We start from the raw sequence: 144,179 nt of genomic DNA, 5'->3' as shown, positions 1-144,179 counted from the left end.
CACTCTGCATGACAGGACTTATCATCCCCAATTTAAAAATGAGTTCTCTGAGGCTCAGAGAGGGTAAGTCATTTACCCAAAGTCACACAGCAAGGGAGTGACAGAGCCAGGATTAGAACTTTGCCCTCTCTGACTGCAAAACTCTGTTCACTAAACTATAGTGCTTTCAGACTTCTTGAGTAAGTTGCTCATATTAAATGAGTTGTTCCAACTGAATTAGAAATAAAGTCAAGACTGGAAACTATAAGTGTGCTGTGAATAACTGGATAAAATACATGCAAAAATCACTCAATTTCCTAAAGTTGTTGGGGACAAGCTTTTACATAACCTGGACCTTGGCTGAACAATCAGCCGCATGCTGCTGAAGAGGCTTCATTGCCATTTCCAAAGGAATATTCAGTTCTCAATAATTAGAACTCTCTTTTCTAGGACTCCAGATCCCATAAAACCTGAAATCGTTTTGATGCATTGAGTTTCTGAGCAAACAACAAACAAAACAAAACTAGTAAAAGAAAACTGTGAGATTGTAATGTCCACTACAACTTTCTTAGGCAACCACACCAGGTACCGCTGATAACCACCCACTCAATTTTAGGTACAACCTGTAATGCACGTGTTCAAAATATAAAATGAGGGCTTCCATGTTTCCTGTGGCTACTCAGTCTCCGGCACAGTATTTGTTTTCCCCAAAAGGCAAACACTGCTGAGACCACCCCACTGCCTGACAAGAAAAGAATGCCTGCATGGTACTAGATGTACCTGCGTGAAACTCTTATCCCAAATACAGGGCAGTCATTGACTTCTCGGACATGCTTACATCCTGAGATGAACTTCCATTGCTCAGGTTTCCCTGACTGCTCGGCTGCCAAGTGCAAAGTGGCCTAGGAGTGCCAGCTGCTTACTGCTCAGTACCCAGCACCACCTTTAATTAGGGAAAACTGGAATTATATACAATAGTAAGTAAACATTTCTATGCGTGATTCAACCAGACGGTAAGCATAGAGTGTACAAGTCTGTGACTAAGACAGTGAGTCAGGCCACAAAGCTAGGTTCATACATCTGTTCTGGCATGTTATGGGATGGACTGCTATACAATATATCTTGACACGAATAAAAAGGACTTTTTCTTTTTAACATCTTTATTGGAGTACATTGTTGTGTTAGTTTCTGCTGTATAACAAAGTGAATAAGTTATATTATACATATATCCCCATATCCCCTCCCTCCCACCCTCCCTATCCCACCCCTCTAGGTGGTCACAAAGTACTGAGCTGATCTCCGTGTGCTATGTGGCTGCTTCCCACTAGCTATCTATTTTACATTTGGTAGTATATATAAGTCCATGCCACTCTCTCACTTCGTCCCAGTTTACCCTTCCCCCTCCCCGTGTCCTCAAGTCCATTCTCTACGTCTGCATCTTTATTCCTGTCCTGCCCCTAGGTTCTTCAGAACGTTTTTTTTTTTTAGATTCCATATATATGTGTTAGTATATGGTATTTATTTCTCTCTTTCTGACTTACTTCACTCTGTATGACAGACTCTAGGTCCATCCACCTCACTACAAATAACTCAATTTCGTGTATGTACCACATCTTCTTTATCCATTCATCTGTCAGTGGACACTTAGGTTGCCTCCATGTCCTGGCTATTGTAAATAGAACTGCAATGAACATTGTGGTACATGACTCTTTTTGAATTATGGTTTTCTCAGGGTATATGCCCAGTAGTGGGATTGCTGGGGCATATGGTAGTTCTATTTTTAGCTTTTAAAGGAAACTCCATACTGTTCTCCATAGTGGCTGCATCAATTTACATTCCCACCAACCGTGCAAGAGGGTTCCCTTTTCTCCACACCCTCTCCAGCATGTATTGTTTGTAGATTTTTTGATGATGGCCATTCTGAACTGTGTGAGGTGATACCTCATTGTAGTTTTGTTTTGCATTTCTCTAATGATTAGTGATACTGAGCAGCTTTTCATGTGTTTGTTGGCCATCTGTATGTCTTCTTTGGAGAAATGTCTATTTAGGTCTTCTGCCCATTTTTGGATTGGGTTGTTTGTTTTCTTGATATTGAGCTGTATGAGCTGCTTGTATAGTTTGGAGATTAATCCTTCGTCAGTTGCTTCGTTTGCAAAAATCTTCTCCCATTCTGAGGGTTGTCTTTTCGTCTTGTTTACGGTTTCCTTTGCTGAGCAAAAGCTTTTAAGTTTCATTAGGTCCCATTTGTTTTTGTTGTTATTTCCATTTCTCTAGGAAGTGAGTCAAAAAGGATCTTGCTGTGATTTATGTCAAAGAGTGTTCTGCCTATGTTTTCCTCTAAGAGTTTTTATAGTATCTGGCCTTATATTTACGTCTTTAATCCATTTTGAGCTTATTTTTGTGTATGGTGTTAGGGAGTGATCTAATCTCATACTTTTACATGTAGCTGTCCAGTTTCCCCAGCACCACTTATTGAAGAGGCTGTCTTTTCTCCATTGCATACTCTTGCCTCCTTTATCAAAGATAAGGTGACCATATGTGCATGGGTTTATCCCTGGGCTTTCCTGTCCCATTGATCTATATTTCTGTAAAAGGCCTTTTTAATTATCCGGGAAATCAGGAAGTTTCACAACTATCTCTCCAAGCTTGCCAGGGCAATCTTTTGGAACTTTATGGGAGACCTATATCTTTCACTGCTTCACTCCCTAGAAATAACTCAATGGACAAACTACAGGGGTTAGGAGCAGAGTTTTAGAGTCAGGGACTCTGAGTGTGAGGCTAATAAGTCCAACAGCTTATTAGTCTTGGACCCTGGAACAACTTTTAAAAGATCTTTTAGCTTTTTTCCTTAATCTATGAAAGAGAATAAGAATAACAGCTAATAGGGCTTCCCTGGTGGCACAGTGGTTGAGAGTCCGCCTGCCGATGCAGGGGACACGGGTTTGTGCCCCGGCCCGGGAAGATCCCACATACCACGGAGCGGCTAGGCCCGTGAGCCACGGCCGCTGAGCCTGCACATCCGGAGCCTGTGCTCCGCAACGGGAGAGGCCACATCAGTGAGAGGCCCGCAAACCACAAAAAAAAAAAAAAAAGAAAAAAGAAAAGAATAAAAGCTAATAGAGTTATGAGACTTAAATGAATTAAATATTACTGCAAGTAATATACTTATCACAAATCCAATTTTTTAAAAAGGTGTCCAGTAAATGGTAGTGTTTGATACTGTGAGTTACAGCTGTGTCAGTTCCTCTGCTCCTCTCCTACTTGGGCTTGGCTCTATCAATGGCCTCTTCTTGGCAGCTGGCTCTCTGGGGTCCCACAGAGCCTCAAGGCCATAGCCAACTCACTTACATTTCCTGCTCTAATATTCTAAGAGTCCATGGATGGCCAAGTGAGTTGCATAATCAAAGCAGCTCTAAAGTCAGAGGATGGTGAAATCACTCCAGCCTAAAGAGGCATGTGAAGGCTTGGTGCTGGAAATGGGACTTTTAAGTTAATTACTTTTTTAAAAGATTTATTATTTATTTATTTTTGGCTGTGTCGGGTCTTAGTTGCGGCACACTGGATCTTCGTTGAGGCATGCGGGATCTTTTGTCGTGGCACGCAGACTTCTCTCTAGTTGTGGTGTGCGGATTTTCTCTCTCTAGTTGTGGCGCGCAGGCTCCAGGGCACACAGGCTCTGTAGTTTGAGACATGTGGGATCTCTAGTTGAGGCGCACAAGCTCAGTAGTTGTGGCGCACGCAGGCTTAGTTGCCCCGCGGCATGTGGGATCTTAGTTCCCTGACCAGGGATGGAACCCGTGTCCCCTGCATTGCAAGGCAGATTCTTTACCACTGGACCACCAGGAAAGTCCCTTAAGTTAATTATTTAATGTATTTATATCTTACCCCAATCCCAATATTGGTGGGGTGTTTTTAAAATGTACATAATCAATGGTGGAAATAAACAGTTGAGGGAATCAGAGGGTGGAAAGAATACAGCTAGGAAAAAACCAAGGCCAGCCATATGATTTCACTTGATCGTGTCCCAGACAATCTTGGGCTAAAGAGGGACAAGTCTGGCTATAAATGTTCTGTTACCAAAACAAAGCAGGAAAATACAATCAGTTGCAAAATTCATATATGTTAATATATGCCAGCCACTATTCTAAACATTTTACATGTATTAACTCACTCAGTGGTCACAACCCTCTATGAATTAGCAGTCTGTTGTCACTGTTTACACAGATGAGAACCTGAGGCTCTGAAAGATTAAATAAGTGGCCCAGTGCTCACAAAGGCAGCACTGAAATTGGAACCATAATTGCCTGGGCTCGCAGCCCAGGCTCTTCAAGACGAAGTAATGCTGTTTTGATAGATAACATAAAACTAGTAATCGCAAACCAGCAGTTTAGAGGATGCATTTCCCAACACTGAGCTCTGAGCCCTCATAAAGACAAAACAGTTTAACAAAGTACACTAGCATCCAGATTTGGGGATTTCCCAGTTCAGTTCATTTTTTTTTTTTTTTTTTTAATTTGGGCAGTGGAAGAAGACGATGTGCAGCTGGCAGCCTCTGTTTTGCTTGTGTGTGTCAAGTAAGAACATTAAAACAACAGCTACCAAGGACTGTCAACATTATTTCATGAAATAAATGATACTTAAGCACGAAAGAGAGAAAAAGGAAAGAAAGAAAGAAAGAAAGAAAGAAAGAAAGAAAGAAAGAAAGAAAGAAAGAAAGAAAGGAAGGAAGGAAGGAAGGAAGGAAGAGAAAGAAAGAAAAAGAAAGAAGGAAAGAAAGAAAGAACATCTAAAACAGGACCTTGTTTTTAAATTTTGAATAAATTCAGCTTTCTGAAAAGCATACCTTGTCCATATCTTTCTCATTTGCTCTCTGGCAGGTGAAGAAATATCAGAGAATATCAATGATGCATGAACTAGCATTTAAGAACCACTGACAGCCTCCCCTGGGCATCTCTCTGTGACCCCAGAACACCAAGGACCCAAAAGCAGAACTGAGACTCCATCCTTCTCCTGGCTGGATTCCAGGAAGTTCTCAAAATTAAGTGTCTTAAGATTCAGAAGATGTGATCAGATCAAAAAATACAGAAAGTCTGTGAGGAGTGGTCAGAATAGGAGCCCTAAATTTGTGGTTTTCACACAAGATGTGCATAGCACTCCCAAATAAGAGCACCATGACTGCAATCTTTGAGATACGCCACAGTGACATTGAAGGCTGTAATTTCAGTCTTGAATGAAACTGATGACCATTACTTTAAAGAGAACATAATACACTTAAATAAAATATAAGATTAACTCCAGGAACATTATTAGATTTTCCTGATGCTAACACATTGACATCATTTTTCTATTTTGTGTAGTAAAGAATTTGAGTTGCTTATAAATTTATGTTGAAACCCACTGGATGCTTTCAGAGGCTAAAGTGAGCAGCCCCACTTGTACAGGGAGTTGTATTTACAATACCTACTGTTCCTATATTTCCATTATAATGCAATTATCCTGTATGGGAATAAATAAAGGTCACTGGGTTAATGGAGCTCACCTTCCTTTTTTAGTCCATAAATAATAAATCAAATATAATATTTAAAAAGAAAACCATATCCTGCACATCATTGTATTTCTGATGCTTTTTTTCATAGGACATTTGAGTACCAGCACTTACTATGGCCATAATTGTTACAGTCCATCAAGTTCCCACAGCACGGGTTCAGTAAAGAAGTACACAGCATGTGTCTACTAAATTTATATTTATCAATAGTAAAATGTTCACGAAATTTCCTATGACATTTTCAAATCAGATGATAGTACATTCCACTCTGAGTTCGAGGAGTGTATCACAGAATGATTTATCCTAGCAAATATACAGAAAATCTCATGAGCTTTATCTGCTAAGTATTGACAAAGATCTCCATTTAAAACATTCTAAACAAACACAGATTCAAGAGCATTCCTTTGCTTCCAGATGGCTTACCAACAGAACTTGTGAGTAGATAGTAGCCAGTGCTTGTGACCATGCTAAAAGTAATAAATGGCTCTAGGCAAGATTCTCCTGCCACTAGCTTCTCTAATGAAGAAATGAAGACTTTCCCGCCAGCTAAAGAGCTGAAAAGGGCTCTCAGCCCAAAAAAGCCTAATCAATGCTTTCACTTCAGGCTTCCCAAGGGATCAACTAAGCAATCGCTCCAGTAGCTGGCACATCAAGATTTATAGGCAGATTAGGAACACATGGCCTAAATAGTTTCGGAAAGCCATTTGTCTTGAGTAATGAATAATAAAAAAAAAAAACACACAACTTACAGCAGCTGCTGTTGGATTACCAACACCCTGAAACTAATGCAATGTCTCATGAAATTTATCTTAGAAATATTTTTTAAATAATACGGAAATGATAGTACACCCCTGAGTCTGCTCTAAGAACTGTTAAACACTTGTAAATCACTTTCCAAAAATAATGAAAATGAAAAACTCTGCTTTGCGCTTGACACAGGCTTGTATAACAAAATGCACTTCAACTGCCAACCAAGAGAATCACACACAACTCCTGCCTCAGCAAGAATTTCAGCAGCATCACAGCACATCCCTGTGAATAAGCACTTTAAGTTCAAATTATAAACCTAGCAATGAACCAGCCAACCATCTTCATTAACAATGCAGCAGTTATAAGCACACTGTTTTAAAGTTAATTTGAAGGGCATGTATCTATCAATAGCACATGATTGTTGTTATAATTAGTAACAACAAAAGTAACAACTACCACTTACTGAGTGTTGTTCTGCCAGGCACCGATCTATTATTTTATGTGCATTATCTATTTTAATCCCTGAAAAACCTTTATGGTCTGTGATAGGTGACAGAATATACCATCCCAAAATACACCAGTTTGGCATAAGAATTATTTAGAGCTAAAGACACTTAAAAAACAACATGTTAAGAAGGGCATTCTAATCTCCCTTTTCTTCCTGAAAATAGAATATTAAAAGTTCCCATGTGAAAGATGCCCTCCTTGTACCAAGAGAAAAGAAACATTCTTCCATGGGCAGTCAAAGCCAAGAGAATTCTTCACAAACAGAACTTGTTAAAATAATTCTTATCTTCCTTCAGCCTCCCCATGTATTTTAGTTACTTTCCCACAATTGCCTCTCTTTGTTCAGCCTGGTATAAAGTATTTAGATTTTGTCACTTCTTTGGGTTTTCATGTCATTATGAGGGCTCCTGTGTCATGTAAACCTTATGGAAATTTGTATGCTTTTCCGTTAATCTGTTTTATGTTAGTTTGATTTTCAGGCCTAGTTGAAAAACCCTAAGAGGATAGAGAGAAAATTTTGCCTCCCCTACATCTGTGATGGTTTGTTATCTAATTAAATCCACTGACCCATCAGCACAAAGCATTAAGATCTAACATTTTTAAAAAATATAGACACTTAATTTGCCTTAGTATTCATTCTCAATGTAAATATTTTTGGCTTTGAAATTTATCTAGGCTTCCCAAGAAAGTTTCCTTAAAATATTAATCATTTTGCCATCATCAAAATATCTACAAACAGTAAATGCTGGAGAGGGTGTGGAGAAAAGGGAACCCTCTTGCACTGTTGGTGGGAATGTAGATTGATACAGCCACTATGGAGAACAGTATGGGGCTTCCTTAAAAAACTACAAATAGAGCTACCATACGACCCAGCAATCCCACTACTGGGCATATACCCTGAGAAAACCATAATTCAAAAAGAGCCATGTACCACAATGTTCATTGCAGCTCTATTTACAATAGCCAGGACATGGAAGCAACCTAAGTGTCCACTGACAGATGAATGGATAAAGAAGATGTGGCACATATATACAATGGAATATTACTCCACCATAAAAAGAAACGAAATTCAGTTATTTGTAGTGAGGTAGTGAGGTGGATGGACCTAGAGTCTGTCATACAGAGTGAAGTAAGTCAGAAAGAGAAAAATACCGTATGCTAACACACATATATGGAACCAAAAAAAAAAAAAAAGGTTATGAAGAACCTAGGGGCAGGAGAGGAATAAAGATGCAGACGTAGAGAATGGACTTGAGGACGCGGGGAGGGGGAAGGGTAAACTGGGACGAAGTGAGAGAGTGGCATGGACTTATATATACTACCAAACGTAAGGTAGATAGCTAGTGGGAAGCAGCCACATAGCACAAGGAGATCAGCTCAGTGCTCTGTGAACACCTAGAGGGGTGGGCTAGGGAGGGTGGGAGGGAGACGCAAGAGGGAGGGGATATAGGGATATATGTATATGTATAGCTGATTCGCTTTGTTATAAAGCAGAAACTAACACACATTGTAAAGCAATTATACTCCAATAAAGATGTTAAACAAAAAACAAAAAAAAATTAATCATTTTTATGAATATAATCAAATACTTTACTTATTACTAGAAGTTTTACACCTGTTCTACATAAAATTGAAGTAGGTCAATTTGCATTCGTTAACAGGCAAATTTCCTGAAAAATAAAAACAAATGCATATCTTGTAGAATAATTTCTGACATTCTTACAATGAAACTCTGGGAACGTGTGAAATTATAAGTATGCATCATTGTAAACAAATGATTTTTTAAATAAAACTTGAGCTTATAGGATTAATAAATAACGACTGGCCTGGACTTTCACATGGTCTATCAGCCCCAGCAGGATTATTTTGTAGCCCCCAAACTACATTATAAAAACAGAAGCCCGGCTGAATGAGTTCTTAGTTTGGAATATTTATGTGCTAAAACAGCAGCATGATCTACAAACATGCACAAGGCTATATCCTAGCTCCACTCAACACTTTATTACTAAGAAAAGAGGGTGCTTTGTTCTGAAGACAGCAAACTTGGGGTGGAGACGCTGACCTGCATCCATGATGCTCAGTTAGGGGGGATGATGTTAGTGTAACTGTATACAAAAACTGTAACACTTTAATGATTATAATATTGAAAAGATTTAGCAGTAAAGAATCAAGGTGAGATTATCCTAGAGAAAGGAGAGTGGCAAGAATTTTAAATCTCTTTGCTTGAGCTGGAATATCCATCTTCTCCTGCCTTGGACATTGGCATTCCTAGTTCCCAGGCCTTCAGACTTGGACTGGGCCTCATACCACTGGCCCTTTGATTCTCAGGCCTTTGGAATCCAGCTGGGACTTACACCATTGGTCCCCCTGGTTCTCAGGCCTCTGGACTCGGACCATATTCCACCACTGGCTTTCCTAGTCCTCCAGTTTGCGGACGGCAGATTATAGGACTTCTCGGCCTCCATGAAAGTATAAGCCAATTCCTATAATAAATCTCCTCTTATACATATCTATATAATATATCCTATTGGTTCTGTTTCTCTGGAAAACGCTGACTAGTACAGATTTTGGCTGAGAAACACCAGTACAGATGATCTCCAGGTTTCCTCTCTTCAGTTGAAAAACCAATGGCTCTATTTAATCTGCACACAGTTGGGGCAGCACGGCAGAGTGAACAGAGCACTGAATTCAGGGTTCTGCTCCCATTTCTGCCACTACCTGTGTCAACGTGAGCAATTCAGTGAACCACCCTGGTTCTCCATTCGCTAAGGTGTAAAGTGAAAGGCTCTGTGTGGCTGACTTGTGAGGCTCCATCTAACACTACCAGTCGCTGATCCTGGGGAAGATCTTGGAGTCCACGGAGGATCATCAGGTTCTAAGAGTGCCTCCAAAGAGCCTCCAGCACTAGAAGGTCCATTCAGGCCCAGGCTGGCCAACCCTTAACCACTGCTCAACCTATCAAGAAATTTTTTACTCACCGATGACGATTCATAATTAATTTAACAGTAGGAATGCCATGGAAAAATCAGGTTTGATTTATTTCTTCTCTGCCCTTCTCATTGAATTTGTTACCAATAAAATATCTTGAATTCATCTCCTAATTAGTATTCCCACGATCAGTGCCCTGGTCCAGGGTCTGCTCACTGATCTCCCAACTGTTCTCCAATTCCATGCTGTTCCTTCTCTGATAATACAGCCCCACATCATCTCACCAGTCATCTATCTAAATGTTAATGTGATCCATCTCCCTCCCTAATTAAAAACCCTCAGTGAGCTCCACTGCCTGTAGAATTAAGTCCAGACTCTTTAGCATTGTTTCCAATGTGGTATCTGACCTCAATTCCAGCAACAGCTCTCACCTCCCAAGATCTCTACACTTAGAGACTTTTGGATTCAAGGATCTCTAAATCCAATCTGCCTTTGACCAAATATAGAAATGAAGCAAGTTTTACCATTACATACAAGCGTCTTTTCTTAGCCTAAATCTTATCCCTTTTGCATAAAATCTTTTGGAAGCATAAATTTCTTTAAAGAATCAAAAAGAGCTCCTTGAATCAATAAATGTTTTGGTATAATTTCTCTATTTTTTAATACCACCCTGCCTCCCAAGCTACATGGTTTGTAACTCATTCATTTAACTTGTCAGTCATTCATATAGCAATCATTCGTGAATCTTCCTGTGTGTCCTGTACGTTGATAAACTATATAACAGGCTATATATTGGCTCTACAATGTTAAAGAAACATGTTTTTTCTAAGCACTTCAATTACTGAAATAATTTAATACTCAAGGACAATACTATAGCATACTATGTTAATTATTTTAATGCAATGACACATAATTATTTTACATTGTAATCTAAAAAATGATGATGAGAGACTGAGAAATTAAGATAGTAGTTACCCCTATGAAGTAACCTTCTTCAAACTCACTTAAAATTTCAGAGTTGGTATTTTTGTTTGTGCTTGTATTACTTGACATGACCTTTAAATGTCCAGCAAGAACCAAGTAGTGTTCTAAGGGTATGTGTCCTTGTCTTAGAATCATACTTTCAGCTTCAAATCTGAGTAGAAAGAATATTAAAAACATCTCTCCTGTAAAATTGTAAGTCTGAAGTCATTACTGGCTAACAAAATCCTGTCAACTTCATCTGTAAAGAATTTTACTTTTTATTAAGAAGCAATTTTCATCCTCTTCTGGTAAAGACCTTGAAGCAGGGACCCTAGCCAACTTGTCCACAGCTATAGCATCAGAGCCTAGAATGGTGCTTGGCTCAGAACGTAGACACTCAATGAATACATACTGAGTAGATTTATGAATAGGCAAAATAGGGGTGTCACACAACCACAGAACAGAAGGTCTCCCTACAAATTAATTCATTAGATGAGCCCTGCTACTTCACAAAATATAGGTATTTTTTAAAACTACTACTGCTGAATTCATGACGTAAGGCCAGATTTTTCACTTTCTGGGAGACATAAATTTGGTGTTGATTGGCGTTCCTTTTATCAAGACTTTTTTTAAGTACTATATTCAAGATCAGTTTTGCAAATCTGCTATTTCCCCTATTCATAGGTCTTTAGCCAGAAATAGCAGTTTGTCCACCCTTAATTTCTAGAAACAACCTACCTCTAGTAATAATACATGGTAAACTTTAATAGACATAAAAACATGGAATATATAGCAATGATTTTAATTATTCAAAAGGAAGATATTTTATAAAGTATTGGGATTTTTTGCCCTACTTCAATAAGTTTGATGTTGTGAAGGAGAGTTAGAAGCAGGAAAACTCCCAACAAAACAACCATACAAGCTGATAAGTAAGCCTGTCACAGTTTCATAGATGCTGACAGAAGGCATGGGGCTCTTGAGTCAGAGACAAAGGACTTTACTAGTTGCAGCAAAAGGAGTAACAAGAGTATCAGTATTGTTGCACCAGTCCCCAAATCCCTCAAGGCAATGTGGGGGGCCCAGTGGAGCCCGCATATGCAGTGGGGTGAATCACAGGGGAGGATCCTGTGCATAGGGTATCTGCTGCTTTTATAACAGGCAGTAAGCAAGCTGGTTTGTCTGGAAGGCAACCAGGTGCCACGAAGAACAGCAATGCATTACTTTTCTCAGGACTGCCAGCTGCATAAACAATCCGAGAAATGGCCCAGGTAAAAGAACAGTCAAAGCCTTGGGATTTTAGCACATTCAGTAAGAAGTTTAGGCACACAAGAAGCTCCAAGCAGACTGTATCTCAACATACAGGGCATAATAATACAAATGAATGGAATTTTAGAATAAAGCTAGACGGTTACCTAAAGAATTATGATTCTAGTTCCAAAAGGAAAAAAATACAAGGAGAAGTTTTACAATGCTATTTTCACTGCCTTTGAGAAAAGGATTCACGAGATTACAATGGGAAGACTCCTGACTTTCGATTATGTTAATAGCAATTTTTAAAAACCACTACTCAAACTTTGTAGACTTGAACAAAATATCAAAAATTCCTGAAGTAACTGCCACATCCCAGAAATATCCTCAAGATAATGATTAGTTTCTATGAACCAAGAATAGGAGAACAGTCAATAGGAGCACCGAGGAATCATGAGAATGAGGCCAGTAATAAGTATGTGATGGAAAAGGAAGGAGAGGTGTGGGGAATTGAAAACTAATAAATTTAGGACAAGCACTTTAATGAATAAAGTCTGGAATTCAACACGCAATTGGATTTAAAGCATCACAGAAAGAGCAGGAGGATTCCACATTCTGTTTTCTCTCTGTTATACTGTGCAAGTGCAGATGAGAGCCAGTCATTCCCAGCCAGGTTTTGAAGTGCATCATTTGGCTGCCAGATGCCCATTATACTAATTGGATCACTAGTTTCCTCTATATCTCATTGACACAAGGATTCCAGGGCTACCCATTTCTCCTGCAGCATTAAAATTTAAGAACGCCACACATACAGTAAACCATAAAATATTCACATGGGCCTGTACTCTACTTTTGTATTATATTGTAACTCTGGAATGATTCTTCAATAGCCTACATGAGTGATGTGAAGGAATGACAATACTAAATAGGTTTCTCATGTTTAACATTTAATTTTATACTTCCGGAGCATTTGACACACTTGTGAATATTTACAATTTGATTCGAATCATCATCTTCCTCAAGCATTGTTTTCTTGTTTAGTATATAGCTACAACTGTTCCAACCTGACAAATATAGAAATCAGAGTACTTCTGTTAGGAACAGAAAAAGGAAGACTTAATACCCTCACAATCAAAAACTAAAATGTCCTCATTAATATACATATGGCTATACATGTATATTGTATATTGAACTCTAAGAAAAACCTATGAATATTATTATTGATAGATACACTGATTCATTTTGGTTTTATTCTCCATTTAAAAGGGTAAATTTGAATAAATATTAATATCACTCTTCACTGAATGACCTGGTGCTTAATAAAAGTAACTCCCCATTAAAATTTCTAGATATCCATGATTTTAAAAATGAGACTTCATGTTAATACTACATTATTTAACTTTTTCCAAGAAAGACTCACATACACAATGGATCTTGTATTAAGCAGGGTTCTGGGTTCCAGACAAAAGAATCCACTCTGATCGGTTTAAAGAAAGAAAGGATTTACTACAGGTACTAGATAGCTTATAGAATCTTTGGAAAGGTTAGTGAAATAGTTTCTAAGCCAAACTTACAGGAATAACTTTGATGAAAATGCTGGGCAGATCCCAGAACCACTTTGTCTCCACCACAGTCAGGAAACTGGAGCTACCACACCTAAACAAGGAATCCTGTGGGTTTTGCCAGTTCCTGCACCAGCAAAACAGATGTCCCATGTCCTACCCTTCCCCGCCCCATATATTAATTGCAAACCAAATGTCATGAAGATACATCTGTCAGAATCTAAACCTTGTACTGATACACTAAAAGAAAGTGAGGAGGGGCTGGAAAAGGCAGATTTTTGTTTTGTTTTGGTTAATATTCTATACTGAGATGGCAGGGTTTACATTATGGGGAAATATAAAAATGTAGCACTTTTTCAAAAGATTTTGGGTAACCCCAGATTGCAAATGTCAACTTCAACTTTATCATAAAATTCAGGGTACCTTATCTAATATATTTGGCATGTTTTTCCTCTTTCTAGACAAATAAGTAGACTGTTATAGTAGTCCAGTCATGTTTTTATTGTTTTGGAATTTTGCTTATAAGTTTTGATCTTCATCCTATTTTCAATTCTAGGTTGGTTGGAAAATTCATCATTACATTACAGAGTTCAAAGCACAAACCCCAAATTATTACACATTTCTTTTGATCAACATTCAATTTGTAACATGTCTTTTGTCTTCAAAGTTTTGTTAAACTCTATTCACCATCTGCCACTGCTTATCTTAGGGGATTGCCAAGACCCAAATGGAATATTTTCGTGTCACTTACTCTTGATAGATTGTGGTCTGGCAAAGTTGAAGCTGTACTTCATTTGGCAAACTGTGTAATGACCTATTCTTCTTTAGACATAGTTGAAGCTTTTACAAAAAGAAGAAAGAAAATAAATAAATAATAGCGTAGAAAAGAGCTAAAGGAAAAAGATTATGATGCTCTGCAATTAGCTCAGATCCCTTCAACGTTTCTGATAACCAAAACAAGAGTAGATTTTATGTGTTTCCCAAGGTCCAGCCATTTTTTATGTGATAGACATTGGTAATTAAAATCTTCCATATCTGGATTCATGAGAATTTGGTATGATCCTAACAGAGCAAAACTTTTCCTATGGAAAGGAAGGAGACATTGAGACACTGAGGAGATGGTCTTCCCCAGTACTCACGAAGTTCCATGGTGTTAGGCCCTCAACCTCTGTGAAGAAGTTCGTAAGGAATCCTTCAGAACCTAGATTGCCCAGCAAAACAGTTAGGACAAACCAAGGACCAGAAAAGTAAAATCTGATGGTGTCCAGGAATCCTTTACTGGAAGACTTTGAGGTAAAAAGTTCAAGCATGCCTTTTTTTCCTTTTCCAAAGTATTAGGTTTTAATACGCATTAATATTGCATCTGCCTGCTATCACTGAGAAAGAACTGTGAGGTGGCTACTAAATCTTTAAAATGTTTGCATTTCTAAAAGGTCTGAAAACAAAGATATGTTCATAACCCCTACCTCACACCATATATAAAGATTAACTCAAAAAGTGGATCAGTGATGTAAATATAAGATCCAAAAATATTAAACTGGAAAATATAGGGGTATAGCAGCAATAGAAAAAATAAACTGGACTTTATCCAAACTTAAAACTTTTTGCATCAAAGGACATTATCAAAGACAATGAAAAGAAAACTAACCTATAGAATGGGAGAAAATATTTGCAAGTCACATATTTGACAAGGGTTTAATACCCAGAATATATAAAGAACTCCCAACTCGGTAACTAAAAGACAAACAGGCCAATTTTAAAATGGGCAGTGGACTTGAATAGGTGTTTCTCCAAAGAAGATATACAAATGGCCATGAAATGGTACATGAAAAGATGCTTAACCACCTTAGTCACTTGGGAAATGCAAATCAAACACAGAATGAGATACCACTTCACACCTACTAGCACAGCAGTAATAATAATAGTAGTAGTAATAGTAGAAAATAACAAGTATTGATGAGGATGTGAAGAAATTGGAACCCTTGGGCATTGTTGGTGGGAATGCAATTGTTGCAGCTACTGTGGAAAACAGTATGGCAATTACTCAAAAAGCTACAGAATTATCATACGACCCAGCAATTCCACTCTTAGGTAACCCCTTCCTTGACACCTAATTCCTGGCAACCACTAATTGTTTTCTCTCCCTACAGTTTTACCATCCACAGCATCATATAAATAGAATCATACAATGCATTACTTTTTGTGTCTGGCTTAGCAAAATGCATTTAAGATCATCCGCGTCTTGTATGAATCAACAGTTTGTTCCTTTTTATTGTTCAGTTGTATTTCATTGTATGGCTATATCAGTTTGTTTATCCATTCACCTGTTGAAGGATATTTATAAGGATGATCCTTAAATTTCCCTTTTCATTACTAATTAAAATTCCATTTAATTCCTAAATGAGTATAGTTTTGTGTTAATATTTTATTTTAATTTTTTGAAATTTGGTGTTTATGATGTACAGACTTAATTTACTATTTATAAAAACACTTGACTAACTAAAAGACCTCATTTTCTGACCTGCTAGGTAAGTTTTCTGCAAAGCAATTTGATTAAAAATTTTGAAATTTTAGGGTGCTTAAAACCTTAAGTATCAACTTCTACATGTTATGACTATATCTTTAAAATTTTTAATGACATTTTAACCATTTTTAAGTGTGCATTTCAATGGCATTAATTACATTCACGCTGTTGTGCAACCATCACCACTGTTTCCAAATCTTTTCCATCACCCCATAGAGAAACTCTGTAACTATTAAGTAATGACTCTCCATAACCCCTCACCCCAGCCCCTGGCAAGCACTGTTGTACTCTCTGCTTCTGAGTTTGACTACTCTAGATACCTCATGTCAGTGGAATCATGTAGTATTTGTCATTCTGTGACTGGCTTATTTCACTTAACATAATGTCTTCAAGGTCATCCATACGATTATGTGTATCAGAACTGTCATTCCTTTTGAAGGCTAAATAACTTTCCACTAGACAGATATACTACAACTTATTTATCCACTCATTTGTCAATGGACATTTAGATTATTTCCACATCTTGGCTATTGTAAATAATGCTGCAATGAACCCAGGAGTGTTGATATCTCTTCGAGGTCTTGATTTTAATTCTTTTGGAAAAATATCAGAAGTGAGACTGTTTGATCATAGAGTAGTTCTATTTTTAATTTTTTGAGGAACCTCCATACTGTTTTCTACAGTGGTTGCACCATTTTACATTCCCACCAACAGTATACAAGGTTTCTAATTTTTCCACATCCTTGCCAACACTTGTCTTTTGAATTTTTGATAATAGCCATCCTAACAGCTGTGAGGTGATATCTTATTGTGGTTTAATTTGCATTTTCCTGACCTTAAGCATCTTTTCATTTGCCTGTTGGTTTTTTGTATGTCTTCTTTGGAGAAATGTCTATTTAGTTCCTTTGCCCATTTTTTAATCTGGTTATTTGTTTTTTTGCTATTGTGCTGTTGCAGTTTCTTACATATTTTGGATATTAAGCCCTTATCAGATAAATGGTTTGCAAATATTATCTCTCATTCCATTGGTTGCCTTTTTATTTTGTTGATTATTTCCTTTGATGTGCAGAAGCCTTTTAGTTTGATGTAGTCCCACTTGTCTATGGTTTTTTTTTTTTTTTTTGGCCACACTGCACCACATGTGGCTCTTAGTTCCCCAATCAGGGATAACCCATGCCCCCTGCAATGGAAGCGCGGAGTCCTAACCACTGGGCTGCCAGGGAAGTTCCAAGTCCCACTCGTCTATTTTTGCTTTTGTTGCCTGAGCTTCTGTCATATCAATGAAATAATTGCTAAGATCACTGCCACAATGGATGTCCCCTTCACAATAGCATCAAAAAGAAAATATTTAGGAATAAAGTTAACTAGGGAGGTAAAAGATCTGTACACTAAAAACTATAAAACATTAATGAAAGGAATTAAAGAAGATACAAAAAATGGAAAGACATCTAATGTTTATGGATTGGAAGACTTAATATTGTTTAAATGTCCATACTACACAATCTACAGATTCAATCAATCCCTATCAACTTCCAACAGCTTTTCTTTCAGAAATAGAAAAAACATTCTAAAATTCATATGGAACCACAAAAGACAGTGAATTGCCAAAACGATCTTGAGAAAGAAGAACAAAGCTGGAAATATCACACTACTTGATTTCAAAATATATTACAAAGTTACAGTAATTAAAACAGTATGGTACTGGCATAAAGACAGATATAGATCAATTGAACAAAATAGAGAGCCCAGAAATGAATCCATACATGTATGGTCAACTGATCTTCAACAAGGGTGCCAAGAATGCACAATGGGGAGAGGACAGTCTCTCCAACAAATGGTACTATACAACAGATAATGACAGTAGGTCTGTATCTGTAGGAGAAGGACGTTTCAAACAAGCAAAGGAGGAATGCTAGAATAAATCCGATGGTAACAGGCTGAAGTTGGAGACATCCATTTGAACTAATGTTTATTTTAATATATATACAGGTGGATATATACAGAAATGAATATAGATAAATGGGTTAATATACTACAAACACTTGCCAGCTCTATGCACTGAGAGGGCCTAGAAGTAATGACTCTCCAGTTGCAACAAGAACACCTAGTGGACAGGTTTTGGTTTCTAAATACCATTCTCCAATAAAAGGAGCTATACTTCTTAAAGAATGGCTGGTTCTTGGGCCAGGGCATAGAAAATACAAGATAAGCCTGGAGAATCTTACAGTGCCAGAAAGTAAGTTGGTGATAATAATTATTATTATAAATGAAATAAAAATAAAATAAATAAAAGACATGGGTCTGTCAAATGGACACATGAGCCACCCTTAAGAGGTCCTGATACCCAGAGCTAGAATAATTTAAGCCATATAATAAACAATGATAATAAAGAATTATAACCCAAAGAATAAAATAAATATCCATATGGCGATAAATATCTATGAGACCATCTGATATAAATATACAAGCAAATGAATGAATGAATAAATGAAAAGAGGCAATTCTTCCTTTCAGAAGAATTATAAATGCAAAAAGAACGAGGAAAACCGAGCATCACCACTAGAGTGCCAAAGTAATTATTGCTGCAGGGAAGATCCACTGATGAATGCTAAAATTAGTGAGAGAAACAGGGTATCCACATTGCCTCCAAGTATCTCCCATAAAATATTTATTAATAACTGTGGAGGTTTAACATCTGCCTACAATTTCTTAAATATTCCTCCCTCCAGAAGATGGACCTTAATTCCCCTGGACTGGGCTGGACTTAGTAACTCACTTCCAAAGGACAGAATATGGGAAGGGGAAATGGTAACTTTCCATGGAGAATCCTGGCAGATACTACCTTAGCCAACTGATCAAGGATAACATCGCCAGTAACAAGACATTAATGTCATGCACCCAAAATCTATAACTTCAGTCTGATCATGAGAAAAAAAAGTAAACCCAAACCGAAGGACATTCTACAAAACATCTAACCAGTACACCTCAAAACTGTCAATGTAATGAAAGACAAGGAAAAAAAAATGAGGAACTGTCACAGATTGAAGGAGAGTAAGGAGACATGAAAACTAAAAGCACTGTGGTCTCCTGACTTGAATCCTGGAACAGAAAAAAAGACAGTGGAAGCACTGGGGAAATCTAAATAGTCTGTAGTTTAATTTACAGTATTTGTTGAACCAATCTTAATTTCTTAGTTTTGGTCATTGTTCCATGGCTACATGAGATGTTAACATCTGGGGAGACTGGGTAGAGAGTATACCAGAATTATCTGTACTATCTCTGCAATTCTTCTGTAAGCCTAAAATTATCAACATAAAAAGTTTAAAAATTTTTTAGCTTCAGCTAAACACAGTAATTTGAAATAAATGGGTCTCAATCCCACATAACTGAAGCCCAAAATAAAAGCAAATCAGCTGTATCCAGTTATTACTATTCACCCATGCAATCTGAATGTCCAAGTTTTCCAAACTAAAATCTCTCATAGTACGTCTATGATTCATAAAGAGTAAATATCTATTTTTACACCTCAGGAACACAATTCTATATTTAAATTAGATTCTATAAGAAAGATAAATTGAACTTAAATCATGTTTGTTTATACTCCTTTTTCCAAATTGTAAATTCACTGCTAAGTCGAGGACTGTGTGTAACCAGACAAGAATTTCAGCTCGTTATTACAAGAACTTACATGGCTATGATACCAGTGTTGGAATCTCCTGGACTAAAATGGTATAGGTGGATTCAAGACAATGTCATAAGCACAGAAAACAGTGACTTTTAGAAACGTCTGATGCCAAAGATGATGAATACTTGTAATATAGCACTTTATTGTTTAGGATACTCTGAAATGCTTTATACCTTAAAATGTTTAAAATCAATATCTCTTTTTACTTTAGAGCTGGTTTACAAAACATCCTTTAGAGGCTAAAAAACAACAAATGTAAATCCAATTTACCTAAGTATATTAAAAATTTTAATAGAAGTAGAGAAGGTCCACCTAATATCTTAGGAACAGAAATTCATAGCTACATAATGGATTGCTTTGAAGTTTGTTCAAAGATTAGTAAATTAAAATTACAGAAAACATTTTAATAGGCTTAAATAAATTTATTTATATTCAAAATCAATGATTTATCTTAAACATATACCTCAAACATAACACACAGTAGGAACTCAATGATCAGTATTTCTTTAATTCATATATGAAATAAATGAAACATTGCTTCACTAGACCAAAATAAAATATAAATATTACAACCATCTTTATTTAATCCCATTTTGTTTTCTAAAACCATAAAATTGGGCTTCCCTGGTGGCGCAGTGGTTAAGAATCTGCCTGCTAATGCAGGGGACACGGGTTTGAGCCCTGGTCTGGGAGGATCCCACATGCCACGGAGCAACTAGGCCCGTGAGCCACAACTACCGAGCCTGTGCGTCTGGAGCCTGTGCTCCGCAACAAGACAGGCCGCGATAGTGAGAGGCCCGCGCACCGCGATGAAGAGTGGCCCCCGCTTGCCACAACTAGAGAAAGCCCTCACACAGAAATGAAGATCCAACACAGCAAAAATAAATAAATAAATTAATAAACTCCTACCCCTAACATCTTCTTTAAAAAAAATAAAACCATAAAATTAAGGCAAAGATTAGGAGAGTAGAAGTATAAGAAAAATAATTTGGCATGATGTTTTCATAGTGTTAACCTGTATCGCTTAAAATTATAGAAGAAAAGCACTATTAATAACATTGGAATAACCATTATCAGAAAAAAACTTTTTAAATTTCTTTACCTCTCTGAGATTTTCTTGGCTTCTTTGCTTAGGCTGAATGAACAACAATGTTTTCAGCTTTCCAAATTCTTTGCTCTGTAAAACAAAGTGTATTTACATTGAATGCATCCCACTTGTCCCCAAGGATACAACTTCTTCTAAAAATTTGGAAAGCATTTATAGCCTGGGTAACATAGAGTGTTATATTTATGTAATAGTGACTTCTAACTTTGCACGTAAACTTTGTTGAAATAACTTTAAGAAACATATTTACTTAAAACAACTAAAGCACCAAGCATGGAATTCACTGTCATGTTATAGACAGACAAGTTTGATTCTAACAAACAGGACCATTATAGCAAGTTGAGAGTTGTTTGCTTGTTACAAGTCACCCCATGAATGTAACCTACTCTCATGTCAGCTCAGTTGAATAGAGATCACATTCACCAGAGTCCATGAACCTACACAAAAGTATCAAGAGTAACTGTTTCCTTTTTATCTAGGGAATTCAGTTTCAAAACAGTGTTACTGACTGAGGGCTACACTCTAAGGTGAAATACAACTCAGTTTAGTTAAGTTTATTTATCCCAATACAGCGTCTTTCCTTAACTTTTTATTCCAGGTCTTAGGCATCAACATGAAAAAGCATGACCTCCAGCCAAATCTTGATATCAATTTACTCTTCATATCCCATAGGCAATGATGAGAAACTGAATATAGATCTAAGATACTCCTAGACATATTCTGATAGTTTGTTTGTTCTTATTAATAGTAATAATAACAATTTATTGAGCATTTATTATGTACCAGGCACTGCTTCAAGTACTTTACCTCCATTAACTCATAAAAGCAGTTTATATTTTTTGACTTCCTATGTAAGGAATAAACTCTCTGGCTGTTTAACATGCCTGTCAATGACACAGGGAATATGCTGACTTAATTCTTCTGGTTTGTAGTAGCTATTTTTAAAATGGAATGAATGACAACACTACCACAGTCTACCCAAGCAATATAGCAGAGATGATGCAACACATAATCCTTAAATCAAGGAACTGTGCTTCACTACATCTCCTGCCTACGCTGGAAACTACACTGCACAGTGTGACGCACTCCCATCTTGGCCGGCACTGTTCTAACGGGATCTAGTAATATTATTCATCTGTGCTCATGAAAAGTGAATTTTTACCCATAATGTACTCATACAAATGCCAGCAACAAGAAGAAATTACTGATAGGATTAACATATAACAAGTTAATTGTGCCAAATTAAAAAAAGAAAACAGAGGCAAGTGAGTTGTTTCATTTGATGTCAATATATTCCCCAAATATATATAAGAATTTAACTCTATTAAGCATAATAAACTGTAATTTGGGGAATTAACTTTTACTCTCTGATAGATAGAATACATATAACTTCAAATTACTTTTAATACTGAATATATTAAAATTTAAAACTGGCCTACAAAACACATATCATTATGAAAAGAGCTAATACATTCACATGCATATAAAGAATGGAGGGAAATACACCAGAATGTCATAATTGATGATCTGTCTCCCTGGGTATAGAATTTTTAGTCATTTTTATTTTCTTCTTCATCTTTTTAAAACCCAAATTTCCTACACTTAACCTGTATTACCTTACTTTTATTTCAAATTTTAAAAAATAGCTCAATTTTTTTCTGATTATGAAAATAATATATTTACATTTAAAACTGAAAATCTATTGAAATCCTACCAACCATAGTTATATTTTGATGCATTCTAGAGCTCTGTGTCTCTGTTTCTGTGTGTGTATATGAATATATATTCACATATATACATATCTGTACACTAAAGAAACATACATAATTTTATAAAAATAAAATTATACTATTCTATTTTTTGGCTTGATTTTTTTTTCTTCAGTGACATACTATTTACTTCTTTCCACATGTACACAGTTACTTTTAATAGCTGCATTGTACTCCATTATATAATTTATCAATTACCCCTCAGAACCCAGTTTAGACATCACTTAAGAAGCAAAGCGAGAGAGAGGCATGAACATGTATACACTACCAAACATAAGGTAGATAGCTAGTGGGAAGCAGCTGCATAGCACAGGGAGATCAGCTTGGTGCTTTGTGACCACCTGGAGGGGTGGGATAGGGAGGGTGAGAGGGAGGGAGACGCAAGAGGGAAGAGATATGGGAACATATGTATATGTATAACTGATTCACTTTGTTATAAAGCAGAAACCAACACACCATTGTAAAGCAATTATACCCCAATAAAGATGTTAAAAATAATAATAAATTATAAGGTGCTTCCAAAAAAAAATTAGTAGGAATGACAAAATTAACGTTAGTTGGTCAAAACTATAAACTGGTAAAGTCTTTCCAGAAAACAAGCATAAGAGGGCTTCCCTGGTGGCGCGGTGGTTAAGAATCCGCATGCCAATGCAGGGGACATGGGTTTGATCCCTGGTCTGGGAAGATCCCACATGCCGTGGAGCAGCTAAGCCTGAGTGCCACAACTACTGAGCCTGTGCTCTAGAGCCCACGAGCCACAACTGCTGAGCCCACACGCCGCAACTACTGAAGCCCATGTGCCTAGAGCCCATGCTCCGCAACAAGAGAAGCCACTGCAATGAGAAGCCTGCTCACCGCAATGAAGAATAGCTCCTGCTTGCTGCAACTAGAGAAAGCCCACACGCAGCAACGAAGATAAAAATAAAACACAGCCAAAATACAGCCAAAAATAAAAATAAATAAAATAAATAAATTTTTTTAAAAAAGAAGCTTTCACTTCCTCCCAAGTCTGGGTTCAGCTCCCCTCAGATGCATTTCAACCACAATCTATCTGTCAACACTGCACTCAATGAATGTCTAGCTGACTGTCTTCTTTCCTAAACCATAAGGGACCGTCTATGTCTGATTAAATGTTGTAGCCCCATACCTACTATAGTGCCCAATAAATAGCTGTTGAAATATAAGTTGTTTCCTTTTTTTAAATAAAAATACAATAATAGAATCAACATTCCTGCACACACAAATTTGTGCACTAATCCAATTATTCCCATGGTATAAATTTCTAAAACTGGAGTTGCAGAGACAGAGGTATGCACATTTTGAATTATAATAAATATTGCCAAATTGCCCTCCAAAATCCTTGTAGAAATTTACATTCCCACCATCAATGGATAAAAGTGTCCATTTCTTTGTATCTTTTAAATACTGAGTATTGTCACCCTTTTTTAAAACTTCAGAGTGATATCATTATCATTCGTCGCTTTTACAATTAGAAAAAAAATTAAGACATTACAGGTTTTGCTATTCTTAAAACTAGATAGCTATTAATTAGGATGCAGTTAAAAAATACTAACCAAGCTATATTTAGGATAATTGCTCATGCTGAATAAAAGTTCATTAGCTGAATGGTTCTTTATGTTCAAGTAAAACAGTGCCCATCCTTTTGCTCAACTCTTTTCAAGGTACCTGAAGGAGAGATGATATAAATATACAGAAAATGTATATGATAAGTACTTACTTGATAGAGAAAACGTACAGGAAAACCAGCTAATGTGGAGATGAACTGACTGGAGTAGAACATACATAGAACATCCTTAATGTGCAAGTTAGGAGGCGGGGAAAAACTCTAAGGTATGGATTCAAAAAACAAGATGAAATTGGGAACTTACTGTGGAGGTGTATTAGCTGCTCTGACAAATGAAGCTGAAAGATGCTGTCTTGCTGTTCTAGAATTGCATTCCCAAAAGCTTATTGTCACTGTCCACAAGAATGCTTACCAGTACCCCAAACTCAGTGTGTCCAAAAGAAAACTCATATTCTTCCTCTCTTCCCCACAGAACACTTAGTTAATTTTGGATCCAGGCCATGATGTTATATCTAGACTTGTAATGTGCAATACGTAAATATGGCTCATACAAACAGAGATGAGCTGTAAGCATTCACTGGACTTCATAGACTTAGTATAAAACAGGATGTAAAATATCTCATTATAATTTTTATATAGATTACTTGTTGAAATGATCGTATTTTGGAAATACTGAGTTGAAAATATATTATTAAAAAATAATTTCACCTGTTTTTCCCCTCCCCTTTTTTTAAAAATGTGGCCACTGGAAATTTAAAGTTACATGTGTGGCTCACATTATTATATTTCTATTGGACAGCAATGACCTACACCATTGAGATCTAGACCACTGAAATCAAGGGCTAGATTATGAAGCTAACCATCCGTTGTTGTGCTCTAAGAACTCCAGAAAGGAGCAAAGAAGTGAGAGGAGGAAGGAGCTAGCTGTGAACTGGGTTTGGCTGGAATTTTGTGGAGTCAAGGAAGGGGATTTCCAGGCATGGGAGCAAGGACCATAAAGCAAAGATGAGAAAACTAGGTTCTAAATGCCAGATTTTCTAGAACTATGGCTCTCACTGTGTTATCTCTCTGCTGCTTCTGCCAGAGCCTTCAGTAGTACCTCAGAACACTAATCATGTCTGAGCTGGACTACGAGGTAGCAAGCTTGAGCCCAAGGGTTAAAATGGGAAAGTATGTCTCCTGTATCCAGGAACTGCCAATAAGAGAACCAAGAGGACAATGAACTGGAAGGGCAGAAATCAGCTGGCCAACTCCCCCCGCCTCCCCTGCCCCACCACCCAGGAGATTCTTTTTCCAGTGTCAGCCTGGGAGTTCTGAGTCTGGGTGGAGAGTTTTGTTTGTATGTTTTTATTTTGGTTGTGCATTTCAAAGATGGCATCACTCCCTCACAGAGCCTCCTTTAACCTATAACAAAACCCCAGGCTGTCCCAATCCCAAAGTTTGCCTGAACCTCATAAGAATTTGCCACATGCTACGGAATCTGTGCCTTGGATGCCAAAGTTGTCATCAGCGTCCAGCTTTGTATCCATCTCCTTTCCAATAAGCAGAAGGCAGCCTGGCCCCAGTTAATTCAACTTCACTCATGTTCTTACCCCATGGAAATCCCTGCATGCCTTGCACTCAGGCATGCCCAACTACTGAACACCTGAAGCTCAGGACCTTTTTCAACCTTATGTTACTAAAACAAAAAGCAGCGGTTGCCTGGAGCCAGAAAGGGGCTGAAGAAACTTTGGGGAGTGATGCATATTTTCACTATTTTGATTGTGATGATAGTTTATCGGTATACACATATATTATCAAAATATGCACCTTCATTATATCAATTATACCTCCATAAAGCTGTTAAAAACAGTATTAACATGTTTCCTTCTCATAATCAGTTTCACCAATCAAGAAATTAATGAATAAATACTTATCTATCACCTACTCTGGCTATCTCCATCCCTGGTAGAAATAATGTTTTCTTGGCCAAACGGCATCTAATAGAAGCCATTCTAGTATTTCCTTTACTCAAATAAAGTAGTATTTTAGCAGCATAGCTTCCTTAATGTATTTCATTGTATTAACCAGAGGAAAAACTCATCTGAAATATGTTCGAAACTAGTGGGTTGTCTTTCCACAGAATTATCTCTAGGGAATTAAAAATAAAACTCTGAAAACTTCACAATCCAGTACAGGCATACCTCATTTTATTGTGCATCGCAGACACTGCATTTTTTTTTTGCTTTTATAAATTGAAGGCTTGTGGCAACCCTGCACTGAGCAAGTCTATCAGCAAAAAGATCACGACTTACTGAAGGCTCAGATGATGGTTAGCATTTTTTAGCAATAAAGCACTTTTAAATTAAGGTATGTACATTTTTAGATATAATGTTATTGCACACTTAATAGACAACAGTATAGTGTAAACATAATTCTTACATGCACTGGGAAACAAAAAAAAAATTCATGTGAATCACTTCATTGTGACATTCGATTTATTGCGGTGGTCTGGAACCGAACCTGAGGTATGCATGTGGAGCACAGTAGCTGTCTTAGGTTGGGTTTCACAGAAGCCTGAGATGGGGATTCTTGTGCTAGTGATCTGAGGCTCTCAGGTGAAAACTATAAGGAAATGGGGAGTGCAAAACAAGGAAAGGGAAGAAGCAAAGCAAAGATGTGGGTGCCGCTGCAGTCCACCCCAGCCTGATCCCACAAGCAACTGTGGAGCAGGAATGACACTGCCAACCTGTTCCCCCTGGAGCAGGAAGGAGCCCTCCTAGCAATCATCCTTTAGCTACAGACCACACCTGAAAGCCTTGGGGTGTAACCACCTGGGCATGTCCTGGAAAGGCAGCTTCCATCAGCGAGGGCAGTTCTTGAGAGAAGGTACAACTGTGAGCTGTTGGCAGCCTATACTCATAGCAGCTGGAGAATGAGGGCACCTACCCACCTGAAAAACCCAGTGTTTCCGTTTCCTTGTCTGTAAAATGGGACTAACGACATCAGCTACTTCATACGCTTAGAATCACACATAGCACATGCTCAATAAATGTTATTGCTGCTGTTGTGTCTTCAGAGATGTCCACACTGGGCGTCTCACTGCCCAAGTGTAATCCAAACGCCCTACACAGCTGCACACCCGGCAGAGATTTTTGCCCCAACATTACTTAATTAAGGGCAATCTAAAGATTTCACATTTAGGTGACTCCCTAGATAAACATATCCATTTTATCTGACATTTTCCCCAAGTTCAGAATCAAGCAAGGATAACCTTTTCTGTTTCTCTTTAAAGAGTGGGAATGGTGGTATCTCAATATCAGCTGCTTTTTTAAAAAAAATAATTTATGTCTATATTCATTTATTTTTGGCTGCATTTGGGTCTTCATTGCTGGGCGCATGCGGGCTTTCTCTAGTTGTGGCGAGCGGGGGCTACTCTTCGTTGCGGTGCGCAGTTTTCTCATTGCAGTGGCTTCTCTTGTTGCGGAGCACGGGCTCTAGGCACATGGGCTTCAGTAGTTGTGGCACATGGGCTCAGTAGTTGTGGCTCGCGGTCTCTAGAGAGCAGGCTCAGTAGTTGTGGTGCACGGGCTTGGTTCCTCCGCGGCACATGGGATCTTCCCAGACCTGGGCTCCAACCTGTGTCCCCTGCATTGGCAGGCGGATTCTTAACCACTGTGCCACCAGGGAAGCCCCACATCAGCTGCTTTTTACTTCTGTGGGAGATCCTCATTAAATGGTCTTCATTTAGAGTGTAATAGGAAAAACAAAACCCCTCTCTCACCTATGCTGCGTGACCCCAATCATGAAACCAGTCTTCCTCAAGCAACAGAGTTCCCACAGGTACACCCCATACTTAGAGCAACACTTAAAGTCCCAGGGGCTAATTCTCTGGTTCTTGCATTCTCCAGAAGCAAATACACATAAAATTTAGACTCTTCCTCTGGTTCTCTCTCCTAGTTTTGGAAACCAAATTGACATCTCTTACAGCTGACTAAAGAAAGTGGGATGGGTCAGTGGCGACTAGACTCGCTTCCCAGGAGAGGGAAGGAATGCCAGCGAATTCGAGGAGGCGGGTCTCGCTGAGGTGGCTGGCTCGCCTCAGCTCGGCGGCTTTTGGGAATAAGCACACCAAGGGAAGCCCTCGCGGCAGAGGCGGACCTGGCCGCTGCGGGAAGGCCCCTGGGCGGCTGTTACCTTTTCTTGCACTGGGTCAATCCGCAGACGTGCGCCAGGATCCGGGCCGGCCGCAGGAGCCTTCCCCTAGCCCCCGCCGGCCGCGGTCGGGAGGAGTCGGCGGGGCTCGGAAGCCCGGCCACGGCCACGGGAAAGCCTTCAGCCTCCCCTTCCCCGGAACGCCGTGGGCTCCGCTCCCTACAGGGAGGCGGTGAGGGGCGAGGGGCGGGGTCCGGGGAGGACACGCAAACCTTCCGCTGCGGCAGGAACGGAAATGGGTGCGTGGAGGTGGAGAAAAGTGAACTTTTATTTTTATACTGAAACTAATGAGGCTAAGCTGTGGAAGTAAGTGTAACATATGCATGCGTTCTTAGAATAATACATGACTTTAAAATAAATTCAGCGAAGGGGAGGGAGACCCTCGGGGTAGCGATCTGCAGGGAGGCGCCCTCGAGGGCAAGGTTGAGAAATGCTGTCACCTACCCGGATACTTCTTTCTGCAAACGAGTTCTTGCCTCTCGTTGCACGCCCTGAGCCCGGATCCAGGAGACGCCCTGTCCCGCGCTGGGCGTGGAGCTTCCCCGCGGCGAGCTCCTCTGCGAAGTGGACCTCAAATCCACCTCCTGATCCTGCGGTCAAACTCGTTTACTGAAACATCGTGAGACCTGCTGCATCTGGGCCTTCTTGGCAAAAACTGTAAGGACGGGCTTTAAACAACCACAAGCAGAACTTGAGGGAACTTGGGCAGTGAAAGCCAAGAGACTGGCTGTAGTGTAGATGACGGCTGAAAGGGCCCTAGGAGGTCTTTTACTAGGCCGATTTATGTGATTGCCCGTTTGGGTGGGGCAACTTAACAGCAGAATAGCCCCGTTTGCTTTAAGTTTCCTGGGAAACGAAGTTAGATACACTTTGGTTGTTTTCAAGTACTTAGAATTTCGTCAAACACCTACAATTTCGTCAGACACCTGCCACGTAACAGGTTCCTTCCATTACAAAGGCCTCAAAATGGAATTATGCCAGTAATATATGGAATCTCTCTACAGCAATGTTCAGTTGGGAGAAAATACAAATGAAGAAGATTGCCTTTTTATGTTTTCTTGGAGAGAAAAAATAACAAGTTTACATTGTCTTTTCAGAGACCTTCAAGAGTGGAGGGTCCTAGGAGAGAAACAGTGCATTGGAATTAACCTACAGTTCTCCTGCTATGTCTTTCTTCTGTGTTTCTCCTTTGCTACTCACACAAAACACTTCACCTCTGGACACCAAGTATATGGAGGTTTTTCCCACATCAAGCAATTCCCTACCTCACCAGCTGAGTACCCTACAATTTAACTCAAATCTAACACTATCTACCTGGAGACAATGTCAGATCCCAGAGGTTAAGGGCTCAGTCCTACAAGACTGCTCCCACCCTACTTCAGATACCAATCCCAAGTAGCAGGTCCCCAGGTTACCCACAACTTCGGTCTGATTTCCCACCACCACTTCCCCTTTGATTCGATTATTTGCTAGAATAGCTTACAGAACTCAGGGAAAAACTTACTGATGTTTACCAGTTTGTTAAAGGATAAGTAAGGGATACAGATGAACAGCCAGATGAAAACATACATAGTCTGAGAGGGTGCCGCCGCAGAAACCCCCATCCCCGTGGAGCTGGGGTACATCACCCCTCCAAAGGTGAATGTATTCATTGGGCTGGAAGCTCTCCAAAGAGTACCACTGGGATTATGGACGCTTCCTCACGTAGGCACGATCAATCATTAACTCCATGTCCATCCCCTCTGCCCTCTCTGGAGAAATGGGGAGCAGGCCTGAAAATTTCAAGCTTCTAAGTATGGCGTGGTCTTTCTGGTGACCAGCCCCCATCTAGGAGCCCACTCAGAGTCGATGCAATAGAAAAAAAGATGCTTCTAGTGCCCTTGCCACTTGAGAATTTACAAAGGTTTGGGGAGCACTGTGTCAGGAACCAGGGACATAGACCAATATATATATTTTCTATTATCTCACACACAGACTCTAGACTGTATCATATTTGATGCATCTGATACACTAAATATTACATTGCATTTACTGAAGAATTTCTACTATGCTTTATCATTTCCAATAGTGAAGAATTAAATATTTAATTTGTAGTTTTATGTTGCCTCAGATCAGTTGCTGAACATGTTAGAAAATGTTTTATCTGTCAGAAGTCTATTTAAATAAACTTTTTCACCTACTTCATTTTGTCCCTGATAGAAGTATAATTTTTTATTCTCTTTTGCCGTAACAGTAGTATGAACTGTTTAGAATGTACGATGTTAAGTGTACATGAAATACATAGCTCTTAAAAGTGCTTTATGTTTTTATTAACTTTCAAGAAGAGATTTCATTGTTACAACGTGGGGGTTGACGGTCTGTAGAGAGCTTCCGGGAAGATGGCGGAAGGGAAGACGCGGAGATCATCTTCCTCCCCACAGATACACCAGAAATACATCTACACGTGGAACAACTACAGAACACCTACTGAACGCTGGCAGAAGACCTCAGACCTCCCAAAAGGCAAGAAACTCCCCACGTACCTTGGTAAGGCAAAAGTAAAAAGAGTAAACAGAGACGAAAGTATAGGGACGGGACCTGCACCAGTGGGAGGGAGCCGTTTCCACACACTAGGAAGCCCCTTCGCGCGTGGAGACTGCGGGTGGCGGAGGGGGAAAGCTTCGGAACCGCGGAGGAGAGCGCAGCAACAGGGGTGCGGAGGAAAAAGCGGGGAGATTCCCACACAGAGGATCAGGGCCGACCAGCACTCACCAGTCCGAGAGGCCTGTCTGCTCACCCGCCAGGGCGGGCGGGGATGCGAGCTGAGGCTCGGGCTTCGGTCGGAGCGCCGGGAGAGGACTGGGGTTGGCGGCGTGAACACAGCCTGAAGGGGGCTAGTGCGCCACAGCTGGCCGGGAGGGAGTCCGGGAAAAGGTCTGGAGCTGCCGAAGAGGCAAGAGACTTTTTCTTCCCTCTTTGTTTCCTGATGCGCGAGGAGAGGGGATTAAGAGCGCCGCTTAAAGCGAGCCGCGGCTAAAAGTGCAGACCCCAGAGACCGACATGAGACGCTAAGGCTGCTGCTGCTGCCACCAAGAAGCCTGTGTGCGAGCACAGGTCACTATCCACACCCCCCTTCCGGGGAGCCTGTGCAGCCCGCCACTGCCAGGGTCCCGGGATCCAGTGACAACTCCCCCAGGGGAACGCACGGCGCGCCTCAGGCTGGGGCAACGTCACGCCGGCCTCTGCCGCCGCAGGCCCGCCCCGCACTCCGTGCCCCTCCCTCCACCCCCCCACCCCACCCCCCACCCCCGCCCCCCGCCTGAGTGAGCCAGAGCCCACGAGTCAGGGGCTCCTTTAACCCCTTCCTGTCTGAGCGAAGAACAGACGCCCTCCGGAGACCTACACACAGAGGTGGGGCCAAATCCAAAGCTGAGCCCCTGGGAGCTGTGAGAACAAAGAAGAGAAAGGGAAATCTCTCCCAGCAGCCTCAGAAGCAGCAGATTAAAGCTCCACAATCAACTTGATGTACCCTGCATCTGTGGAATACATGAATAGACAACGAATCATCCCAAATTAAGGAGGTGGACTTTGAGAGCAAGATTTATGATTTTTTCCCCTTTTCCTCTTTTTGTGAGTGTGTATGTGTATGCTTCTGTGTGAGATTTTGTCTGTATAGCTTTGCTTCCACCATTTGTCCTAGGGTTCTATCCGTCCGTTGTTGTTTTTTTTAATTTTTTTTTATTTTCCTCTCAATAATTATTTTTTTATTTTAATAACTTTATTATATTTTATCTTATTTTATTTTACTTTATCTTCTTTCTTCCTTTTTTCCTTCCTTCCCTCCTTCCTCCCTCCCTCCCTCCCTCCTTTCTTTCTTTCTACTTCTACTAATTCTTTCTTTCTACTTTTTCTCCCTTTTATTCTGAGCCATGTGGATGCAAGGCTCTTGGTGCTGCAGCCAGGAGTCAGTGCTGTGCCTCTGAGGTGGGAGAGCCAACTTCAGGACACTGGTCCACAAGAGACCTCCCAGCTCCACATAATATCAAATGGCGAAAATCTCCCAGCAATCTCCATCTCAACACCAGCACCCAGCTTCACTCAACGACCAGCAAGCTACAGTGCTGGACATCCTATGTCAAACAACTAGCAAGACAGGAACACAAGCACACCCATTAGCAGAGAGGCTGCCTAAAATCATAATAAGTCCACACACACCCCAAAACACACCACCACATGTGGACCTTCCCACCAGAAAGACAAGATCCAGCCTCATCCAGCAGAACACAGGCACTAGTCCCCTCCACCAGGAAGCCTACACAACCCACTGAACCAACCTTAGCCACTGGGGACAGACACCAAAAACAACAGGAATTACGAACCTGCAGCCTGTAAAAAGGAGACCCCAAACAGTAACATAAGCAAAATGAGAAGACAGAAAAACACACAGCAGATGAAGGAGCAAGATAAAAACCCACCAGACCTAACAAATGAAGAGGAAATAGGCAGTCTACCTGAAAAAGAATTCAGAATAATGAAAGTAAAGATGATCCAAAATCTTAGAAATAGAATAGACAAAATGCAAGAAACATTTAACAAGGACCTAGAAGAACTAAAGATGAAACAAGCAACGACGAACAACACAATAAATGAAATTAAAAATACCCTAGATGGGATCAATAGCAGAATAACTGAGGCAGAAGAACGGATAAGTGACCTGGAAGATAAAATAGCGGAAATAACTACTGCAGAGCAGAATAAAGAAAAAAGAATGAAAAGAACTGAGGACAGTCTCAGAGATTTCTGGGACAACATTAAACGCACCAACATTCGAATTATAGGGGTTCCAGAAGAAGAAGAGAAAAAGAAAGGGACTGAGAAAATATTTGAAGAGATTATAGTTGAAAACTTCCCTAATATGGGAAAGGAAATAGTTAATCAAGTCCAGGAAGCACAGAGAGTGCAATACAGGATAAATCCAAGGAGAAATACGCCAAGACGCATATTAATCAAACTGTCAAAAATTAAATACAAAGAAAACATATTAAAAGCAGCAAGGGAAAAACAACAAATAACACACAACAGAATCCCCATAAGGTTAACTGCTGATATTTCAGCAGAAACTCTGCAAGCCAGAAGGGACTGGCAGGACATATTGAAAGTGATGAAGGAGAAAAACCTGCAACCAAGATTACTCTACCCAGCAAAGATCTCATTCAGATTTGATGGAGAAATTAAAACCTTTACAGACAAGCAAAAGCTGAGAGAGTTCAGCACCACCAAACCAGCTTTACAACAACTGCTAAAGGAACTTCTCTAGGCAGGAAACACAAGAGAAGGAAAAGACCTACAATAACAAACCCAAAACAATTAAGAAAATGGGAATAGGAACATACATATTGATAATTACCTTAAATGTAAATGGACTAAATGCTCCCACCAAAAGACACAGATTGGCTGAATGGATACAAAAACAAGACCCATATATTTGCTGTCTACAAGAGACCCATTTCAGACCTAGAGACACATACAGACTAAAAGTAAGGGGATGGAAAAAGATATTTCATGCAAATGGAAACCAAAAGAAAGCTGGAGTAGCAATTCTCATATCAGACAAAACAGACTTTAAAATAAAGACTATTAGAAGAGACAAAGAAGGACACTACATGATGGATCAAGGGATCAATCCAAGAAGAAGATATAACAATTGTAAATATTTATGCACCCAACATAGGAGCACCTCAATACATAAGGCAAATACTAACAGCCATAAAAGGGGAAATTGACAGTAACACATTCATAGCAGGGGACTTTAACACCCCACTTTCACCAATGGACCGATCATCCAACAAGAAAATAAATAAGGAAACACAAGCTTTAAGTGATACATTAAATAAGATGGACTTAATTTATATTTATAGGACATTCCATCCAAAAACAACAAAATACACATCTTTCTCAAGTGCTCATGGAACATTCTCCAGGATAGATCATATCTTGGGTCACAAATCAAGCCTTGGTAAATTTAAGAAAATTGAAATTTTATCAAGTATCTTTTCCGACCACAATGCTATGAGACTAGATATCAATTACAGGAAATGATCTGTAAAAACTACAAACACATGGAGGCTAAACAATACACTACTTAATAACGAAGTGATCACTGAAGAAATCAAAGAGGTAATAAAAAAATACCTAGAAACAAATGACATTGGAGACACAACGACCCAGAATCTATGGGATGCAGCAAAAGCAGTTCTAAGAGGGAAGTTTATAGCAATACAATCCTACCTTAAGAAACAGGAAACATCTCAAATAAACAACCTAACCTTGCACATAAAGCAATTAGAGAAAGAAGAACAAAAAAACCCCAAAGAAAGCAGAAGGAAAGAAATCATAAAAATCAGATCAGAAATAAATGAAAAAGAAATGAAGGAAATGATAGCAAAGATCAATAAAACTAAAAGCTGGTTCTTTTAGAAGATAAACAAAATTGATAAACCATTAGCCAGACTCATCAAGAACAAAAGGGAGAAGACTCAAATCAATCGAATTAGAAATGAAAAAGGAGAAGTAACAACTGACACTGCAGAAATACAAAAGATCATGAGAGATTACTACAAGCAACTCTATGCCAATAAAATGGACAACCTGGAAGAAATGGACAAATTCTTAGATATGCACAACCTTCTGAGACTGAACCAGGGAGAAATAGAATATGAACACACAAATCACAAGCACTGAAATTGAAACTGTGATTAAAACTCTTCCAACAAACAAAAGCCCAGGACCAGATGGCTTCACAGGCGAATTCTATCAAACATTTAGAGAAGAGCTAACACCTATCCTTCTCAAACTCTTCCAAAATATAGCAGAGGGAGGAACACTTCCAAACTCATTCTATGAGGCCACCATCACCCTGATACCAAAACCAGACACGGATGTCACAAAGAAAGAAAACTACAGGCCAATATCACTGATGAACATAGATGCAAAAATCCTCAACAAAATACTAGCAAACAGAATCCAACAGCACATTAAACGGATCATACACCATGATCAAGTGGGGTTTATTCCAGGAATGCAAGGATTCTTCAATATACACAAATCAATCAACGTGATACACCACATTAACAAATTGAAGGAGAAAAACCATATGATCATCTCAATAGATGCAGAGAAAGCTTTTGACAAAATTCAACACCAACTTATGATAAAAACTCTGCAGAAAGTAGGCATAAAGGGAACTTTCCTCAACATAATAAAGGCCATATATGACAAACCCACAGCCAGCATCATCCTCAATGGTGAAAAACTGAAAGCATTTCCACTAAGATCAGGAACAAGACAAGGTTGCCCACTCTCACCACTCTTATTCAACATAGTTTTGGAAGTTTTAGCCACAGCAATCAGAGAAGAAAAGGAAATAAAAGGAATACAAATCGGAAAAGAAGAAGTTAAGCTGTCACTGTTTGCACATGACATGATACTATACATAGAGAATCCTAAAGATGCTACCAGAAAACTACTAGAGCTAATCAATGAATTTGGTAAAGTAGCAGGATACAAAATTAATGCATAGAAATCTCTTGCATTCCTATACACTAAGGATGAAAAATCTGAAAGTGAAATCAAGAAAACACTCTCATTTACCACTGCAACAAAAAGAATATAATACCTAGGAGTAAACCTACCCAAAGAGACAAAAGACCTGTGTGCAGAAAAATATAAGACACTGATGAAAGAAATTAAAGATGATACAAATAGATGGAGAGATATACCATGTTCTTGGATTGGAATAATCAACATTGTGAAAATGACTCTACTACCCAAAGCAATCTAGGGATTGAATGCAATCCCTATCAAACTACCACTGGCATTTTTCACAGAACTAGAACAAAAAATTTCATAATTTGTATGGAAACACAAAAGACCCCGAATAGGCAAAGCAATCTTGAGAAAGAAAAATGGAGCTGGAAGAATCAGGCTCCCTGACTTCAGACTATACTACAAAGCTACAGTAATCAAGACAGTATGGTATTGGCACAAAAACAGAAATATAGATCAATGGAACAGGATAGAAAGCCCAGAGGTAAACCCACACACATATGGTTACCTTATCTATGATAAAGGAGGCAAGAATATACAGTGGAGAAGACAGTCTCTTCAGTAAATGGTGCTGGGAAAACTGGACAGCTGCATGTAAAAAATGAAATTAGAACACTCCCTAACACCATACACAAAAATAAACTCAAAATGGATTAAAGACCTAAATGTAAGGCCAGACACTGTCAAACTCTTAGAGGAAAACATAGGCAGAATACTCTATGACATAAATCACAGCAAGATCCTTTTTGATCCACCTCCTAGAGAAATGGAAATAAAACAAAAATAAATGGGACCTAATGAAACTGAAAAGCTTTTGCTCAACAGAGGAAACCTTAAACAAGACAAAAAGACAACCCTCAGAATGGGAGAAAATATTTGCAAATGAATCAACTGACATAGGATTAATCTGCAAAATTTACAAGCAGCTCATGCAGCTCAATATCAAAAAAACAAACAACCCAATCCAAAAATGGGCAGAAGACCTAAATAGACATTTCTCCAGAGAAGATATACAGATAGCCAACAAACACATGAAAGAATGCTCAACATCATTAATCATTAGAGAAATGCAAATCAAAACTACAATGAGATATCATCTCACACCAGTCAGAATGGCCATCATCAAAAAAATCTACAAACAATACATGCTGGAGAGAGTGTGGAGAAAAGAGAACCCTCTTGCACTGTTGGTGGGAATGTAAATTGATACAGCCACTATGGAGAACAGTATGGAGGTTCCTTAAAAAACTAAAAAGAGAACTACCATACAACCCAGCAATCCCACTACTGGGCATATACCCTGAGAAAACCATAATTCAAAAAGAATCATGTACCACAATGTCCATTGCAGCTCTATTTACAATAGCCAGGACATGGAAGCAACCTAAGTGTCCATTGACCGATGAATGGATAAAGAAGATGTGGCATATATATACAGTGGAATATTACTCAGCCGTAAAAAGAAACAAAATTGAGTTATTTGTAGTGAGGTGGATAGACCCTGTCATACCGAGTGAAGTAAGTCAGAAAGAGAAAAATACTGTATGCTAACACATATATATGGAAACTAAAAAAAAGAGAAAAAATTGGTCATGAAGAACCTAGGGGCAAGACGGGAATAAAGATGCAGACCTACTAGCGAGTGGACTTGAGGACACGGGGAGGGGGAAGGGTAAGCTGGGACGAAGTGAGAGAGTGGCATGGACTTAGATATACTACCAAATGTAAAATAGCTAGTGGGAAGCAGCCGCATAGCACAGGGAGATCAGCTAGGTGCTCTGTGACCACCTAGAGGGTTGGGGTAGGGAGGGTGGGAGGGAGGCTCAAGAGGGAGGAGGTATGGGGATATATGTATGTGTATAGCTGATTCACTTTGTTATAAAGCAGAAACTAACACACCATTGTAAAGCGATTACACTCCAGTAGAGATATTTTAAAAAATGGGTTTCTGTCTTGTGATGCTCTTGATTATAATTCCTCATTTTCTTATAATGAAATTTGAAAAGACTGTACATGTAGATTACTCCTGTAAAATTGTTTCTCTGAAACATGTATCTTAGAACAGAAAAACGTCAGCTTTGATTCTCTTTCATTTCTTAAATAAGGCAGCAGAGGCTCAGAGAGAAGAAACTAATTTAAGATCCTGCCACAGCTAAGGGAAGACAGGGAACTGGGACGAGGTCTCCTGCCCTCCTGAGGCAGGGCTTCCCCACCCCCACACACGCGCTGGTTCCATGCGTTGATAGAGACCTCTGGTTCCGATGTTCTGTAAACGCATAGTCCAGACATATCATTCTGGGACTTTTCATCTCTCCAATTAATTTCATTTGTATTTACAGATATTTCCAACCTCTGATTTATTCCTTACCCATTACTATCTATATCAGATGCAATTTATGTGCATCCTCACATGGGCTCTTTGCCACTTGCAACTTGAGAGCTCTGCCTACTGCCACCATTGCCGCTCCACCGAACACTGCTGAAGTCTCCTTCTTCTACGGGGGGAAGACTGGAGGCTGGCATGGCCCACCGTAGCAGAAGCCATGGCAGCTCTTACAGACCCACAGGGGCTCTGGGCTGCGAAGCCTGGGATATGAATTTCCCATCAGATGTCCAAAGGGGTCAAGTAACACAACAAAAATGGGGCAAATTTTGACTGATGAGAGTCATAAGGAGGGAACCAACAGGTAAATTCATTTCGTTTCTTTCCCGCAATGAACTGCTTCAACATGCAGTGGTTCCATATGGCCTATCTGGAGACATCGTGTGTGAACAAATGTCCAGCTGTGTTTTCTTTTGAAGCTGTGGCCAGTGCAGGAGTGGTCCACCCTTCTCTGCCTCACACTCCCTTTTTCCTCACTCTTGCTGTCCTGGGATTGCACCCCCCAATAAAACATTCACATGAAGGCTTTGTCTTGGGCTCTGTTTTTCAGTCAACTCAAACCATAAAAGTTTCCATTTTGGAGAAATAAAATTCTTACAGATTAAAAATATCCTTTCACAAACTCAGCTGGCAATTATCTTAGAAAAAAATTTTTTTTTCCCCTGAAATCTCCTGAGTCCTGATAATAGGGAGATGGGACATACAGGAGGAAGCACAGAAGAGATAGAAGGTAACATAATGTTCATCACAGGCCCCCACTTTTGTCTCCAGTTTAAAAAGCAGTTTAACATCACTGCTCTCTGCAGATATTTGATGTTTAGTAATGAACATAGAATCTAAAAGAGAAAGTCTTCAAGTAAGGTGAGGAGATGGGTGTGTTTATTCTTCTAGGATATCTAGAATACTTAGGTAGTCACTTCTAGTATAGACTCTTTGAATTGCCATTAAGTTCAATGATTAGGGCAGAAACTCTCTTCCCGTTGAAAGGTATATGCTAGCTACCCTCTCGGATCCTGAAGGAGGGAGGAGGTTTAATTTATGGGAAGAGAAGCCTAGGAAAGCAGGTGGCAGCCCTCGGAACTTAGAAACACCAGCCCAGCTCTATTAATCATGGTTTTTGTTTTCTATATTTTATGATACTTTGACATTGTGGGGGCCGTGCAGACCCTGGAGGGCTGCCCCTCCCAGGATTGGCTAGTTTCTAGAGATGGAAACAACTTGTCATGAGCATGCCTTTATATGCAAATCAACCAATCCAGAGCCCATACTCCAACCACCTCTTTTATCAAACTCTCACACACCAAGCCAATATTCCCCCTGCCCTAAATCACTCCAGAGCCAGGTACTAGATAGCTAGGAACCACTACTATAGCCCAAAACCTGAAGAAATTATTCAAACTACCCAATCCTAAACTGTTTAACGTGCCCTGCTTTGCCTTTCCTGAAGAGATCACGGTAAAGCTTGTGCCCATGCTTTCTCCGCTTCCTTCTGCCTCCTGACCCACCCTGGTGCTTCCCTATGCAGCCCTGGGTGGAATGTTGTACCTCCTGTTTCCAGACATCTATGAGTATAAATTTCCTCCTGCATGAAAACCATTTCTGTCTGCATGTCTTACCACACCTAATTTTTTTTATATAAATTTATTTATTTATTTTTGGCTGTGTTGGGTCTTCGTTGCTGCGCACGGGTTTTCTCTAGTTGCGGTGAGCAGGGGCTACCCTTCATTGCGGTGCGCAGGCTTCTCATTGTGGTGGCTTCTCTTGTTGCAGAGCATGGGCTGTAGGTGCACGGGCTCAGTAGTTGTGGGTCATGGGCTCTAGAGCACAGGCTCAGTAGTTGCGGCACATGGGCTTAGTTGTTCTGTGGCATGTGGGATCTTCCTGGACCAGGGCTTGAACCCATGTCCCCTGCATTGGCAGGCGGATTCTTAACCACTGTGCCACGAGGGAAGCCCTCCATACCTGATTAAAAACAATCCCAAGTACATTTCTCAACACACCAGCCTAACAGCACCCCTCCTCAGAGACCTGACTTTCAGCTCCAGGAGGCTTCTCCTCTTAGTTTCTAAGTCTTAATAATTTCAACTTCTTTCCTTTGTTTCCCTAGTCCTAAGGTGGTGGTAGCTTCCTGCTACCTCCATGACACTGAGTGCTTCTTTTACCTTTTCAATAAAGACTCTTTATATTGTCTTCATATTAATTTTTCTCTGTCAAAATAACCATTGTGTTTTCTGCCTCTTGACTAGACCCTGATGAATACACAATTTTATGGTTAATGCTGGCACTTGGGTTTGCATCAGAGCTTAATAATTTATCAATAGCTCATGAGATATTGCCAAGGTAGAAGGGGTGGTGTGTGGAATACACTCAGCCAGTAAAAATTCTGGGAAATCAAAGAGATTCAGATCAATTTACAATGTGTCATTCTCGAGAAAATAATGCTAAATTCCTCATACCTGCCAATTCCTCATCTTATGCAGAAATGCTATTTTACATCTTCACATTTTATTAGATCAATACTGGAGACATATCCAAGTATTTGTTGTCAATAAAGGTCATGATACATTTCTAATCTTATGAAAATCAAGCAGATTTCAAAAACTTATGTCATTGTCAATTTGGGCCATTATAACAAAGTACCATAAGCTGGATGGCTTATCAACAAACATTTATCTCTCATAGTTCTGTAGGCTGGGAGTCTGAGATCAGTGCCAGCATGGTCGGATTCTGGTGAGAACCCTCTTCTGGGTTGCAGACAGCTGGTTTCTCCTTGTATCCTCATATGAAGGAAAGAGAGTAAACTAGCTGTTAGCCTCTTCTTATAATCCCATTATGAGGGCTCTACCCTCCTGACCTAATTACTTCTCAAAGGCCCCACCTGGTAATACCATCACATTGGGAGTTAGGATTTAACATACGAATTTTGGGGAGACATAAACATTCAGTCCACAACAACATATATAATAGAGAACAAGATCTTGCCCTGTGAGAGGACATCCTTATCTTCTAGTATGCAAGAATGACTCAGGTATGCCAGCTATTACTGTGATGGTGGGTAGTGAGAAGTACTCTGGTAGATGGCAAAGTACCTGGGTTCTAATCCAGCTATACTACTTCATACTAACTTGGTGACCTTGGGAAAAGCATTAACTTCTCTGAGCCTCAGTTTCCTTATCTGTCAAATGAGATTATTAATACTACTTATTCCATGTACCTTACAGGCTTACTCAATTCACTAAGTGTTTATAGATCATCTATAGGTAGGTATTCCAAGATATACAAAGAGAAGTAAAACATGGTCCCTGACTTCAAGGAATTTATACTCCAGTATTTTTCTACGCATTCAACAGTAATGGAGCACCTCCTTCCAGGCACTGTGCCAGGAGTTAAGAATACAGAGATGTCTAAAAATATGGCTCTCTCATTCAAGGGGCTCACAATCTGATAGAGTTAAAACAAGGCCACAGATAACTAGAACAAGTGGTAGAATGTGCAATTAAATTTGAAAGAAATCAGCGTGGCAGTTAATGAAACACAAGGCATACACGTAGTTGAGAGAGTCAGAAGAGGCTTTGTGGGTCTAGTGCTATTTGAACTGACAGTGAACAGGTGAAAGAGGGAAAGATGCAGGGAATGACCAGAAGAGCGAGCCTACTTAGCTGCCAATAAGAGCCTGGAGTGTAGTGGAATCAGTAGAAATCAGACAGAAGAAATGAGTATAAGTGATACAAGATGAACAACGCTTGGAAATTCAGTGGTGATAATTATAATAGTAACTGAGTTACTGGTAAGGATACAACGGTGAACAGGTGGGCACGGCCTCTGTTTTCAATGAGCTTTAGATTAGTTGGGAGTAGGAAAAAATTTTTAAATTTCCCTAATATGGTCTCTGTTTTTAAATATAGTATAGAAATAGGATATTGGAGGTTCAATAAGATCAAAAGTTCAGGAGACAATTGTCACTGAAGAGATGGTTTGTTAAATTCACAGATCCCAAGAGGAGGGGGCATGCCATGCCACACCACAGGGGACCACAAGGGGAGCACCGGGGTCTGTCAGGAGGCAGAGGGGGAGGGAGAAATCATGGGCAAATGTCTTTATTGTGGTTTCCACCAGAAGGAAAGGGAAGGAAAAAGCAAGGTAGGGTAAGCAGGCTTAGGATTGGCTAGCTTGATTAAGTTCAGCAGGCTCTGGGGCTAGGGGCTGTCCCTGTATGTCTGCTACATGGCTCTGCGGTGATTATGACAAGTGGCCCAGAGTATGAGAACCTGATAAAGAAGGTGATGTGGGTGTGACCCTTCCAGGGTCAGCAAGCCCGCAGATGTTAAACCAACAGAGTACAGAAAATAAAACACACGGTTAATATTGATACAATCTCCTTAAAAGTATGGGAGGGAGTTTATTTAGTTTTGTGTCCCTGACACCCACCACGATCCTTTGTACATAATATTGGAGAGACTCAGTAAAGGTATGTTGAGTGACAGGTTAATACATCCTCTCTTTGACTCTTAAACTTTGCTGGAGTTGGACAACTCTCATATACGATTGTGTGTCATATCAGTGGTGGTCACTCTCTCAGGGAGGCCCTCAGACTAAGGTAGGCATCCCTGAGGTGGACACTGCAACACATGGCCCCAATCCCCCTTCAGTGAAGGAGGGCTGACAGCAGACAGCCTTCTGAGTCTGCCTTTGGGAGATTGTGAACAAAAATTAGATAAGTGATTCTTTTAAAAATTAAAGATACTATTAAAACAAAAAATGAAAAATGAATAAGACTGGTTACTTCTTTTATGGCAAAACTACTTTGTATCATAATTAGTGTTCTTTCAATTTCAAGAGACAGAAATCTAACTCAAACTTGCTTAAGAAAAAAAATGGAGGGGGAAAGGCGAGGAGAGGGATAATTGGGAGATTGGGATTGACATATACACACTAGTATATATAAAATAGATAATTAATAAGGACCTACTGTATAGCACAGGGAACTCTATTCAATACTCTGTAACGACCTATATGGAAAAAAGATCTAAAAAAGAGCGGATATATGTATATGTATAACTGATTCACTTTGCTGTACAGCAGAAACTAACACAACATTGTAAATCAACTATACTCCAATAAAATGGTTTTTTAAATAGAATTTAAAAAAAAATTTACAGGCATGGCTGGGTATAAGAGGTCAAATGATGTCATCAGAATTCTCTCCATCTTCATTTGTCTCTCACATCTATTTATCTCTATTCATGACCTCATCTTTTTTTTTTTTTTTAAACTCCAAATAGCTTCTCTGTGTTTGGGGACAATGGCCTCAAGCAGCTCCAGCTTACTTTATACTTACAGCTCTCGATTCTGTAAGGAGAGAAGCCATCTCTTTTCCCCCAGATTCCCTAAAATTTCAGAGAGGAAACTGATGGACGTTTACATCAGTCAGTATCCAGTCTGGAGATAAAAACCACATTGGATATTGGATCAGGGAACAGATACAAAACAGCAGTTATTTACTTTAGATTAAGGATGACTGAACAATAAAAGACTAAGGACCAAAGGAGACCCCTCTCCACCCAGGATGAGATTCAGGCCTCTTTGAAGAGGGCAGAACTAACACAAGGGCCAGAAGCTTGCTGCTGGCCAAGAAACTTGCCACAGGGCACCAGCCAGGGCCAAGCTATAGAAGCAGCTTGCCCTTGAGAGAGGGTGTGGACAGGCTGCAGCTGATCCGTACAAGAGTCAACTGTTGCCAGAGGGGATAGGTGGCTGCTGTTGATAAGAGCATGGCCTGAGGGCACAGCTAGAATTCTCCTGTGCACTTGCTAGGCTCCCATCCTAAATAGTAGTGATGATGGAGGACCAGAAGCAGGAAGGGAAGTATCTTCCTCCTGCTATTGCCATGCAGGGTCATTCTATTGTCTTCTATTGATGAAGTTTAGTATTCCATTAGCAGGTAAAGGGCCCAGCTTTAAGATCAAAAAGCAAGGCAAAGAAGGGTGGATTTGGAGAGACAATAGGTTAGGCACCATCCTACTTGGATCACCACACAGTCCTGAACCAACCAGGTTCAGGTCATAGATTCCCCTGTGACCAGCAGGCCAGGGTCATGTGCTCATACCTGTGCTGTGACCAACCAAGTGGTAGGAGGAGCAGCCCCACCACTATGCATGGAGTGGCTTCTCCATAGAACAGATGGATTCTTCAACCAGAAGAAAGGAGAGTGCTAGGCAAATAAAAACAATAGCTGTCCTTTGTATGTTGTATATTGACCTTAAAACATCTGGTTTTATTTGGATTTGTTCATATAGGAACGGAAAACTTAAAGCCTTTCTTTAAGAATGATAACTGCATTTTAATTCATTCAAGAGATGTTTATTAAGCACCTACTATAAGAGGAGCTCATCCTCACTAGTCCTGGACCGCTGATATCTTTGTGGACACAGGCTGAATTAAAAGGTCTAAAAATGAAAAGGCAGTTGGAAAAAAGGCTAAGACAAGAAAATGGTACCTTTATTTACAGATTAAATGTCCTAAGAGATGTATCTACACCTTTGTAGCAAAGTTTTAAAATACTACTCATGGTCAAATGAGAACAAGGCAGGAAGACCGCATGGTTGAGAGCACAGATTGTAGAGCAGGATGCAGGAACTCAAATCCAGTCTCACTACAATGTGACATGGGGCAGGGAAGTGGTAACTTTTATGAAAGTTTTCTCACATACAAAATTTGAATAACAATAATACCTACCTCCTAGGATTGGTGGGAAAATTAAAAAGCTAACATCTGTAAAGCTCTTAGAATAGCTCTTGTCACATAGTAAGTAAGTACTATATGACCATTAGCACTTATTATGAATTTGCCATTATTAGCTGGATATCAAGTAATGCGACTTTCTCTCCATTAACTAATTTGAAATGCTTTTATCTTCAAAATAAGAAATTTTTTTTTTGTTTAGAAGTATCTAACTGCTATGTATATTTTAGCACCCACAAAAGAGGCCATTCTTTTTTTTTTTTTTTTTTTGTGGTACGCGGGCTTCTCACTGCTGTGTCCTCTCCTGTTGCGGAGCACAGGCTCTGGATGCGCAGGCTCAGCGGCCATGGCTCACGGGCCCAGCCGCTCCGCGGCATGTGGGATCTTCCCGGACCGGGGCACAAACCCACGTCCCCTGCATCGGCAGGCGGACTCTCAACCACTGCACCACCAGGGAAGCCCCAAAAGAGGCCATTCTATAAAAATAATTTTATTCTTTTCACTACTTTCTGTCTCTTTATGAACTTAAATCATGTATCCCATGGAACCAAGTAAAAGCAAACAAAAACTGGTTCTTCGTGTTATTCTACAGCATATGGAAGAAAATACAAACCTTTCTTTTATCGTCTCTCTTTAAATGTTTATAAAATTGTATGAAAAGAAAAACTCTTCCCTGAAAATGGATTTGTGTATATATCTTGTCAAAAGAACATTTTTTCACAGAGTACTTTTAGAACTTCTTTTTTTGTTTTTAAAAGGAAACTGCCTCTGAGTATTCCGAGCGAGAAATGTACTCCTTCTCTGGCTGAGTCAGAGAAACCCTTTCCTAATGAGGACTCTGGCACTGACTGTGAACCACTGAAGCCTTCCAACAGTGACACATTCTGCAACATTAGTGATAAGCTGAAGTCTCAGATACTGAGTCTCTCAGCAAGGCCTCGTCGGTGAATGTTAAGATGTCGGGGAAGAATGGGCATGAAAAGAAGGAACTGCATTTCTTCTCCTCTCAGGGATAGGGCTGTGCTCTCTAATAACTCTTACAACAGTCAGAGTTATGGGACTATATGGAGTATCCATACCTGGAAGAAAACAAATAGAAACAAGAGAAAACACCTTACAAAGTACATCTATTTGGAATCTATCCTAAATCATCAAAGTGTGTACACACACAGACACACAGACACACACACACACACACACACACACTCATGCTTAGTCTGTTCGGGCGGCCGTAACAATACTATAGACTGAGTGGCTTAAACAACAGAATTTATTTCTCATTGTTCTGGAGGCTGGGAAGTTTAAGTTCAAGGTGCCAACAGATTCAGTTTCCGGTGAGGGCCTGCTTTCTGCTTCTTTTCCCTGTGTCCTCCTCACGGAAGGGGCAAGGGAGCTCTCTGGGGTCTCTTTTATAAGGACACTAATCCCATTCATGAGGGCTCCACTCTCATGACCTAATCACCTCCCAAAGGCCTCACCTCCTAATACCATCACACTAGGGGTTAGGGTTTCAACATATGAATTTGAGGGGGCATAAATATTCAGCCCATTGCACACACTCACATACACACACACACACACACACACACACACACATACACACAATGTCCCTAAACTAGAATTACCAAGGAATACCTTGATTAAAGAACAAATATTTGCTTGATTAAGTAAAATATGATATGGTACAGTAATAGAATTTTTTGTGTATAAAGAAGGTTAAATGTTTTGATACCAACACGATCCTGATTCCTGCAATAAAAGTTTAACAAATACAACATAGAACTGGCGTTTTTCAATCTGGTATAGAATCACACATAAAAAGGTATCAAGTTCACGATCTATGAATGAAGATTTACAAAACATTTTACTACTGAAGATATTCTTACCAAAGGTAGAAGCTATAAATGTGGGACACAGGTGCATCATCTTCCTCGTCAAGCTTTGAGGAGGGCTACCACGTTTCCACAGCATACTCTATTTCCTAAGAGGAAAAATGGGGACAATCATATCTATCTCTTAGCTTTGTTGGAAGATTAAACAACATGTATTGCAAAGGCCAACACACAGAGTCTGGCAATGATTCCTGCTGACAAATAGTATTTTCCCTCCTCTCCTGGAGGCCACTCTAAGACTTACTCACATGAGGGTGGACACAACCAAAGCATTTTGCTGAAGCAAAAGGGATGTGGGATGTGAGTCTGAAAGAAGACAAAGAGTTGGGGACCAGCCTGTATTTATAGTGTTTACCACTACTTCCTCAGGCACACTGAGAAGAACAGAACTTTGGTCAACATACTCCCAATTAGTCCAAATGTGTAATTCCTGAAGACCAATGAGCTGCCTTAGCCTTGAGCTCTGTGGAGACCTACCCTCCTTTAATTTGTGAATGTGCAAAAGGGAGAATCATATTACCATTTGAACACTGTGATCCTGTTACTTATGGACAGGTAGGACACTTGCTCCCCAATTTCTTCAGCAAATAAATCATTCTGTGGTTGCAAGAGAATTAAAAATTTTTAAAGACTGTGTTGGAAAGTGATTAAAGCAAGATTCCAGAACTGAAAATTAAAAGAAAAAGAGTTCCTTGGTCTCTGAAAAAGAATAGTAAGAGTTTATAGACTTAGAAATTATAGTCCACTCTTGTAGTTGTGGGTCTTTTAGAATCCAGGCTTCCGTTCCTCAATTAACACAACAGTTCATTAATCTATGAGTCTTATATGCAAGGAAATTCTTCTGAGTAATTGGCCTCCCTGTACACCAGCTGGGCTATATCTACATACACATGAGCTTCATTACTTTACCCAGGATTGTGGACTATCAGGGCCTCATTAGTGAATCAATGGATTTTTAAAAATTCTTTCCCGGTTGGAAATATATTTAGGGAATGTTGGAGTTTTAAAAATAAGTGTTTCCAGAAATATGCCATTTTGTTATGGTTTTCCCCTCATCTCATTGACAATTCTATAGCATTTCAGAAAATAAATTTAGAGACTAGAATAATCTTTGGCTATGAGAAAAGAACGTTTTAACATCTCTATTAAGTATCTTAATGAACACTTTTGGGAGGGTCTATTTGTTTTTTTTTCTATTATCTCTTCTGTTGATGTTTCCAAAGGGTTAGTACTGTACTCCTCTTAAATGACAAAGAAATTAGGGTCTCTAAAGATCTTCCTTATTTCCACTTTTAATGAATTGTTATTTGCATTTCTTTTAAGGTTGACTCTTTTGATTCTTTATAATGTAGATAATGCTTTGATAGATCGTTCTTATAGAATTATTTAAAACCTTAAAAAAGACATTTATTATCATTTTAACACGATTTTCCCCTGTCAACCAAATTGATACTTTAAGAATATTCAAACCAGCTGGCGAATCATTTCCAAACACACTTAGTTGATAGCAAACATTTCATTTTGGAACTGAAAGCTCACTATGTCGGTTCCTGAGCCTCTAATTTCAATGTTACTTGAGACCACACTGGAATACACAGCCACTCTCTTTTTATTTTTTATTAGTTATCTATTTTATACATATTAGTGTATATATGTCAATCCCAATCTCCCAATTCATCACACCACCACCACCCACCCTGCTTTCCCTGCTTGGCGTCCATGTTTGTTCTCTAGATCTGTGTCTCTATTTCTGCCTTGCAAACCGGTTCATCTGTACCATTTTTCTAGATTCCATATATATACATTAATATACGATATTTGTTTTTCTCTTTCTGACTTACTTCACTCTGTATGACAGTCTCTATGTCCATCCACGTCTCTACAAATGACCCATTTTCGTTCCTTTCTATGGCTAATATCCCACTGTATATATGTACCACATCTTCTTTATCCATTCGTCTGTCGATGGGCATTTAGGTTGCTTCCATGACCTGACTATTGTAAATAGTGCTGCAATGAACATTGGGGTGCACATGTGTTTTTGAATTATGGTTTTCTCTGAGTATATGCCCAGGAGTGGGATTGCTGGGTTATATGATAATTCTATTTTTAGTTTTTTAAGGAACCTCCATACTGTTCTCCAAACTGGCTGTATCAATTTACATTCTCACCAGCAGTGCAAGAGGGTTCCCTTTTCTCCACACTCTCTCCAGCATTTGTTGTTTATAGATTTTCTGATGAAGCCCATTCTGACCGGTGTGAGGTGATACCTCATTGTAGTTTTGATTTGCATTTCTCTAATAATTAGTGATCTTGAGCAGCTTTTCATGTGCTTCTTGGCAATCTGTATGTCTTCTTTGGAAAAACGTCTATTTAGGTCTTCTGCCCATTTTTGGATTGGGTTGTTTGTTTTTTTAATATTGAGCTGCATGAGCTGTTTATATATTTTGGAGATTAATCCTTTGTCTGTTGATTCATTTGCAAATATTTTCTCCCATTCTGAGGGTTGTCTTTTCGTCTTGTGTGTAGTTTCCTTTGCTGTGCAAAAGCTTTGAAGTTTCATTAGGTCCCATTTGTTTAATTTTGTTTTTATTTCCATTACCTTAGGAGGTGGGTCAAAAAAGATCTTGCTGTGATTTATGTCAAAGAGTGTTCTTCCTATGTTTCCTCTAAGAGTTTTGTAGTGTCCGGTCTTACGTTTAGGTCTTTAATCCATTTTGAGTTTATTTTTCTGTATGGTGTTAGGGAGTGTTCTAATTTCATTCTTTTATATGTAGCTGTCCCGTTTTCTCAGCACCACTTATTGAAGAGACTGTCTTTTCTCCATTGTATATCCTTGCCTCCTTTGTCATAGATTAGTTGACCATAGGTGCATCGGTTTATCTCGGCACAGCCACTCTTTTCTTAAGAACGTCCAGAGAAAGTTTTAGCATTTATTTCCTTCAGAAGTGTATTTGAGTCTCACAGCTAAAGTCCATGTGTTCATGGCAACAGGAGCAAATGCATATTCATACAGGATAAGTGATTGGTAACACTAATGTTGGAGGCCAAGACAGGCTGCCCCAAAATGTGCCTCAATGACATATTGATTATTTTGAATTAAAGTTACTTGAGAAACAGCCAGTGGAAAAAAATGATGTTAAAAAACCAACTCTGGGGCTTCCCTGGTGGCGCAGTGGTTGGGAGTCCGCCTGCCGATGTAGGGGACGCGGGTTCGTGCCCCGGTCCGGGAAGATCCCACATGCCGCAGAGCGGCTGGGCCCGTGAGCCATGGCCGCTGAGCCTCCGCGTCCGGAGCCTGTGCTCTGCAACAGGAGAGGCCCGCATACCGCAAAAAAAAAAAAAAAAAAAAAAAAACAACTCTGACCCCTTTCTTTCCCGCTGAAAGCAGGAAATAAATTTCCCATGTGAAGTTATTTTCGCTATACCAGGAGGATAGAAAGCATCCTTATCACTGTTAGGGAATTCAAGGTTAAGAAAGCTGTATAGAAAAACCCTATTACTTCTCCATTAGTCTGCTACCCCAAGCACAATCCTCTTTGTTTTGTTAAATCTTCACAAATAATTGTTTCTTTATCTAAAAATGATATGTATACAGCCTGCTTTGGCCACTTCAGGAGTCCCATTTCTATGAGACCTCCGTGTGTATGAATTAAATAGTTTTTTTTTCTCCTGTTAATCTGTCTTGCATCAATTTAATTATTAGACCAGCCAAAAGAATTCAAGAGGGGTAAAGGGAAATTTCCCCCCTCCCCAGCACTAACAGCTGTCTGCTCCAGCTCTGAAGATATTTCACTGCAAAATCAACTTTGCAAAAAAAAATTTAAGTCATTAGAAGACTATTTGATTCTTATTTGTTCTTTTAGTAAATTGTTACAAATAAATTGAGTGAATAAATGAATGCAAGAATGCTTATGATGTGCTAGGTACTGTGTATCACATACCCTGGTTGTATAGCAAGTGGGAAAAACATGGGTTCCCGCCCTCATGAAACTTACAGTCTAGGAGGGGAGAAAAACATAAAACAAAGAATCACATAAATAAATATCTAATCAAATATTTATGACAGTATTGCTGATGAGTTGTTCCAGTCTTTATTTCCTCCATAGGAAAATAATTTTTTAAGTGAAAGCTGAAAATAATTCTCTGAAAACCTACCTCCTGTGATGTGAACCCATTTACTCATTCTCTGGATGAAAGTGGAAAGTAGTTGTGTCATATTGACTCCACCTTCCTCCTTTCACATCCAATTAGGTGCCACAGCTTATTGATTTTATCATCCAAATATATCTTATATTCATTCCTTCTTCTCCATTTTCCATACCCAAAAGCAGAGTACCAGTTCTCTGGTCCTCTTACCCAAATTATTTTAATAGATTCCCAGAATCACAAACAGAATAGGAGATGTTAAAGTAGGAAATGAGCCTAGAGATCATTCTTCAGATAAGGAAACAGGCTCAGAAAGGCAAATGTCTCACCCAGGACCCCACGATTCAGCCTAGTCACACATGCCATTAACGTTTCTTAGGGGAGCCACGGACGACATTTTTGGCTGCCTGCTTGCAGTCATTCCCAGCCCTTCTTCCTTGTTAGAAAATCTGTCTTCCCGTGATAGAAACCAAAAATGACAAATCCTGGCTTTCCAAGGAATGGCCATGTGACCCAGTCATGGCCACCAAGATGTAAAAGAAAGCCTGTTGGCTGGTTTCTGAGAAAGAGTTTGCTTCTGACAAAAAGAGAAATCAAGGACAGCAACAACCACTCCTCTTTCTTCCTGTCTTTGGAGCTGAACAACAGTGGCCTGAGGATAAAAAGCCAGCCTCTGAGGACGGAAGATCAGAAAATGGCAAGCACTTGGGACCCTCACCTATGAGTCCTGAGCTAAATTTGGGACTGCCTACTTGCAGACCTCTTATTATGAGAGATCGTTTAACGTCTTTCCTATTTACAACTTGATGTCATGTATTCTGTTACTTGCAGCTGAGTATACCTTGGATGGACTCCTGCTTTATTTATTTTCCATCTACCCCACTAAGCTCCAGAAGAGCAAGGAATGGACCTATTTTCTTCATTGCCATATTCCCAGTCCTAGAGCAGAGCCTGGCACAAAAATCAGCCCTTGAAAAATATTTGTCAAATGAATGAATGCCCCCAAATCTTCATTGGTTCTCTACTTCCATAGAATAAAGTCCAAAGGATTATTCTGGCATTCAAGGCCCTTCATGAGCCAGTCCCACTCAATTTACCTTTCCACCCTTATATTTTACTTCCACAAATTATATAATTTAAGCAAACCGGACTGCTTCCTGTCCTCCCAAGCACCCCCTGTGGCTTACTGATCAGAGCTTTCGTTCCAACATTCCTTCCACAGAATATGCATCTCCCCCTCCTCCACTTGGATACTTCCCTCTCACCCTTCAAGTTCCAGATCTTCCCCCCCATAGCACTGTCTCTGACACTCTCCAGGTACAAATAACTTTTCTATATTTCCTTTCTCTTGTGCCATTTATCACTTTTAAACATTTATGATAATTATTTGGTGTACTCATCTCTATTAGATTATAAGCTTCTTGAGGATAGGAAATCCACCCTCCCAAGAAACAGATACCATGCTTTGCTCCAGTAGGTACCTAGTAAATTTCTCTTTGTGAGTAAAGAAATGAAGAACATTAAAGTAAGCCCATTTAAAAAATAATTTGGACGCAGGAATGGATGCTGACTCTCTTGAAAACAAAGGTCTGAATGAATTGCAGGAGGGGAAAGAAAGGAGGGAAAGAGACTTGTTGCAAGTGTCAGGAGAAAGCACGGGTGCTTTTTCTCTTGCCGATGACAGCAAAGTTCTTAATGGAAGATGATCCCAATCGATAGAGCCAGACAGCTGATTTATGTAACGGAATCAAGCTGAAGTAGTGGTCTTCTTCTGCAGAGTGATGTGAAAGTGGAAAAGGTTACTAGACTAGGGAGGCCAGGGGACTCCACAAGTGTATCTGCTGGTGTTCATAAATATGTTGCCCATCCCCAAACCACAGGAGAGCTCCAGAGAGCAGCCTCCTTGAACCTGGATGCTGGAGAGTGACAGCGGGGCTGATGCCGCTGCTGTATTTTGGCTGCCGTCGCTGCTGCCACTGGGCAGATACCGCAGTGAGGGGTCTGACTGCGCTGAGTGCTCTCAGGAGCCTGGGTCTGGCTAGGAATGAGAAGTTGAAAGTGAGGGTTGGGAGGTGGGCAGGACTCACATAGGAGCTGCAAACCAAAACAAGAAATCTAGGGAGCAGAAGGAGAGAAAGAGCGAGCTGGAGCCAGGACCTCAGGCCAAGTGGAACTGGAGGAAATGTCATCATTGGTAAAGGAGGACTTGGAGAAGAAACTGTTTAAGCCACTCTCGCAGAATCTGTACGAGTTTATTGAAATAGAGTTCTCGGTCCAGGACAGGTATTACCTCTGTGTGTCAGGTAATCTGTTCTTTCTGTTATCATTTCAAAACGTAAATAACCCCAAGATGCTTGGGTGATAGAAGGACATTTTTGGGTGTTTATTTTCCTATGCAATAACAGCAGATGTATCTTCTTGTGATAGAACTTAACTATGTGAAGATTAAGAATGTGGATTCTACAGAATTTTTTTAAGTGCTAAAATGGAAGACAAAAAAATATTGTATTAAAAATATTTTGGTTAATTGTTCAGAAATGAAACTGGGTATGTGCTTTTGCTGATTTGATTATTTAGTCTCCAGTCTTTTATTTAATTCACTTGCATGGCATGCAGTTTTCTTGTGTAAGAGCTTGTTTTAAAAAATTCAACAGAGAGCTCTCTCTATATTTTTAAACATATTGGAGAATTGAGTTATACAGCTCTATTTCCAACCAATCTGGACAACTAGGGTTCTCTCTTTTCATGCTAGGAAAGAAAAAAAAAAAAAAAGACCTTAGATTTTCTTCTGAGGCTTATTTAGACTTCCTGGTGGCTTATTTTGAAAAGAGAAATGATCTTTTAAAAATTCTTTCTCACAGTATGCTCACAGAAACACTATTTTAATGATAGAAATTAGTTCATGAAGATGGAACTTTAAGGAAATGTTCTCTAAACTAATTAAAATATTTTCCCTCATATTTTAAAAATTCATGAAAACTGTCCAAAGGTAGGAATAAGCTTTTGCACTTAATTACGATTTACCTAACCAGTAATTTTTGTGCTGAATTTAGACAGAAATTCTTGTGCCATTATTGAATTTAATATAAGCATTTCCTTTTCCCAATCCATGCTTTTTAATAGTTCTCAGGGGCTTCGGAGGAAAGAGCTTAGAAACTCTAAGTTTGCATTGTAGACTTTGCTTTTTAAGGCACACAGTTCAGCATTTTCAGAAAATTTGTTATAACTCCTTTCCGGATAATTTGCATAGAAGAACTTTCAAAAGTTGTCAAGAGGGGCTACTATAAGGGAAGTAGAACATCTTTAGAGAAAGTGCTAAGAACTCTTTAAAATTCTGTAATTCCTAATAAGTATACGAATATTTACTTAATCATAAGAATACTAACATTTATCTAATACGTTACCTAGCATATTTTGCCAAATAAATAAAAAGTGTAAGGCTTAGCATATCAGCAAGGTACAAAACTTAAAATCAGTCCGGGAAAAAGAAAGAAATCAAATGGAAAAATGTCAAATGAAACAATTTTAGAAACTGTGTTATATACAAACGATCAGATCACTATGTCTCAAAGCATCTTGACTTAATATATTAGAGAATATGCTCATTCCAACATGAAAATTTAATAATTTTATACCTATTATAATCCTACTTTATAAAGCTAATTACTCATCACATAACATTAGTGTATATGTGTTTTTTAAGAAACTTATAAAAAATAGAACAATCAATAATGCATATTTATTTACCAGGCATTATTCACATCTAATTTACCACATGTATCTTAATGCCCGCCTCCAACTATATAATTAACTTGTTCTATCTGGCATGGAAAAAAAAAACACTCCTAGAATTAAATTTTTGGAAATGGATGTAATTTTTTCCCCAATATCCTCAAGTTCTGAGAAAGACACTATGGGCTGGGGTCACCTGCTGTCTGTTTTCATAAATGACGTGAATCCTTTTAACCAGGATTGGAACAACAAGGGGTTGGCATTGTTAACATGTGTGAAGGCAACTGCTTTAGGGTTCAATGTTTTCACCTGGACAATGGCCACATGAAGTAGGTGATCACTTTCATTAGTAAAATTCAATGATTCTGTCATGTTAGAAGCAAAGGAAAAACAAGGTTCTCTTAGATGTGAGAAAGAGAAGACAATATTGTGATATTCCAGGTAAAAGTTAACATTATAAGTCATGTTCATTCACCAGCTTTATGATTCTTCTACATATCACAGCCATCAACTTGAGAGCACTTTCCCCAAATTTGGCATCTCTTTATGACCATTTCGAATGCAATTAGACAGAACAGTAATTTAAAATAAAGTCAGGGTGATGCTTGCTAGTCCTAAATCTTTGACTATGCTTTACTCAGAAAATCTCCATTGATAGGAATCAAGCAGGCCATATCTCAACTGTTGAGGCAGGTAACTCTAGGTTTTGAATGTTGGCCACCTTCTGGGAGTAGGGAGACATATAGTTATGATTTCCTCTTTATATTCTACAATCCAGCAGTTCTAAATTTGTGAGAATCAAGTCTAGAGTAGTTAAATCCCAACATGCATTTCTCAAATTAAAGAAGATATGTTTAAATAAGTTAAACTTTCTGTTTATCCAATCAGAGTCTGGCTTTTGCAGGGGTCTCACAACCAGATGATTGTGATTTACTGTTGCCTTGATAACTTACTTGGTCAATGTCAAAAAGCAGATGTCTTAAATCCTGTCTCCCTCTCTGAAGTTTGCTAGGATTTACATTGGGGATTTCCTGGCACCTCTGTCTTCTCCCACATCAGGGTTTACATGGTCATTTCCCCTTGAAATTAGCTTTCCCTAGCCTAGACCATCATTATCCCTGGTTGTTAAAAGCGGCAACTTCTTAGGAAGGAGAGAGGAGCTCTATAAAGTACGGAAAAAGAAACTGACAAGTCAGTTGTGCAGTGATGAGAATGCAAATGCGTTAAAGAAATTCTGAAGGACTTGAAATCGTATGTAAAGTGATTATGGCTGATTGGATGGGAAGTAGCAGGGCATGGTGGAATGGACTTTGGAAGGCTAGGAGTCCGACACAGCTGGTGTGAAACATGACTCTGCTTTGCCCACCTGCCAGCTGTGATATATGGGGCAACGCTGTGGCCTCGATGTTGACCTCTCTGAACCAGAAATAATAACATTTACATCTACACATAGTGCTCTCCTCTTAAATCCTAACTAGGGGGAAAAAATGATAAATTCTACTTCAAATAGGGCTAGAATTTTATTCCAAATTGGAAGGTGGGGTTATATTGTTAAAATTACAGAAAAGAATGTATCTATTGTGAAAACATATGCTGAAGTATTTATGTATAAATAGTATATGCTGTAAATAAATATTTATAAAAAAATAAAATATACAGTAAACATATGGAAGTATTTATATTTTATAAATAAAAATTGTATACATATTCAGATACAGATTTAAGTATTCACATATATTTAGAAAAAACATTCTCCATTCACAGGTAATTCATTTGAAAATAAATGACATTTGCTAGAATTATGAAGATGGTATGCATAAATTCTCCATACCTATTACATGTTGATGCCAAAAAAGAACTTCTTCTCTGTGAACCGGAGAATTGAATAATTTTGTGAAATCATTTATACTGTTCACAAAAAGAGTGTTAAATAAGTTAACAAGAAAAGGAAACAAAATACTAGAGACTGGGTGGCTTATAAACAACAAACATTTAGTTCTCACAGCTCTGGAGGCTGGGAAGTCCAAGAACATGGTGCCTGCAGATTCGGTGTCTGGTGGGGATCTGCGTCCTCACAGACCAACTTTTTCTCCCTCTAACCTTGCAGGGTGGAAAGGGCAAGGGAGCTCTCTGGGGTCTTTTTAGAGGGACACTAATCCCATTCATGAGGGCTCTGCCCTCATGACCTAATCACCTCTGAAAGACCCCACTTCCTACTACCATAACCTTGGGGGTTAGGATTTCAACATAGGAATTGAGGGGAAGGAGGGACAAACATTAAACCTAGAGTACCCAGTATTGCCCCAAAATCGATTTCATTAAAATATTTCTAGAAAAGTTATTTGAAAGTTACTTTTTTGATGAAATCTATAATAGCATTCTCAACAACCCCAAGACATCACCAATACACTGAAACATGTTCACTGAGGCTTCTTGTCTTTGATATCTCATGGTAGTTTTTCCCTATTACTTAATTTCAATGATGAAAACAATTATGTAACACTGGGATTGTAAAATAACAGTGGTTTATGTATTTAAAGTTTTTCTGTGCAGTTTACTCGTGAGCTACTGTTTTTCCTGTTCTGCCAAATTATATTGGTTCACTTGGCCAATCTTCTTTCCACTTAGCCTCATGAATAATAGTGACTATTTCACCATGATAATAGAGGCAGTTATTAACAACAATGTTTATTTTGAAATTAAAAGTGAAGATAAGTTGTTAGCATGAAGTTAAGATGGTTGTTCTGAAAATGCTAACTAAAATAGTGAAACTGGAGCAGGTTCATTCTGAAAGTCCCTGGGTCTATAGATATCACTAAATCATAATTAGCGGCACATCTGATGTTACGGAAACCAACTCTGTTAACATTTTGACTATACAAACAAAATTCTGTTTTAAGACAATGTGATGTTTCCACTTTGCCGCTGCCTTAATGTGAATATGGCCATTTAATTTTAGCTAGCAGCAGAACACAAGTATGGAACTTAGGGATTGGGTCCACTCCAGCCTGATCAGACTTTGACTCTTGGCTAAAGACAGTTCTTGGAAACTCCTTGGCTACAGAGAAGACTATTTTGCCAAATTGAGTAGGTTGTACCGTCTCTGTGCTGCATCACTATATCAAAAGGTTAACTTTTAAAGCATGCATTTTATTTTCTTAGTTTGTTATTAGTGGGACAGTGACCATTAATGCAAGAAAACTTGATGACTGGTAGATCCTACCTTCTTAACATCTCTTTCTTCATTCCCTCCCTCCCACCCATCCTTTACAGAATTGCCCAAGAAAACTTTCTAAAATGTAAAGCTCAGCCTGACCATTCACTTAAAGTCCTTCAGCGACAACACTCCTCACCCTCATCAATCTCCCCAAAAACAGAGCTTTCAGGATAATATTTGAACTCCTTAGCATAGCATTCTAGACCATTCAGGAACCAGCTCCTGCCTACCCTGCTTCCTACCACCTATTCACCCCTGCCCTTCATGCCAGCAATACTAAATGCCTGTAAGGACTCAAAAGATTCAAGTATTTTACGCTTTTGTCCACATGCTGTTCCAGAACTCCCTTTACCCCTTTCTTCATTCTGCTAACTCCCATGGTCCTTTACAACTCAGATAACCTCCTTCAAGAAGCTCTCTCTGACCCCTAGTGGGATGAAGATGTCCCTTCTCCATGTTCCTATAAGACCCTGTCCATGCCTCATCCACAGCACTTGATCGTGTGTTTTCTCTCTGAAACCCCACTCTCTGTAATCTCAGCAGGAGCAGGAACAGTGCCATAGGGGAATGCACTTTTTCAATGCCTAGCCCAGGGCTTTGTACAAAAGGGGCACTCAAATACTTATCAAATTAATGAAACAAATCAGTGGGTCTACAGTCAATTAGCTGGTTATCATAACATGTAGATGAGGCAGTGAATTTGCTTCAAATGATATTTTTATACAGTATCCAGTTATTTCTCCCCATCCTCTCCCACTTCCTAAGTCACCAATGAGACAGCTAGCCAGAACAAGAACATTATTATTTGGTTCTGAGGTAGAGCCTTTGTCTGGACAGACAATTACCTACTAGGGGAAGGAACTGCCTCCAAAATTTTGTCCTAAGTATGACAGAATCAACCATGCTTCCACTTCAACACACCAGCCTAATGGCTTCTTTTCTCTTTTCCTTTCCTCTTCCCAAAGCTAACATCTAGACCAGTGGAAGTGGACCTTTTTTAGGGTTGGAGAAGTATACACGGGCAGAAACCCACCAAATTTTGCACAGTTTCAGGAGACTCACAGGCTCTGAACCAGTTTTCTTACCCAGGGTTAAGATCTTCCACACTAGGTCCCCTCCAGGACGTGCCCCTCAATCACTCCTTTTGTCCTCAAAATATGCCATCACTCCTCTTCCAGACTCTTGGAATATGTGATCTAAATCATAGCCTTTATTCTCTTATCTCTCTTTCTAAACCCTACCTAACATGAGAACTGGCGCATAGTACACACTCAGTATAGTGAGTCCATGAAGGAGCACTCTACAAGCTGTTTTCTGCCCTCCCCATTCTAGAGAAACTGCCCTCAGTGAAGAAATCAATGATCTTCCCCAAGTCAGATTCCGTGCCAGGACTGAACAAAGTTACCCAACAATGTAACTTCATGGGATTGTCTCCAGCTCTTGAAATTCTCTGTCCTCTTGATTTCCATTGATTGCACTGTTGGGCTTGTCTCTTTTCTGCGGGTCCCTTCTTAGACCTCTCTGCTGGCACCTTTTTTATTCTCTACTCTGTTTCACCTCTTTCCTCTGCTCTTCTCCCTATAAACCTAGTTTTGGAAGCCTGTCCCCACAGAAAAATCCCAAGTCTGTACCTTCATTCCTAAACTATAAACTTCCATCACCTCCTTCTCTTCTGAGATAGTTTATGGAGCTCATCTGTACATCAAAGACTAAATTCACTATTCCGCCCAACCATGCTTACGTATTTGGTTTCCATCCAGTGGTGTGAATGCCTCATTTAAAATCTAACTTAGATTTACCACCTCTATTTCCATTGCCTACATCCTACACCTAGATTCCAACAAAAGCCTCATAAACAAAACAAAACAAAAACGGAAACAATTACTATAAACCAGGCACTACCCTAAGTCATTTATATATTTTAATCTTTATACCCTATGGGTTTGTATCACTCTGATGTCCACTTTACAACATGAGAAAACTGAGGTTTAATCTCTCTAGAGATTAAATAATGAGATTACAGACCACACTGTAAGAAGTGGTGTCATGATTTGAATCTGGAATGTTTAATGCCAGAGCCCACTAAGACACACTGCCTTTTCTAGGGACCTCCAGTTCTTCTTTCTTTTCTTCTTCAGTGTATCCTGGGCATCACTGATTCCAGAAAAATACTCCTTCAACAGGGCACCACTGTATTAGTCTCCTGTTCAAGGAGGAAAGAGACTTACTGAATATGTATTACAGTATGAGCTTTCACTGAACTGACATAGTGCCCTCTTCTTAGATTTGTCAACCTGCTCAGACTCCCTTCTCTGGGAGACTGAGCTCAGCTCCATCATGAAGTCTAAGCTCAACTGTTTGCCTTAATTTCAGTATCACCTGCACTTACAGAGGATAACTACTCCCTTCACCAGTCCCAACTCTGGAGCCCTTACTGTCCAGGCCAGATTCCAATCCCTCCCATCAGAGGGGGGTTGAGACACCATGAGTCCATAGTGGTTTCTGTCACTTTTCAAAACATATTCACAACCTGGTTAACCTTGTTGTCCACCATATCCTAACACCAATCAATCTATACAATCCACTGTCTCTAATCCTACCCGGTGAAGTTCAGGGTCTATTGTCTACTCATTTTGTCATACTGTCCTTCACCTAGAAATGCCGTCAGTATCATCCTTGCCTTTACTAATTTTAAAGCTCTATCTCCAATTCTATTTCTTCCATAATTGTTTCCTTTATTCGAATCCTCTCCCTTCTTAGAACTTCTGTTAAACATATAGTCTGTTCCATATTGCTTATCTATCCCTATGATTATATTGTAATATATTGTTTTAATCTTCTTAACTCGGAGGTCATGCCAAAGTGATGCTTTCCAGAACCAGAAGAGAGTCTTCTCCAAAGACAAATTCCAGTCTCATTCTTAGAAGACAGAACCAGCTTGTAACTCTCCAAGTGACATCATCCACCTTGAAAGTTTAAGATATTCAGTTACCACTGCCACCTCTTTATAATATACCTGTATACATTCATATTGTATATTTTATGTGACACATGTGTGTTAGCCTTGTCTCTTCAACAAAACCATAAGTTTCCAGAGGGCAGGGACCATGTCTCATACTTGTACCCCCTGTGGCATTTGTAATAGTTCTATCAGGCAAATAGTGGATACCCAGTAAATACTTCCTTGGGAATTCATTGATAACTTTCAGTCCAGGAACTCTAACGTCAAATGTTGATTCTTCTAATGTGTTCATATGAGACCAAACACAATGATTTTAAGACGAGGAAATTATTTCCCTCATGTTGTTCACATAAAATAAGCAATGATTTTCCCATACCTTTCAAAGTATAGAACTAAAGTTTTTTGTCTCGATGGCACATTTTGAATACTAGGATTTTGGATACACACTACGGAGGATTAAAAATCTCAAACGATACCAAATAGGTCAGTAGTTGCTGTTTTGCAAGCACTCTTACATCAAAAATCTCACAGCAACTTAAAAAAATAAAAGTGTGCACAAGTATTTGCATGGTCAGTCTTCAACAGTGGGTTGCTGTATGAGCAGAACTGTTTACTTTCCTGTGCTCATTTTCTTATATTGTCATAAATTAAAATTCCAACTTGTTCTGGTAAACACTTTGGCACTGACTGTATGCTCACACTAAGCCTCCTATTTCCTGCCCTGAGTTGAACTCTATCCTCCACCACAAAGCTCAGAGCTGAAAGCACAGAGCTCGGTGTTCTATCTGACAGACATTACCGCGGCTGTATGTGACCACAATTGCAGCAAAAATAAAGTTAACACACTGAGGAAATTTGAGGGCATACTCATGAAGCTTCAGATACCTCAGGGTTCATAACTGGGGTGCAGATACAATGTATGTTCAAGCTTATTATAGGAAAAGGAGATTCATAAATACTGAAAAATATGATGATGAATAATTTATTATATTCTAAGAGTCTAGGTAAACGAAGTGTTTTTCTGTCCTACAGTGACCAAAAATGAAGAAGTAAAAATAATTATGGTGAAACACTACAGAATAGGTTTAGATGAAAAATATGAAGTAACCAAAAAGTGGTCTTTGAACGATCTGCGGATGATCGATGGAAAAGAAGCAGATACAGTAAGTGTTGTTTTGTAAGGGAGCTATGGGATCAATATGCTGGAGACCTTTATGGTTAATATCTTACTTCATATATTTTTGGCATGTACTGACAGTTAAAATGACATATTATTCTTAAGTGGTACAGTTTACTGGGATGATCTACTGGTTTGTTTGTTCTGTTTTTATGAGTTTAAATTTGAATTTTTTCGATTAGAGTTAAAACATCTTTCCCAAGGTCTTCTTAACAGGTTAAACACAATCTTCCAGCCAGTTATGAAACTTTAAATATCTGATGCTTCCACCACCACTCTCTTCCCAGCCCAGTTTCCTCCATAATTTGTGGGGATTCCTTTCATCATCTTCTTCAGATTTTACTGTCAGTTAGCTGCTTGATCCTCTGGAAGGATCAATAACCCTTGGAAATCCTACAACCTCAGTGTTGAAAGTGGGGAAAGGGTGTGTACTTTAATCTCTTGTGTGACCACTTGAAAGTGGTTTTCCCAGTCTCTCCTTGAACTCTTCTACTGATGGAGAACTTATTACCACATGAGTAAATCCATTCTACTTCCAAATTAACATCCTTTATTTTTACATGTCCCACTTATGTTTAACTAAAATCCACCCATCAGTCCTAGCATCGTCATTTGAACCAACCAGAACAAACCCAATCCTTCTTTCACATAGCAGCCTTTCCAATGTTTGAAGACACTAATAAGGTTCCCTCAAGTTTTCTCTTTTCTGGGTTAAATGTAACCATTTCATTCTTTAAATAATGTTCATATGAAGATCAAATAAGTTAATATGACAGGTTATACAAACACTAAGAGGTCATAGCGCTGTTATTTTCTCCCATGACATTGCTGCAACACCCTTCACTATGCAATCTCTTCTCCTCTGGAATGTTTCAGCTTTTCCAGAATTAAATACAATACTTTAGAATTAGCGTGACCAATTTGTATTTCCTTTGATCTGGATTCTTATTTCTAGTAAACACTCAACTGAGACCTCAGGTCTTTGGGGCATGAATTGCCATTTACCCTGATCTGCCGCACCTGCCACGCACATGGAATAAAATCTAGATAAAAGCCCTTCATGATCTGGCTTCTTTATATCTGGTCATTTCTCCTAAAACTTTATACAGCAAAGGTGCTTTAATACTCTCGGGGCTTAGAAAGCTCAGTCACCTCCATCCCTCACCCCATTCTCAGATTCCCCATGGAGTAAAGTCCTACTCTTGTCCCCCTGCCCTATAACCCCATTGCACAGTGGATGTAAATAATCCAACAAACTGCAACTGTTGGCTTACTCTGTCTCCCCTCTGGATAAAAAACTGTAACCATTCCTTTTCATCTTTTATTGTAGCCTTCTGCCTGGCAGTTATCAGGGACTCAATAAATATTTCTGTTATTGTTGGATGAGTTAGAATTTAAGCTCAGTTTTTCTTAATCTGATTAAATGCCATATTCTTAGGTTGGCCTATTGTTCCTACCTATCAAATCTTCTAATATTTTGATTTTTTAATATTCACTATAGTATGCTGCAGATTTAATGTGCACAGCATTTAGGACTTCATTCAAGTCAATAATAAAAATGATGAAGCAGGCAGGGCTAAGTGCATACCTCTAGGTAATTGATAGGTTACCATTACTACTACTATTATTACCACTACTAGTAGTACTGCTACCTGCTACCATCTCACACTCAGTAAACTCTTACCAGATGACAGGAACCACAAAAAGCTCTTTCCATATGTAACTTCACATAATTGTCACAAAAATCCCATGAATTAGATTCTATCATTACTCCTGATTTACAGATGAGGAAAATGAGACATAAAGAGATTAACTGACTTGCCTAAGGTCAAATAACTACTATAGAGATGGAACTAGACTTTAACTCCAAATCTATCAATTTGTCTTCTTTGGGCTGGCTGTTTATCATCTCTACAAATTTGTGTATTCAGTCACTCACTGAGAATTTATGGTATACCAGGCTCTGCTAGGCTCTGAGGATACGGTGGTAAGTTAGATGGACACAAGCTCTTAATTCTGCCACTTAATTCTGTCTTATTAATTATCTAGTCTGAATATCTAAATTTTTCCCTTAAGATCTTTACTGAAATCAATATATGTTATCTGCTATTATCTTATCACCTAGGAATCCTATTTTTAAAATTTGGTGTGTTTGGCATGACTTCTTGGTGAAGACATGCTGGATTTCATTGCTTTCTTTCCTAAGTAATCACATAGCATTTTTCTGACATTATATTCTACCTAAATGTTCAACACTTAGGAAATAGTTAAATATATTTTTTCATGTCATTATGCTGGAACATTACATGGTCATTAGAAGTCATGTTTCCAAAAGAATACCTCAGAACACAATTGTTCATCATTTAATACGTTTTTTTAAAAGTCAGCTGAATACAAAACTTTCCTATAATATTATCTCATTTTACATATTTATCATAGTATTGAAAATTGAAAGCTGAACCTTAAATTTTAATACAAAAAAATGTATGTGGGTATGTAAATGTATATATGAAACTAACCAGTACTTCAACAATAATTATCTCTGTGTCATAGGAGTACAAATTTTTAAAGTATTTTCTTCTATATACTTTTAGGTATTTGCCAAAATTTCTATACTGCATTGAATTTTATCACAAGTCAGTGTCAAGTTCACTAATCTGTAGTTTCAAGAATTAATCATGCTCACCTCTTTTTTTGACCATTTTCTTAATTTTTTCTCAAGTCCTCAAGTGAATATACAATTTATTTAACATTCAAACTTCATTAAGACATGTGCAATATGGCAATTTTACTGGGGGTTTAACCCTATCTAGGATGATTGCTTGCTGGGGCTTAGCAACAGGGTCCAACTTAGCACTAATTAAATACTTTATTGAATAAATATAATGCCAAACAAAATGCATTCAAATGCTTTCTAAAAAAAATCAATTTTAAAGGTCTTTCTATTCAGGCTAATGACAAACACAATAAAGGTAGGTATGCTAGTTTAACATAATTGGCTGATTTTATACAGCCAATTATACAGCACTTATATCTTTTAGTCTGCAAGTATATTATTAAATGATAGAGAACATCTAATACAACCATTTCTACAGAACTAGGAAATAAATTTCTAAGAAAGAAAGATTTTACAGACCCCATCTTTTATACCCACCCCAAGAGTAATACCCCAAATGTTACTAATGTCATAATTATTTTCTATAAGCTTGGTCAGTGCCTGGGGATGTATTAATCAAGCCTGTCAGCTTAGATTCATTGGAAGCAGCTAGCTCTGCTCTATTTTCTCCTCACCTTTCTGGCCTTTAATTCCATCTCTATGTTGTTAATTATTCCCTTTCCCATTTGAAGATTGTTATCTTTCATAGTGAACTAGATACAAAAGGGAAATTGAGTATTTCTATTTTTCTGATCACTTTAGGGCCTAAAATATTAAACTGCCAGAAGAAAACCTATAATATCCAAAGAGTAGTTCTTTTAAATATTTCTTTTCTGTGGATGAAGTAAAAATACCTCAGTTGTTCTGGGAATTTCCACTTGTCCTGCCTCTTGTAATTGAATCCTCAGGAGTCAGCATATATTATATTTTTCTCGATAGCAATGATACAGTTTTAAATAGAGCTATTTCAAGCCAAAAGTTGTCAACTTTAAAATGGAATGGAATTGAAATTGAAGTCAATTTATAAAGCAGAAATCAGAATGACTGGGGATTTGGAGACTGACGTGGTGCAACAGAAGAGAGAATGATGTAGCAGGAAATGGGGTTGGGCTGAGTGAGAGCTTAGTCCTTGTCTTGGCTCTGCCAATAACTACATGTGTGACCTGGGCTTCACCCCTCTGGAAACTATTATTCACTATTACATTACATTATATTATATTTAATCTACTATAAACAAGGGATTACTGAATGAACAATGAGATTCCCTTTTAGCTCTATCAAAAGAAAGAGAGAGGAAGGAGGAGACAGAGGGAGAGAGGAAGGAAGGAAGGAAGGGAGCGAGGGCGGGAGGGAGGAAGGAAGGAAGGGACAGATGGACGAACTTGTATTCTATGTTCATACCTGCTTAGGTTTCAATTATCAGGCTAATGGAAAAACTTAATCCTCTCCAAGTATCTCAAAAGAACAAAGGATATTTTCTACATGATAAGGAGTAAATGTTTCTGTGAGGAAACTACATAAGGAGTATGCTTAGTATCTGGTGATGGAATGGGTGTGATTTCCTTTCATTGAGATTCTCTAAAGAACTGTCCTTCAATCTGCAATCATGACAGCTAGGAAACATTTTGCAAGGTGTGACTAGAGAACATTGTACTTAAAATCACAACACCCTTGTACATTCTTTTTCTTAAAGTATTGTTTTGTTTTTTAAAAATTTTAATAGTGTAAAGCAAGGTGATATTAACACCAGTATCACAATCTTTGGGGACAGATTTGGGAAAAGGAATTATCATTCATTAAGCTCCACACTAGTATCACAGTTTAAATGATTAATCTCATACAAACTTCATAGCCACCCTATCCAAAAAGTGAAAGCCAAATATAATACGTGCCCTGCCCATGGTTACATCAGAGTCAAAATGGTTGGCTAACTCCAAAACCCTTGTTCTTTTTCCTGTCTCCTCTAAGAATTTTCCTATTTGAAAAAGAAATTGCAAATACATAAGTTCTTATATACAAACTTTACACACCTCATGGTAAAAAGTCATTAATACTTTTGCTTGGTCTGGTCTCTCTGCCTCTTTAACATTTAGGGCAATGTTTACCTCCACTTCTCTTTTTATAGGATGACTTCAGATCAGTTCAACACACATTTGTTGAGTGGATACACACAAGATAAATAACTGAAAACCTCTGCCTTCAAAGAGAGTTAGGAGTCAGGCAGATAATGAATGCGAAAGCATTTTGTAAACTGAAAAGCACTTTATAAATGCAAGGCACAGTTGTTACTGCTATTAGTAACAGTAGCAATGATTATTATTTTAACATGTAGGACCTAGGTCAGGTTTGATGCCTACTTTTCCCTGAAACATCTCCACTAGAAGTATACAGCCTAGAGCAATCCAGTGAGTCAGTCTTTAGTAAACTGTCAGTTTCAGTCAAATGATTTAATGATCCTTGCTATTAACTTTAAAAGTAATTCCTTGCTATTAACTTCAAAGCCAGCAAGTTGGTGATCTGTTGTATGCCAAAGGCTGCTTAGCCATTCTGTATTTCCCCCTTCTACTACTGAAATAGCACAAGGGACCGACCTCCTAGTAGAGAAAAGGAGAAACCTTTTCTCTCCTGTGGAAGTCTATAATTGGGTTTATTCTTTTCTTCCATCCCCATCCATCCTCTCAAATTCACTGCCCTGGGAAGACTTGGTAACTGCACATTTTGACACATATTTATTTGCATAATTGAAAAATCACAGATGCTTCAAAAATAATCTTTCTTATTGTTCTTTATAGAAGCAACATGTTTGAAACAGGTAGTTTTGGAAAGCTCATTTGTAGATTTTGGGAAAATGTTTGATACTGATACTTTACAATCAATACAACAATCAATATGAGAGAATCCAGGAAATCTAGCTACTTTCCTGGCTACAAACTAAATCATGTCTCTCTTTTTCTTCTAGGACAATCCATTTTTTGATCTGCACTTCAAGAAAGTGTACACTTTGGAAGCATATAGTTGTGCTTCCAAATATGCCTTTGTTCGAACTGTAAACAAGCTGAATCATGCATACCTTAAGAAGGACTTACAGATCGTGAACTTTGATTCTACTTACATTAATGATGATTCCATTTGGTCCTCCAACAACAAGGATTGCTTGGTCCTTATGAGAATATGCTTTTATGCTTTCAGTCTAGTGTGCTTTTCCCTGTGTCCCCTGCCACTCTGAATATGTATACCATGTTCCTTCATCAGTGTTCTATGAAAATGGTTCCCTACGTAAATATCGATAGTCATGATTTTGTTTTTTCCCTTTATCAGTGACTACTATTCATATGAAAATAAAGTGATGCTTTGTGAATTGCAGTGAAATGTGTTTCGATGCATTCATTCAATATTCTGGACTTTTGCCTATGGTAACTTTGGAAGGAGTTGGATGGTTTTGCCTAAACTAGTATTCTACTAAGGGGTATCAAAAATTACCTTGAAAGGTCTAAATAAGTGGAAATAGATCCTGTTTTCACGGACAGGAAGATTTAATATTGTCAAGATGTCAGTACTACCCAAAGTGATCTGCAGATCAATATAATCCCTATCAAAATTCCAATGGCTTTTTTTGTAGGAATGGAAAAGTCAATAGTCAAATGCATATGGAGCTGCAAGGGACCCCACATAGACAAACGATCTTGAAAAAGAAGTACAAAGTTGGAGGACTCACACCTCCCAATTTCAAAACTTACTACAAAGGTATAATGATCAAAGCAGTATAGTACTGGCATAAAGATAGACATACAGATGAATGGAATAGAACTGAGAGTTCAGAAATAAACTCATACATCTATGGTCAACTGATTTTTGGAAAGGATGCCAAGTTCATTCAAAGGAGAAAAAATAATCTCTTATTATTAGTGCTGGGACAACTGAATATCTACATGCAAAAGAAAGAAACTGAACCCCTTTCTTACAGCATACACAAATATCCTCAAAACGGATTAAAGGTGTGAATGTAAAACCTGAAAGCATTAAACTCCTAGAAGAAAACATAGGGGTAAATCTTCGGGACCTTAGATTTGGCAATGGATTTTTATGACATCAAAAGGAAGAGCAACAAAAGAAAAATTAGATAAATTGGACTTCAACAGTTACTTTTCCATCAAAGAACATTATCAAGAAAGTGAAAAACAGACCTACAGAATGAAAGAAAACATTTGCAAATTGTATTATCTGATAAAGGTTTAATGTAAAGAACTCCTACAACTCAGTAACAAAAAGACAAACACCTAATTCAAAGATAGACAAGAAATTTGAATAGACATCTCTGCAAAGTATACAGTAAGCACAAGAAAAGAAACTCAGCATCATTACTCATTAGGAAAATGCAAATCAAAACCAAAATGTAACCCCTTTCACACCTACTAGGATGGCTATTTTTAAAAAATACAGAAAACAAGAAGTGTTGGCAAAGATGTGGAGAAACTGAAACCCTTATACATTGCTTATGGGAATGTAAAATGGTATAGCATGGTGGAAAACAGTTTGACTTGTCCTCAAAAAGCTAAACATGGAATTACCAAACAACCCAGCAATTTCACTCCTAAGTATATACCCAGAGGAATTGAAAGCAAGGAGTTGAATAGATGTTTGTACACCAATAATCATTGCAGCATTATTCCCAGTAGCCGAAATATGGAAACAATGCAAGTGTCCATCAACAGATGAATGGATATACAAAATGTGATATATCCATACAGTGGAATATTATTCTGCCATAAAAAGCAATGAAGTTCTGATACATGCTACAACATTGATGAACATCAAAAATACGTGAAGTAAAATAAACCAGATACAAAAGGACAAATATTGTATGCTTTCACTTATATGAAATATATAGACTAGGCAAAATCAGAGACAGAAAGTAGATTAGCAGTTACCAGGGGCTGGGAGGAAGAAAAAATGGGGAGTTATTACTGAATGGTTTCTGTTTGAGGTGATGAAAAAGTTTTGGAAATAGATGGTGGTGATGGTTGCACAACACTGTGAATGTAATTAATGCTGCTGAATTATACATTTTTAAATGGTTAAAATGGCAAATTTAATGTTATATATATTATACCATAATTTTTTAAAACAATGTAATATGTTAGAAATAATTGAATTGTACACTTTAAATTGGTGAATTGCATGGTGTGTGAATTATACATCAATAAAAATGTTAACAAGAAAAAAAGGACTACTTTAAATCTACTAGAAGAAAACATGGGTGAATTTTTTTATAAACTGAGAGTGGGGAAAACTAGCTATCACTCAAATCTAGAAACAATGAAGAAAAATGATTAATTTAACTACATCAATATATGAAGCCTTTGCATGAAAAGAAAAACTATATTCAATCAAACGACAAATGACAAACTGGAAAAAGTGCAAGTTATGTAGCAATACATTTATACCTTTCATATACAGATTGCTCCTAAAATTGAAGAGTTAAAAAAACTAACTGCAATTTGCTGAAAAATTAGTAAAAGATACATATATATAAAAAGAATTGCAAATGACACTTAAACATATAAGATGCTTAACCTTGCCCATAATAGGAGAAATACCAATTAACTATACAGTGTGATCCTGTTTCTTACCTCTCTATTGGAAAAAATTCAAAACTTTGACAATATTCCATCGGGAATGGGAAAACAGTTCCCCTCATTCGCGGCTGTTGGAAATGCAAGAGAGTACAAATCTGATAGGAGAGGAATTTGAGAATATCTTGCAGAACTATGTATACATTTACTCTTTTATATGGAAATTTTATTTTATTTCTAGGACTCAAAGGCATCCCAAAGGTACTTTGGCAAAGAGACAGAATGACAAATGCATGGCATGTGACATTGTTTGCAAGAGTGAAATATTTCAAATAGTCCGAATATCCATCTTTAGAGGAAGAGGCCTGATTGGAGGTCATTGGCATGGGGGAGGTGTTGGCGGGCTAACAAGAAGCCAAGCATACTAGGTGATTGGTTAAAGGTATGTATATGGCTTTCTCTACAGTTGGTCCTAAGTCAGAAGTGGAGGCCAAAATCAGGGAAGCTGGGTTATTAATCAAGTCCTGGTCATTTGGGGCCCATTACTACAGGGGCTATTATTAGGCTTTCTAGATTGGTTGCTACAGATAGTAGTTTGACTTCCTGGACTGGTTACTGAACATACTAGTATGGCTTCCTCAGCTGGTTGCTGCAGGTGGTGGGGCAGAGTTCTATTTTTATATATAATCTGCCCATTGTCCATTTGTATATTCAGAAATATCTTGTTTATGGTGATGGTTACATGACTGTATACACTTGTCAAAATCCATCGAACCTAAAAGCATATCCAGAAGCTTAATTGTTAGTAATATTGGTAGTGTTATTTTGACAGTATCATAGGAGTGTGAGTACTGTAAGATTAAACACGTTATCACGTTAATGTCATTAGAAACCGAGATTTTTAAGCCTAACAGAGGGAATATACAAGTAAAAAAATCAAAGAAATTAAAGCCCAGTAACAGTAAATTTAACTGGAAATGGTAATATAAACTTACTAATATAAACCCCTCTTTCTTTAAAAAAAAAAGCATGCATTTTCTAGATTTGTCTACTGAAACCGTGAAGCAAAGACATCGTGAGGCATGAGCATCTTAGCATGCAAGAGTGTTCTGCCAATACCATCTCCCACTGAAAAGAATGGAGTCTGTTTAAAGAAATTACTGATTCCAGGTCTGGGACAGAAAATGTACAAGATGAACATGGGACATCTTGATGTACCAGGAAGAAAGGAAGCTATCAAAGTCAACTGGGGTCAGTCCAAGGACACAGGAGCCAACTTGAAGTAGCTCCCACTGGCCTAAGATGAGACAATTTGAGCATAACAGGAAAATGACTATAATAGAATGAAGCATTTGATCCTCTCCCTCTTTTTCTTGATGAGTCTGGCTAGTGTTTTATCAATTTTGTTTATCTTCTCAAAGAACCAGCTTTTAGTTTTATTGATCTTTGCCACTGTTTTCTTTGTTTCTATTTCATTTATTTCTGCTCTGATCTTTATGATTTCTGCTAACTTTGGGTTTTGTTTGTTCTTCTTTCTCTAGTTCCTTTAGGTGTAAGGTTAGATTGTTTATTTGAGACTTTTCTTGTTTCTTGAGGTATGCCTGTATAGCTATAAACTTCCCGCTTCGAACTGCTTTTGCTGCATCCCATAGGTTTTGGATCGTCGTATTTCATTGTCATTTGTCTCTAGGTACTTTTTGTTTTCCTCTTTGATTTCTTCAGTGATCTCTCGGTTATTTAGTAATGTACTGTTTAGCCTCCATGTGTTTGTGTATTTTACATTTTTTTCCCTGTAATTCATTTCTAATCTCATAGCATTGTAATCAGAAAAGATGCTTGATATGATTTCAATTTTCTTAAATTTACCAAGGCTTGATTTGTGACCCAAGATGTGATCTATCCTGGAGAATGTTCCATGTGCACTTGAGAAGAAAGTGTAATCTGCTGTTTTTAGATGAAATGTCCTATAAATATCAATTAAATCTGTCTGGTCTATTGTGTCATTATTTAAAGCTTGTGTTTCCTTATTAATTTTCTGTCTGGATTATCTGTCCAGTGGTGTAAGTTAGGTGTTAACGTCTCCCACTATTATTGTGTTACTGTCAATATCCTCTTTTATAGCTGTTAGCATTTGCCTTATGTATTGAGGTGCTCCTATGTTGGGTGCATATGTATTTATAATTGTTATATCTTCTTCTTGGATTGATCCCTTGATCATTGTGTAGTGTCCTTCCTTGTCTCTTATAACATTCTTTATTTTAAAGTCTATTTTATCTGATATGAGTATTGCTATTCCAGCTTTCTTTTGATTTCCATTTGCATGGAATATCTTTTTCTATCCTCTCACTTTCAGTCTGTATGTGTCCCTAGGTTTGAAGTGGGTCTCTTGTAGACAGCATATATATGGGTCTTGTTTTTGTATCCATTCAGTGAGCCTGCGTCTTTTGGTTGGAGCATTTAATCCATTCACATTTAAGGTAATTATCAATACGTATGTTCCTATTACCATTTTCTGAACTGTTTTGGGTTTGTTTTTGTAGGTCCTTTTCTTCTGTTGTGTTTCCCACTTAGAGAAGTTCCTTTAGCATTTGTTGTAGAGCTGGTTGGGTGGTGCTGAATTCTCTTAGCTTTTGCTTATCTGTAAAGCTTTTGATTTCTCCATTAAATCAGAATGAAATCCTTGCCAGGTAGAGTAATCTTGGTTGTAGTTTCTTCCCTTTTGTCACTTTTTATATATCATGCCACTCCTTTCTGGCTTGTAGAGTTTCTGCTGAGAAATCAGCTGTTGACCTTATGGGAGTTCCCTTGTATGTTATTTGTCGTTTTCCCTCGTTGTTTTTAATAATTTTTCTTTGTCTTTAATTTTTGTCAATTTGATTACTATGTGTCTCGGCGTGTTTCTCCTTGGGTTTATCCTGCCTGCGTCTCTCTGTGCTTCCTGGACTTGGGTGGCTATTTCCCTTCCCATGTTAAGGAAGTTTTTGACTATAATGTCTTCAAATATTTTCTCAGGTCCTTTCTCTCTCTCTTCTCCTTCTGGGACCCCTATAATGCACATGTTGGAGTATTTAATGTTGTCCCAGAGGTCTCTTAGTCTGTCTTCATTTCTTTTCATTTTTCTTTCTTTATTCTGTTCCGCAGTAGTGAATTCCACCATTCTGTCTTCCAGGTCACTTATCCGTTCTTCTGCCTCAGTTATTTGCTATTGATTCCTTCTAGTGTATATTTCATTTCAGCTATTGTATTGCTTATCTCTGTTTGTTCTTTAATTCCTATCTAGTTGTATGTTCTTTAATTCTTCTAGGTCTTTGTTAAACATTTCTTGCATCTTCTCAATCTTTTCTTCCATTCTTTTTCTGAGGTCCTGGATCATCTTCACTATCATTATAATGAATTCTTTTTCTGGAAGGTTGCCTATCTCTACTTCATTTAGTTTTTTTTCTGGGGTTTTGTCTTGTTCCTTCATCTGGTACATAGTCCTCTGCCTTTTCATTTTGTCTACCTTTATGTGACTGTGGTTTTCATTCCACAGGCTGCAGGATTTAGTTCTTCTTCTTTCTGCTGTCTTCTCTCTAGTGGATGAGGCTATCTAAGAGGCTTGTGCCAGCTTCCTGATGGGAGGGACTGGTGATGGGTAGAGCTGGGTGTTGCTTTGGTGGGCAGAGCTCAGTAAAACTTTAATCCCCTTGTCTGCTGATGGGTGGGGCTGAGTTCCCTCCCTGTTGGTTGTTTGGCATGAGGCAACCCAGCACTGGAGGCTACAGGCTCTTTGGTGGGACTAATGGTGGACTACAGGAGGGCTCATCCAAGAAGTACTTCCCAGAGCTTCTGCTGTCAGTGTCCTTGTCCCTGTGGTGAGCCACAGACACCCCCCGCCTCTGCAGAAGACCCTCCAACACTCTAGCTGGTAGGTCTGGTTCAGTCTCCTATGGGATCACTGCTCCTTTCCCTTGGGTCCTGATGTGCACCCTACTTTGAGTGTGCCCTCCAAGAGTGGAGTCTCTGTTTCCCCCTGTCCTGTTGAAGTCCTGCAATCAAATCCTGCTAGCCTACAAAGTCTGAATCTCTGGGAATTCCTCCTCCCATTGCCGGACCCCAGGGGCTCAGAACCTTCAATCCAGTGTGTGGACTTCTGTGGTATAATTGTTCTCCAGTTTGTGAGTCACCCACCAGCAATTATGGGATTTGATTTTATTGTGATTGCACCCCTCCTACCATTTCATTGAGGATTCTCCTGTGTCTTTGGAGGTGGGGTATCTTTTTTGGTGAGTTCCAGGGTCTTCCTGTTGATGATTGTTCAGTGGTTAGTTGTGATTCTGGTGCTCTTGCAAGAGGGAGTGAGAGCACATCCTTCTACTCCGCCATCTTGAACCAATTTCAATTTTACCAATATTGTTCAAACATCAATACTCACTACTCCTGGCCATTTAGAAGAAACTTTTCCCTTGGAGCTCATTAACAATGGAAAATTTATTCCATGCTATCCAAATATGAGATTGCCTCATATATATGTTAATATATGTGGCCTTCTGCCTATGAAAGGGAAGCAGGACTGCAGGGCTTGAGTGACTATTTCATGTCTTTTGAGAACATAAATCTACCCAATTTAATCTTCTAACCAACCTGCATATAAATAATAGCTACCATTTATTGAGTGCTTACTATGTGCCAAGTAATGTGCAAGTGCTTTACAAGAAATATATCTCAGTGAATTGCAGGACAGTCCCAAAAGATGGCATTTATAATTTTGAATTTACAGATGAGGAAACTCAAGCTCAAAAGAGTTAAGTAATCTGCCCTGTGATCATTGAACCAGTAAAGACCAGATCTGAACCCAGGTCTGCACGACCCCAGCAACCATGTTCTTTCCACTGTCTTATGTTGCTTCCCAAGTGTACTTTATGCAGAGAACTATAGTAATATAAAGAGATATTCACTGAAATACTACTATGTGCCTACTATGTGTCTTTGGGCTAAATAATCTGTGCTGTTTTCTAATCTTTAGAGTAAGGATAATAAAGATTCCCACCTCATAGGACCAAAGTAGTTAATACATGTAAAATGCTTAGGATAGTACAGAGAACATAATAAGTGAATTGATATGAGTTCTAGGAACTGGGAATACATCAGTGAGCAAAACAGAAGTCTTTGTCTTCATAAGGCTTCATTCTGGTGAAAGGGAAAGAATAAGTAAATAAATAAATAACATATATTAACTATATATATCTATACACATATGGCATTATATCTGATATATATATATATATCAGATATAATGCCATAGTATTGCAGGATGTAATAAGAACCATGAAGAAAAACAAAGCAAAAATGAAAGATAAAGAATGCTAGGTTGGGGCACTATTTTATATAGGGCTATCATGGAAGGCCTCATTGAGGTAACCTTTGAGCAAAGACATGAAAGGGATGCAGTAGTGAGCCATGCAGATATTTAATGGAAAAGCAGAGGGAAAAGCAAGAGCAAAAGTCCAGCTTGCCCAGACTTTTCAAGGAACAACAAGGAGGTCTAAGGAACTGGAGGAGAGTGACCAAGGTGGGCAGTAGAAGATGAAGTCCTGGTGGGTGGGGAAATGGGGAGATTGTGCAGGATCTTGTAGGTCATTGTAAGAACTTTGACTTTCACTCCGAAGCTACTGGAGGGTTCTGAGCAAAGAGTAACATGATATGGCTCATGTTTTAAAAAAGGATCACTCTGGCAGCTGTGTTAATAATACACTGTAGGGAGATAAGCAGTCATTCAGGAGAGACAAGATAACGGCAATAATCAAGGAAAGGGTAGCAATGGAGATGGGGAGAAGTGGTCAGATTCTGGAAATACTTTAGAGGTAGAACCCATAAGACTTCTTGAGAGATTGGATGTAGAATATGAGAGAAAGAGAGAGGTCAAGGACTGGCCTGAGCAGCTGAGAAGGTAGAGATACCATTAACTCAAATGGAGAAAACTCAGGGAGAAGCCATGTTTAGAAATCTTTCATGCATTATTTTAAATCCTTTCAGCCTCACCTCTTATTCCAGGTGTTGCTGCAGTGACCAATTCTGTGCAGGCCTCAACCTCAAGATCATCTCCCAAGAACAATATTCCAGCACCTTGCCTCTCTCACTCCCTGCTTCTCGCGTGGGATACTGCAGAAACCAGCCCACAGTGCACATGCGCAATTAGAAGCATGTGGTGCAAGCTTAACCAATGGCAGACAGGAGCCGATAGATAAGTGCGTCCTTCTTCACTTCAGTACAGAATTCTGAGACCCATTTCGCTAAGTCTTCTCAGAAGGTTCCACAGTATCAATCAACAAATCGCCCACTGCCTTTGTCAACTCAATAATGCATCCTTGTATTGGCTTTTCCGCTTTCTCTATTTTGTTTCCCCTGGGCCCCTTAGTCTATTCCCTGAACTCATTTTCTCAAATAAACTACTAGCACCTAAGCCTTTGTTTGGGGCTCTGCTTTAAGGGGAACACTGGGCATCAAAATTGACTCCAGAGACCCTACTGTATAGCACAGGGAACTCTACTCAGTGTTCTGTGGTGACCTAAATGGGAAGGAAATCCAAAAACGAGGGGATATATGTATACATATAGCTGATTCACTTTGCTGTACAGCAGAAACTAACACAACGTTGTAAAGCAACTATAATCCAATTTAAAAAAAAGGTGACTCCAGATTGTAAAGCCTCAGTATGGGATTTTGGAGGCTGATCCTACAGCACTGATCACAAGACAATAAGGACCCCTGCTGCTGGTTAAGTAGTTGGTGGTAAATTGCAAGTGGTGACAACCCCTGGCATACAGTAGGATTGCTAATTACCAAGACTCTCTACTGTTATAGATTAGAATGAGGTGCAGACAGAAGATGAAACATTGAATTACATGTGGCTATGGTACTTGAGCGTTATGGAGCAATGATAGTCATAAAGTGGGCTGACATCTGTTAACTGCTTTGGAGATCTTAACAAAAGAAAATGACAGGCTCTATTCAGCCAACAATCAAATCATGGCACACTGTGAAAGCCAGAAGCCTCTAGGGCAGAGTAGCCACTGAGCCGACTGTGCTAAAAATCAGCTCCGACATATAATCAAAAGGGTGGCAGAGCGGCAAAGGAGTCTAAATGCACAGCCTTAAAATATTACCCGTGTCAAACCTAGGGCTCTGATAGGAAAATAATGAAACCTTGAGATCTAGAATGGGGACATTTGTGTGCACATGTCTTATAATCTTAAACGCCCAGATTTTTTGTCATCCTCTGTGCCAACAGACTCCTTTCTCTTGATAAAGGAAAGCAGCCTCTTCTTGTCTGGAACTACTTCAAAGAATATATCTGAGGCAAGAGCCTAATTTATTACCTTAATTTTCCCAATATCTTCCCCCAGCGACCACTGCCTCAAGCCTGTAACCAGGGTCAGAGCTCAGCAAACCTATGTGGGGATTGCAATCCCTGCTCCAGGGAGAACCAGACCAGAGTTCCTCAACCTCGGCACTAGTGACATTTGGGGCTGGATAATTCTTTGCTGTGGGAGCTGTCCTGTGTATTGCAGGCTGTTCAGCAGCATCCCTGCCCTCTACTCACTAGATGTTAGTAGAACCTCCTTGGTAATGACAACCAAAAATGTCTCCAGACATTACCAAACGTCCCCTGGGAGTCAAAATCATCCCAGGTGAAAACCACTGAACTACAGATGAACTCAAAAAGAATTGCAAAACTGTCTAATAGAAACCAGGGGGTTATTTGTAAGAGTGAATATTTAGAGCACTAAACCAGAGACTGCTGGACACTAAACTGGACTGCTGTTGCACATAGCCCCACTCAGGGGTGGCTTTAAAGAACAAAGGTGAAGTGAAATCTTGCCAGTTGGTAGAGCTGGGAGCAGTATTCTTTATTATTAGCTTTGTTTATAGAGAGAAGTGGCCCGAAGTACAAATATTTACAGACTCCTAGGTTTGTCTTTCCTGCCTGAAGTGACTCTGCCAACATCCATAACACCAGAATTATAGTATCCTGATCAATGCTACTTTAACAAAGGAATCCACTTTGCAGCCTCCTCCTAAAAAAAAAGGTGACAATATACACATGACCAGAGACTCCACTGATATTGACATATCCCTCATCACTCAGAAGTAGCCAGCTTCTGATGCGGTAAATGCTTAAAACCAAACAATAAAGAGTGTCCCCAACAGCTAAAGACATAGCTCTGGAAACCCCAGAACGGGAGCAGGATTGGCCCATTTTATCATCACTTCCAGTGACGCACTCACAGAATTTGTGTTTCCTGCCTCCCAAATTTAGGCTTTGCTAGATTACAATAATTAGCTCTCCACGAGTTGGGTGGAGGATGCTTCACTGAACTTGAAACTCCCTCACTATCATTTGGTTACTTGGTTTCTCATGGCAGTAGTCACGTAGCAACGGAAAGAGTTACTACAGTAGCGGAAGTACTCAACTGTGACTGGCAAAAAATCTGGGATTGTTGCTATACAATAGCAGTAGGGAGGAATAAATCTGGAAGGAATTCAACTGAGGCTTACCTTGGTGTTTCTGTACCCCGGGATAAGTTGAACAGGCAATTACACAATCATGGCCCAACCAGAGCAAGGTAAACAAAGGCTGAAGGTTCCAGTTACCTCGCTGAGGAAACAACCTAGATCAGCTGATGTGCTGGTGAAGGGAGGTTAGGATGGATAGTAGAGGAGGGAGTTAATGAAAACAAGCACGGTCTTGGCATCAGTGTAGCAGCAGGGACTGAAGCTTATTCCACCAACTCTCTTATATTAAGTCTTCGCAGAGATAGTAGGTGGCCATCACCTTGAAGGGGACTCTGTAAAAGACCAGACGTAACAAAAGGCCAAGCAGATGTGAGTGGTACAAAGAGTGGACTGAAATGGACAGCATCTGTGTATCTTCTGTCACCACCTCAAATCCTTTCAGCCACTTATTCCAACCACTGCTGCAGCAAACTTTTCTGAAGAGAGTTTGATGAACTTTGGGCAAGTACGACATGACTGCACCTCTCTTCTTCCTCAGGACTTCTCTGATGTGGAAGTCAGCTTGGCATTCACAATTGTGCATTTGGGAAGTGTGGAGTAGTTAATGGCCAGGGGCATTAACCTTTGATCAAAGGGAGACAGGAGCTGACAGATAAATGTCTCTTCCATTCTGGCTTTCAGTGGACAGTGTTGTGAATCATCTCACGAAGCTTCCCAGAAAGTCCTAAGGGATCAAGAAAACATTCAGATATGGTGACCACGAACTCAATAATACATCCTTATACTGCCTCTCCCTCTTCCTTGTTTTACTTCCCCTCCCTCTTCTCTCACTCTTGCTCCCTGCTATCAAAGCCCCAAATAAAATACTGCACGTAAGCCTTTGTTTCAGCCTCTACTTTGAGGGGAATCCAAAGGGAGGGAAGAAAGGAGAATTTAATTTTTAGAATTTTTTTTTTTTTTTGCGGTACGCGGGCCTCTCACTGCTGTGGCCTCTCCCGTTGCGGAGCACAGTCTCCGGACGTGCAGGCTCAGCGGCCATGGCTCACGGGCCCAGCCGCTCCGCGGCACGTGGGATCTTCCCGGACCGGGGCGCGAACCGGCGTCCCCTGCATCGGCAGGCGGACTCCTAACCACTGCACCACCAGGGAAGCCCAGAAATTTTTAAAATTTAGTTTGAGATGCCTAATGGACATCCGAGTGGAAATGTTGGGGAGGCAGTGGATACACAAATCTGGAGTTCACATTGTAAAGCAACTACACTGCAGTAAATATTAATTTAAAAAACCAAAAACCTAGAGAACAACAGCAACAAATCTAGAGTTCAGGGAAGAAGTCCAGGCTTCTGAAAAGCAATTCACTTCCTAACTTTGAAGAGGGCTGTAAACATATAGGTTAAAAAAAAAAGGAAGAGGGCTTCCCTGGTGGCGCAGTGGTTGGGAGTCCGCCTGCCGATGCAGGGGACGCGGGTTCGTGCCCCGGTCTGGGAAGATCCCACATGTCGCGGAGCGGCTGCCCCGTGAGTCATGGCCGTTGGGCCTGCGCGTCCGGAGCCTGCGCTCCGCAGCGGGAGAGGCCACAGCAGTGAGAGGCCCGCATACCGCAAAAAAAAAAAAAAAAGGAAGAAAAGAAAAGAGAAAGGAAAAAAAAAAGGACAAAATAGCACATGCAACTGTCATATAAAGAGTGTCCACAGTAAGCATTCTGGGACTGAGCAGGAAGGACCCAAGAGGTCTTTCTAAAGATCAGATCAGATCCTGCTCTTAAAAGGGAAGTCATTCAATGAAACTGAAAAGCATTTCAAGTAGCATTGACTAGAGCATATTAATCTCAGTAGCAAACAGGTCCCTACTATGTCTGATTTTTCCACCAAATTATATCTTCAGCTAAACACTGAAAGATACTTTGCACAGCTCATTTGTCCCGTTCTCAGTGAATCCATCTTGACAGAGTGAGTTACACCCTCTTTTGCATTCCTATGGCACTACATCTCTTTTTTTCTACTTTTGTTGTTTACTTTACCACACTAGACTGTAATTTATCCCTCTATTTAATTCTGTCTCTCCAATGACGGTGTGTCCCCTTCTTAGTGGGATCCCTGTCTTTGTATCTCCAGCACCTAATACAGTGTCCAGCATTGAGGTGGCTCTGTTTTCAAATGAACGAATGCTTGCATTGAATGGGTCCCTGCAGAACCCATGCAAAGGATGGTGTTGAGCTAGACCAAAGACGTCGCTCCTCTGAATTACCAGCACATTCATCGGACCTGTATCTCTCTTTGGTCATTTATTTTGTCTTATTTTACATGTATTTTTATGTATACCTTGTTTGGCCCTACCATACCAGGAACGTCTTCAGGTTGAGATTCATGTCTGAATCACCTCTGCACCTCGATCAAAGTGCCTGGCATAAAACAGGTGCCAAACATATGGAATAAATAAATCACTTGCCTTGCAACCAGCAACACTGGCATCACCTGTGCTTCTCAAACTTAAACGTGCACAGGCGTCATCTCGTTAAGGTGTAGATTACCATTCAGTAGATCTGAAGTAAGCCCGAGAGGCAGCATTTTCTAAAGAACCCCCAGATGATGCCCAAGCAGCTGGTCCACAGACCACATTTTAAAATACCAACGTCACTGTATCAATGGTTCTCCACCATAGGTGCATATTAGAATTTTCCCCAAAGATGTGAAAAGTGCTGGTGGGAACTTCCCTGGTGGTCCAGTGGTTAGGACTCCCCCCTTCCATTGCAGGGGGTGCGAGTGCGATTGCTGGTGGGGGAACTAATATCACGCGTGCTGCGGGCCTAAAAAAGTAAAAAAAAAAATTTTTTTAAGTGCTGGTGTCTTGGTTCCCAGCGTCCCCCCCCCCAATTCTGATTTAACTCATTTAAGCTCTCCATGCCATAAGCAGCAAGTATCTAGAGTTAACAAAGCTTTATGTGTGCAAGAAAGAAAACATGTAATCGCATATCTTCTTAAATGAACTGCTGAAAACAGCTGAATAAATAACTCTTCAAGAGAAACTAACACGCAGTACCAAATGCCCCAGCTCCCGAGTCAGCCTCCGAGCGACGGAATCCCGCCCCAGCCTGTCTTAGACGCTCCCCTACGGCGAGACCTGACCCCACCCCTCGCCAAGGCCTCGGCCGCGACTCCTTCCGGCTCTACCCGACCGACTTCCGGCGCGGAGGCTGGTCACGTGCCCGGATATGGGAGGTGGGTCCAAGCGGCCGCTTCCGGTTGGCCGCTCGACCGAGGAGCGCAGCCTCGTAGCCGTGGCCGCTTCAGCCCCGTCCCATCTCTGTCGTGGAGGATCCGCCTCGGCACAGGCGGGCTCGGTCCGGCCTTGCGGTAAGCCTTCGGCCGCGGCTGCCGGGCAGTCCTGGCGGCGGCGCACCTACGAGCGGACGGGTGGACGCCAGGGTCTGAGGCGGCTCCTCAGTTCCGCTGCTGGCCCAGCACCGGGGGGTCGGGTGCCGCTCCCTCCGCCGTCAGGGCCCTCTTCTCTTCCTGCCTGTCTGGGTAAGACGCAGAGTCCGGTAGGAGCATCCCCCGCCCCGGGGGGCTGGGAGTGCAATCCTGACACCCCTTTCCAGTTTCGCCCATGAAAACCTGATTTCACTGTAAAAAACGGCCCTGATCCGTTTGCTCTCTGGCGTGAACCAGGAGGGGTCCAAATCCACATTTTCTTCTAAATCTTTTAAGTGCATTTCCCTGGCTCCAGGCACCTTGTTCTTTTCTGGAGGACAGTGCTCCACGCGCTAAGGTGTCTCGAGAGCATACAAGGCCCAGCCCACACTCGCTCACTGACATGGCACTCCTACAGACAAGTTACCTGCCACACCCTGTAACGATCCAGCTGAATTTAAGGAAACAAGAACCAGCGTGTAGAGTATTGTGGCTGACTGCCACTGGAACATGGTCATACATGGGTTCTTAAACGGGGGAAATAGTTTGGGAGGACCTCTAATGGTTCATTCACTGACTTACAAAAAATGTACTGTAAAGACTGGAGAGTTAATCACTTCACCCTGAGAATGTAGATGCCATTGGAGGCATGGCTCTTCCTGTCTTCATGGACATATCTGTCATATACACCACTGTAACCTAGAATTGTGCCTGGCACTTCGCAGGCATCGATATTTGCCGAATGAATGAGAGTCGCATAGTGCTTTTCATCATGACTAACTCCTTTATGAACTCCGCCCAGTCCAGTCTTGTTTTACCACTTACCATACAGTCAGTCCTTTGCTTTTGACCAGAGAGGGTCTGGGTAGTAGATGCTGAGCACTATTAGTCATTTATTTAACTAGTTTTTACTATTCAGTTCAAGTTACCGCAAGAGATATTTGTTGAGTACCCACTAATAAAGGACACAAAAATAAAAAAATAAAAAAAAATAAAGGACACAGAACTATGCTAAAACACCCCCCATCCCTCCTTTCTTTCAAGAGAGTTGTTGAGATCCAGGAGCTTGTGATTTTACGAACCAGTTGGACAGCAAGTGCTTGATTGTTTAGTAAATGCAATAAGTGCTGTAGCAGTTGAGAGGAGAGATCAGTTTGGATTAAGATCTTTATTGAATCAACTTCATATAAATTATGGAGTGTAATTAGGGTTTGGATACATGATACTCCCTGCATGGAAAAGCTCCTAAGCAAAGATTTAAAGACCAGAATGAACAGAGAGCTTGGAGTGGAAGGTTTGTATTTGGGGACATTAGGAAAATGTTGAGCAAGGTTATATCGTGATGAAAGCTATGTTTTAATATTATTTGTCGAGAGTTTTGGGGTTGTAGAAGCTTGCAAAGAGGTAACCAGATGCTGTGGTGTTTAATAGATGTGGTTGATGTGAACCTGGGTTAGTGTGTTGGCAGCAGGAGCAGAAAGGATAAATTATGTGTAGATGAAGGAAAATCAGCAGAATGCTTTAGTTGTCATGTTATTTGGTGCTGTCATTTTGGTTAATTTATTAAACGCCTGGTATGTCTTTGCCAAGTTCTTGGAATACAAAGATGAATAAGACGTGGTCTTGCCTGCAAGGAAATACTTTTAATGGGGGAGAGAATACTACTAGCTAGACAATATGGTTTGTAAGTGCTATGTTAGCAGAATAGAGGGGAATATTAGAGAAGTGGGAAAGGAATTTTTTTTTTCTTTGAGTGTGTGACTACTTCACAGAAGAGGTGACATTTCAGCAGGATCTTAAGGATGGATTGGAATTTCCCAGGGAGAAAGGAATTTCAGGAAAAAGAAATTGCACAAACAAGAGCCTAGAGACAGAAAAGCAAACTGGTCAGTATCCAGCGTGGCTTGGGCGTAGGATAGAGTTGAGCTTTTAACACAGTGTGTAGGCCCTAGAATGTATTAAAGGATAGTAACATGGACATTTTATAATAAGTGGAATGGAGGTTAGGATGGGTAAAAATGTAGAGAGATGAAGAAGAAAGCAGTTGAGGAAACTTGATCTTCATAGCTTCTATATTCTCTGCAGGGTAGATGGTGAAGCCATTTGCAGAGGGAGGTGGCTGACACTAGAATTGGGGGTTGAAGGAGAGAAATAAGGATTTGCAATACTGATGGGGAGTAGGAAGAGGAATCATCAAAGAAGGTATTAAGGAATTGCTGAGCAACTTTGAAAGTTTAGCTTTAATTGGATTTAAATATTTGTAATGAGTGCAGTGAACATGGATATGAGACCTTCTTAAATGGCATATGGTAGCCAAGAGAAGTAGAGAAAAAAGACAGTTTATGGAGATTGGTGAACAGAGTGAACTGGTCTACAAATGGAGCAAGATGTTGAAGGGGATAGTGTGGGCGTAGGGAAATGAACACTGCCTCTAGGCTAGGTTGGAAAAGAAATTAAGCTTGGAGAGGCCAGATGGACTAGGAGAACAGGAAGGAGGGGGCTGTCAGGAGACTAGAGGCAGAGATGAGGTGAGAGAGGGATAGAAGTGTGAGTTTTGTGAGAAAAGCAATTTATTGAGTTGGAGCAGAGATAGAAGTTTTACAGATTGAGTAAAATATAGGAGATACCTATAGTTTACAAAAGTGTCTGTGTGTTATAAAAATTCACTCTAAGTCATTTATTTAAAACTCATAATTTCTTCATTTTCCCATAGAAGCAGTGTTAGAACTAGGAGTTAATTTCCTAAGCAAGCTCACACGTATGAAATACTATACATCTGCATTGGAAATAATAATGTATATACACACAAATATATATATACAGTATATTCAAAAAATAAAGTTGCAGTGAGTTTTTTTGAAATATGTAACTTGTTATATTTGAAAAAAGATGATTAATATACCATAAAATTCACCTTTTTTCAGTATATAATTCAGCAGTTTCCAGTATATTCAAAGGGTTATAAAAACATCACTACTACCTAATTCAAGGACATTTTCATCACCCCAAAAAGAAGCCCCATACACATTAGCAGTCACTCCCCATTCCTCCTTGCCCTCAGCCCCTGGCAACCACAAATCAATCCATCTGTATGGATTTGTCTACTCTGGACATTTCACATAAATGGAATCATAAAATATGTAGTTCTTTGTAACTGGCTTCTTTCACTTAGCATCATGTTTTCAGGATTCACTGATGTTGTAGTATGTATCAGTACTTTGTTCCTTTTTTATGGCCAAATAATATTCTACTGTATGGATATATTTCATTTTGCTGTTCATCAGGACATTTGAGATGTTTCCACATTTTGACTATGGTGAACAATACTGCTATGGACATTTAGGTACACGATTTTGTGTGGACATATGTTTAGCAGTTCTCTTGAGTATATACCTAGGAGTGGAATTGCTGGGTCATATGGTAAACCATGTTTAACTTTTTGAGGAACTACCAAGCTGTTTTCTGAAGTGGCTGCAGCATTTTATAATCACTAGCAATATATAAGACTTCCTTTTTCTCCACACCTTTACCAACACTTGTCTTTTTAATTTTTAGCCATCCTAGTGGTGTAAAGTGGTAGGTATCTCAATGTGGTTTGATTTGCATTTCCCTAACGGCTAATGTTGCACATCTTTCCATGTGCTTATTGGCCATTTGTATCTCTTCCTTGGAGAAATGTCTGTTCAGATCCTTTGCTCAGTTGTTAACTGGGATACTTGTCTTTTTAGTGTTGAGTTGTAAGAGTTCTTTATATAGGAAATTTATATTTGAGGATTGGGCATGGGTTTTTAAATTTTTTCCTAAATTTTTAAAAAATATTATAATATTTGGTGAACACTTCCAAAGATTTTAGAGTTTGATATCACTGGTTCTCTAATTTCTTTTCCAAACATGCAGCTTTTTATTTTTATGATGTAGGTGTACTAGTGTATTAAATCATTCATCCTACACTTATTTGCCATAAATAAGATCATTTTTTTAATCCTAAATGAAACAATGTAAGATAGAATGATTTTGAGAATGAGTATAATATCTATACTCTGAATTTTTTCAGTTGAGTAAAGATGACAGCAATCAAGCACGCATTACAAAGAGACATTTTTACACCAAATGACGAACGCCTGCTGAGTATTGTCAATGTCTGCAAAGCAGGAAAAAAGAAAAAGAACTGTTTTTTGTGTGCCACAGGTGGGTATTTAGTAAGTCAGTGTTCTTGTTTGGCATTCTTTTATTCCCTAGGGGTCATTTCCTCATTGTTTAAAATATTCTTGGACTTCCCTGGTGGTCCAGTGGTTAATCTGCCTTCCAATGCAGGGGACATGCCTTCGATCTCTGGTCAGGGAACTAAGATCCCACGTGCCACAGGGCAGCTAAGCCTGCGCACCACAACTAGAGAAGGCTGTGTGCTGCAGTGAAAGATCCTGCATCCCACAAAGAACATCCTGTGAACTGCAACTAAGACCTGATGCAGCCAAATAAATAAATTAAAAAAATAAAAGAATGACCATGTATCACTTTAAAAAAAAAAATTCAATTTCAAAAATAAATAAATAAAATATTCTCATTGTTTCTGTGATTGGAAAATCGGGCCAACAAATTCGTTTTTTTTCAATTGTCTTTAATTAAATCTTGAGTAGATACAAAAGTATTTCTTTTTAAAAAAATATTTATTTATTTATTTTTGGCCGCGTTGGGTCTTTGTTGCTGCACGCGAGCTTTCTCTAGTTGCCGTGCGCTTCTCATTGCGGTGGCTTCTCTTGTTGTGGAGCACGGGCTCTAGGTGCTTGGGCTTCAGTAGTTGCGGCACGCGGGCTCAGTCGTTGTGGCTCAGGACTCTAGAGCACAGGCAGTAGTTGTGACGCACAGGCTTCATTGCTCCATGGCATGTGGGATCTTCCCAGACCAGGGATCAGACTCGTGTTCCCTGCACTGGCAGGCAGATTCTTAACCACTGCACCACCAGGGAAGTCCCACAAAAGTATTTCTGTAACATACATACAAGGTGTGAACACTTGTGTATACCACTGTCCAGAATAAGAAGAATTTTACCATTACCTTTGAAGTCTCCTGTGTGCCCTGCCCTGCTCCCATTCCCTTCCCTCCCTCATTAAGAGGTAACTAGTATCCTGAGTTTTGATTTACTCTTTCCTTGCTTTTCTTTATCATTTTACCATATGTGTTTGTAATCTCGAATATACATTGTTATATTTTCGTGTCTTTGAACTTTACATAAATTGAATCATAGCACAGGTATTCATTTGTGACTTTTTCCACTCAACAGTATGTTTGTGAGTGTTATCTCTTGTTTTTCTCCCATAGCTGTAATTCTTTCATTTCCACTGCTGTGTAGTATTCTACTCTGAGAGTACTGCTGTTTACTTACCCATCTTACCAGTGATGACCAGGAGGTTTGTTTCCAGATTTTGCTGTTCGGGCAGCACTTCTGTGAGCATGTTTGTCCTTGTCTGCCAGTGTACACAGGCAAGAATCTTCTAGGGTAGACACCTAAATGTGAGCTTGCTGGGTCATAGGCAGTGAATGGTCAACACTACCCTAATACCAGATTATTTTCAAAAGTAGTTGTACTGGTTTTCACTCCCACAAGCAGTGTGTGTTTCGGGTTCTCCACATCCTAGTCTAAACTTGGTTTTGACAGACTGTTGTTTCCAATGTGGTGGGTGTGAAATAGAATCTCGTGGTTTTAAATTGCATTTCCCTAAATAATAATGAGATTGAGCCTCTTTTCATGGATTTATTAGCCATTAATTTTCTTGCCTAAGAAATTTGCCTGTTTAAGCCTTTTACTCGTTTTTCTATTCTGTTGGTTGTCCTTTTACCGATTTCTTTAAGTTCTGTATGTAATTTGGATACTAATTTGCTGATTGTATGCATCCCAGTTTATGGCTTATCTTTTCACTTTTTGTGATGCTTTTTAATGAAATCAGATTAATCAGTCTGATCATTTATGGCTTCCCCTTTTTGTGTCTTATTTAAGATATCCTTCCATACCCTGGAGTAATAAAAGTATTCTCCTATACTACATTCTACAAGTTTTATAATTTTACCTTTCACATTTCAGTCTTTGATTTACCTGTGTCCATGTTTATAGTGATGAGTGTGAGTGTGTTTGTTTCTGGGTCCGTTCTTATATCTGGATTTTATGTTGTCTTGTGGGTATTTTGTTTTTTCATCTGAATTTTAGAATCAAGTTCCAAATTTTGTTGGGAGTTTGATTGGAATTGTTTTGAATCTGTAGTTCACTTTGGAGAGAACTTGCATTTTATGATATTAAGTCTTCTGTTCATGAATATGGTGTGGTTCTCCATTTATCTTGGTCTTCTTTAATGCCTTGTAATAAGGTTTATAGTTTTAAAGACTTTCAATAAGTTTTATGATTTTATTATTACTATTTTTTTAATGTTTATTTATTTATTTGGCTGCGCCGGGTCTTAGTTGCAGCACAAGGGATCTTTGTTGCCACATGTGGGATCTTTAGTTGCAGCATGTGGGCTCTTAGTTGCGGCATGCGGGATTTAGTTACCTGACCAAGGCTCAAACCTGGGCCCCCTGCATTGGGAGCACGGAGTCTTAACCACTGGACCACCAGGGAAGTCCCAAGTTTTATAATTTTAAAGGCTTTGCACGTGTGTTCATATTTTATATTTACCCCTAGATATTTATTTATTCCTAGATTTTTAATACTATTGTAAATAATAACTCCTGTTAGCATTAATACATTTTGAAGACTTTATTTTTTTTAGAGCAGCTTTAGGTTTATAAGAAAATTGAGAGGTAGGTACAGAGATTTCCCTTATGCCCCTTTCCCCACACATGCATAGCCTTTCGCTTTGTTAACACTACTCACCACAGTGGTACATTTGTTACCAAGAATGAACCTACGTTAACAAATCATAATCACCCAAAGTCCATAGTTTACTGTAGGTTTCACTCTTGGTGTTGGGTTTGGACAAATGGATAATGTCATATAGAGTATTTTAACTGCCCTAAAAATCCTCCGTGCTCTACCTGTTCATCTCTTCCCCAATCCCTGGCAACCACTGATCTTCTTACTGTCTCCACAGTTTTGCCTTTTCCAGAATGTCATATAGTAATTGGAATCAAATAGTATGTAACCTTCTCAGATTGGTTTCTTTCACTTAGTAATATGCATTTAACTTGCCTCCATGTGTTTTCATGGCTTATAGCTCATTTCTTTTTAGTGCTGCATAACATTCCATTGTCTAGATGTACCACAGTTTATTTATCCATTCACCTACTGAAGGACATCTTGGTTGCTTTCAAGTTAGCAGTTATAAATAAAGCAGCTATAAACATCCGTGTGCAGGTTTTTGTGTGGACGTATGTTTTCAGCTCCTTTGGGTAAATACCAAGGAATGCAGTTGCTGGATGATATGGTAAGAGTACGTTTAGTTTTGTTAGGAAACTGCCAAACTCTCCTCCAAAGTGACTGTACCTTTTTTTTTTTCCGGTATGCGGGCCTCTCACTGTTGTGGCCTCTCCCGTTGCAGAGCACAGGCTCTGGATGCGCAGGCTCAGCGGCCATGGTTCACAGGCCCAGCCGCTCCGCGGCACGTGGGATCTTCCTGGACCGGGGCACGAACCCGTGTCCCCTGCATCAGCAGGCGGACTCTCAACCACTGCGCCACCAGGGAAGCGCCCTGTACCATTTTTAATTCCCACTGTCAGTGAATGACAGTGCATGTTGCTTCACATCCTCACCAGCATTTGGTGTTGTCAGTGCTCTGGATTTTGGCCATTCTAATAGGTGTGTAGTGGTATCTCGTTGTCATTTGAATTTACGTTTCCCTGATGACATATGCTATGGAGCATCTTTTCATATGCTTATTTGTGGTCTATATATCTTCTTTGGTCGGGTGTCTGTCAAGGTCTTTGGCCCATGTTTTTAATCTGAATTTTTTTTCTTATTTTTGAGTTTTAAGAGTTTTACTTCTCAAGTAATCTGCCTCTGACCTTCTAGTCTGATTTAGATTCTTCCATTAGTATTCTGTGTATTCCTCAGTCATAGCATTTGTTATAAAATACTATTCCTGTTTTAGTATTGTGTACAGACACCTGACAGCTGTGTTTGCAATGAATTAATGAAGAATGAGGAAATGAATAATGTCTCTAATGAAAGTGTGTGCTTTATTCAACAGTGACAACTGAACGCCCCGTGCAGGTGAAGGTGGTCAAAGTCAAGAAATCTGATAAAGGAGATTTCTACAAAAGGCAGATTGCTTGGGCCCTTCGAGACCTTGCTGTGGTAGATGCCAAGGATGCTATTAAAGTATGTTTTTGTTAGTTCTTTGACATGAATTCAGAAAGTGTCTTTCATTTTATAACATAGTATGTTGTCTTCTAAGATGATCTAAACTTGTTTTGTGACCCAGTAGTTCACCACCTAACCAGCAATTAGTCTAAAGTGTATTATCCAACCTTCCATTCTCTCACTTCTCATTCGCAGGCTACTTAAAATAAGTATGTATGTAAGCTTGTTTCATTGTTTGTGCTTTTTATTTTTTAGCTACAATTATGTTTGTTCATAGGCTACATAACTAGAGCAAAATAACCTTGACTGTACATTTCTGTATTTAGATTAGGTATACTTAGTATAAAATCCATAAATTAGTATGGATTTTAAAGTGGTGTGTTGTGTGAGTAGTTTTTAAAAAAATCATTGTTTTGGTAAAACCTAGTTCAGAAATCACAGAAAATATAACCAAAGTGAATCTTCCTTAGGTAGTTCCTAAAAATAATGTAGAATCACCAGCTGAGGCAGCCAAGCTGGCCCTCTGAAGCTATGGTTTGAATATTGTGGCTCAAGTGATGGCAGTGATAGTGAGTTTCACCCCTTATTTTAAGGACTTTGAAGAATAAGATATAAGACATTTTTAAATAAGATATTAATAAGATACCTTACACCTTAAGTCACACTCAAACTCCAGGAAAGTTGAATAATATGATAATCGTGATAAAGGGCCACCTTTATTCCTGACAGTTCAAGGCTTTTCACAGCAATACCCTTTTTTAAAAAAAAAAAGAAATAGGGCTTCCCTGGTGGCGCAGTGGTTGAGAGTCCACCTGCCGATGCAGGGGACATGGGTTCGTGCCCCGGTCTGGGAAGATCCCACATGCCGCGGAGCGGCTGGGCCCGTGAGCCATGGCCGCTGAGCCTGTGCGTCCGGAGCCTGTGCTCCGCAATGGGAGAGGCCACAACAGTGAGAGGCCCGCATAACGCAAAAAAAAAAAAAAAAAAGAAATAAAGTAGACCCCCTCAGGTTAAAGTAGGTGCTTCTTCCTCTTCAGCCTCTCTAACCCTCCCCCTCATCTTCCTCTGCAGCCCAGAGGCACCTCCAGAGCTCTAGGGAATGCCTTGCACCACATCTACTGTACTGTGGATGGGGCTGATAGCAAGGCTTACAGTACTGTAACTACATGTGTCCATTGACTGAACTCTACAAGTCTCATACAGTGATTAAAAAGGCACAAAGAAGTGAAAACTACCTTTGTAGAGCAATCTGATAAAATAAAAGTCTGGTTTTTTGCTGACCTGGTACAAACCTCTGAGGAACTAAAAGCTGGACAGCATGACAGGCAGTTGAGTCAGGTGCAAGAAGATTTTTTTAATGAAGCAGAAACAGCTTTAGGAGAGTCCTGCATATCTGTAGAGTTGAGATTTCTTCCAAAATGTAGAGAATGCCTGTTCTTTAAATATTTTAGGCAAACTGGGCCTTTGCTTTATTCCTAAAAAGCACCCAGTTTTTAGAAAAATGGGGGATGTGGAAAACGGGGTCTGACAGGTGCTTTGAATGTGGGTGCATGTATATGTATTTGGAAAGAACATGAAAATGAGATTTTAAAAAACACTTCAATTACTTAATAATTTCCGTTATTATGGGAAGGATCAAGAGTAGAGATTTTCTGTTTAAGACAAAATACTTGAAAGGCTTTTTAGAAATTCACCTTTATTAAAAAGCCTTTTTCTCTTCAGTAGTTCCACACTTCATAACCCCATTGACTTGTGTAATTCACTAACATTGCTGAATGCTTACTTGAATGCTTTCGTCAGCTGCCACCTCATTGCTGACTTGCTTAATGGATTTTTTTTCATTTTATGCAGGCACCTTGGTGTGTGTACGCTACATATGGATATAAAACATAAAATTTTTATACATAGCCTAACATTAGCCATTTTGCATCACACATTAATAATTTTTTTTTAAATATTATTTATTTTTGGCTGTGTTGCATCTTCATTGCTGCGCGCGGGCTTTCTCTAGTTGCAGTGAGTGGGGGCTACTCTTAATTGCGGTGCACGGGCTTCTCGTTGTCGTGGCTTCTATTGTTGCGGAGCACGGGATCTAGGCACACAGGCTTCAGTAGTTGTGGCACACAGGCTCAGTAGTCGTGGCTCCTGGGCTTAGTTGCTCCGCGGCATGTGGCATCTTCCCAGACCAGGGCTCGAACCCGTGTCCCCTGCATTGGCAAGCGGATTCTTAACCACTGCACCACCAGGGAAGTCCCTGCATCACGCATTGATTTGTGTGAGTGTTGCTGCTGGTGCAGTCAGCCTCTTTTATGGCACTATGTGAAATATTCCCAGGGAAGAGATCATTTCCCGTCAAGCTTCATATGAGTTGCCAAGACTCTTAGATTTCTTTATAAATACTAAGGCAATTATTTTTTTTGAATTTTTGAATTTTATTTTATTTTTTATACAGCAGGTTCTTATTAGTCATCCATTTTATACACATCAGTGTATACATGTCAATCCCAATCTTCCAATTCATCACACCACCACCACCACCACCACGCCCCTCCACTGCTTTCCCCCCTCGGTGTCCATACGTTTGTTCTCTACATTTGTGTCTCAATTTCTGCCCTGCAAACTGGTTCATCTGTACTATTTTTCTAGGTTCCACATATATGCGTTAATATATGATATTTGTTTTTCTCTTTTTGACTTACTTCACTCTGTATGACAGTCTCTAGATCCATCCACATCTCTACAAATGACCCAGTTTTGTTCCTTTTTATGGCTGAGTAATATTCCATTGTATATACGTACCACATCTTCTCTATCCATTCGTCTGTCGATGGGCATTTAGGTTGCTTCCATGACCTGGCTATTGTAAATAGTGCTGCAATGAACATTGGGGTGCACATGTCTTTTTGAATTATGGTTTTCTCTCGGTATATGCCCAGTAGTGGGATTGTTGGGTATATGGTAATTCTATTTTTAGTTTTTTAAGGAACCTCCATACTGTTCTCCATAGTGGCTGTATCAGTTTACATTCCCACCAACAGTGCAAGAGGGTTCCCTTTTCTCCACACCCTCTCCAGCATTTGTTGTTTGTAGATTTTCTGATGATGCCCATTCTAACTGGTGTGAGGTGATACCTCATTGTAGTTTTGATTTGCATTTCTCTAATAATTAGTGATGTTGAGCAGCTTTTCATGTGCTTTTTGGCCATCTGTATGTCTTTAGAGAAACGTCTATTTAGGTCTTCTGCCCATTTTTGAATTGGGTTGTTTGTTCTTTTAATATTGAGCTACATGAGCTGTTTATATATTTTGGAGATTAATCCTTTGTCCATTGATTTGTTTGCAAATATTTTCTCCCATTTTGAGGGTTGTTTTTTGTCTTTTTTATGGTTTCCTTTGCTGTGCAAAAGCTTTGAAGTTTCATTAGGTCCCACTTGTTTATTTTTGTTTTTATTACCATTACTCTAGGAGGTGGATCAGAAAAGATCTTGCTGTGATTTATGTCAAAGAGTGTTCTTCCTATGTTTTCCTCTAAGAGTCTTACAGTGTCCAGTCTTACATTTAGGTCTCTAATCTATTTTGAGTTTATTTTTGTGTATGGTGTTAGGGAGTGTTCTAATTTCATTCTTTTACAAGTAGCTGTCCAGTTTTCCTGGCACCACTTACTGAAGAGACTGTCTTCTCCATTGTATATCCTTGCCTCGTTTGTCATAGATTAGTTGATCATAGTTGCGTGGGTTTATCTCTGGGCTTTCTATCCTGTTCCATTGATCAATATTTCTGTTTTTGTGCCAGTACCATATTGTCTTGATTACTGTAGCTTTGTAGTATAGTCTGAAGTCAGGGAGTCTGATTCCTCCAGTTTGTGTTTTTCCCTCAAGACTGCTTTGCCTATTTGGTGTCTTTTGTGTCTCTATACAAACGTTAAGATTTTTTGTTCTAGTTCTGTAAAAAATGCCATTGGTAATTTGATAGGGATTGCATTGAATCTGTAGTTTTCTTTCGGTAGTATAGTCATTTTCACAATATTGATCCTTCCAATCCAAGAACATGGTATCTCTCCATCTGTTGGTATCATCTTTAATTTCTTTCATCAGTGTCTTACAGTTTTCTGCATAGAGGTCTTTTGTCTCCCTCGGTAGGTTTTTTCCTAGGTATTTTATTCTTTTTGTTGCAATGGTGAATGGGATTGTTTCCTTACATTCTCTTTCTGATCTTTCATTGTTAGTGTATAGGAATGCAAGAGATTTCTGTGCATTGATTTTGTATCCTGCAACTTTACCAAATTCATTGATTAGCTCTAGTAGTTTTCTGGGGGCATGTTTAGGATTCTCTATGTATAGTATCATGTCATCTGCAAACAGTGACAGTTTTACTTCTTCTTTTCCAATTTGTATTCCTCTTATTTCTTTTTGTTCTCTGATTGCTGTGGCTAGGACTTCCAAAACTATGTTGAATAGTGGTGAGAGTGGACATCCTTGTCCACAATTACCTTTTTTTAAAAAAAATTTATTAAGTATAGTTGATTTACAATGTTGTGTTAATTTCTGCTGTACAAAAAAGTGATTCAGTTATACATATATATATATATACATTCTTTTTCATATTCTTTTCTATTATGGTTTATCTCAGAATATTGAATATAGTTCCCTGTGCTATACGGTAGGACCTTGTTTATCTCTTCTATGTATAATAGTTTGGATCTGCTAATCCCAAACTCCCAGTACATCCCTTCCTCACCTCTCCTCCCCCTTGGCCATCACAAGTCTGGTCTCTATGTAAGTGAGTCTGTTTCTGTTTCACAGATAAGTTCATTTGTGTCACATTTTAGATTCCACATATAAGTGATATCATATGTATTTGTCCTCCGTCTGACTAACTTCAGTTAGTATGATACTCTCTAGTAGCATCCATGTTGCTGCAAATGGCATTATTTCATTCTTTTTTATGGCTAAGTAGTATTTCATTGTATATATGTACCACATAATCTTTATCCATTCATTTGTCGATGGACATATAGGTTGTTTTTCTGTCGTGGCTGTGGTAAATAGTGCTGCAGTGAACATTGGGGTGCATTTATCTTTTCAAATTATAGTTTTGTCCAGGTATATGCCCAGGAATGGGATTGCTGGATCATATGGCAACTCTATTTTTAATTCTTTGAGGAACCTCCATACTGTTTTCCATAGTGGCTGCACCAACTTATAATGCAATTACCTTTTCGTTGTAAGTGAAAGTTTTTAATCTTTTGTCACTTTAATTCTGCTTATTGAGCTATAAATTCATTAGTACATCCATGCTACTGTAATATGATTGTACCATAGGTAAGTCTTGATCCCTAAATTATCCCAGATCTTCACAGTGAAAGTCATATCACTTTCCTTGCCTACTTATGGTCTTTATTACATTTTATTCCCCCTAAATAACACTTTAAATTAATTGAATACATGTTTAGCCTTCTATAGAACATTAAAAACATTTGAGCCTATTTTTAATTCCTTGGATGTGAAGGAAAGTATACATCCATATGTTTTCATATTTTATACAGTAGTCAAGTAGTTCTAAATTCAAGGGAGAATATCAAGGCATGAAAATATTTCTGTAATGTGGCTTAAGAGACATGTAGAAAGCATAGTGCAGTTCTCTCACACCAGTTGAACTTCTTTTTCATTTGAAATGACCTTAAAAGGCTTGTATTTTTTACTTTTGAGACACCTTTAATTGTTCTGTATTTTCAGAATTGTAAACAGGAGCAGTCCCTGCTTTTCACCTCATTTGTTCTTGGAAATCACACTAGGGTATAGATTGTATTTTTTCTCACATGTTATAATGAGAAGATTCACAGCTGTGAATAATAGCACATTATCAAAGAAAAAGTATAACTGTAAAACCCCATAGGCAATTTAAAAAGAAAAATTAGATCCACATCAAAACCAGAAACCATTGCCATCTTATAAACTAGGAAGCTGAGACACAGGCCATCAGACATCCTATACTTTCGCTCATAGACCTAAGGGGCATAGAAAGGAAATTACCAGAATACTATGTTGTTTTTAATCCAGCTTCTTTCGAGAGGTACACAAAATTTGTGCTATAAATTGAATTCTCCGAACCATTCTCTGCAAGTCACTTAGTCGATTGTGTGTGTGTGTGTGTGCGCGTGTGCGTGTGTGTGCACGTGCGCGCGCAGTTCTTTGCCATTTTATTATGTGTGGGTCCATGTAACCACTGCTACAATCAAGATACAGAAGTATTACAACACCTTAAAAAGCTCCCTCAGCTACCTCTTTATAGCACACACCATTCCTCCCCTCAACAATCCCTGACTCCTGACAACCACTAATCTATTCTCCATCTCATCTATTTTGAGTAGAATTTCATTTTGATTTATTTATAGTTATTGGAGACTATCTCTTTGTGTAGATATTTAGGTATGACATTATATAGACATAACTTAGTTTTGCTTGTGCTGACATTACCAGTTTCAGTGAGGGAAAAAACCTTTTAGTCGATTTTTTTTTTTTTTTTTTTGCTGCATTGGGTCTTCGTTGCTATGCGCGCGCTTTCTCTAGTTGCAGCGAGTGGGGGCTACTCTTCATTGCAGTGCATGGGCTTCTCATTGCAGTGGCTTCTCTTGTTGTGGAGCACGGGCTCTAGGCATGAGGCCTTCAGTAGTTGTGGCACATGGGCTCAGTAGTTGTGGCTCGCGGGCTCTAGAGCGCAGGCTTAGTAGCTGTGGTGCATGGACTTAGTTGTTCTGCGGCATGTGGGATCTTCCCGGACCAGGGCTTGAACCTGTGTCCCCTGCACTGGCAGGCGGTTTCTTGACCACTGTGCCACCAGGGAAGTCCCCCTTTTAGTAGATTTGTAATGGTGATTTTTTTTTCCAACAACAGCTTCAACTTCTTTTTGTTTTATTGAAATATATATTTTACAATAATGAAAAGAGGATATGATCAAAAACAATATCTTTTGCATATTTTTATTTCAGGAAAATCCTGAATTTGATTTACATTTTGAAAAAATATATAAATGGGTTGCCAGCAGCACTGCTGAAAAGAATGCATTTATTTCATGCATTTGGAAACTGAACCAGCGATATCTCCGGAAGAAAATTGATTTTGTCAATGTTAGCTCACAGCTTTTGGAAGGTAAAGTTAAATAAAAATGTATATGTAAAATCAGGTATATCTGTAAGTGAATATATAATTTGGCATTACTCAAAGTATTTAAAACTCTGAATTATCTTTTTTGTAAAGGAATTTTAAGATAATTTTTCTTATTGCAGAAGTGATGCTTGTTCATTATAGAAAACTGATTCATTAAATTAAATGAAAATCACTTATAAACTTAATCCTCGGAGATAACTATGCATTTCTATGCATACTGAAATGCTTTTTTTTAAATAAAGAAATTTATGTTGCTACCTAACATGCCTTTTCATATAATGTTTCGTGAACATTTTCCATGTTATTAAACACTTACCCCGACATTATTTTTAATGGCACCATAGTATTCCATTGTATTGGATATACTATAATTTTTTAACTAATCACTTTAAAAAATTTTTCCAATCTTTGCTTATCTTAAACAGCTCTGAGATGAATATCCTTGTAGCTGTATTTTTGTGTAGAGTGTAGGTGTAGTGTTTAAGAAACAACTCTGGAGTCAGACTGCCTGGGTTCAAATACTGGCTTTGTCACTTACTATAGCTGTGTGACCTTGGGTTACTCTATGTTTCAGTTTCTCGTATGTCAGAAACAGATAATAATAGTATCGACTCCATAGGATTGTTTTAAGGATTAAATTAATATATGAACATGATGAGAACAATGCCAGATATATAGTAAGAACTCAATTATATATTAACAATTATTATTCTATTATCAGGATAAAGTCTTAAGACGTGAGCTTAATTAGGGTATTTTAGATCAGTATGTCTTCAGGAATATTACTAGGGATTATTTTGTGTTATAAGACAAAAACTCTACTGTTAATTGTTGAAAACATACAATGAGGCTTTTTTCTTTTAAAATATCTTTTATGAAGACATACACATTGTGAGAAGATGGGTTCTGTGTGCCTTGGGGATGCAATTTGTGTTGTATTCTTTATCTCAAAGAAAGCAATTGAAGTAACAGCAGGTGGACAGAGTTCTTGCCCCTTTATTGAGGAAAAAAAAAGTAGATTTGTTCTAAATTATATATTAGAAAGAAAACTTAGATTTGTCCTAAGTTGTATATTAGCATTTCAAAATAGAAGCTTCTGTTCTGTCAAGTGAAACATCTGAAATTGCCAATATTCAACCAGTTTGACCTATAAAAATGGCAGTTTCAGATGCTTCAGACTATTCCTTGACTTAGTCACTTGCCTCTGTCCCTTCTCCATTTTGTTTTACTTAATTCCTTTGCTGTTTGGTCATCTATCTTTCTCTCCCTAAATGTAGTATTCTTGTCCATCACTTATTAATTAGTAAGGCCATTACTGGTTTCAGGCTTGATGCTTGGAACTGGCAGAGGCAAGTCACATCTCTCAGGCCACATGCTTCTCCCTACAGTGGGGCTGGCCTTGTGTCGGAGCCCTCAGGGTTGCCATCTCGCCAACATTAGCCTCCAGTGTCTTGGTTGAGTGTGTTGAGGGAATAACCTTTAAGAAATTTATGGTAATTTTCCATGCTTTGAATAGTGGCTTAATTTGTTCTGAGTAGCTTTCTTTTTTTTTTTTTTTTAACCATTTCAGGGTTGAACATTCTGATCAGTGAATGATTCATAAGCTTTCTGTTCTGTTTTTGAATATGATGTGTTTCCAGATGTTACTTATTGCCTGAGATGTATTTTAAACCAATATATTTCATTCAGTCAACAATATGGGCAAGTACATACCTACCTGTATTTACCTCATTAAGGAATATTACCAAAATCAATGAGAAGAGTATTGCTGTTTTTTGAGAATGAGGTGACTAGCTTTAAAAAAAGACAAGACATTTAATTTTTCAGGGCCTTAAATGAAGGTGTAGACATTTTTATTTTTATAAATATTACCTAATTGAGATCAATTTTAAGAATAGTGAGATCCTTAAGGAGCTCATTTTGAAAATCACTTTCTATAAATTAGTAACTGTTGCTTTGGTTTAATGGAGTTCATATAGTAGCTTTATTAATGTCCATAAACTTGTTTAATGTTTTACTGGACTTTAAAATCATGACCACTAACTCCCATTTTTTAAAAAAAAGTCTCTAAGCTTTGGGTTATGTTAGAAAACAAATGAGAAATTATCAACATCTCCTTTTAAGAGCTAAGTAATCATTCAAGTAAGTAGGAATGTTAGCAGTAGCAGCTTTAGTAGTTTTTATTGGTGACAATTGAATGTTCGTGCTAATAATTGGGGCTTCTTAGTAGAATAAGGTTCTTAAAACAGGACCTTGTTAGCAGTTGAAGTAGAGTGAAGTTTTTGTTTGGGCTTTTCTTTTTCATTCTTGCAGCCAGATTTTTTTTTTTAGATCTTTGACTTGAATCCTTAAAAGCCAGCTTGAACTGACAATTGTGTGTGTTTTTTTAAATTGCTTCCATCTTGTCCTTTCTAACAATGTTTTATGACTAATCCATTGTGAGGGAGTGTCTGGGTAAAGGTTTGGGCCTTGAGTGAAAATAACTAGACTAAACGCATGAGTCACAACTGACCTATAAGCAATCCCCAGGAAGTGATCTGTTTCCCAGTTTTCTCCTCCAAGGACTCGGCAGTACTGTTTCATAAACGACTAAGAGAAAATAGAAAGATAAATGTATTTTTAGTCACTGTCAGAAAATGAATTAAAAAAATGAACACTGGAAATTTAGCTTCTTGTGGATATTTCCAGTTTGTAGTTGTATTTGACATTGTCTTTTAAGCTTTAATATAGCATGAAGTTCGAATGAAATATGGGTAGTATTTTTAAAATTTAAACCTGTGTACGTTTCTAGCCAGCTAATATTCTTTGCTTACTTTCCTCTGCTTTTTTCATACCTTTTTACTCTCCAGAACTGCCTAAAGTTACAGAAGGTGCGTAACACCTTTTCTTCTTATTCTATTCCATAGATTTTTATTACTTGACGTTGTTATGTACTGTTGGTTGCATACTTTATGAAATTGTGTGCAGGGAAAAGTATATTACTACAAAATCCATATGGTAATAAAAATCGATGATAGTATTCATTATTGACTTCCAAAGGGCTGTTTTATGGAAGAGAAAATACTTCTGAAGCAGTTATGATCATTTAAAATATTTGTTTATTTTTAAATATTTACTTGTGCAAGGAGCTGTACAGAATGGTTTAGGCATTCCCTGCCCCCTAGTGGCTAAGAAGCTGTCACACATGACAGTTTAACATTTCCACAGTGACTGTTTCAAAGGATTAGGAGCTCGGTGATGCTACTGTAAGGAACTTATATTTATATACTGTAATCTGTAATTGCCTGTACCAAAAGTTTTACCCCCTCCTTTTTTTTCTGGGACATTATCTAAATCGGCCTAATTGCCATTCTTAAGAGTAAACCGTTTGTTACTTTGAATTAGGTGTTTTTTGTTCTAGGACAAATGAACATATGTCACACTGAATGCAAATATTCATTTTCATACAAAATAATGAATATTTCAAACATCCAGTGTTTGTGATTTTAACATGTCACATGAGTTGATGAAAATCAATGACTTTGTTTCGAGGTTTATTTAGGGGTAAAAATTATTTTTTTCATTTTACCTCTCTTAACCTCAAGATTTATATAAATCCCACTTGCTCAGTGTATTCTCTCAAAAAACTGAACTGAGACATTTACCCAGAAAGCATCTCAGATTTGACCTCATGGTCTTTTGTTTTGAAGCAGGAAAACAGTTTAAATTTTTGTAATTTCACTCAGCCGTGTAGTTGTTGCTCTTCTTACTACAGTATACAGTTACTGAGAAAGTTTCTATTAGCTGATCTTTAGAAATTTTATTAACACATGTGAAAAATTTTTAAAGAAAGAAATGGAAAATTAAGTTAATATTTTCAGTGCCCAAAATGTGAATTGTAGATGCATTTTTAAAATTTCAATTGAAAGTTATTTGGAGAAAAAAAACATAACAAAGACAAAAAGAACAAAGATAACAGAAGAAAATGTTACCTGGGAAAAAAAGGGAAGCGAATTATTTTTCATGTGTCCTGAACTCATAATCATTGTTTTGTTAGAGCGACAGTCACTTCAGGTAGGGGGAAAGGTTAGTCTTGCACACATGCTTTGTTTCTGGTTTTGTATTTGTTTTACAGTTTATGTTTTGGGAAACTGTGACTAAAGCCTATTTTAACACAAGTCAGTGAATTAGACTGCATGCTTTTGTTATAATAATTATGTTAACACATGCAGTTCTTCATAATAATAAGGGTTTTTTTCATATATTTTGAATCATTTTTTCCTATTTTTCAGCCACTAAATGTGACCTGTGCTTATAACTGACCTTACCTATAAGTACAGTGCTATTGTCCATCCTACTTTTTTTTACTACTTTATTTTTAATTTTTACCCTCTTTAAGAATCTGTTCCAAGTGGAGAAAATCAGAGTGTGACAGGAGGCGATGAAGAAGCAGTGGATGAATACCAAGAGTTAAATGCAAGAGAAGAGCAGGATATTGAGATAATGATGGAAGGCTGTGAGTATGCAATTTCAAATGCCGAGGCCTTTGCAGAAAGGTTGTCCAGAGAGCTGCAGGTGCTAGACGGGGTAAGCCTTTCTTGTAATCTATGATTAGTGATGTGTGTGTAGTGAATTGAGGAGACTGGTGATGTTCATATTTTACTGCCTGAGCACTTAAGCCTGGGTAGTGTGATTATTGCTGTCCTTCTCTATAAGTGCATTACCAGCTGCCATCAGTCTTTCACTGTTCTTGTTCAAAAGACAACCATTCCTAATAGGCCAATGGAGGCAGTTGGCTGAGGTTCTGGATTTGGGGAGCTTCTTGATTTGAAGTGATGGAAGTAAAAAGTAGCCAGCCTGAAACCGACTTGAGGGTTGATTCCCCCAGCCTCTGAAACACCTCAGAATAGTTCAATGCAAAAGAATAGCGTTTTTGTGGTTTGAAGGAAAAAAAAAATGGTACAGGTTAGAAAGAGAAATTGGGCTGAAAGAAGTGAATCATGTACCCAAAGAGAGCAAGATAGTGTGGTGAAAACAGAGAGCCAGGGGAAAAGGATGTTTGACTCCCCTGCTGAAATGTTTTGGAATAGACTCTATTCATTTGTATGCAAATTTCTAAGTTTGTATCTAAATGCACATCTTTATTTATCTACTTTTTTTTAGAAAGTAAAAAGCTGCAGGTAGCACCTCTGTTGTGAGAAAAGCCTAAAATGGGAACATTTGGGTTTTTTTTATTTTGTTTAGACAAGGTATGCATTTAAGAAAAATCCTCAGAGAATAAAAAATATTTAAAGACTTAAAGAATGTTAAGGTACATGAAAGGTACAGAAGTTATGTGATTGAACTCAGGCCCAGAGATTACACAAACAGTCCAAGCTTACAAATCTATAAAACCCTCTGGAAGTAAAGCCTAGAAGAGACTTCAAGATGTTAAAGTAGAAATTGTCCTGGGTCAGTTCAAACCCATCTCTGCTGCTTGATGTCAGTGGGTCTGAGCCCTGCTGCCTTTACAGTTGGGCTGCACCTACAATTGAGTTATTATGAATAGTGTATAAAATAACACATGTGAAATTATAGCATCAACTGTAGAATGATACTCTTAATTCCTTGTCCAGATTTTTTCCTCGTATTGTGTTATCTGCCTTCTTAATGTGGCTTAGTGATTTGTATTATCTTTTCTAGTTAATATTGCATCTGTGTTGCAAGTCATCATATTACTTTGCAGTTTAATTTTGGATTTGAAAGCTTCCATATTTCAGGCAATTCAGAATCAATAGTCAGAATCATTTAGAAAACATTAATAAAGGGATGGTGGTTTGTTACTGCTTTGCCTCGAAAAAAAAGTAGTCGCAAGTGAAAGAGAAAAGAAAGAATACCATAGAAGGAGCTATCTTATGGCAACAGGCTCTTCCACATCCTGTTTGTAGAAATCATACAACAGTTATAAATTAGTTCCATGAATTCTTCAAAGGCTGGCATACTACTGCTACCCTCTTGACTAAGGTATTAACATAGATGATTCTGCTTTTGTTTAGGGTTTTATGTAAATATTACAGAGTATAGAAAATTTTTATAGCTAATAGAGTTGGAAGAAGTATCAGAGATGACATAGTGTAATGCCACTTAATTTATAGAAATGAGAATATACCATTACTGATGATACATCGTGGGGCAGAGCCCTACTTGTTCAGTCTGCAGAAATATGCAATACTGAGGTATGGTCCCTAACCTTGATATAAGAGAAAGTGTACTTTCCTGAAATACTGTGTAAAAAAGTGGAATGTAAACACAGAATGATAAATTAGATGTTTAAATGTGTATGTCAACCTTTGTTACTCTGCTGTCAAAGAGATTTATCAATATTTCATTTTTATACCTCTTTTACACATTTGAAGAATACAAAGTATTACTTATCTTTTTAACTTTGTAGGCCAACATCCAGTCAATCATGGCCTCCGAAAAGCAAGTAAACATCCTAATGAACTTGCTGGACGAGGCTCTAAAGGAGGTGGATCAGATTGAATTGAAACTGAGCAGTTATGAGGAAATGCTCCAAAGTGTAAAAGAACAAATGGATCAGATCTCTGAGAGCAACCACCTGATTCATCTTAGTAACACTAATAATGTAAAACTCCTATCAGAGATAGAGTTCCTTGTGGTAAGCATGATTATAAGTTACCAACAACAATAAAAAAAATCTAATGATAATACGTAAAGCCCATTTGTAAACATTTTCTAATTTCCTTAGGAGAGCAAGATTTAAAAATACTGAAATTCCAAAGAGCTAGTAACAGGATTGAGTAGCATCTTACCTGTAAATTTCCTGAAGAGTACATGTACAAACGGTATATTTATATATATTCCAGAACCACATGGACTTGGCCAAAGGTCATATAAAGGCCCTTCAGGAAGGAGATCTTGCTTCCTCCAGGGGCATCGAGGCCTGTACCAACGCCGCAGATGCCCTTCTGCAGTGCATGAATGTGGCTCTTCGACCAGGTATGACAACAAAATCTGCCCAAGAACCTGAGACTAAGCCTGTGACTTAGTGTAAAGCTTTTGACAAGAAGTGCATGGGGCAAGTGGTTTAGGGTTACATTCTTAGCTATTAAAACAAGTTTCACTTATTATCAAACATAATTCATATTAGCACTGAGAAATTTTTCATTTCAGTTCCTTCTGATTGACCATCAATGACTGGTTAACACCAGGATTTTTCTTCAGTACTGTCTATAGAACCTGGCACAAAGTAGATGACATAAGGTTTTGCTATGCCAGCAGTTCCAAAACTTGAGTTTGCATTAGAATCACCTAGAGCAGGGGTCCCAAACCCCCGGGGCTGCGACTGGTACTGGTCCGCGGCCTGTTAGGAACTGGGCCGCGCAGCAGGAGGTGAGCGGCGGACGAGTGAGCGAAGCTTCATCTGCCGCTCCCCATCGCTCGCATTCCGCCTGAACTATCCCCGCCACCACCATCTGTGGAGAAATTGTCTTCCACGAAACTGGTCCCTGGTGCCAAAAAGGTTGGGGACCAGTGACCTAGAAGGCTTACGAAAATACAGATTGCCAGGTGCCACCTCCAGAATCAGTAGGTCTGGGCTGAGACCTTGGAATCCATATTTCTAACAGTTCCCAGATGATGCTGAGGCAGGACCACACTGTGAGAACCACTGTGCCATACTATTTTTTTCCCTTTACCTTTCTTTTACAAAGCATACGAATAAACCAGTAAAACTTTGGGTTCTTCAGAACTGAAATATGGATACTGTTATAAAGGTATTCAGTAAACATCGAGGAACTCTTTTTACACATTAAATAAGTCAAAAAATGTTATGATTTCAGGCCATGACATGCTTCTGGCAGTCAAACAGCAACAGCAGCGTTTCAGTGATTTGCGAGAGCATTTTGCCCGGAGACTAGCCAGTCACCTCAACAATGTTTTTGTTCAACAGGTAATTTTATTTTATTATTAATACTGGCATGTTCCTATAACCTGTTTATATATATATAAACTTAAAATTAATATATATTAACTTAAAATTAAATTCCCAGAAAAAATTTTAGTGTGTTTAATTGGGATCACAGTATATTCCTGCACACATTTCTTTGATTTTAATATTTTTAATATTTTTAAATTTTAATATTTGTAAATACATCTACAAGTAAATATGCGCATATTTGCTCGTAGATGTATTTGGGGCCTCAGTGGCCTCCTTAGGAAGACAGTCTAGTTCCTTTTAGCTAAAACTAAATAGCTAAATAACTATGCTTACATGTTGCATATACCGTTTAGACATTCTTATTTATAAAAATAAGTCCAAACCTGTTAACATGTTTACTGTTTGGCTTGTTTTATTTTTCAGTATTTTGAATACTGAGAACTAGGACTTGATTCCATGTTTGAAGTGTTTCATTGGCTTCATGTACTTACATATATGAGAAAAATGACTAAGTCAGTTGTAAATTCCGGTTGATTTAATCTTATATAAACCCTTTGCATTTTTATATGGAAAGGGATATTATAATTAAGGTTGTGGCAATGATAATAATGCTAATAATATTATTAAGGGTACCTTAGAGGGATTTGAATAGAAGGCATTTTAATATCTGGGCATTTTAATAAATTAGGTTTCGTATATTTTTCATCTCCTTTATTTTAATAAGGTTATTGGGCAAAAAAAAATTGAGGGAAATTCTGTTCATCAAGAAATGCTGTCTGAAATACTAGATTCTTATTTTGTTTTCACTTTGTAGTATTCTAAAACAATTGTATTTACTATATTTTATTTCTGATTAGTTTACTCAGGCCCTCCTTCAACTCTATAACAGGTCCTACTTTCTTTCGGTGCCTGTGAGTACATCAACTTTGGCTCCAGCTTCTTTGATTCTTTTCTTTTTTCTGTAAAGTTTACTAAACAGCAGCAGAATCTTTATAGATTATAATTTACTGATTTAAGCTACCTGTTAACCATATTTATAGCAGTTTTTTAATGTCCCATAACAAAAAGTTTATTTAGGCCAAAAAAGCATTTAATCTCAGTCTGCTTGCCTTTCTTCCTGTCATTCTATCAGTCACTCACTTTCTCCTTCATATATTTAGAAATCATTTGCCACGTGATTAGAGATGCATACCAGACATTTACTTGGAATAGATGAGAGGCTGATTCTGCCCTCAAGTCACTCACAGTCTAGAGAAGGGAGATATAATAGACTGATGGACTGAGGGGGGGAATATGTTATGATAGTGGTACTGTGGGAGCATAAAGGAAGACCATCTAACTAAGCATGCAAGGGGGAAATTGGGGAAGACTCTCTTAACATTTTACTTGACGTGAAAAGCATCAAGAAAAAAGTAAACCTAGAAATCATGTAGGAAATACTAATGCACATTTTACTTACACTATTATTTCAATAATATCTATTTCTACACAGTTCCTAGTTTTTAAAAATAATCCTGTTGACAGTGATACAGGCCACACTTGCAGATGGTACTGAAAATACTAGTCAGTAAACGATAATCCTTTCTGCACCCTTAATTGTTTGTTGTAACATGCTACTGTTTATGATTTTGCTTCCTTGCCTTATAAACTAATGGCTTTGTTTAAAGTGAATGCTTCCGAGTTCTGAAAATCTGATATGTATTGTTACATGTGAGTAATGCATGTTGAAAACCAGAATGTTGCAACAACCTAGAATGTGCTGAAGAAGGTGGAGGACAATGTCCCAAGTATAGAAAAGAGATTTTCTGTGTGTTAAATTTAATGCATTGTGTCACCTAGCAAAAGAGTTGGGAAACATGGGTATTTCTATTCCTGGTTGTGGGACACACTAGCTGGGAAAATTTGATTACCATATTACGGTTTATCTCTTTGTCAGTCACCAGATTTTTATTGCATGCCTGTTTTGTACTCAGTGTCATCCATATATAAGAATAAGAAATGACTCCCACCCTCAAGATGCTTGTGAGGAGGTGTTAAAAGTAATGTACTTAAAGCTCTACAGCAGTGTATACAGAGTACCTTGGAGACGTTGAAGGTTCAGTTCCGGACCACCACAATAAAGTGAATATCTCAATAAAGCAAGTCACACAAATTTTTTTGTTTCCCAGTGCATGTAAAATTTATGTTTACACTATATTGTAGCCTATTAAGTGTACAATAGCATTATGTCTAACAAAATGCACACACCTTAATTTAAAAAATACTTTATTTCCAAAAATTGCTAACCATCATCTGAGCCTTCAATGAGTCATAATATTTTTGCTGGTGGGGGGTCTTTCCTCGATGTTGACGGCACTGAGGGATCAAGGTGGTGGTTGCTGAAGAGTGGGGTGGCTATGGCAATTTAAAAAAAATAAGACAATGAAGTTTGCTATAATGATTGACTTTTCCATTCTCAAACAATTTCTCTGGGGCATGCAATGCTGGTGACAGCATTTTACCCACAGTAGAACAACTTTCAAAACTGGAGTCAGTCCTGTCAAATCCTGCTGCTGTTTTATAAACTAAGTTTATGTAATAGCCTAAATCCTTTGTTGTCATTTCAATAGTCTTCACAGCATCTTCACCAGGAGTAGATTCCATCTCAAGAAACCACTTTCTTTGCTCAGCCATAAGAAGCAACTCCTCATCCGTTAAAATCCATTAAGTGAGATTATAGCAATTCAGTCACATCTTCAGGCTCCACTTCTAATTCTAGTTCTCTTGCTATTTCTACCACATCTGTAGTTACTTCCTCTACTGAAGTCTTGAACCCCTCAAAGTCATTCATGAGGGTTGGAATCAGCTTCTTCCAAAACTCCTGTTAATGTTGATATTTTGATCTCTTCTCATGAATCACGAATGTTCTTAATGGCATCTAGAGTGGTGAATCCTTTCCAACCGGTTTTCAGTGGTCTTTACCCAGGTCTATCAGAGGAATCACTATATCTATGGCAGCTGTGGCCTTACAAAATGTTACTTCTTAAATAATAAGACTTAAGGGGCTTCCTTGGTGGTGCAGTGGTTGAGAGTCCGCCTGCTGATGCAGGGGACACGGGTTCGTGCCCCGGTCCGGGAAGATCCCACATGCCGCGGAGTGGCTGGGCCCGTGAGCCATGGCAGCTGAGCCTGCGCGTCCGGAGCCTGTGTTCCGCAACGGGAGAGGCCACAACAGTGAGAGGCCGCGTACCGCAAAAAAAAAAAAAAAAACGTGACACAGAGACATGGAGTGAGTCAATGCTCTTAGAAAAATGGCGCGAGTACACTTGCTTGACACAGCGTTGCCATAAACCTTCAATTTGTAAAACATGCAATTTCTGCAAAGCGCAGTAAAAGCACAATAAAAGCACAATAAAATGAGATACCTTTATATTAAATTGCTAATTGTATAGCCACATATACATAATATTCATATGTATAAGTGCTAAAGAGGTTTAATCAAAAGTGAGTTTACTGAGGATTTAAATAGTCAGATATGGCATCACAGATTAAGACAAGTCTTGAACAGAGTTCTTGCAATGCAATTTATAGCAAATGTATAGGTATAATATTATAACTACTGTACAGAAGAATCTGGTGGAAATAATCTAATGACCACAACATAACAGTGATTTAAGAGCACTGATTTCTGGTCTTTTTAAAATTCACACATCAATAAAATTAAATTTGGAGACTGACCAAGTCACCAATTTATTTTACCAAGTAAAAAACCTTAAAAAAGAAATATCTCCATCTGCTTTCACTATCGTTTTATTTTTAAAATGACATTTGGTACTAAAAGAAAAGGAAGAACATAATTTCAGACTTTCTAAATTGATACATTTACCTTTATGAGAAACTGGCTCCCATCCTTTTCTTGTTTTCTTATTGCTGCGGGCCAGTGAGAACATCTTCATATTTGGGAATCACTGATTCAGAGCACACTCTCTGTGATGCAACTTTCACAGTAATACGTCCACATAGCTATATTTTAATGAAACTTGAAATGTGTTTTTAATATTCACTTCTTACTGTAATATAAGAGTAATATTTTTAACAATTGGCAGATTTTTTTGGCTCTTTTAGATCTTTTTACATACTCAGCTTCCATTGAAATGATAGACTCTTACCCATAACTTTCACGTTTACTAGGGATTCATGTATCTAGAAATATATTCATCTGGGGGAATCAGACCAGTTACACTAATTAGGATTCTGATATTGGAAGCAGGCAATCAAATTAAGGCTAATAAAATTGAGGAAATATTTGGAGAAGGGATATGTCATTGTAAAAAATTTTTTGGTTTTTTGAAAGATTTGTCTTGAAGGGATAACTGTTCTCTGCCCCTTTTCCCCCTTTGGTTCTACAGAGACCTCATGATTCTGTGCTCCACTTTTAGCAACATGATAAGACCAGTTATGCACTGAGCTAAAAGTACAGCCAGGAAAAAACTGAAGTTGTGGGAGGTTTTGCTATATGCTTAAATTTGGAAATTTTTCTTTCAACATATATTTACAGAAACATCATATAGCAAAATAAAACCTGTGTAATAAACCAATAATATTCAGTTCATGCCACAAAAATTATTTCCTTAAGCACATTTCACAATCTTCTAAACATAGGTTGATGTGGTTAAAAACTTAGAAAGGACTGTGATTACCTAAGATCGGTTTTCATGTTTGTTGAAACTTTGCTCATATTTTCTTTTTCCTTTAAGAAAATAAAAATAAACATGCCATAAAAAAAAAAATAAATAAATAAAATAAACATGCCATAACATAGAAAGAGTTCCCAAATCTTGAAAATTTGCTCAGTATTTAACATGAATGTGTCATTTCTGTTAGAAGGTCAGTAAAGCATAGTGGTTAAGAGTATGGATGCTGGAGCCAAGTTTCCTGGGTTCCAAATCCTGATTCTGCTGCCTGGGTGACCTTGGGCAAGTGAACCTCTTTGTGCCGTCTTAGTTGCCCTATCAAATGAATGGGGGTAATAAAAATACCTACTTCATAGGGTTGGTATGAGGATTAATGTGTTGTTATATGGTCAGTACTTAGAACAGTGCTTGGTTTTAGTAAAGTGTTCAAAATTAGCTAATTTTATTATAATTCTAGGTATATGTATATATATTATATATATATATAATATATATATTATATACATATTATATTAATATATATATTATATTATATATATATTAATATATATATTATATACATATTATATTAATATATATATATTATATTAATATATATTATATATATATTATATATATATTATATACATATATTAATATATATTATATATTATAATAATACATATTATTATAGTATAATAATATATATTATATATACATACACACTAATGAAAATTTATAATTCAGTAAGTTCCTAGAAAACGTATTTGTTTTAGCTTAATTTGGAAAAAATCTAGTGTATTACTTTAAAATTATGTTAATAATAGAGTTTTGCTATTTTTTAAATGAGGAGAAAAGTAGTCTGCAGAGTTATTATAAGGATTAGAATTTATATATATAAAGAACCTAGCATGGTATTGTTATTGTTACTAATTTACTTATTTATAATAAGAAACTTTAAACAATGTCTTAATTTTAAAAATATATAAAGAATAAAATTCTTAGCTCATTTGAGTTCTAGATGTAATCGTTTTCTATTGTTTTTTAAATTTATTTTCTTTATTTTTTTTGGCCGCGTTGGGTCTTAGTTGTGGCACGTGAGGTCTTTGTTGAGGCATGTGGGCTCTTCATTGTGGCACACAGGCTTCTCTGTAGTTGTGGCGTGCGGGTTTTCTCTCTCTAGTTGTGGCTCATGGGCTCCAGCGCACATGGGCTCTGTAGTTGTGGCGTGCAGGCTCTGTAGTTTGTGGCACATAGGCTCTCTTGTTGAGGCGGACAAGCTCAGTAGTTGCGGCACACTGGCTTAGTTGCCCAGCGGCGTGTGGGATCTTAGTTTCCCTACCAGGGATTGAACCCCTGTCCCCTGCATTGGAAGGTGGATTCTTTACCACCGGACCACGGGGGAAGTCCCTCTATATTATTGATTGAACTAAACAATTTAAGTATTTGATTTTCCTGTTTCCTATAGGTATTTTGGAACCATTTTCTCTAAAATCTTTCTGTTAACACTAATAATATTTAATCTATCTTAATAGTAAAAGTTTGAAGGTAATGATGTTCTTTATATCAGTGAATTTTCAAATGATGGTGATCTTTAAAATGCTGTTGCAAAAGAAAGCTTTGAATAGTAATATATGTGAAAGATCTTTGTAAACTGTAAAATCCTCTATAAATGTTAACTCTTCCATTTTGCAGGAGAAGTGAAGGTTTTTAATTGAAGAGCTTTCCTGACATTAAATTAAATAATGTAACTTAATATGTAATGGTCTGAGTACACAGTTGTAGAAGAACATAAACAATGATTTTGAGTCTTAAGTCATTGAGAAAAATTAATGAGGAAGATTGGGATAATGAAAAGATATCTAATATTGTTATTAATAAAGACAGAATGTTTGAAAAACATTTATAAGCTATAACAGTTTTGTCAAATGTTCTTTGCTTTTAGTCAGTGTAACTAAGACAATTTGGAGACCTTAGCAGACTTAAAACTATAATATCTGTGATTTAATGGAATCCCAGTCATCCTTCTGATGTGGCCATTAGAAAACATTTCTGTAGTGTAATGTTTGTATTGACCTTTGGCAATTTTTGAGTCTGGTTAAAATGATTTTGTTTGACATGTTTTTGAAAGAAAACAGAAGTGAGACTCAGATGACTAAGGTTCAGATTCTAGCTTTCCTCCTGTGTGACCTGTGCAAATCACTTAACTCTTTGAATTTCAATTTGTTCTTCATTTTTTCTATTGGATCAGATGATCTACTAGTTCCATATACTCTAAAACAAAAGTCAGAAAGCATTATCTGTCTCAGGCTGTTTGAAAACTTACTAATTTATATAAGTCATGTCAAGGATGAAAAACAAAATCATATATTTATTTGCTTAACAGATCATTGGGAAAATTAAAATTACATTATTATTAGGGGTTATCCTGGAAAACCCAGGTTATAGTCATCTGTAGTCCTTCCTAGTTCCGAAATTCTATATCCTATATATTTTCATTTGTTGCTTTAAATATTGTAGACTCCAATGGAAATACCATAGATGTAGACAATTTGTTCTGAATGACTTCCTTATTTGCTGTGTTTCTTAATACTGTTTGTATCATGATATTTATTTGCTTAGTAAATTGTAAAATGATATGGGAGAGGCAAGCTTGATTAAAACATTCATTCTCAACTCCTTTAGAAGATAAAACAAGTAGTTGATTTATCAGAGAACCACTCTTGTGTGTTTATGACTGTTCAATGGTGGTGGTGTTCAGTTCACATACACAGGATGATAAAAGAAGCCAAGTAAGTACTCAGTTCTTATTTTTCTATGTGCTGTTGGTTTTGCTTGGCCATATTTGATCACTGTTTAGAATTTTTAGTTACAACAATGTTTCTTTATACTGTCTATGATATTTATTTACTTACTCATTCTAGGGCCATGATCAGAGTTCAACTCTTGCTCAGCACTCTGTTGAACTGACTTTACCTAATCATCGTCCGTTTCATAGAGACTTGCTCCGATATGCCAAGCTGATGGAGTGGCTAAAGAGTACCGATTATGGAAAATATGAGGGACTAACAAAGGTATGGATTTGATGCCAGTTACTGAGTATAGAGCATAATCTTTTAGAATCAAGAGGCCATGTGTTCAGTTCCCCAGGTGACATTTGAAATACTATTGTATATTCTTGGCAAAGTAGGAAATAATTGAATTTCTAAGTGCTCATTAGCCAGGGAGAACATTTATTTTATTTACTTGGGTGGAGAAGAGCTAGATTTTGAACTTCCAATATAATGTAGTTTTAGGCCATACTGTAGCCTGAAGCATCATTCAGTTTAGTTAAATGCTATAATTATTTCCTGAGTTTCTTTATATACAATATAGAAACTAGGGAGTATGAAGATGCTGTGAGACATTTGCCCTCTAAGAATCTATAATCTGTTCTTTTAAGCAAGTGCAGTGTGCCTCTTTATTAAGCAAACATTTCCACTCTTCTAGGTACACAGAAACATGGTATTTCTATTCCTGGTTGTGGGACAACTGGGAAGAGCAATTATAATTAAAACAATCAGCAAAAAATTAAGTGCTAAACTGGAAATGAGTTTAAATATGTGGCAGTTTAGAGAAGGGAAATCCATGAACGGAAGCCACGGGGGAAAACTTAATGGAAAACATTGGACTTGAATTGACTTTTAAGTAATGAGTGGAATTAAATTAGCCAGAAATAAGAGGAAGGGCATTCCAGGGATGAGGAGCAAGATGTGCAGACAAAAGTGGGAAAATATGCCCTTTTCCCAGGACTATAAGAAGGCAAGCCTGATTAAAGCAGAAATTCCATATTCTGGAAGAGTGAGAAGTTAGGTTAAAGAATCTGAACCTTGAGACCTAACAGCATTCTTCACACATGGGAAAAGCCTAGATGGGGGAAACTAATTTAGAACTTAATGTAATAACTGAAATGAAATGAAATCTTGAACCAGAAAGATGATAATAGGAATAGAGAATATAAACAAAAAGAGAGAGAATCCAAAGACAAGGGACGGGATGATGCCAAACTTGCTAGACTTGGAGATTAGAAGAACAGTGGTATATACCACTGACTAAATATCAGCAAGTGGACAAGATAAGAGTCATTCATATATTCATTAAGCAAATGAATTGAGCACCTGTTATGTGCTAACACTGTGGTAAGCTCTAGAGATGCAGCGCTGAAGGAAGTAGGTGAACACTTGCCTGTTCAGAGTGCATATGCCGGTGGAGAAGGACTGACACAAAGGTCAGTTGTATAGCCTGTTGGAAGGTACTGCTGAGGACTCTAGAGAAAATAAAGCAGGGAATGCCAGGACGTCAGAAAGGTTTGCAGTTTCAAAAAGGATGATCAGAGAAGGTGTCACGAGAAGGTGACTTTTGAGCACAGATTTTAAAAACAAGGAGGGGTGAGCAGCGGGAGTTTCTAGGGAAAGCTTTCCCGGCACAGTGCAAGTGCCCCAAGGCAAGAGCAGCCTGGAGCACTTGAGGAGCGCCAGGAGGCCAGTGTAGTTGGAGCACAGCGAGCCAGGTTCAGGATTAGAAGGGCAGGTGGGAGAGGTAAGGTGGGTGTGGCAGGGCAGATCTGGAAGAGACTGTGCACCATTGTAAGGATTGGGCTTTTACTTTGAGGGAGATGGGGGAGTGGTGTTGGTGGGCTTTGAGTAGTGGAATGACACGATCTGACTTAGATACATGGCCATCGTAGCAGGAACCCATGGGTTCAGTACTCTACTGTTGTGTGTTGTTTTGTTTTGTTTTGATTCAGCAGAATTCTGATTTGTAGATAGCTTAAAGAAAAATATTTGCATTACTGGAATCTTTGCCTTTTGAAGTTGTAAGAGGATTAATATTTTGGATAATTAAACATGGTTACATCTCCTTAAGAGTTTTGTGCCAACAAGTGCTTTGTCCCCTAGTGAGTATTCAAATGAGTAAAATACTCCTTAAGCTTTTTTGCCTAATTGTGTTCTCAGTGAGTATTGTTGCCCTATCTTTATATATAATGTATTCATGAATGTAATTTAAAGTGAAGAAACATGACGATAGCCAATCTAGCACTGAATTATGGAATCATTTTCTGCTCACAGAATATTTTTAAATGACAATATTAATGTGATTTTTTAAATGAAATTGACTTATTTCCCAGGAATATTACTTGATCCTGTGTTCTGAACTTTTGACAGACCATGTATTTTATGCCTCATAATCTAATTTGGTAGTTGAAGGTTTTCCTAAACAGGATTTTATTAAAAAGAAAGAAGGAAGAAAGGAATGAAAGAAGGAAACAGACTAAACCAGTGTTTCTTTAGTAAGAAATAATTAAATCCAGGTACTATTTGCACTTGGTTGTGTGTACACAGCTCACACTTTCTGGCAGGACCAGGAAATGCCTGTTTTAAATTCTTGAGGGATAAGAATCACTAGACCCTGCCCCAACTCTACTTATGGCTGAATCTAAGCAAAGCCCTGATTTTTGGTATACATAATTAGAGCTTAAGGAAAATAGAGGTGCCTTGGTCATGTAATGAGCTCTGCTGTCAGAGTCCTTCCTCGCCAATGGTGGCTCTGGGTTATGCATGTAGGGCAATTCATAATGGAGATGGTCCATCCATGCTTAGGTAGGAAATGAGCTTTCCTCTCCTAATTAGCCCCCTGAGGTTGGCAGTCAGTCTTGAAGATTGCTCAGACATCTTCTCTTAACCTCAGTTTTACATTTGTGGAATTTTCTTTTTGTGTAAAGAGAAAGTGAAACACGGAGTTATCTGTAAGGCTCTACAGTCAGCACAAAATAAAGTTGAAAACACTACCTGAAATAACAGTATTTATACTCATAATAGTTAAATTTTAAGTAAGGTGCTGTATACAAGGTGCTAAGAAGAATACGTACTCACAGTGAGAGATATCTGTCAGAATTTGGTAAATGAATGAACTGAGAGTCACACCTGTCTGTGGCCTTTCCCACCAGTGAATTCTGTTGAGGACCTGGGGGAAGCTATTCAGTCATTTGAATTGCATTGAAAACGAAGATGATTTTCAGTAGTCTGCTCAAATCACTGTTTTCAAAATACCAAAATAGCTGTTTTGAAACTGTTTAAATTGCTTGGGTCATAATTTGCTCTTTAAACAATTGGGGTATTGGAATGCAGTCTGTAATATTGAGTGATTTGAGTAGAAACCACTAATGAAGATTTTATGAATTGTAAGAAGCTAATTTCCCATTTGTCAGTCCTTTACAATGATTTGCAGTGATCAATATTTTTATGAGAATTTAAACTTGAAAAAATGAGATGCTGAAAATGTGAAACAGCCCAATGAAATAGGAATAATTTTAGGGTATATTTTAATTTATATTTCCGTTTAAAGTTACACAAAGATCACAGGAAAGAATTTCCTGTTTGACTAATTTTCTTACAGAGACTGTGTGAGAATGTATATGGCCTACATATAGACAAAAGCAGGATCTATATTATGTTTTATCCAAAAATTGTTTTATAAGGATATATCTATAAAATATCTAAAAAAAATCAGTGGTGGACTATGAATCAGTATACAAATATTTAAATAATGTATACCTTTGAAAGGTGCATCTGATGTTTAAAGCAAAGTAAACCTACTCTAAAACTGGGTATGTTAATTTGAAATAATAAAGGAAGTTGAAGCGTAGATTCCATCATAAATTTAAAAGAATAGCTAGGTACAACAGTTTTTCTGCTGTAGATTTATTTAAATTTAGTGAAACTCTACATATGGCATTTAACATAGGACTTGGAAAAATACATGGTCTCCCACTGTTGAAGAATCTTTCGTAAGGGTATAAGATGTTTTTATGTGATGATAAGCAAATATGATGAAGAAATGAGTTTTCATGTTAAATAATAATTTTTTTATTTGAACTAGAATAAATTAAATTTGCTTTTTTAAAAATAAATTATTTAATTATGAAAACTGTAAGATGTATTAATTAAATTCTTGTTGAAAGTAACCTATTTGGGGGTAATGTAATACCCCATGCTGGCAAGGTATGGTAAAACTCAGTGTACTCCTTCATTGCCATTGACACTGTCTATTGGTATAATTGTTTTTAAAGCAACATGGCAGTATGGAGGAAGAGTTATAAAGATTCCCTTATTCTTTGGCACTGTAATTCCACCCTTAGGAAATGATTCCAAGGAAACAATTCATTAGAGATGAAAAGCTTATTGTAACATTGTCTATCATAGCAAAACATTGAAACCACTTAAGTGGCCTGTGTTAGGAGATTGGTTTACTAAATTGTGGCACATCAACAAAGCGTAATACTGTGCAGTCATTAGAGTGTGAGACTGGAGAAACATAATTGCTGTAACCCAAATACCCTATACAGTATAATTGCAATTATATTTAAAGTATGTGAAAGATAATACATAAAAATGAAAATGTAAGTGTGGTTATGTTCAACTTCATATTTTTGTAAATTCTTAATGTTATGTGTTTAACTTTTTTAAAGGACAGAAAATAGCCTTCTTTTTATATCCTATGAAATGCATCAAAATTTTAAGAGCACATGTAAAGAAAAAAACGTAGGGACACCAAGTGGGGAAAGCCGGGATGCGGGGGCAGGGGGGTTGATGAATTGGGAGATCAGGATTGACATATATACGCTAATACGTATTACTAAGAACCTGCTGTATTAAAAAAAATAAAATAAAATTCAAAAAAAAATTTTAAGACCACAAAATTCAGAACAAGCACAAAGGACTTGGTGGTGGGGGGGGGTAGAAAATGGAAATTGTTATGTTTGTTTTATTAATAAGAAGTACGTGTTACTTTTCTTTTTAAGAATTACATGGATTATTTATCACGACTCTATGAGAGAGAAATTAAAGATTTCTTTGAAGTTGCAAAGATCAAGATGACTGGCACAACTAAAGAAAGCAAGAAGTTTGGTAAGCTTAGGCACCTCAGTCCCTTGTTTTCTATTCTATTAAAAATGGTTTTATTTTTATTTATGACAAATAATTCTGAGACTTTTTAGGCAAGGTGGAAGGAGATACAGTAGAATTAATGAACGAATAAATCTAATGCATTGGTTTAATTTATAGGTATTTCATAGAAAAAATATTTATGTCTGTAAATACGTTTTTTTACTAATTAAAATTCTGCAGTATGTGAATCTGACAGCAATTGTGTATTCATGCTATGTTTAAAAGTACAATTAGCCTCATATCTGCAGCTGTGCAACCCATAGATATGGAGGACCACCTATGGGACTTGAGCATCCATGGATTTTGATATCCACGACGGGTGCTGGAACCAATCCCGCACAGTAACCGAGGGATAACTGTGTATATTCATAGGAGAAGCAGTTGACCAGAAAACGAAGTGCAGTCTGGTAGAGAAAAGAACTAAACTAAGAGACACATATTGAAAGTTCAGTTTCTGATTTCCTAAAAGACCTTTCGTAACAGTTGGAGGGAAGTCTGTGATCTCTTAAGTCATTGCTCTCCACAGGGAAGTGAAAGTGATTCCTGGCTTCTTACTTCTCACTGGCTATTTTGAATCAAAAAGAAGGTTTTAAGTGTTTTCTCCCCTGCCAAGGGGCTATAAAAATGTCACCAAAACTTCTCCTGTAATTATACCTTATTTTTCCAAAGAGATATTTTTGAAACAAGTTGGTTTTTGTTGCTTCTAAATATGTTAAAACAATCAAAAATATGATTTAAAAGGATAACCAGTGAAAGTATCAAGTTGCGAGGAAGTGATTTGCCGAGGCCACATTCTGCTCTTGCATGTACCCATCTCTGGACTTCCTTTTGGATGGAGTTCTGTGCCTACTCAAGTCAAAACCTGGCCTTAAATGGCTACAGTGTGTACTCAGTGTGTCTGCATAGCTCCCCTTTAGAACCATGAGTTTAGCATTTGCTTGTTGAAAGGAGCCTATGCCCTAAGCAACTTCCGTAATCAGGAGATAGGATTGAAATTGATAGCTCATCTTTCCATTCTTTTGTTTAGGACAAAGAAGACTATCTTTAGTGGGTAATTATTTCGTGTGAATCACACTGATTTGTGTGTTTTTTTTTTTTGCGGTATGCAGGCCTCTCACTGTTGTGGCCTCTCCCGTTGTGGAGCACAGGCTCCGGATGTGCAGGCTCAGCGGCCATGGCTCACGGGCCTAGCCACTCCACGGCATGTGGGATCTTCCCGGACCGGGGAACGAACCCATGTCCCCTGCATCAGCAGGCGGACTCTCAACCACTGTGCCACCAGGGAAGCCCTGTGGTGGTGGTTTTTTAAATCCAACACTAATATATTGATGATACTAGTCCAGATTTTTTAAATGGTTTGAATCTGTGTACAAATGCATTGATTACACTTGGTAAAGACACTGATAAGAATCTTGGGACAATAGGCTTTTGGAAACAGAAATGCTAACTCATCCTAAAGGTTAATTGTTCTTAAAAAGCAGTGTGTTTATATCCTTGTTAATGTTTCACCATGGGTATGTTATACTTTTTTTTTTAGTAAATGACATATTAATACAGTTACATGTTTAATGTTTTCATTTAGTATATTTGTCACCACTTGTTAGTGAACCATTTTATTTTGAGAGAACTCTTCTACAGTGAAAACTGAAGTAAAAGAGAAATCTTTCTAAAATTATCTCCTCAGGAGGTTATTAATGCCGATATCATAATAGTTTATCAAGCCTAAGATTCTCATTGAGATAAATGACATAATAGAAATCTAATTTAAATCAAGTACAGTAGTATCTTAACGGTATCATTGCATTAACTTGAAATGTTACGTTTTTACTTTTCTTAGCCCTTGAGAAGTTCTTTAATTATCTTGTTAAAAAATTTTTTTAATTAACCTAATACAAGATACAGAAGATACTTTTATAGTTTTAAAACAGTGTTAAAATTATATCTCTTCTATGTATCTATTAAATAATAAAGAATAGGAGAGTAATTTGTAACAGTTGATGTAATCAAAAAAATTATAGTTTCTATTACTTTGATATTATCAGTTACAAGAGAAGAAAAACTAAATAATAAACAATTCAGAAGATAAAAACGGTTTTGTTCATCTTTGAAGATCTAACTTGTTAGTCAACATTTAAAAATAAATTTCCAGTTAAATACAAATGGCTTAAGAAGTTCTTAAATAGGTAGAATGTAAACTTTCTAAAGGTATCTTTTCAGTGATATAAATTATGTTTAAATTAGTTTTTAGTAGTAATTATAATTAAAAGGAACATCTAAAACTTTGGGAAGATAACTTTTCAATGAATTAAAATTAAGTAATTATGAGTAAAATTTTAATTTGTTTTGTTTTTGACTTGCTGTGAAAATGCTGGGTCACAGATACTAATAAGAGTAGGAAGTCAGATTGAATGTGTTTTACAAAAGGAAATTGTGTAGTCAGTATAGTCATGGAGATTCAGGGGAATTCTCTCTTTTTCAATCACTCTTGACTCAAGTCTTTAATATCTACTTAGTTCAAATAATTTAAAATAATGTTAAAATGCCAGTAAAGTACTTTTTCTTTGTGATAAGGACTTTTTGTAGGTCTGCCTTTTTTGATCTGTAGGTTTACTTTGATATCCTCAAAGGTGAATTTTCCCCCCAAGATTAGTACTTTGGTGTTTTGTTTTCCCTTTGTAGTCTACAGATATACTTAATGAAAAGTCAGGAAAACGAAATTTAGTAATTATTTTTTAATTTGCTTGTTTTTTTCCTTTCTGCAGCTGAAATAGACACAGATACATATATTACTTAAGCCCATTAACATATACATTTACATAATTACTTCCTCATATTTATAATCCAAAATTTAAAATTGATATGCCTGAAACATTTTTTCATTGTTTCTCCACTAAATTAAGAAATCTTGTTGATTCCAAAGGGAGTCTTGAATGAATGACTGAATTTAGTCCTGACTGGAAGATTCATTCAATAAATGTTTATTAATTACCTGTTATGTAATAAGCACTGCTAGGTACTGAGAATCCAGCAATGAGCAAAGACCCTACCCTCTTGAAGCTTATAGTCTAGCAGGAATTATTTAAAGATATTTAAAAGTTCACCAGCATATTGTTGCTTGTTGGTGATAATATACAGTTTTTATGAGCCCCAAATGGGGCACTACTAGTAACTCTGTATTCTTTATTGACTACTAAAATATGTATGTGTGTGTGTATATATAAAGCATTAGGCTTTGCTCTGGAATTGGTGAACTTAGTAGAGTGACAACTTAAGGCCACCAGAAGGTACTATTCAGGATGGCCAACTAGTAGCTCCAGCACATCCCTCCTTGCTTGCCACTTTAATGTCCAGCCTTATTGTTTCATATTCCCTTGAGCTTCGGGTAGCCAAGGCTGGGAACATTCACATGTCTCTGGTGTGGCAAGTTAGTAGTTCATACTTGGGATTTTGCCTTGAAGTTTGGCAGGAGTAGTGACAGTTGACACATTTTCTGTTTTTTAAATATTTCTAGATTAGAGTTATATTCTTTAATTTTCTGTTTCATTCTGTAATTTCTTTCTTTGCCTTTCAAATTAACTTCTAATTTGGGTTTAGAATGTTTCACAAGATGATCTCTACAATTGATCTAATAAATATTACAGAGAGATTTTAGATAAAAGAAATGCCAGATGACCCTAAAAGAGCTCCAGTTCCTCCATTAAACCTGTTCCCTCAGCTTTACTCTTCCATCTACCCATCTCCTAATAATTAGTATTTTTATACATACCTTTCATTCTAGGTGTTCACAAAGCCAGTTTAAGTTTCTTAGTAGTTCAGGTTGTTATTCTAAAATGGTTTTAAAGCCCCACTCGTATAATTTTCTGTCAGATGGAGTGTACAATTATTTAGTACAGTGGAGATTCCTTTCAGGAGCTTTCAGTGAATACAAGAGTGTTAATGCATTTAAAGTCTAAATCTACAACTTCATTCTGATAAATTTTCACTGTATTAAATTATTTACTTGAACTCTGTTTTCTTCAGAAAACAATACTTGCAAATATAGTCTTTAAATTTAAGTACATCAGCTCAATAAACTTAAAAAAATCCTTTAAAAGTGTGGGGGAGGCTTACAGGTGTAGATATTTTTACCTGAATATTTGCATAAAACAGTACATTAAAAGACTAGTAAAGTTTTTTCTCTCATATAATTTTTCAAACAATAGCTGACCAACTAAACATACGTTGCATCTCTCGTTACTTGATGCTCATGGTTCTTTGCATGTGTCTTTAAAACTAGAGCTTTAACTTCCTCTTGTGCATGGTTTGTGCAAATTGCAGTTTATTAACTTGTCTTTGTCTTTGATGCTTGCAACCTAATCCATCACAGCTACACTGCCTCGAAAAGAAAGTGCTGTCAAACAGGAAACAGAGAGTGAGTATGCTTAGTGTATTAGTAGGTATTCTCAATGCATGTTTGTTTGTCTAGAAATTAGTTATTTTTCTCGAAAAAAGTTACACCAAAAATACTGATTTCTCTGAGTTGCCAGGTATTGGTGAAAGAAAAACAACATGATGGTAGTGGTATGACTACATCCAAGAAATACATAATATAGTTAAAAATATTTGGTGGGTAGTCAGAAATTTATAAAAAGTCTTAACCATTATACTTTTGTTTTCAGGCTGTGTTTAGAAACTATAAAAATTCTTGTAGGTATGGTCAGATTTTGCATAATGAAACCAAAGTTTATCTCTAATTGTCCTTATACCTTTTTATCACTTATTATATCATTTGTCCCTCCTGACCATAAGCAGATAATGCAGGTTAGCTGAGAAATATTCAAGAAGAATAAAATGTTTTTATTGTTTAAATTTAATTCTAGTAAAAACATCACATTTTCTTGTAAATGGAATCTTTTAATTCTTTTATGTATGTAGGATATTGTCCAGACATATTGTTATCATTTTTCCCCATGGCTACGATAGATACCTTTCTTTATACCTAAACTCACATGTCCCATATTAATATAGTTAACGATGGAGGAAACCTGCACAAGCCTCTTAGATAGCCTCATCCACCAGAGGAGAGACAGCAGAAGCAAGAAGAACTACAGTCCTGCAGCCTGTGAAACAAAAACCACATTCACAGAAAGATAGACAAGATGAAAAGGTAGAGGGCTATGTACCAGATAAAGGAACAAGATAAAAGCCCAGAAAAACAACTAAATGAAGTGGAGAGAGGAAACCTTCCAGAAAAAGAATTCAGAATAATGATAGTGAAGATAAACCAGGACCTCAGAAAAAGAATGGAGGCAAAGATCGAGAAGATGCAAGAAATGTTTAACAAAGACGTAGAAGAATTAAAGAACAAACAAACAGAGATGAACAATACAATAAATGAAATGAAAACTACACTAGAAGGAATCAATAGCAGAATAACTGAGGCAGAAGAACGGATAAGTGACCTGGAAGACAGAATGGTGGAATTCACTGCTGCAGAACAGAATACAGAAAAAAGAATGAAAAGAAATGAAGACACCCTAAGAGACCTGTGGGACAACATTAAACACAACAACATTCGCATTACAGGGGTCCCAGAAGAAGAGAGAAAGGACCTGAGAAAATATTTGAAGAGATTATAGTTGAAAACTTCCCTAACGTGGGAAAGGAAATAGCCACCCAAGTCCAGGAACTACAGCAAGTCCCACATAGGATAAACCAAAGGAAAAACACGCCGAGACACATAGTACTCAAATTGGCAAAAATTAAAGACAAAGAAAAATTATTGAAAGCAGCAACGGAAAAATGACAAATCACATACAAGGGAACTCCCATAAGGTTAACAGCTGATTTCTCAGCAGAAACTCTACAAGCCAGAAGGGAGCGGCATGACATACTTAAAGTGATGAAAGAGAAAAACCTGCAACCAAGATTACTCTACCCAGCAAGGATCTCATTCAGATTCGATGGAGAAATCAAAAGCTTTACAGACACACAAAAGCTAAGAGAATTCAGTACCACCAAACCAGCTATATAGCAAATGCTAAAAGAACTTCTCTAAGTGGGAAACATAAGAGAAGAAAAGGACCTACAAAAACAAACCCAAAACAATTAAGAAAATGGTCATAGGAACATACATATCGATAATTACCTTAAACGTGAATGGATTAAATGCTCCAACCAAAAGACACAGGCTTGCTGAATGGATACAAAAACAAGACCCATATATATACTGTCTACAAGAGACCCACTTCAGACCTAGGGACACAGACAGACTGAAAGTGAGGGGATGGAAAAAGATATTCCATGCAAATGGAAATCAAAAGAAAAATGGAATAGCAATACTCATATCTGATAAAACAGACTTTAAAGAATGTTACAAGAGACAAGGAAGGACACTACACAATGATCAAGGGTTCAATCCAAGAAGAAGATGTAACAATTATAAATATATATGCACCCAACGTAGGAGCACCTCAATACATAAGGCAACTACGAACAGCTGTAAAAGAGGAAATCGACAGTAACACAGTAATAGTGGGGGACTTTATCACCTCACTTACACCAATGGACAGATCATCCGAATGAAAATAAATAAGGAAACAAAAGCTTTAAATGACACAGTAGACCAGATAGATTTAATTGATTTTTATAGGACATTCCATCCAAAAACAGCAGATTACACTTTCTTCTCAAGTGCGTACGGAACATTCTCCGGGATAGATCACATCTTGGGGCACAAATCAAGCCTCAGTAAATTTAAGAAAATTGAAATCATATGAAGCATCTTTTCTGACCACAACACTATGAGATTAGAAATGAATTACAGAGGAAGAAACGTGAAAAACACATGGAGGCTAAACACTAAGTTACTAAATAACCAAGAGATCACTGAAGAAATCAAAGAGGAAATCAAAAAATACCTATACGCAAATGACGATGAAAACACAACGATTCAAAACAATGGGATGCAGCAAAAGCAGTTCTAAGAGGGAAGTTTATAGCTATACAGGCATACCTCAAGAAACAAGAAAACTCTCAAATAAACAATGTAACCTTAAACCTAAAGGAACTAGAGAAAGAACAGCAAACAAAACCCAAACTTAGCAGAAGGAAAGAAATCATAAAGATCAGAGCAGAAATAAATGAAATAGAAACAAAACAATAGCAAAGATCAATAAAACTAGAAGCTGGTTCTTTGAGAAGATAAACAAAATTGATAAACCATTAGCCAGACTCATAAAGAAAAAGAGGGAGAGGACTCAAATCAATAAAATTAGAAATGAAAAAGGAGAAGTTACAACAGACACCGCAGAAATACAACGCATCCTTAGAGACTACTACTAGCAACTCTATGCCAATAAACTGGACAACCTGGAAGAAATGGACAAATTCTTAGAAAGGTATAAGCTTCCAAGACTGAACCAGGAAGAAACAGAAAATATGAACAGATCAACAAGTAATGGAATTGAAACTGTGATTAAAAATCTACCAACAAACAAAAGTCCAGGACCAGATGGCTTCACAGGTTAATTCTATCAAACATTTAGAGAAGAGCTAACACCCATCCTTCTCAAACTCTTCCACAAAATTGCAGAGGAAGGAGCACTCCCAAACTCATTCTGTGAGGCCACCATCACCCTGATACCAAAACCAGACAAAGATACTACAAAACAAGAAAATTACAGACCAGTATCACTGACGAATATAGATGCAAAAATCCTCAACAAAATACTAGCAAACAGAATCCAGCAACACATTAAAAGGATCGTATAGGGCTTCCCTGGTGGCGCAGTGGTTGAGAGTCCGCCTGCCGATGTAGGGGACACGAGTTTGTGTCCGTTCTGGGAAGATCCCACATGCCGCGGAGCACCTGGGCCTGTGAGCCATGGCTGCTGAGCCTGTGCGTCCGGAGCCTGTGCTCCGCAACGGGAGAGGCCACAGCAGTGAAAGGCCCGCGTACCACAAAAAAAAAAAGAAAAGGATCATAAACCATGATCAAGTGGGATTTATTCCAGGGATGCAAGGATTCTTCAATATATGCAAATCAATCAATGTGATACACCATATTAACAAATTGAAGAATAAAAACCATATGATCATGTCAATAGATGCAGAAAAAGCTTTTGACAAAATTCAGCACCCATTTATGATAAAAACTCTCCACAAAGTGGGCATAGAGGGAACCTACCTCAACGTAATAAAGGCCATATACAACAGACCCACAGCAAACATCATTCTCAATGGTGAAAAACTGAAAGCATTTCCTCTAAGATCAGGAAAAGACAAGGATGTCCACTCTCACCACTATTATTTAACATAGTTTTGGAAGTCCTGGCCACGGCAATCAGAGAAGAAAAAGAAATAAAAGGAATACAAATTGAAAAAGAAGAAGTAAAACTGTCACTGTTTGCAGATGACATGATACTATACATAGAGAATCCTAAACATGCCCCCAGAAAACTACCAGAGCTAATCAATGAATTTGATAAAGTTGCAGGATACAAAATTAATGCACAGAAATTTCTTGCATTCCTATACACTAATGATGAAAAATATGAAAGAGAAATTAAGGAAACACTCCCATTTACCGTTGCAACAAAAACAATAAAATACCTAGGAATAAACCTTCCTAGGGAGGCAAAAGACCTGTATGCAGAAAACTATAAGACACTGATGAAAGAAATTAAGGATGATGCCAACAGATGGAGAGATATACCATGTTCTTGGATTGGAAGTATCAATATTGTGAAAATGACTATACTACCCAAAGCAATCTACAGATTCAGTGCAACCCCTGTCAAATTATCAATGGCACTTTTAACGGAACTAGAACAAAAAATCTTAAAGTTTGTATGGAGACACAAAAGACCCCTAATAGCCAAAGCAGTCTTGAGGGAAAAAACCGGAGCTGGAGGAGTCAGACTCTTGACTTCAGACTAGACTACAAAGCTACAGTAATCAAAACAATATGGTACTGGCACAAAAACAGAAATATAGATCAATGGCACAGGATAGAAAGCCCAGAGATAAACCCATGCACCTATGGTCAACTAATCTATGACAAAGGAGGCAAGGATATTTAATGAAGGGAAGACAGTCTCTTCAATAAGTGGTGCTGGGAAAACTGGATAGCTACTTGTAAAAGAATGAAGTTAGAATACTCCCTAACACCATACACAAAAATAAACTCAAAATGGACTAAAGACCTAAACGTAAGACCGGACACTTATAAAACTCTTAGAGGAAAACATAGGAAGAACACTCCTTGACATAAATCACAGCAAGATCTTTTTTGATCCACCTCCTAGTGTAATGGAAATAAAAACAAAAGTAAACAAATGGGACCTAATGAAACTTCAAAGCTTTTGCACAGCAAAGGAAACCATAAACAAGACCAAAAGACAACCCTCAGAATGGGAGAAAATATTTGCAAACAAATCAACAGACAAAGGATTAATCTCCAAAATTTATAAACAGCTCATGCAGCTCAATATTAAAAAAACAAACAACCCAATCCAAAAATCGGCAGAAGACCTAAATAGACATTTCTCCAAAGAAGACATACAGCTGGCCAAGAAGCACATGAAAAGCTGCTCAGCATCACTAATCATTAGGGAAATGCAAATCTAAACTACAATGAGTTATCACCTCACACCAGTTAGAATGGGCATCATCAGAAAATCTGCAAACAAATGCTGGAGCAGTTGTGGAGAAAAGGGAACCCTTTTGCACTGTTGATGGGAATATAAACGGATACAGCCACTATGGATAACAGTGTGGAGGTTCCTTTAAAAAACTAAAAATAGAATTACCTTATGATCCAGCAATCCCACTACTGGGCATATACCCAGAGAAAACCATAATTCAAAAGGACACATGCACCCCAATGTTCATTGCAATAGCCAGGTCATGGAAGCAACCTAAATGGATAAAGAAGATGTGGTACAACCTAAATGGATAAAGAAGATGTGGTACATATAGTCCAGTGGAATATTACTCAGCCATAAAAAGGAACGAAATTGGGTCATTTGTTGAGATGTGGATGGATCTAGAGACTGTCATACAGATTGAAGTAAGTCAGAAAGAGAGAAAGAAATATTGTATATTAATGCATATATGTGGAACCTAGAAAAATGGTACAGATGAACCGGTTTGCAGGGCAGCAATTGAGACACAGATGTGGAGAACAAACGTATGGGCACCGAGTGGGGAAAGCTGCGGCCGGGCGGGGATGGGATGGTGGTGTGATGAATTGGGCGATTGGGATTGACATGTATACCCTGATGTGTATAAAATGGATGACTAATAAGAACCTGCTGTATAAAAAAATTAAATTAAAAAATTAAAATATATATCTATAGTTAATGATGTATGTATTATATTTTAGTTGTATTTTAAATATAACAAATTTTCAGGGTGTTGTTTGTTTTCTCTTCATTTTGTTTAGTTTTTAAAGAACTTTAATCAGTTCACTTACTGTAAAAGCAGAGTTTCTGGGTTCAGGAGTGTATTAAGTTGAATCGTGTGTAATTGACTTTTTGGTAGGGCAAGCTTAATTTGATATGGTTCCACCTAATGTGTTGATTTGATGTGGAGGTGAGTAATTCTGGGATATGGCAGGTTTTTTTGGAAATATAACTGTCATGTTAACTAGTACACTAGGGGGTCAGTGACTTTCATCCATAGTCATGTCGTTTGAGTGGGAAAGAAATCCTCATCTACTTTAGTCTAGAGAAATCATCAGGCAGCTTAATCTTTATGGTGAGACTGGGCGGGGCATAATGTGATCTTTAAGATCTTGTTCAGTCCTATTCTGTGATTCTGTATAGTTTCGCTACTCTTTGCAGTATATTCAGGAATAGGACACAAATGTTAATGAAAGAGAAGGACAGCCTCCAATCTCTCCTCTGTGGTAGATTTGTGCCCTAACTAGTATGAGCCCCAGAAGACCAAGACAGTAGAAGATAGCCCTGATTTATGCTATGGATCTTTTATTCATGAAGTTCACAACTTTTAAAGTTGTATTATTTCTTAGGTCTTCATGGAAGTTCCGGGAAATTAACTGGATCTACTTCTAGTCTAAATAAACTCAGTGTTCAGAGTTCAGGGAATCGCAGATCTCAGTCATCTTCCTTGTTGGATATGGGAAACATGTCAGCCTCTGATCTCGATGTTGCCGACAGAACCAAATTTGATAAGGTAAAATAAAATAACAAGTACTTCTTAAACATTACTATTAGTTTTCTAGCATCAGTTTGTTATTCCTTTAATTGTGTTCAAAGATTTGGGCTCCGTTGGCTCTTTTAATTAACCATATCTTACTTTACAGTTCTGAATCTGAAAAAAATAGTCACATGTCAACTGAAATGTGATTTATCAATTAAATGACAGTTTTATTAAAGTTTGTTATAAATCATAAAGTGCTTGCAATCATAAATCCAGTTATTTGAGCAACTACAGAGTAAAGAGGAAATAGCTGTTATGAAGCTAAAATGTTCTCTGCAATGCATTAAATAAGTTTAAAAAGTTTATCTCGTAAAGCAATTATACTCCAGTAAAGATGTTAAAAAAAAAGAGTTTATCTCTGTGTTCCTCTTTCCAGATTTTGAGTAAATAATTGTTGTGAGTTTTATTTTAAGTATGTTCTGGCCCTGTTATGCCTTGATAATACTGTATTGTCCTTTCAATCTTGAAAGTGTTTGTTTTGGGGATTCTATTGAGATTATAGATGAAGCATCCCTGGTCCCTGCAGAAAAGTAATTAAATGTGGAATGTTATTTTAAGCATTTTTGTTCAGTTCTTTGTAGGATCATTTTGGTTTTCTTCAGATCTTTGAACAGGTACTAAGTGAACTGGAGCCCCTGTGTCTGGCAGAACAGGACTTCATAAGTAAATTTTTCAAACTACAGCAACATCAAAGCATGCCTGGAACTATGGTATGGCTCACATTTATTTATTGGCTAGTATTTATGACCTGTAGCATAATTAGCCTAATTAATATATTGCCACAATTTCAATGTCAGAACAGAAAAAGACAAAATTTATAATTAAGGATTTTTAAAATACATTTTGTCATACAAGATACTAAAAACAATGATAGAGTTTGGGCATCTAATCTAATATTCCAGACTATTTTAGGCCTAAACATTGTCTAAATTAGTAAGGGGGGAGAATGTCTGAATTTACTTTGCAAAAAACTTTTTTTTTTTTTGGCTGTGCTGTGTGGCATGCGGGATCTTCCCGGAACAGGGATGGAAGCCTGGCCCCGTGCAGTGGAAGCGTGGAGTCCTAACCACTGGACTGCTAGGCAGTTCCCACAACAAAACATTATTTAAAAAACAGTTTTAGTAATCATCAAGAAAAAATAGGATTAAAAAAATAAAAAAGATGTTTGTGTATATATACCATGGTCTTTATAAAAAAGAAAGTAAGAAAGAAAAAAAATGTGGAGGCCTCAAATCTGAATCTTATGGCTTTGTTACTAACTAGCTATGAGTCCTTAAAGCAATTATTTAATCCCTGTTTTTCCTCATCTGTGCAATAGGTATAATAGTACCTATTCATCATGCCTCTCTGATGGCATAAGTGTAAGAAAGTAAAATGAGAGATTTGTAAGAATATTTTGAAGAACTTAAAAGCACAGTGCAAATTGAGTGAGTTTTTTTTTAGATTAAGGTCATCTTAAAAAAGAGAACCAACATATCAAAAGCAGGCCTAAAATGAATGACAAATTAATTATTTTAAATGGTTAGGGATTTGTTGTTGTAGGTGGTCCAGGTAGTTAATATGTTTACTTGTTAGCTTCTGTAAGAACTTTCGATAGCATTTTTTAATACCAAAATTTTATTAAAATGATCATTGAGATTTCTTTAATTTTTAAAATTCTCTCTTGAAAGTTGTTTCTGGATGTTTTTGTTGAGCTGCCTTTCCATTCCCATGCTTCCTCTGAGCCTCCTCAACCTTCTCTCTCCTCCTTTCCCCTCATTGCACACACACAAACACAACTTCTCATGCCACAGTAATTCTAAGATAAAATCTAAGAACATAGCACTTCCTGAACATTCTTAAACAGCATCCTAAATTGTATAGTTTTGTCGGTAATACTGCCTTTAAAAATCATTATTTCTCATAATATATTCTCTCCTAGGAATTTTAAGACTGAGCAGGCTATTGCTATATAAACTAGTCAAATTGTTGGTCTTTTATTATGTAAAGTACCTGAATAATTTTTGCAGACTGAAGCAGAGGAGCTAGATGGAGGAACGTCGTCACGGCAACATAATGCTGGCACACCACTGCCTGTTTCATCTGAGTATGTGTTTGTTACTATCTGTTGTTTATTTTGGGAAAAAAAAAAACTTTAAATTGAGCAGGAAGGAGTGCTGCTCAGTGAAGAGTTCACATGACTCTCCATAACTGACAGCACTCAGAGCATCAGCCTGTGTGCCCAATGTCTTATCGAACATCTTACTGAAGTAAAATTGGTCCTGTTTATGGCTCTTCGGCTCTTTTTGCTATAGCAGCCACAGAAATGCAATCAATTTTGATATTTGCTGGTAGGAAGTAGCATTTGAATTGCAGTGTATTTCTCAGAAATCACAAAGTACATTTCAGGACCCGGTTTTACAAATGACCAAGTTACTTTGAGTGATAAAACTTAACTTCAAAAAAATATGTTTATATTGGAAACCACTATAGGATAATTAGTTCATCATATTTGGACAGTGTTAGTTGAAATACCAAATTTTAGTCATTTTATGTATACCCGGGGGATAAAGTTGAAGATGAATACACCTGAAGCTTGTAATAACTTCTATATTTTGTATGTTTTCTGAACAGGAAAGATATGATTCGCCAAATGATGATTAAAATATTTCGCTGCATTGAGCCAGAACTGAACAACCTGATTGCATTAGGAGACAAAATCGATAGCTTTAACTCCCTTTACATGCTAGTCAAAATGAGTCATCATGTGTGGACTGCACAAAATGTGGACCCTGCTTCTTTTCTAAGTACTACATTGGGAAATGTTTTGGTGACTGTCAAAAGGAACTTTGATAAATGTATTGTAAGTTCGTTTTTTTTGTTTTGTTTTTGTTTGTTTTTTAATAACTTAGAATTCTAATTGTTGCAAAAAAAATGTATTTAAACCAAGAGATTTCCAGCTTTCCACTGTGGGATCTACTGCCCAAAGCCTTGAAGCAGAGTGTTGGCTACAATTTACATGAACAGAGCTAGCTGGATGGTGCTGTGCCATCTAGTTTCCCATCTACACTGTGAATCTTGGCAAGTTCTGGAGTAGGTGGCATAGAGGCAGCAGCTGCATAAGAGATCCACTAAGTAACTGAAATTTCAGTTGACTATTAATGACCATAGATTTAATGAAACAATTGAAACTATCACTTGAATTTATTGTTTTGCTTCTTTTAATATACTCCAATAAGATAATTAATAACTGGATTATTTTAATTGCTTACTTAAATTAGTTTATTAGTTTAATAGCTTTAATTAATAATCATATTGCTTTATTTTAAGAATAAATTGTTCTTATGTTAACTTTTGGCAATCACCATTTTCCTCCTTCTAATGGGGAACAAAGATCATTAACTTTTTTTTTTCCTGTTAGGTTTTGGTAAGCTTGTAGGTATGAACTGGACTGGGCCAGGTTCTAAAAAAAAAGTTTCATTTTATTAATATATTTAGTATATAAAAGTGGATATTTGTTATCTGAATTTTTCTACTATGTAACCTCTAAGTTAAATCCAGCTTTTGAATAGCCATAGAAGAATGGGAGGATAATAAAAATATTAAGGGCAGTTAAAATCCATATTCTTTTTTATACTTTCTAAAAATATTTATTGAGATTCTAAAAGTTTAAAAACAGTCTGTGTCCACTGTAGAAACTTAAATGTCACCTCAACAGTCTTGTTAATCCTCCTTCCCTACCAAGTGATTTCACTTGGCATTTGAAGTATTATGAAATTTAACCATTTAAGGCTTATCCTCTTCCCTACCCTGCCTTCTCCAGAGGTGATGATAAACCTGGAAGGTCTGATTGCAAGCTGATAGCCAAAAGGAAAAGGAAGAACTACCAAAGGCTAAGATAATGAGTCCCATTTAACATAACTGGAACACTGAATCATGAGGACACTATATATTTACAGAATATGAAGGTTCTGTTGCTTTTATCAGGAAAATATAACTTTATATAATACCTCTCAACCCAATAGAACATAGTTGTTGAAAGCGTAAGATGTAGTATCAGGTAGATGTAGACATGGTTCAAAAGAAGTGCTTAGCACATTGCCTGGCACAGAATAAGAGCTTACTAATGGATCACTTGTAATGGTGGTGGTGATAATAGTACTAGTAATTAATAATAGTTTATTAAAGAATGTTCATGTTACTCTCAAGAGTGGGAAGTGAAGAAATTAAGCAAAATCAACCTAGACAAACGTATAAACTCATTTTCTCCTAAATTGCGTGTATTTCTAAAGGATATACCTCTTATCACCAAAGGGAGAAGGATGGTTCCTTCTGCTGACTGTCATCACTCTCTGTGTCTTATTTTAACTCACATCTTCTCAGTGTCTGGTTGATTGTGTTTGCTCAGTGTTACATGTTTTGGTACATGGGACAAGATCAGAACCTAGGGCATAATGAATGGGTAATGAATGGGTCTTTGTGTATTAAGACAGAAACATGAATGTCAGATGACTGCAGAAAGTGGAATAGATAGCACCTGAGTTTGGCACTTTCATCTGGTGGCCAAGCCCAAACTATTCTTCAAGGAACAGTGCTAAAAATGTTAGCCTAGCAAGAACCAGAGATAAAATTAGAAAGTAACTGACACATCAAGTACTACCAAGCTGGACTCTGCAATCCGGTACATTTCTTAGCTGCATTTAGTTTGCTTTTCAGGATTCCTCACACTATAGTGACATGGATTTGCACTCTTAAACCTTTGAAAATGATAAGATTTGGCTGTCTCATCATTGTTTATTCTTGCCTTCTTTGTCATAGATTAATTAACCATATAAGCACAGGTTTATTTCTGGGCTCTCTGTTCTGTTCCATAAATCTATGTATCTGTTTCTATGCCAGTGCCATACTGTTTTGATGACTGTAGTTTCGTAGTATAGTTTGAAACCAAGGAGCATAATACCTCTGGCTTTGTTCTTCTTTCTCCAGATTGCTTTGACTATTATGGTCTTTTGTGTTTCCATACCAGTTTTAGAATTATTTGTCCTAGTTCTGTGAAAAATGCCATTGGTATTTTGATAGGGATTGCATCGACTCTCTTGATTGCCTTGGGAAGTATGGTCATTTTAACAATATTAATTCTTCCAGTCGTTGAGCAGGGTTTATCTTTCCATTTGTGTTGTCTTCAGTTTTTTTCACCAGTGTCTTACAGTTTTCAGAGTACAAGTCTTTCACCTCCATAGTTAGATTTATTCGTAGGTATTTTATTCTTTTTGTTACAACTGTAAATGGGATTGTTTTCTTAATTTCTCTTTCTGATGGTTCCTTATTAATATACAGAAACAAGATTTCTTTGTTATCTGCAATCTTGCTGAATTCATTTATTAGTTCTAATAGTTTTTTGGTGGCATCTTTAGGATTTTCTATGTATACTATCATGTCATCTGCAAATAGTGAGAGTTTTACATCTTCCTTTCCAATTTAGATTCCTTTTATTTCTTTTACTTACCTGATTGCTGTGACTGGGACTTGCAATAACATATTGAATAAAAGAACAATTACTTTTCTAATCCACATGTCATATGGTTTTCAGGTTTTACCCCCAAAACCTCAACACAGTGAAATTTTAGGTAAGAGTTGAAAATGATCCAACACTACTTGGCAATGTACTTCTTACTGTGAATAGATCTAGATAACCTGAGAAGTACACAGAACCATAATTGAACCCAGGGATCATTTTGAACCCAAGTGTCTAGATTCTGTCTATATGAAACATCCCTTTTGCACTTTGTCACCATCATACAGAAGCACTTTGCTTACAAATTTAGAATAAGTAACTAATAGATACATGGAAAATTATATAATGCAAATCCATGGTAGAAATGCCTGTTCTCCTTCTCTGTCCTCATACCCCAAAAATACAGAACTTCTCTATCCAAACAAGTTTTAGGCTGCTATGATTTGGAAATAAGCTATGGTTCTCAAACTTGACCGCATAGCCACCAACCAGAAATAATCTTGAGAAATCCCGTGTGTGCTCTGATATCTGCTCTGTCCCAGAATGGGCAATCACTGTACACTTACCTTTCATAAATGATAAAAATGTTTATTGGTTGTTTTTACTTTAAACAAAGACCTGAGGTTCACAAGCTTTGATTGCATCTTGTTTTAAATAATTTGTATATTTTTTTGACTTTATTTTCTTATGTAAAATATATGTACTTTTTAATCTGTAGAAATAGTTTTTCTTAGTTATCTGTATTGTATTCATCTTTATTTAGTAAACATTCAAAATGTTCTAGGTATTAAATTATGTCCTGTCTCTATGATGTATGCATTTGCTTTAAATTATATGCTGTTTCTAAGTTGCTTGGCTATTTTTCTCCCTTGCGTTCTGCCTATCTTTAGAGTAACCAAATAAGGCAAATGGAGGAAGTAAAGATCTCAAAGAAGAGTAAAGTAGGAATTCTCCCATTTGTTGCTGAATTTGAAGAGTTTGCTGGACTTGCAGAATCAATCTTTAAAAATGCTGAGCGTCGTGGAGATCTAGATAAAGCATATACTAAACTTATCAGAGGAGTGTTTGTTAATGGTAAGCTTTTGTTACATTCTAAAGAATTTTTTGGTTGGTTTTCATTATTTCTGGTATGTTAGAAGTTGGGGACAGATATGTTCATTATTTTCCATGTTCTATAGTCTTTTTTAAGTTTTCTGAAATTAAAGATTTCTTAAATTTGAAAAATAAGCAATACATAAAACCCATTTGTATTCACCAGGAACCACTTATATTTTAGGGTTCATATGTGCTTATCACTATGCAAAATTGAAATTCATTGTTTAAACACAAAAAATGATCTCCTGGATTACATTGCTTTTTAGCAAGAGTCTTCCAGAGATGATCAGCAGTGATGTCTGTGTAACCTTAAACAAATCAATTCACTTCTTTAGGCCTGTTTTCATATGTGTCACATAAGGTAGATTAATGCTAAAATACTATAATTCACCGTCTTCCTATGTCAGATCACACAATTAAGTTACAGAAACAGTGTGGATGTGTTGTTTAATTTGAAATAAATGATCTGATTGCATCTATTCAGGAATTTTTAAAGCTAAAACATTGACAGGAAGTGGAATGATATCACCAGTTATAGATAACATATTTTCAGTGGAAACAGGTTTAGGGGAAAGATAGATAAATTATATGATTGAATGTTTGTATGGTTGATAGTTCTTTTAAAATTCAAAGTAGCTTTGCTTTTTCTAATTGTAAAGTAATATATGCTCATTACATACCCCCAAAAATCAGCAAACTGATTTTAAAAATCAAGAAGAAAATAAGGATAATTTGTAATCTAATCATGAAAAGATAACATTTAATTTTTTCCCTGCTAAACTTTTGAGTATATCTCTCTCACTGGTGTATATGTACATATTGTGTATGTGTGTGTTCTCTAATTTTAAAAGTTTTATCATACCTTACACACTGTTTTGGAACCTACTAGACTCTGTACTTCTAGTGTCTTCCCTTGTCTATTAATATAGATAACCATAATCATTTTTAATGATCGCATAGTATTCCATGTATCATTATTTATTTACCAGATCTTTTGTTAATAGGCATTTAGTTTGTTTCCAGTTTCCTCCATATATTTTTGTACACTTGTCCAATAATTTCCTTAGGATCAATTATTAGAAATGGAATTACTGGGTCAAAAATTTTGGGTCTGTGTTGAGGCTTTTGCCAAATAGCCACACAGAAAGATTATACCAGTTTAGCGCTTTGAGCATTTGGTGAAAGTTTCTGTCACATCTGCATCAAAGCCCAATATTACTAGGTATTATCAATCTTTTTATTCTTTGTAAACCTGAAAGACTATAAATCAGTTTTGTTTATGATATGTTTTACCGTGCAAGAGCTTTCAAATTTTATTTGAAATATTTATTCATCATATTTATTTGTCTTTCTCTTTATGATCCTAAGTTTTGTACCATTCTTAGAAAGTTCGTACTATCACAAAATTATTTCTTTAATTTACTTTATTTTTCTTAGTACTTACGATTATATTCATTTATTTACTTGCTTTTAACATTTTAAGTACTTGAGCAATTTAGAATTTGTTTGTCTGAAAGATGTGAAATAAGAATCCAAATTTAGTGTATTCAAAAGGACCAGCTAGTTGTCCTAAACATTTTGAATAATTCATCATTTCCCCACTGATTTGAAAAGCCACCTTTATTCTATACTAAGTTTCCATATATATATATATTTGGGACTGTTTTAGAATGATTTTTTATTAGGTTTAGGTAGATGTGAAAATCCTTCAATACAATATATTTTATTCTATTAAGTCCAGAAATGTGCTTACTTCTTAAACTTACAAATGAAAAAAATCCTGTAAATTTTTCCTAGCTAAATATGGTTATACTTATATCAGGATGTTACTATGTTTTTTCTGTTTTCATTTTAGTGGAGAAAGTAGCTAACGAAAGCCAGAAGACGCCCAGGGATGTAGTCATGATGGAAAACTTCCACCATATTTTTGCAACACTTTCTCGTTTGAAAATCTCATGTCTAGAAGCTGAAAAAAAAGAAGCCAAACAAAAATACACAGATCACCTTCAGTCTTATGTCATTTACTCTTTAGGACAACCTCTTGAAAAACTAAATGTAAGTATATTTTCATTCAGTATATATTTCCTGGTTTTGAACCTGTGTACATATGAATAACACAACAGACATTTGTTTTAAATTTGCTCATATATTGATGCAGGAGGATAAGGAAGGAGCAACTCAGATACTTAAGCTGCCAGTGTGCCAAGACACTGCTAGATGTTTTATATACATTATTTCTTTTAATTCCTATGAACAGTGATGTGGAGTGAGGTGGTATTATCCCCATTTTACAAACGAAGAAACTGAAAGTAAATGAAAAGTTATAATAACTGCAAAGTAGCAAAGCTGGGGGGTGAACCGTAGATTTAGGCTTTTCCATTATACCAGACTCTTATTTCTTACCTCATAAATGACTAACCTTTATCCCTAGTTCAGATGAAGATTTTGAAAACTTTATCAAGATAAAAGGAAAACCAAAAATTGTTTGGTTCGTTGCCTTTTCTTTTCGCTTCTTTTCTTGAGCTCTCATTCCCCAGAGCAAGTCTGATCATTAAAAGTGAGAAATGAGGGACTTCCCTGGTGGTCCAGTGGTAAAGAATCCACCTTCCAATGCAGGGGTCACGGGATCGGGGAACTAAGATCCCACATGCCACGGGGCAACTGAGTCCGCGTGCCACAATTACTGAGCTCGTGCACCTCAACTAGAGAGCCCGAGTGCCGCAAATTACAAGAGCCCACGTGCTCTGGAGCCTGTGCGCCACAACAAAAGAGCCCGCATATCACAACTAAGACCCAACACAGCCAAAAAATAATAAATAAACAAAATAAATATTTTTAAAAAGTGAGAAATGATAGTTTTAGAGAATTGTGCAACATAGTAGAAGCTTAAATGGACCCTTCTAACTAACTTTGTCCACAGTATGATTAGTCATCTTCTATAAGTTCTTAACTTGAAATGAGTCAAATAAAAATTATGTATCTGTTGTCAATAATTCAAATAATTGTTTTGATTAAAAGACATTTAATCAGATGCAGAACCAGTTCTTTCTAAAACTTAAGAACAGACAGATATCCCTTTAGGGTAGAAGGTTGGTCTCAGACCTAAAGCCTGCATGATACTTACCTGAAACATAGAGGCATTTCCTTTGAAATCAAATTTAAAGCACAAACATTGATAGACCCCTTATTATTTAACATCGTTATGGAAGATCTATTCAATGCAATAAGACCAAAACATAAAGATATACAAAGGAGAGTCAAGGTTATAATTACCTGTATATAATATGTTGGAATTATTTTATGTGGTAAAGTAATAGGATTCAAGATAAATATATCAAAAAATAGTTTATTTCCTATATGTTATAATAACCAATTAAAAGTCTCCGTAGAAACAAAATTTTAAAATTACCAGGGATAGACTTGTCCAAAAATTGCTGTCAAAAAATTAATAATTTATAAGAATAAATAAATAATAATTGCTAAGAAAATTTTAGAGAAAAGTAATGACTGGATTTGGCTTGTCGGTATTAAGTCATATTGTGCTCAAATAAAGACTTGCCAGTCAATATGCATATTAAAAGACCAATTATAATTAAAAGACAACCTGAGGAGAATATTTGTAACACCATGTCAGTATATTTAATCTAAAAGATCTTTTTAAAATCAATGAGGAAAGCACTAAGACCTCAACATATAAATGGGCAAGGGTTCTGAATGTACCACTAAGCATCTGAAAAGCAGGTTAACTTCATTTATAGCCAAAGAATTGTGAAAAATGACAAACTTTTTTCACTTTTTAAAGTGGCAAAGATTTGTTTTTTAATTGTGCTAATGCTGATCATAGTATGGTAAGATAGAAGTTTCATATACTGTTGACAGAAATATAAACTGATTGATATATAAATATAAACTTCTCTGGGAAGCAATTTGTGTATGTATATGAAGAGTCTTCAGAATGCTTAACAATTATACTCCTCAACTGAGGAATTATAGTCTAGAAATTTATGCTGGGTAGTAATCAGTAATGTGGGTAAATACATTAAAAGTTATTTGTGACAACTGTATTTATAAGAGTTTTTTTTTTTTGATGAGTAGATTTTGCTAACTCCAAGAAAAAAGAGTGAAAAATATTAAATACCCAATACTGGAGGAATGAATAAACAAATTGTAGTTCAGTCATTGGATGGAACATTATGCAGCCATTAAAATGTATACTTTGGGAAAACATATAAAATATTAAGTGGAAAAGCAGCGTGCAAAATTATAATCTCATTTATGTACTCACATCAAAAGACTAGCAGGAAATCTAAAACGTTGATAGTGGTTATCTCTGAGTGGCATGATAATAGCTGATTATTATTTTATCCTTTATATTTTCACACATTGATTTTTACATAATGAATATATACTATTTTATAATCAGATTTTTTTTTTAATTTAAGTGGTAATGAAAGCAGTTCTTAGCCATTATTTCTTTCCATTTCCTCGAAGCATTTCTTTGAAGGCGTTGAAGCTCGGGTAGCACAGGGTATAAGAGAAGAGGAAGTAAGCTATCAACTTGCATTTAACAAACAAGAACTCCGAAAAGTTATTAAAGAGTATCCTGGAAAGGAAGTAAAAAAAGGTCTAGATAACCTCTACAAGAAGGTTGACAAACATTTATGTGAAGAGGAGAACTTACTTCAGGTATGCTTTAGTTCTTTGAACCATCCTAGATTGCACATCCTTACATATGTCGCTTTTCTCCAAAATATTCCTCTAGAAATACTGTGCATTTTCTAATTTTAGGAAATTAGAAAAGGAGGAAAGTTCCACAAGGTACAGACCAGATTAATGAATTGTGAGGGGAAGAAAGGAATAATATTTATATAAGTTTATATGACTATTCCTGTTTATTTTGTATTTCTTTTTTATTGTTTTGAGGCATTAAGTTGTTTTTCTTTTGTTTGGGGATGGGTTTTTTCGTTGCTTTTTTGTTTTGTTTTAGTTTTGAGGGTGGCAAGGAAATGGAATGGTGTATAGTACAGTGGAGTGATTCTGAGCATAGGGGTTGGAGCTGGAAATGGTTTCATAATCTGGCTCCAGATAAAGCTTCATGGTTTGGGGCAAATTACTTCACCTCGCTGAGCCTCAATTTCCTTACTTGAAAAGTAGAAATAATACCTCTCCTGTATACTGGCCACTACTATTACTGTCATTGCCATTTTATACATGAGAAAATCAAAGCTAAGAGAGGTGGAGTAATATGACCGTGATCCTATAGCTAATGAATGGTAGAGTCAGATTTAAACTGCCAACTGAGCCATCATTCTTTATAAGCCATACTAAAAGGCCCAGAGATGAGTGAGAATAATTCTGATTTTAACACCATGGAAGGCTTCATGAAGGAAAGCATTTGTGTTAGCCTCTGAAAGTCAGATACTAACTTAACAGATAAAGTAGGAGAAGTGGCCTTCCAGGTGGATGAAACACCATGAGCTAAAAGATGAGAAGCAAAAAAGTGTAAGTAAAACTGTTTAGTAAATAGTCTTAAGTTGTCTATTAGGAATTTAGGGTTTATGAGATTTAGGGTTTATAAGGAAAAATCCCCTCAACTGGCAGATAGGGATGATTTCATAGTACCCACCCTCACCAGGTTGTCATGAGACTTAGAAAGGATAATGTATACATAAAGCACTTTGTACTGTGCTGATATGAAATAAGTCAATAAATATAACCTATTAATATTAGCTGATACGTCAATGTGTGTATCAGATTCTGTCTTGATAGTTGTCTGCATCGTGATTTCCACTTCCAGATTATAAATTCCTTCGATTGCAGATGATTGGTCTGACTCATCTTGGTGTCCTCCATGGCATCAAGCAGTGTTTTGCATCATCAATTTTAGATAAAGAAATTGTTAAACTTTCATATGAAATGAAAGTTAGGCATTCAGTGTTGCATTTCATTTAATCATTAGTCTTAGTTTCATACATAGTTGTGCATATCCACATCGGTGTTGGATATTGGAGTAAATATAATAACAGCTAAATGTAATGAGTGCTTACTGTGTCACACTGTTCTGAGCACTTTACGTGTATCCACTCATTTAACCTCACCTGAAGCTTGTGAGGAAGGTATTTTTATCATTACCCCAGTTTACAGATAAGGAACTTGAGGCACAGAGCAATGATGTAATGTACTCAAGGTCACAAAGCTTATAAGTGGAAGGAGCCAGTTTCTATCTCCAGAATGTATGTTCTTAACTATTATTCTAAATCCTTAGAATATATCCTGACATTATTTCTACATACTTGACTGTATTATTTCCATTCATAGTTTAACGACTCTTAATTTCATTTTTATTATAGGTGGTGTGGCACTCCATGCAGGATGAATTTATACGCCAGTACAAGCATTTTGAAGGTTTGATAGCTCGCTGTTATCCTGGATCTGGTGTTACAATGGAATTCACTATTCAGGACATTCTGGACTATTGCTCCAGCATTGCGCAGTCCCACTAAACCTTACAAAAGAAGAAAAGATAAATGAAAAAAGCACTCTGAGTACACCAGACACTATTCAAAAACATCAAGCAACCGTTTTGAGAACCAGACTTAAAATTTTATGTATGAATGTCAGATAAGTGGGTAGTACCATACCACAAATATTCAAAAGCGAAAGTACCAACCTATGTGGCAGTTTCATTTGCCCAATAGGTTGTGTACTAAAAGCATTTATCTCGGGCTTCCCTGGTGGTGCAATGGTTAAGAATTCGCCTGCCAATGCAGGAGACATGGATTCAAGCCCTGGTCCAGGAAGATCCCACATGCCGTGGAGCAACTAAGCACGTTTCCCACAACTACTGAAGTCCGCACACCCTAGAGCCCATGCTCTGCAACAAGAGAAGCCACTTCAATGAGAAGCCTGCGCACCACAACGAAGAGTAGCCCCTGCTCGCTGCAACTAGAGAAAGCCCACATGCAGCAACGAAGACCCAACGCAGCCAAAAATAAATAAATTAATTAAAGCATTTATCTCATCATAAATGCCTTTATCATTTTTCCAGACTGTCCAGGAAATTTTCCTGTATTGCCTCGCTTCTTATATTTAAGAGTGGTTATCCTGGGCTTCACTGGTGGCGCAGTGGTTGAGAGTCCGCCTGCTGATGCAGGGGACGTGGGTTCGTGCCCCGGTCCTGGAAGATCCCACATGCCACAGAGCGGCTGGGCCTGTGAGCCATGGCCGCTGAGCCTGCGCGTCCAGAGCCTATGCTCTGCAACGGGAGAGGCCACAACAGTGAGAGGCCCGCGTACCGCAAAAAAAAAAAAAAAAAAAAAGTGGTTATCCTATGTGTAATGCATTGGGAGTTCTTCAGCTTTACTAATTCAGTATTGCTTACAAATGTTACTACTAAAATTTTGTATAGAACTTTTTCCCTCTAACTAATGTATATATGGATAGGGATCTTGTGATGATCAGTTGTAAACTTGAAATTTGAGGATTATGTGACTCTGTGTAGCAGTGAATCTAAAATAAAGAAGTTTTCAAAAAAATTAAAATCTGGTCGTATTATTCTTAGATCTATCATGCTATCATTTGTATAAAAGCAAGTTCTTATAAAATCAGTATATAAAAATGAATTACATGTCCATTAACCATAAACCACTTAAAAGTATAATAATAAGAAAAATAAAGGCATTTATAATAGCATTAAAAACATTTAGTATTTAGGACTAAGTCTAACGAAACATGTGCTATGGACTGAATTGTGTCCCCTCAAAATTGCTATATGGAGGCCCTAACCATGCCCTGCCGTGTGACTGTATTAGAGATAAGGCCTTTAAGGAGGTGATTGAGGTTAAATGAGGTCATAAGGGTGGACCCTGATTCAGTAGAACTGGTACCCTTATGAGAAGAGACACCAGAGCCCTCTCTCTACAATGTGAGGACACAGCAAGAAGGCAACCATCTGCAAGGCAGGAAGAGAGAGACCACCAGAACACAGCCATTCTGGCACCCTGATCTCAAACTTCCAGCCTCCAAAACCATGAGAAAATAAATTTCTGTTGTTTAAATCA

The 144,179-nt window shown here is 37.7% G+C and overlaps 2 protein-coding genes across 6 annotated transcripts; both read left to right on the top strand.

Moving 5' to 3' along the window:
* Positions 1 to 53,275: 53,275 nt before the first annotated feature.
* On the top strand, positions 53,276 to 68,063 carry EXOC1L (exocyst complex component 1 like; the record flags this gene model as incomplete). The annotated part of the gene is made up of 3 exons (XM_082653159.1): positions 53,276 to 53,396; positions 62,037 to 62,167; positions 67,797 to 68,063. 3 exons carry the CDS (start codon positions 53,276 to 53,278, stop codon positions 68,061 to 68,063), a joined length of 519 nt encoding a protein of 172 aa, XP_082509285.1.
* Positions 68,064 to 82,142: 14,079 nt separating this feature from the next.
* On the top strand, positions 82,143 to 143,641 carry EXOC1 (exocyst complex component 1). Of its 5 annotated transcripts, none has more exons than XM_082652723.1 (20): positions 82,143 to 82,258; positions 86,370 to 86,503; positions 90,493 to 90,623; positions 97,593 to 97,752; positions 100,620 to 100,640; positions 102,149 to 102,336; positions 104,180 to 104,407; positions 104,616 to 104,748; positions 105,591 to 105,700; positions 106,546 to 106,599; positions 113,265 to 113,414; positions 118,181 to 118,286; positions 129,340 to 129,503; positions 130,133 to 130,240; positions 131,540 to 131,616; positions 132,144 to 132,372; positions 135,915 to 136,098; positions 137,975 to 138,174; positions 140,611 to 140,805; positions 142,470 to 143,641. In XM_082652723.1, the coding sequence occupies exons 2-20, from the start codon at positions 86,380 to 86,382 to the stop codon at positions 142,620 to 142,622; spliced, it is 2,715 nt and encodes a 904-aa protein (XP_082508849.1). In that variant the 5' UTR covers positions 82,143 to 82,258; positions 86,370 to 86,379; the 3' UTR covers positions 142,623 to 143,641. The 5 variants fall into 5 exon arrangements, with proteins under 5 accessions (XP_082508849.1, XP_082508851.1, XP_082508852.1 ...); XM_082652724.1 differs by lacking the exon at positions 82,143 to 82,258 and adding an exon at positions 82,319 to 82,429; XM_082652725.1 differs by lacking the exon at positions 100,620 to 100,640.
* Positions 143,642 to 144,179: the final 538 nt, after the last annotated feature.

This window comes from Grampus griseus (assembly GCF_964374135.1).
Source record: "Grampus griseus genome assembly, chromosome: 4".
Lineage (NCBI taxonomy): Eukaryota > Metazoa > Chordata > Mammalia > Artiodactyla > Delphinidae > Grampus > Grampus griseus.
The sequence above is the reverse complement of the archived record's forward strand: the minus strand, read 5'-3'. Positions and strand labels throughout refer to the sequence as shown.

Coding starts and splice junctions, on each gene's coding strand:
- EXOC1 (XM_082652723.1), top strand. CDS start 86,380: ATGACAGCAATCAAGCACGCATTACAAAGAGACATTTTTACACCAAAT. Junction 102,337..104,179: donor AGCTGCAGGTGCTAGACGGG/GTAAGCCTTTCT, acceptor TTAACTTTGTAG/GCCAACATCCAGTCAATCAT. Junction 130,241..131,539: donor AAAGCATGCCTGGAACTATG/GTATGGCTCACA, acceptor TAATTTTTGCAG/ACTGAAGCAGAGGAGCTAGA.